Genomic DNA, 144,179 nt, shown 5'->3' with positions numbered 1-144,179 from the left:
CTGTACCTGTGGGTGTTTGTAGTAATCCGTGAGCCACACGGACTCAGCAATCCTATGACCCTGGTATCGAGTCTAACTGAGTTAAATGGGTGAGGAAGGTTAAGTGTATGAGTCTGCAGCAAACAAAGCTTATATGGTGGCTATATTATGATGAACAAAGTTATCATAGGGTGGCCTATGCAAGATGGTCGAAGACTAGGTTGATCACTAAGTGATCCTGAACACCTACTTACGTCAATCATAACCCACCGTGTTCTCGATCGGAGAAGGAACTCTGAAGGAGACAGACACGGTTACAGACTCAGTTGGCAGTTTTATTTGAATTACTTTAAGTTGTCTAGAACCGGATGTTAACAAAATATCCATGTTTGCCACATCACCGCGGGCACGGCTTTCTGAAAGATTAAACCCTGCAGGGGTGCTCCAACTAGTCCATCACAAATTACCACATGCCGCATAGAATCCTCTACCACGAAACTCGTGATATCGTCGGATTCCTTAGAGGAAAACCTCAACTCTGAGAAGATTCAAAGTTTGATCGGAATCCCAATGTGCAAGATATATCGCTAAGGTAAGATAAATCTGGCAAGACCACCCGGTGTGTCGACGATCCCGATAGGAGCCGCATATCTCGTTCTCAGGACACGACCATCTATGCATAGTGGACGGTAACAAAACGACTCGAGTTGCCCCGAGGTGGCTCCGCCGACTGCTAGGTGGGTGCACCAACACTCATGAGGAGCACTGGCCTGGGGGGGTTGATTAAATTCCTCAGGGTAGCTATTCCCTATGCATTTTATTAAGTTGTTAGCAAAATTAAAACCCAAAGTTGGGTCCTGCCAGACAAGTCTTATCACTATACGATTTATCGAGAGGGTCCCCATAACAACCCCGAACGTGTTAGGAGCGTCAATTATGGAATAAAACACCGGTAGCCGAAACTAATGCGGCAACAACGGAACAAATCACCCGGCAAAAGGCTAGGCCTTCCATTATTTACCAAGTATATAGGTGCATTAATTAAATAGCAGATAATATAATGATATCAAATTGCCCATGTTATCACATGGACCAGCTGGCACCTGCAACCTAGCAACTCTATCAATTAGTGGTTGAGCAAGCCTACTTAGCCATACAATATTTGGTACTAGGGGAGGTGTTCGAGGTTTCATGGCAAAGTTTGATGGCTTATATATCATGTGGTAGGCAGCGGAGATGTAACGACGGAAACGTAACACTAAGCATAACAAAGCTAGAAACGGTGTCAAGGTCATGATCATCTTGCTTGTGATTTCTTGAGACGGGAACTGCTCTTGTTCTTCCTGCATGAACTCTCAGGACTCCTCGTACTCGTTTCTGGCCCCGGTAACTCGTTTCTGGCCCCGGTAACTACCCCAAAGAAACAGCATCTAATAAACACCGGCAACAAATGATGCAACAGACAATATGAGGCATGCATGCACTCCTCCAAACAAGCACATAAAATAGCCCTACACCAATAAATCTATTGCCACCTCACCACAATGGGATTTTAACTGAGATGCCCAAAACCAGAAACTACACCACCATTGGATTCACTGGGATTTTCTACCCCAAATCCGTATATGACACCGCCACCTTTGCATCTAGAAAACATCACAAACAACAAAAGGAATCTGACATAGAATCAAACCACCACAATAATTCAAGAACAGGAACTGTTCTTGAGACAACCCAAATTTGGTAAGTCCATATTTGGACATTTCCAGAAATGGAAACATGCCACTTTTAGCACCAAGAATATCCACAACAAAAATAACGATTACAGGGAGAATATAATGAGGAGGTGGTCCCACCTGGCAGTGGCCCCTCACTGTATGACATGTGGGACCAGGGGCCCACTATCATACACACACACACACACACTAGCCACACACACTGCTACACCAAAGGCACAACAGATCCACATATACATCAACACACAACCACACTAGATCCTGCTCAGCTACATATAGGAAAAATAGAAACAGGCTGAGGCTGAGTGGGATTCGAACCGTGGACCTCATCGAGGCATAACCACCACTCTGCCACTGTGTTGCACCGATGCTACTGACATATAGGGGTTCAACTAACATGTAAGGTAATTCTAAAGCAACCTAGTGCACGAAGAAGAAAAACAAAGAAATAAAAAATGGGGGGTGTGCAGGGGTTCGAACCGATGACCTATTGGTTATTGCACAACGCGGATGGATCGGTTGCCACTGGACTAGGAGGGGGTGATCTAATGAAACGGGCTTCTGCCTAACAAATCTAACCGCACAGGCCTGATCTACCATGAAGCTCCCTGCACCTGCAACTACTGCGCGCTGCCACTGCCGAGGCTGCTTCTGCTACTCGAGCAGAAGCCGCTGCACCTACCTGGCCGCACTACTGGGTTGCGGCATGCTGCACTTACCTGAGCCGAGCCCCTACAACACCGAAGCGGCTGCAACTACTTCTACCACCGAAGCTCTGCTAAGCAACATACATAACAGCGTCACCTGAACAGGGGAGGACGGCGACGCGCACTCCGGCGCCTAAACGACCAACAAGCCACCGCGCTAGGCATGCAGGCACGTGGGGGTTCCATTCCCGTGGCTAACCCACGTGGAGGAAGCCCACGACAGCGGTGCAACGGGGCTGCCGTACTGGGCCAAGCCGAGATCGACGCTGGCGATGAACATGCGCTGAAGGAGAACCTATGCGCGGGGGAAGGAAGAGGAGGAGGTTGGTGCTCACCCTGGGGGTCTCGGAGATGATCTCTACTGCCGAGAAGAGGAAGAAGGGGCGGGGCGGCCTACGACGACCCTCTCCTCCGCTCTGGCGATGCCGACGTGGAGGAGACGCTAGGGAGGGGGAGCATCCCTACTAGCGACGGGAATGGAACGGGGATGTCTCCTCCATCCTCGTTCCCATCCTGGCCTCCACGGGGAGCCACCGACGACGATGGGAAACGCCGGTAGTCTCTCTCTGAATCCTACTGAAACCTCTTTGCTCTCTCTGGATCTCACCTAGCAGAGGGAAACGAAGGTGGGGAAAAGAGGTGGCGGCAGGGAGAAGGAACCCTAGGAAGGCACGCACACCGAGAGGGCTTAATAGGCGACGGGGCTGACGGACTAGACGTCCGTGATCCATGTCGACGCTCTCTCTCTCACACACCACTGGCGGAAAGCAGACAGGGGGAGAAACGACGCAAGGGAGAAGAAAGGATAGGGAGATGGGCTGCACTAAAGGGAAAGGGGAGATGGGCCTTACAGTGAAACTGGGCCAACTCCCTCTCTCTGCTGCTAAAAAAATAAACACATGCATATCCTTTTCAAAAACAACCCGTTTGAAAATAAATAAAACCAGGACAGGAAAGGGGGTTATGGGAAGGTAAAATATCTTTTGGAAAAACTCAATGAGCTCCCTATTATAAAAATAGATGGGGCAATTTTGAGCAAAGCAAAATACATTGGTTTTAATAGATATTGGCCCTGTTTTAAATATAAAAACAAAGGAAGAATAATTCAAATAGGTGTGTGTTGTCACCCACAAATATTTAAATAGTTTTTCAAAGATGTTGAACATTTTTAATGGGCCAAACAGAAACTTAAAATTTGCCTCAAGTTAGAAAGGAGAGAGGGGTTTATTTGGTCCCTAGTGCAACTAAGATTTTGAAGGTTCCTTGTTGCACCCACACCACACTCCACAAGAACATCACAAGACACATGCAACCACATCATCAGGGTGGCACAACACCAAGAACAAGACTAAGCAAAAGGAACAAGCAAGATATGCATGATGCACGAGATGCACATGAAATGATAAACCATACTCCACTCCATAACATTGCCTCAACATGGTTGCCACATATGGAAAAGCTTACAAATGGGGAAAGAGAGCACTTGAGCTGTTATAGCCTTGGTGACTCTAGAAATTATCTCTGCCTATAATTCTACATGAAAATCTTCCTAAGGGAGAGAAATAGATTCTATCATCCCAAATTTATAACCTATAGCATATTATTGTACTTTTCACACTTTTAAAGGAGGATATAATCTGTTTCCCATACTTTTCAAAGGAGAACAAATTTCTCAAAAGAAGGATTCTTAAGTGATCCCACAATGTAAGAGTGAGAACCATCTAGGATCCCTAACAAACTATGGGAGATCTTTCTAGGAACTCATATTCATTTTAAAGGGGGGGACATTCAATGAACTCTTACGCATACATAAGGGGGGGATGAATCCATGAAATCATATCCATATCTAAGGGAGAGAAATATTTCAAGGATCCGTTATCAGAAAGATATGAATCCAAGATCCCTTACTCTCAGTGAGCCCCTTCCCTCTGACCTTTTTGGCAATTCATGCCAAAGGGGGAGAAATATCAAAGCTTCCAATAAGCTTACACGAAAGTGAGAAATATCAAGAGGGGAGATATAGGTTCCTAAAGAAGGTCTACCTAAGGGAGGATCTGCCAAGAGGGGAAATATATCAAACCTTACTTATTCAAGGGGAGTATCACCATTAAGGAGGAGAGAGAGTTACAATTGGTATTGCTACTGCCTATTTTCTGGATATAACTTGTCTCACCTTACATACTTCCAATATCTACATGCTATGTTTCAGGGAGAGAGGTAATCTTACATATTCATTCTTAAGGGAGAAAGTTTTAAATATTCTTGGAGACATATCTATTATCAAATCATATTTTCTCATATGTTCTCCATATCTTGGTACTTTTGAAGCTCTTTACATCTTACAATAGAATACTCTTATGTTATCTAACAATTATTTTCTCAAGTGTACTCGTAGTGCTAAGATGCTCAAGAACCTCAAGGTAAGTATATGCATCATATCCTTGTTCATGATGATCTCTTGTTCTTGCACATATTGTTTGCAAGATGAGTCTTGAACATGGAAATCATTCATTCATTTTTTATGTATATTGCCAATAATTATATGAGTTGTCTTGTCCCTTCTACCTTGTGTGTGCCCATGCAGTCCAAAGCAACTATCCTTTAAAAGGGATTGCACACATTTAGGGGGAGCTTGTACTAGTCATAGATCTTTCAAAGTTGTCATATTCTAATGCCTATATTTATTTTAAGCTTTGATTGTATGTTTTTATCAATTACCAAATAGGGGATATTGAAAGCACTTATGCTCCCTTGGTGGCTTTGATAATTATTGAAAACATACATTGTCTCTTGGACTAACACTTTTACCTAGTATATTTCACGTTTAGTGCACACACAACATTGGCTAAAGGATTATGTGTAGAAGCCCCTTTGTGAAGCAAGGAATAGGATTTACTCAAGCTTCAAGCTAGAAGCCTCTACATTTTACATTTGTGTGAAATCACTTTTGAGTCCATAGGAAAGCCAATACTATTAAAAGGGGGTGAGGTATTAAAATGAACTGGTTGCTCAAGTGACCATAGATAGCCACCAAAAATACTCATTCATGTTCTCACATAACTATTATGTCGAAAGCCACATATTCAAAATCGGTGCCACTAAGATTTCAGATCCGGCACTGCTGATTTCCAACCCAGACACAACCCTAGCCAAACGTACCATTTTGGTACAACCGATTCTACATCGGTGCTAGCGATTTCAGGGGACAACCTTTCTATTGCCTCGGTACACAAAATTGGAATTTACAAGTTTGGGTATCGGTGTCACCGAGTTGGGTCAGTTGACCATTAGCCACCTTTTCGGTTCTACCAAGTTGTGTTTATCGATCTCACCAAGATTGAAAATTTGTTGCTTTTTGTGCATGTCGTTACCACCGAGTTCATGACTTTGGTGTCACCGAGTTTGTCACTTTAGGTGTAATGGTTGGATTTTGGGTGCTGCCTATATATACCCCTCCACCAACCTCTCATTCGAAGAGGAAGCACTCAGAACACACACTTGACTGCCATATCCATTTTTCTTAGAGAGAGTCACCTACTCATGTGCTGAGGTCAAGATATGCCAATCCATCCCTTTTAAACTTGATCTCTAGCCTCCCCAAGTTAATTTCCACCAAATCAATCTCCTACCCATGCCTATTCTGTGAGAGAGTGGTTGAGTGTTGAGGAGACTATCTTTAGAAGCACAAGAACAAGGAGTTCATTGTTCTACCCCATCCATTACCTTTTGGAGGGTGGTGCCTCCTATATTGGTTAGGTGTCGCTTGGGAGCCTCCTACTTCGTGTTGTGGAGTTGAACCAAGATGTTTGTAAGGGCAAGGATATCGCTTACTTCGTGATGATCTACCATGAGTGAGGCTAGTCCTTCGTGGATGGAAGTCGTGGTGCAATAAACAAGACCGCTTCTTCATGGACCCCTTGTGGGTGGAGCCCTTCGTGGAATCCCGCAGCCGTTACCCTACATGGGTTGAAGTCTCCACTAACATGGACGTACAATAGCGCCACCTATCGGAACCATGCAAAAAATTGCTGCATCAACCTCTTTGCATTTGATCTTCTAAACTCTACTCCTTACTACATGTGCAAAGTCCTTACTTTTCCGCTGCCATATATGTTGACTAGCATGTGTAGGGTGCACTAGACTTTCTATAATCACTAAAATCTGCCAACCATAAAATTTCGAAAAGGCTAGGATTTTAATATTGTCAAGTAGTCTATTGACCCCCTCTAGACACGCCTTCTATCGATCCAACAATTGGTATCAGATCAAGGTCTCCAAAACCCTGGGTTTGTCACCGTTGGAGAAAGATGAATGTGACTAGTTCGGGGATTTTTAGTTGTAGATTACCGATTCTCAATGTTGAGCATTATAGACGATGGAAATATGAAATGCTTGATATATTTGATGAGTTCCATTTGCGCAAGTATGTTGAATATCCCATTACGCCCCCATTGATCCCGTACATCCTTCTCATCATGATGAACTTGATATGCTTAGTAATCTTTACAGTGTTAATCTAATCATTAGAGGACTTCTAAGAACTGTGCTTAATCAAATGCAAAACTTCGAGTGTGCTCATACTTTGTGGAAAGACTTAAAGGAAAAATATCGAAATTATTCCTTGAAAAATATTGATATCATTATCTACAAATGCATTACCTTTCACAAAATGAAGCCAAATGATCCTAATTTTGATAATGTCTATTTGAGCTTCGTGACCTTATGTGTGCTAAAGGAGATGTCATTAATATTAACAATATCATTGTTGAAGCCATTCGGATGCATAAATATGAACATTGTCACATTCAAATTTCTGATGAAATTCCTGTTTCTTATGATGAGGGAATTTCGTCCGATGATGACAATGTGGAGCATGGCAACTACGATGAATATGAGGAGTTTGACATCGAGTATGAGAAGACCACGAGGAACCTTAGTCTTATGGCAAACCTTAGAGACTACATGGAAGGAGAAAAGGAGTGGATACTTGACAGTGGATGCACCGATCACATGAATGGATATAAAGACATGTCCTATGATCTCACACCAAACCATGGACCTCGAAGGTATGTGACCTTTGGAGGTAATCCCAAGGGTAAGGTACTTGGTCTTGGTAAGGTGGACATATCTCATGATAGCTCTATTGAAAATGTCATGCTTGTTGAATCCCTTGGCTACAATCTTATTTCCGTATCTAGACTAGCTGACTTCGCTTTCGATGTGCTATTTACGTAAGTTGACTGCCGAGTGTTTCATAGTGACAATAATATCATAATCTTTACTGGTTTCCGTAGAGGTGATGTACACATTGTCGATTTTACTAAGAAATCCAAACCTCGTACATGTCTTCTTGCATAAGCTTCTAAAGGTTGGTTGTGGTATAGAAGGTTAGGACATGTAGGTATGCGTAATCTTGACAAACTTATCAAAGGTGATCATATTCTTGGTGTTAAATATGTTATCTTTGACAAAGATAGACTTTGTAGTGCTTGTCAAGCAGGAAAGCAAGGTAGTGGAAGTCATCTCGTGAAGAATATCATGACTACAGGAAGGCCACTTGAGCTACTTCACATGGATTTTTTTGGTCCCAATGCTTACAAGAGCATTGGTGGAAATTCTTATGGTTTAGTCATTGTTGATGATTTTTCTAGATTTACGTGGGTACTCTTTCTTGATTATTTGGTCCCAATGCTACCGAGTTTAGGCGACCAACATTCTGTTGCCTCGGTACACAAAATTGGAATTTCCGAGTTTGGGTATCAATGTCACCGAGTTTGGTCACGTCACCGTTAGGCACCTTTTCGGTTCTACCAAGTTTTTTATATACGTCTCACCGATATTCAAAAGTTGTTTCCTTTTGTGCATGTCGGTACCACCAAGTTCATGAATTTGGTGTCACCGAGTTTGTCACTATAGCTATAATGGTTGGATTTTGGGTGTTGCCTATATATACCCCTCCACCAACCTCTCATTCGAAGAGGAAGCACTCTTGACTTCGGTGTCATCGAGTTTGTCACTTTAGGTGTAATGGTTGGATTTTGGGTGCAACCTATATATACCCCTTCACCAACCTCTCATTCGAAGAGGAAGCACTCAGAACACACACTTGACTGTCATATCCATTTTTTTAAGAGAGAGCAACCTACTCATGTCCTGAGATCAAGATATGCCAATCCATCCCTTTTAAACTTGATCTCTAGCCTCCCCAAGTTTATTTCCACCAAATCAATCTCCTACCCATGCCTATTCTGTGAGAGAGTGATTGAGAGTTGAGGGGACAATCTTTAGAAGCACAAGAGCAAGGAGTTCATTGTTCTACCCCATCCATTACCTTTTCGAGGGTGGTGCCTCCTATATTGGTTAGGTGTCGCTTGGGAGCCTCCTACTTCGTGTTGTGGAGTTGAACCAAGATGTTTGTAAGGGCAAGGAGATCGCCTACTTCGTGAGGATCTACCATGAGTGAGGCTAGTCCTTCGTGGATGGAAGTCGTGGTGCAATAAACAAGACCGCTTCTTCGTGGACCCCTTGTGGGTGGAGCCCTTCGTGGAATCCCGCAGCCGTTACCCTCCATGGGTTGAAGTCTCCACTAACATGGACGTACAATAGCGCCACCTGTCGGAACCATGCAAAAATTGCTGCATCAACCTCTTTGCATTTGATCTTCTAAACTCTACTCCTTACTACATGTGCAAAGTCCTTACTTTTCCGCTGCCATATATGTTGACTAGCATGTGTAGGGTGCACTAGACTTTCTATAATCACTAAAATCTGCCAACCATAAAATTTCGAAAAGGCTAGGATTTTAATCTTGTCAAGTAGTCTATTGTCCCCCTTTAGACACGCCTTCTATCGATCCTACAATTGGTATCAGATCAAGGTCTCCAAAACCTTGGGTTAGTCACCGTTGGAGAAAGATGAATGTGACTAGTTCGGGGATTTTTAGTTGTAGATTACCCATTCTCAATGGTGAGCATTATAGATGATGGAAATATGAAATGCTTGATATATTTGATGAGTTCCATTTGCGCAAGTATGTTGAATATCCCATTGCGCCTCCATTGATCACTTACATCCTTCTCATCATGATGAACTTGATATGCTTAGTAATCTTTACAGTGTTAATCTAATCATTAGAGGACTTCTAAGAAATGTGCTTAATCTATTGCAAAACTTCGAGTGTGCTCATACTTTGTGGAAAGACTTAAAGGAAAGATATCGAAATTATTCCTTAAAAAATATTGATATCATTATCAACAAATGCATTACCTTTCACAAAATGAAGCCAAATGATCCTAATTTTGATAAATGTCTATTTGAGCTTCGTGACCTTATGTGTGCTAAAGGAGATGTCATTACTATTAAAAATATCATTGTTTAAGCCATTCGGATGCATAAATATGAACATTGTCACGTTCAAATTTCTGATGAAATTCCTGTTTCTTATGATGAGGGAATTTCATCCGATGATGACAACGTGGAGCATGGCAACTACGATGAATATGAGGAGTTTGACATCGAGTATGAGAAGACCATGAGGAACCTTAGTATTATGGCAAACCTTAGAGACTACATGGCAGGAGAAAAGGAGTGGATACTTGACAGTGGATGCACCGATCACATGAATGGATATGAAGACATGTCCTATGATCTCACACCAAACCATGGACCTCGAAGGTATGTGACCTTTGGAGATAATCCCAAGGGTAAGGTACTTGGTCTTGGTAAGGTGGACATATCTCATGATAGCTCTATTGAAAATGTCATGCTTGTTGAAACCCTTGGCTACAATCTTATTTCCGTATCTAGACTAGTAGACTTCGCTTTCGATGTGCTATTTACGTAAGTTGACTGCTGAGTGTTTCATAGTGACAATAATATCATAGTCTTTGCTGGTTTCTGTAGAGGTGATGTACACATTGTCAATTTCACTAAGAAATCCAAACCTCGTACATGTCTTATTGCAAAAGCTTCTAAAGGTTGGTTGTGGTATAGAAGGTTAGGACATGTAGGTATGCGTAATCTTGACAAACTTATCAAAGGTGATCATATTCTTGGTGTTAAATATGTTATCTTTGACAAAGATAGACTTTGTAGTGCTTGTCAAGCAGGAAAGCAAGGTAGTGGAAGTCATCTCGTGAAGAATATCATGACTACAAGAAGGCTACTCGAGCTACTTCACATGGATTTTTTGGTCCCAATGCTTACAAGAGCGTTGGTGGAAATTCTTAAGGTTTAGTCATTGTTGATGATTTTTCTAGATTTACGTGGGTACTCTTTCTTGATTATTTGGTCCCAATGCTACCGAGTTTTGGCGACCGATATTCTATTGCCTCGGTACACAAAATTGGAATTTCCGAGTTTGGGTATCGATGTCACCGAGTTTGGCCACATCACCATTAGGCACCTTTTCGGTTCTACCGAGTTTTTTATATAGGTCTCACCGATATTCAAAAGTTGTTGCCTTTTGTGCATGTCGGTACCACCAAGTTCATGAATTTGGTGTCACCGAGTTTGTCACTATAGCTATAATGCTTGGATTTTGGATGTTGCCTATATATACCCCTCCACCAACCTCTCATTCGAAGAGGAAGCAGTCAGAACACACACTTGATTGCCAGATCCATTTTTCTGAGAGAGAGCCACCTACTCATGTTTTGAGATCAAGATATTCCAATCCGTCCATTTGAAACTTGATCTCCAGCCTCCCCAAGTTGTTCTCCACCAAATCAATCTCCTACCCATGCCTATTCTGTGAGAGTGTGATTGAGTGTTGAGGAGACTATCTTTAGAAACACAAGAGCAAGGAGTTCATCGTTCTAGCACATCTATTACCTTTGGGGGGTGGTACCTCCTATATTGGTTAGGTGTCTCTTGGGAGCCTCCTACTTCGTGTTGGTGGAGTCGAACCATGAAATTTGTAAGGGCAAGGAGATCGCCTACTTCGTGAAGATCTACCATGAGTGAGGCTAGTCCTTCGTGGATGGAAGCCGTGGTGGAATAGACAAGGCCTCTTCTTCGTGGACCCCTTGTGGGTGGATACCTCTATGGAGTCCAAGAGCCGTTACCCTCCATGGGTTGAAGTCTCCACTAACATGGACGTACAATAGCGCCACCTATCGGATCCATCCCAAAAATTGCCACGTCAACCTCTTTGTGTTTGATCTTATATACTCTACACCTTACTACATGTGGAAAGTCATTACTTTTCCACTTCCATATATGTTGACTAGCATGTTTAGGGTGCACAAGACTTGTTAGAATCACTAAAATATGCCAACCATAAAATTGGAAAAAGGTTAGGAATTTAATCTTGTCAAGTAGTCTATTCATGCCCCTGTAGACACGCCTTCTATCAATCCTACAATTGGTGTCAGATCAAGGTCCCCAAAACCTTGGTATAGTCACCGTTGGAGAAATATGAAGGTGACTAGTTCGGGTATTTTTAGTTGTAGAGTGCCCATTCTCAACGGTGACTATTATAGACGATGGAAAGATGAAATTCTTGATATATTTGATGAGTTCCATTTGTGCAAGTATGTTGAATATCCCTATGCGCCCCCATTAATCCCGTACTACCTTCTCATGATGATGAACTCGATATGCTTGGTAATCTTAACACTCTTAATCTAATCATTAGAGGACTACAAAGAAATGTGCTTAATCAAATGCAAAACTTCGAGTGTTCTCATACTTTGTGGAAAGACATAGAGGAAATATATCCAAATTATTCCTTGAAAAATCTTGATATAATTATCTACAAATCCATTGCCTTTCACAAAATGAAGCCAAATGATCCTAATTATGATAAATGTCTCTTTGAGCTTCGTGACCTTATGTGTGCTAAAGGAGATGTCATTACTATTAACAATATCATTGTTGAAACCATTCGCATGCATAAATATGAACATTGTCATAGTCAAATGTCACATGACATTCTTTTTTCTTATGATGAGGGAATTTCGTCCGATGATGACAATATGGAGCATGGCAACTAAGATGAAGATGATGAGTTTGACATCGAGTATGAGAAGACTATGAGGAACCTTAGTCTTATGGCAAACCTTAGAGACTACATGGCAGGAGAAAAGGAGTGGATACTTGACAGTGGATGCATCGATCACATGAACGGAGATAAAGACATGTCCCACGAGCTCACACCAAACTATGGACCTCTAAGGTATGTGACCTTTGGAGATAACTCCATGGGTAAGGTACTTGGTCTTGGTAAGGTGGTCGTATCTCATGATAGCTCTGTTCAAAATGTCATGATTGTTGAATCCCTTGGCTACAATCTTATTTCCGTATCTAGACTCGCAGACTTTGGTTTCGATGTGCTATTTATGTAAGTTAACCACCAAGTGTTTCGTAGCGACAATAATACCATAGTATTTACTAGTTACCGTAGAGGTGATCTACACATTGTCTATGTCACTAAGAAATCCAAACCTCCTACATGTCTTCTTGCAAAATTTTCATAAAGGTTGGCTGTGGCATAGAAGGTTAGGACATGTAGGTATGTGTAATCTTTACAAACTTATCAAAGGTGATCATATTCTTGGTGTTAAATATGTTATCTTTGACAAAGATAGACTTTGTAGTGCTTGTCAAACAGGAAAGGAAGTGAGTGGAAGTAGTCCCGTGAAGAATATCATGACTACAAGAAGGCCACTCAAGCTAATTCACATGGATCTATTTGGTCCCAATGTTTACAAGAGCCTCGGTGGAAATTCCTATGGATTAGTCATTGTTGATGATTTTTTCAAATTTCCGTGGGTACTCCTTCTTCGATGATTTGGTCCCAATGCTACTGAGTTTAGGTGACCAACTTTCTGTTGCCTTGGTACACAAAATCGGAATTTTCGAGTTTGGGTATCGATGTCACCGAGTTGGGTCATCTGACCGTTAGCCACCTTTTCGGTTCTATCGAGTTGTGTATATCGGTCTCACCGAGATTCAAAAGTTGTTGCCTTTTATGCATGTCGGTACCACCGAGTTCATGACTTTGGTGTAACCGAGTTTGTCACTTTAGGTGTAATGGTTGGATTTTGGGTGCTGCCTATATATATACCCCTCCACCAACCTCTCATTCGAAGAGGAAGAACTCAGAACACACACTTGATTGCCAGATCCATTTTTCTTAGAGAGTCGCGTACTCATGTGTTGAGATCAAGATATTCCAATCCATCGATTTGAAACTTGATATCTAGCCTCCCCAAGTTGCTATCCACCAAATCAATTGTTGGGAAACGTCGCATGGGAAACAAAAAATTTCCTACGCACACGAAGACCTATCATGGTGATGTCCATCTACGAGAGGGGATGAGTGATCTACGTACCCTTGTAGACCGTACAGCAGAAGCGTTAGAGAACGCGGTTGATGTAGTGGAACGTCCTCATGTCCCTCGATCCGCCCCGCGAACAATCCTGCGATCAGTCCCACGATCTAGTACCGAACGGACGGCACCTCCGCGTACAGCACACGTACAGCTCGACGATGATCGCGGCCTTCTTGATCCAGCAAGAGAGACGGAGAGGTAGAAGAGTTCTCCGGCAGCGTGACGGCGCTCCGGAGGTTGGTGATGACCTTGTCTCAGCAGGGCTCCGCCCGAGCTCCGCAGAAACGCGATCTAGAGGAAAAAACCGTGGAGGTATGTGGTCGGGGTGCCGTGGAAAAGTCGTCTCAAATCAGCCCTAAACCTCCGTATATATAGGTGGGAGGGAGGGGGCCTTGCCTTGGGGTCCAAGGACCCTCAAGGGGGTCGGCCGAGCCAAGGGGGGGGACTCTCCCCCCCCAAACCGAGTTGGACTAGGTTTGGTGGGAGGGAGTCCCCCTTCCTTCCCACCTCCTCCTTTTTTTTTCTTTCTCTCTTGATTTTATTCTCCTTGGCGCATAGGGCACTTGTGGGCTGTCCCACCAGCCCACTAAGGGCTGGTGTGTCTCCCCCAAGGCCTATGGGCTTCCCCGGGGTGGGTTGCCCCCCCCCCCCCGGTGAACTCCCGGAACCCATTCGTCATTCCCGGTACATTCCCGGTAACTCCGAAAACCTTCCGGTAATCAAATGAGGCCATCCTATATATCAATCTTCGTTTCCGGACCATTCCGGAAACCCTCGTGACGTCCGTGATCTCATCCGGGACTCTGAACAACATTCGGTAACCAACCATATAACTCAAATACGCATAAAACAACGTCGAACCTTAAGTGTGCAGACCCTGCGGGTTCGAGAACTATGTAGACATGACCCGAGAGACTCCTCGGTCAATATCCAATAGCGGGACATGGATGCCCATATTGGATCCTACATATTCTACGAAGATCTTATCGTTTGAACCTCAGTGCCAAGGATTCGTATAATCCCGTATGTCATTCCCTTTGTCCTTCGGTATGTTACTTGCCCGAGATTCGATCGTCAGTATCCGCATACCTATTTCAATCTCGTTTACCGGCAAGTCTCTTTACTCGTTCCGTAATACAAGATCCCGCAACTTACACTAAGTCACATTGCTTGCAAGGCTTGTGTGTGATGTTGTATTACCGAGTGGGCCCCGAGATGCCTCTCCGTCACACGGAGTGACAAATCCCAGTCTCGATCCATACTAACTCAACGAACACCTTCGGAGATACCTGTAGAGCATCTTTATAGTCACCCAGTTACGTTGCGACGTTTGATACACACAAAGCATTCCTCCGGTGTTCGTGAGTTATATGATCTCATGGTCATAGGAACAAATACTTGACACGCAGAAAACAGTAGCAACAAAATGACACGATCAACATGCTACGTCTATTAGTTTGGGTCTAGTCCATCACATGATTCTCCTAATGATGTGATCCCGTTATCAGGTGACAACACTTGCCCATGACCAGGAAACCTTGACCATCTTTGATCAACGAGCTAGTCAACTAGAGGCTTACTAGGGACAGTGTTTTGTCTATGTATCCACACAAGTATTGTGTTTCCAATCAATACAATTATAGCATGGATAATAAACGATTATCATGAACTAAGAAATATAATAATAACTAATTTATTATTGCCTCTAGGGCATATTTCCAACAGTCTCCCACTTGCACTAGAGTCAATAATCTAGTTCACATCACAATGTGATTCCAACGAATCCAACACCCATATAGTTCTGGGGTCTGATCACGTCTTGCTCGTGAGAGAGGTTTCAATCAACGGTTCTGAAACTTTCAGATCCGTGTGTTCTTCACAAATCTTTATGTCATCTCATAGATGCTGCTACTACGTGCTATTCGGAAATGCTCCAAATATCTACTCTACTATACGAATCCGTTTCACTACTCATAGTTATTCGGATTAGTGTCAAAGCTTGCATCAACGTAACCCTTTACGATGAACTCTTTAACCACCTCCATAATCGAGAAAAATTCCTTAGTCCATTAGTTACTAAGGATAAATTTTGACCGCTGCCAGTGATTCAATCATGGATCACTCTCTGTACCCTCAACAGACTTTGAGTCAAGGCACACATCAGGTGCGGTACACAGCATGGCATACTTTAGATTCTACGACTAAGGCATAGAAGACGACCTTCGTCTATTCTCTTTATTCTGCCGTGGTCGGGTTTTGAGTCTTAGTCAAATTCACACCTTACAACACAACCAAGAACTCCTTCCTTGCTGATCTATTTTGAACTCATTCAAAAACTTGTCAAGGCATGCATCTTATTGAAACTTTCATTAAGCGCTTTTGATCCATCTCCATAGATCTTTGATGCTCGACGTTCAAGTAGCGCAATCCAGGTATTCCTTTGAAAACTCCTTTCAAACAACCTTGCATGCTTTACAGAAATTCTACATTACTTCTGATCCAAAATATGTCAACCACATATACTTATCAGAAATTCTATAGTGCTCCCACTCACTTCTTTGGAAATACAAGTTTCTCATAAACCTTGTACACACCCAAAATCTTTGATCATCTCATCAAAGTGCTTATTCCAACTCCGAGATGCTTGCACCAGTCCATTGAAGGATCGCTGGAGTTTGCATACTTGTTAGTATCCTTAGGATCAACAAAACCTCATGGTTGTATCTCATACAATGTTTACTCAAGGAAACCGTCGAGGAAACAATGTTTTGACATCCTACGTGCAATATTTCATAAATAATGCAGCAACTACTAACATAATTCTAACAGACTTTTAGCATCGCTACGAGTGAGAAAGACTCATCATAGTCAACTGTTTGATCTTGTCGAAAACTTCTTTGCGACAAGTCGAGCTTTTCTTAATAGTGACTTATCACCATCATCGTCTGTCTTCTTTTAAAGATCCATTTTACTCAATAGTCCCATGACCATCAAGTAGTTCTACCAAAGTCGACACTTTGTTTTCACACATGGATCCTCTCTCGGATTTCATGGCTTCCAGCCATTTGTCGGAATCTGGGCCCACCATCGCTTTCTCCATAACTCGTAGGTTCACTGTTGCTCAACAACATGACCTCCAAGACAGGGTTACCGTACTACTCTGTAGCAGTACGCGACCTTGTCGACCTACGAGGTTTGTAGTAACTTGATTCGAAGCTCAATGATCACCATCATCAGCTTCCACTTCAATTGGTGTAGGCGCCAGAGGAACAACTTCCTACGCCCTGCTACACACTGGTTGAAGTGATGGTTCAATAACCTCATCAAGTTCCACTACCCTCCCACTCAATTCTTTCGAGAGAAACCTTTTCTCGAGAAAGGATCCGTTTCTAGAAACAAACACTTGCTTTCGGATCTGAGATAGGAGATGTACCCAACTGTTTTGGATATCCTATGAAGATGCATTTATCCGCTTTGGGTTCGAGCTTATCAGACTGAAACTTTTTCACATAAGTGTCGAAGCCCCAAACTTTCAAGAAACGACAGTTTAGATTTCTCTAAACCTCAGTCTATACTGTGTCATCTCAACGGAAATACGCGGTGCCCTATTTAAAGTGAATGCGGTTGTCTCTAATGCATAACCCATAAACGATAGTGGTAATTTGATAAGAGACATCACAGCATGCACCATACTCAATAGTGCGTGGCTATGACGTTCAGACACATCATCACACTATGATGTTCCAGGCGGCATGAACTGTGAAACAATTTCCACATTGTCTTAACTGTGTACCAAAAACTCGTAACTCAGATATTCATTTCCATGATCATATCGTAGACAGTTTATCCTCTTGTTACGACGAACTTCACTCTGAAACGGTATTGAACTTTTCAACATTTCAGACTTGTGATTCATTAAGTAAATACTCCTGTATCTACTCAAATCGTCAGTGAAGTAAGAACATAATGATATCCACTACGTGCCTCAGCACCCATTGGACTGCATACATCAAAATGTATCACTTCCAACAAGTTACTATCTTATTTCATCTCAATGAAAACAAGGCCTTGCTCATGTGGTATGATTTGCATGTTACTAGTGATTCGAAATCAGGTGAGTACAAAGATCCATCAGCATGGAGCCTCTTCATGCAATTTATACTAACATGACTCAAGCGGCACTGCCACAAGTAAGTGGTACTATCATCATTAACTCGTATCTTTTGGCACCAATATCATGAACATGTGTAACACTACGATCGAGATTCAATAAACCATTGAAGGTGAATATTCAAGAAAATAGAGTAACCATTATTCTCCTTAAATGAATAACCGTATTGCAATAAACACGATCCAATCATGTTCATGCTTAACGCAAGCACCAAATAACAATTATTTAGGTTTAACACCAATCCCGATGGTAGAGGGAGCGTGCGACGTTTGATCATATCAACCTTGGAAACACTTCCAACACGTATCGTCACCTCGCCTTTAGCTAGTCTCCGTTTATGCCGTAGCTTTCATTTCGCGTTACTAATCACTTAGCAACCGAACCGGTATCCAATACCCTCGTGCTACTAGGAGTACTAGTAAAGTACACATCAACATTATGTATATCAGATATACTTCTCTCGACTTTTGCCAGCCTTCTTATCTACCAAGTATCTAGAGTTGCTCCAACTCAGTGACTGTTCCCTTATTACAGAAGCACTTAGTCTCGGGTTTGGGTTTAATCTTGGGTCTCTTCATTAGCGCAGCAACTGTTTTGCCGTTTCACGAAGTATCCCTTCTAGCCCTCGCCTTTCTTGAAACTTAGTGGTTTTTCAAACCATCAACTATTGATGCTCCTTCTTGATTTCTACTTTCGCGGTGTCAAACGTCGCGAATCGCTCAAGGATCATTGTATCTATCCTTGATATGTCATAATTCATCACGAAGCTCTCAAAGCTTGGTGGCAGTGACTTTTGGAGAACCATCACTATCTCATCTGGAAGATTAGCTCCCACTTGATTCAAGCGATTGTCGTACTCAGACAATCTGAGCACACGCTCAACGATTGAGCTTTTCTCCTTTACTTTGTGGTCAAAGAATCTTGTTGGAGGTCTCGTACCTCTTAACAAGGGCACAAGCATGAAATCACAATTTCATCTCTTTAGAACATCACTTATGTTCCGTGACGTTTTAAACGTTTTCGGTGCCTTGCTTCTAAGCCATTAAGTACTTTGCACTGAACTATCGTGTAGTCATCAGAAACGTGTATGTCGGATGTTCACAGCATCCACAGACGACGCTTGAGGTGCAGCACACCGAGTGGTGCATTAAGGACATAAGCCTTCTGCGCAGCAACGAGGACAATCCTCGGTTTTACAAACTCAGTCTGCAAAGGTTGCTACTATCAATTTTCAACTAAATTTTCTCTAGGAACATATAAAAAACAGTAGCGCTATAGCGCAAGCTACATCGTAATTCGCAAAGACCATTAGACTATGTTCATGACAATTAGTTCAATTAATCATATTACTTAAGAACTCCCACTCAAAAAGTACATCTCTCTAGTCATTTGAGTGGAACATGATCCAAATCCACTATCTCAAGTCCGATCATCACGTGAGTCGAGAATAGTTTCAGTGGTAAGCATCTCTATGCTAATCATATCAACTATACGATTCATGCTCGACCTTTCGGTCTCATGTGTTCCGAGGCCATGTCTGCACATGCTAGGCTCGTCAAGCTTAACCCGAGTGTTCCGCGTGCGCAACTGTTTTGCACCCGTTGTATGTGAACGTTGAGTCTATCACACCCGATCATCACGTGGTTTCTCGAAACGACGAAATAGTTCAACGGTGCACAGTCGGGGAGAACACAATTTCGTCTTGAAATTTTAGTGAGAGATCACCTCATAATGCTACCGTCGTTCTAAGCAAAATAAGGTGCATAAAAGGATTAACATCACATGCAATTCATAAGTGACATGATATGGCCATCATCACGTGCTTCTTGATCTCCATCACCAAAGCACCGGCACGATCTTCTTGTCACCGGCGCCACACCATGATCATCCATCAACGTGTTGCCATCGGGGTTGTCGTGCTACTTATGCTATTACTACTAAAGCTACATCCTAGCAAAATAGTAAACGCATCTGCAAGCACAAACGTTAGTATAAAGACAACCCTATGGCTCCTGCCGGTTGCCGTACCATCGACGTGCAAGTCGATATTTCTATTACAACATGATCATCTCATACATCCAATATATCACATCACATCATTGGCCATATCACATCACAAGCATACCCTGCAAAAACAAGTTAGACGTCCTCTAATTTTGTTGTTGCATGTTTTACGTGGTGACCAAGGGCATCTAGTAGGATCGCATCTTACTTACGCAAACACCACAACGGAGATATATGAGTTGCTATTTAACCTCATCCAAGGACCTCCTCGGTCAAATAAGATTCAACTAAAGTTGGAGAAACCGTCACTTGCCAGTCATCTTTGAGCAAAGGGGGTTACTCGTAACGATGAAACCAGTCTCTCGTAAGCGTACGAGTAATGTCGGTCCAAGCTGCTTCAATCCAACAATTCCGCGGAATCAAGAAAAGACTAAGGAAGGCAGCAAAACGCACATCACTGCCCACAAAAACTTTTGTGTTCTACTCGAGAAGACATCTACGCATGAACCTAGCTCATGATGCCACTGTTGGGAAACGTCGCATGGGAAACAAAAATTTTCCTACGCACACGAAGACCTATCATGGTGATGTCCATCTACGAGAGGGGATGAGTGATCTACGTACCCTTGTAGACCGTACAACAGAAGCGTTAGAGAACGCGGTTGATGTAGTGGAACGTCCTCACGTCCCTCGATCCGCCCCGCGAACAATCCCACGATCAGTCCCACGATCTAGTACCGAACGGACGGCACCTCCGCGTTCAGCACACGTACAGCTCGACGATGATCTCGGCCTTCTTGATCCAGCAAGAGAGACGGAGAGGTAGAAGAGTTCTCCGGCAGCGTGACGGCGCTCCGGAGGTTGGTGATGACCTTGTCTCAGCAGGGCTCCGCCCGAGCTCCGCAGAAACGCGATCTAGAGGAAAAAACCGTGGAGGTATGTGGTCGGGCTGCCGTGGAAAAGTCGTCTCAAATCAGCCCTAAAACCTCCGTATATATAGGTGGGAGGGAGGGGGCCTTGCCTTGGGGTCCAAGGACCCTCAAGGGGGTCGGCCGAGCCAAGGGGGAGGACTCTCTCCCCCCCAAACCGAGTTGGACTAGGTTTGGTGGGAGGGAGTCCCCCTTCCTTCCCACCTCCTCCTTTTTTCTTTTCTTTCTCTCTTGATTTTCTTCTCCTTGGCACATAGGGCACTTGTGGGCTGTCCCACCAGCCCACTAAGTGGTGGTGTGTCTCCCCCAAGGCCTATGGGCTTCACCGGGGTGGGTTTCCCCCCGGTGAACTCCCGGAACCCATTCGTCCTTCCCGGTACATTCCCGGTAACTCCGAAAACCTTCCGGTAATCAAATGACGCCATCCTATATATCAATCTTCGTTTCCGGACCATTCCGGAAACCCTCGTGACGTCCGTGATCTCATCCGGGACTCCGAACAACATTCGGTAACCAACCATATAACTCAAATACGCATAAAACAACGCCGAACCTTAAGTGTGCAGACCCTGCGGGTTCGAGAACTATGTAGACATGACCCGACAGACTCCTCGGTCAATATCCAATAGCGCGAGCTGGATGCCCATATTGGATCCTACATATTCTACGAAGATCTTATCGTTTGAACCTCAGTGCCAAGGATTCGTATAATCCCGTATGTCATTCCCTTTGTCCTTCGGTATGTTACTTGCCCGAGATTCGATCGTAAGTATCCGCATACCTATTTCAGTCTCGTTTACCGACAATTCTCTTTACTCGTTCCGTAATACAAGATCCCGCAATTTACACTAAGTCACATTGCTTGCAAGGCTTGTGTGTGATGTTGTATTACCGAGTGGGCCCCGAGATACCTCTCCGTCACACGGAGTGACAAATCCCAGTCTCGATCCATACTAACTCAACGAACACCTTCGGAGATACCTGTAGAGCATCTTTATAGTCACCCAGTTACGTTGCGATGTTTGATACACACAAAGCATTCCTCCGGTGTCCGTGAGTTATATGATCTCATGGTCATAGGAACAAATACTTGACACGCAGAAAACAGTAGCAACAAAATGGCACGATCAACATGCTACATCTATTAGTTTGGGTCTAGTCCATCACATGATTCTCCTAATGATGTGATCCCGTTATCAAGTGACAACACTTGCCCATGACCAGGAAACCTTGACCATCTTTGATCAACGAGCTAGTCAACTAGAGGCTTACTAGGGACAGTGTTTTGTCTATGTATCCACACAAGTATTGTGTTTCCAATCAATACAATTATAGCATGGATAATAAACGATTATCATGAACTAAGAAATATAATAATAACTAATTTATTATTGCCTCTAGGGCATATTTCCAACATCAATCTCCTACCCATCCATATTCTGTGAGAGAGTGATTGAGTGTTGAGGAAACCATCTTTAGAAGCACAATAGCAAGGAGTTCATCGTTCAACTGCATCTATTACCTTTTGGAGGGTGGTGCCTCCTAGATAGGTTAGGTGTTGCTTGGGAACCTCCTACTACGTGTTGTGGAGTTGAACCAAGATGTTTTTAAGGGCAAGGAAATCGCCTGCTTCGTGAAGATCTGTTGTGAGTGAGGCTATTCCTTCATGGACGGAAGCCATGGTGGAATAGACAAGGCCGCTTCTTCGTGGACCCCTTGTGGGTGGAGCCCTCCATGGACTCTCGCGGCCGTTACCCTCCGTGGGTCGAAGTCTCCACTAACATGGACGTACGATTGCACCACCTATTAGAACCATGCCAAAAATCTCCGCGTCAACCTCTTTGCGTTTGATCTTCTAAACTCTACTCCTTACTACATGTGCAAATTACTTACTTTTCCGGTGCCATATATGTTGACTAGCATGAGTAGGGTACACTAGACTTGTTAGAATCGCTAAAATCTGCCAACCGTAAAATTGGGAAAAGGCTAGGATTTTAATCTTCTCAAGTAGTCTATTCACCCCCCCCCTCTAGACACGCCTTCTATCGATCCTACGACTTGTAACGATATCCATTCTCGCAAAACAACGAGATGCGCTTCTATCCCCGTCGAGGACCTCGCGCCAGAAGAAGGATAGAATCACATCTTGGGCGTTACATGATGTCCAGCAAAGCTTCATCCTCTCCATGAATTAGCTCAAGCAGTGTCTCCGCGCTCGTGGCAGTCCGGTGCGTGATGATGATGATCCTCGCCTGCCTACTCTATCTTATTCCTCCTTTGGGTTTCTGACCCATGTAAAGTATGTGAGTTCTTTGATGGTGTAGTTGATGACGATGACATCCGCTAGGAGTGATTCCACTCTATGTACTAGTGTATTCGCCCCTTTTGTGTGTTACTGACAAAGGGGTAGGAGTTGTATATCTATGTCTGCTATGCTAACGTGTGAATCATATATTTGTGTAAGACTTTAATTGTGAGATTATGGTACGATGTATTTCAAGTACTATCTTATATGTTGTCATTTTTTTCGATCATATGAGCTCGGTTTCATGGGTTTCCTATGGCATGCATATGTTTCAGAAACTAACCCATGTGCAAACATAACATATGTGTATTGAATTATTGCTAATACAAATTTGCACACATTAAGGGGGAGCTCGGTCAAATTATCGTATGACTTGTGATTTTATGAAATACATTACAATATTATTATACTACATGTATGATTGTCATCAACAAACAAAAAGGGGGAGATCGAAATTGTAATCATGCTCTTATATTATATTTTGATGCTGATGACAATGTAGATGTGGAGGACTAATGGTGTTTGTCAAGTAAATCTCAGGTACTAGTCCTCAAATCTCAATATGTGTGGATCACGGATGCGTGGAATTAAAATGAGTTGAGAAGGAAGGAACAAAGAGATTTACGGATCTCGTTTTCTTTTGTTCTTGAGTATAGGGATCCCGCACTATTAAGTGGGGATCGATTGGGTTAGGAAAAGACTTGCCGAGGTTAATTCAAAGTCCTTTCTTCTTCAAAAAACCTCACAACACATACTATGCAAGGTGTTGTTTGTTTGTAACGGTCGGATGTCCGGGCTATCCTTCCGGATGTCTAGGGGCCCGGATAGCCGAGCCCTCTATGAGAGTTCCTGAAAAGGATCGAGATGGACCTAGAGGGGGGTGAATAGGTACAGTTCCAAATTTTAATAATTACTTAGCAATTTTAGGCAAAAGTGCGGAATATGAGTGTAGGCCTAATAATTGCAACGACAAGGATTAAGCTATTTAGAGTGAAGTAAGGCAAGCGGTAAACAATAATCAAATACAAGTACGTAATAAGGATTAACACAAGTAGAGGAAAAGGCCTCCTAGTGGCGCACCTATTTTGGCTACTAATGGCGCACTATAGGTGCGCCACTAGCATCACGCCATTAGATTTTTTTACTAATGGCGCACTTTTGGTGCACCATTACTATCTGGTATACTAATGGCGCACTAGGTAGTGCGCCATTAGTATTGCTCGTGGTTCGCCATTAGTATCTGGTATACTAATGGCGCACCAAGAAGTGCGCCATTAGTATAGCTCCTGGTGCGCCATTAGTATCTGGTATACTAATGGAGCACCTCCTGATGCGCCATTAGTATAGCTTATGGTGCGCCATTAGTATGCCTCCGAGGGCCATATTTACCCATGTGCTGTGGCTTACTACTGGCGCACTAGTTGATGATGCGCCACTAGTGTGCTTTTGAAGTGCGCAACTAAAGTGCTGAGTGGTGCGCCACTAGTATGAATATTAGGTATTTATTTTATTTTTTCTGATATTTGCACAGATTACAAAACATATTATTGCACATAATATAGAGAGCACAACATATAAACAACAGATTTATCGAATACAATAGAAGATTAGTCTCCGAATACAATTCATCATATTAGTCTCCGAATTTAAAATACCGAACAAAGTTAGAACATTACAAGTCTCGAGGCGAGTTTGTCTTCACATTACAAGTCGATATCGATCATCTAAACTACCATCACATTACAAGTCGATATCTAACTTCCGCCTCCGCCCTTGTGGTGTACCCTTTGTACTCTGTCCATCAGAAAGCTTTTGACTCATAGAATTATCATCACTAGTTGTCTGTTGCAAATCTTCCTTGCCTTCTACCTCAGGTTGTGTAAGGACCATGCTACTTGCAACAACAACACTATCCTCAACAGGAACTGCACTGTTCCTCAACAGGCCATTCTGTCCATCACAAGCATTAACTAAACATGAATAGATTGTACCATGCTACTTTCAATGTTGCACCATCTAAGCAGCAACACAAGCATTAACTAAACATGAATTTAATCTCTAGAAGACAGTGACATGGTCCTGTAAGATCAACATGTAAAATACATGTAAAATTCTGAAAACCAAATAACAATTAAGGAGAACTGATAAAACGTGAATGAATAGATTGTTACATGGATAATATATATTCTGACATCCGGTTAGAGTAAGTTCTACGAGAAAAATATTCATCATATATAGGAGGTGGACAACCTTGGAAGTGCGAGCTTCTCTAACTACTAATAATAGTGCTTCATGTAAATAGCTTTGAGCGGCGTGAACATTTATGTACCATCTTCCAACATAGCCACATTTATGTTGGTGAGAGCTGTACCCGGATGTGAACACATAAAGCGCACAGTTGGCATACGTTCAGGAAGAAATACCTTTGGAAGACAAGCCAACCAAAATAGATAACAGAAATGGCAAAGTGGATGAGTTGTGAAAGATGGTTATTATCCAACAAACAGGTAGGTTGTAGAACAATGATGCTACTAAACAAACAAACATAGACTAATTATTTTAAGCAAAGAATGAGGTTGATCCATTCATCCCAATGTGTACAATATTAGTAAGCAAATATGAAAAGCAAATGTTTAATGATGCACCGAAAAGGGCTTGATGTACCCAATATACATAAGGCAAGGCATATCTAACCTTGGAAGCACCTCGATCAGGACAATAACATAAAAGAAGCTATAACTGTAGCTATCCATCGCATATTGTTTGCTTCGGAAGAATTGATAAAATAAGCTGAAAAGGTAAATCCTTTAAGAGGGAATCACACAAAAAAACAAGATCCTACATGTAACATCCCAAATTTTGGAATGTTAAAATAATTATTAGTTTGTTTGTTTGCTTGCTTGAGTGATTGAAACTTGAGTGGAAATTTGAAACTTTTTAAAAACTTTTGAATGAGAGGGAATAAAATGACTTTCCCCTTCTCCGATGAATTCAAATTCAATCATTTAAAAGCAAAGAGAGAAGATGACATGACTTCTTCAACTATAAAGAATTTGAACGGAGATATTTGCATTTGAATTCTCTTGCATTTCTATTTGTTTTCTTCATGCAAGAAATGCCGGGAAATACATTCTGTCAAACAGAAAAGAGAGGAGGAACATGACCCTCAAACACCCGGGCATTTTGAAAGTTATTTGAACCCTAAAACTTAGAGGGTCATTTGAAAATTATTTGCAAAAGAAAATAAATCTTTTAGGCAATTTTGTGAAAATAATTTTTTCTTAAGTTTTTATTTTTGCCGTGGAAAAATGCCCATCATTTAGATTTTATTTTTCTGATAATTTTAGTATATAGAAACTCTATTTTCGGAATTGATTTGATTTCCTAAATTTTCCTTTTACCTTCCTGTTTTATTTAAAAGGAAAATTCTCCTATATTAGGAAAATCGCCAGAGGCCCAATAGGCAGGTTTGGGCCCGATTCCCTTTCTTCTTCCCCTGATCATCTCCTTCCTTCTCTGTCCAGGAACCTTCCATCAATGGAGGAAGGAATCCTCTCCTTCCCGATGTCGGGACCCCGATCCTAAGCCATAGGAATCCAGCCTGTAACACATCGCATCTCTTTGTGGTCTCACGCACGGTTAACTCCACGGCTGCACCCTTACCTTAGCCGGGACCGTTTGCGTCTTTTGACTCACGTATGCAATAGGTGTCGCTAGCAATCCAATGTCAAAGAACCCGGATCGACATGTCTAGTCATAAACCAAAGTGGCAGTACCGCACAAGGACAGGCATACATGACCCAACAAAGCAGGTGTCGGTCATCAGCGAGTGTAGACGAGTCGTAGCAAGCTACAAGGACTCCATTACATCGCGTGACATTTCCCCAAAAGGGGACAGACACAGCAGCTAAGAAGGACACATGCCGGTCAACCAATGTGTCCGGAGCAGTAGCGAACTACCAAGGCTCGTTGGACCACAAAGGGGCATTTCCTTGTAAGGAGTGCTACTAAAGTTCACGACTAGGTAATCGAACCCCATACATATCAAGTATGACACACGTACGCATGACATACCGGTATGTATAGATACATCGATGGCATCACAACATAACCATAAACATACAAGCTTTATTTAAGAGGCTCGGAAGAGCCACACACATAATATTACACATTAAGGGTCTCACGACCCATAATAGCAGTCATACAATACAAGCCAGCGAAGAGTTATAAACTGTCTGAGTACAGACAGGGCAACTAGTAGGCACGTGGCCTGACTATACTACAGAGCCGACGTAGGGCCAGATCGTAGCTGGGACACCAGCTACTCGTCGTCGTCGATGTCTACGAAGAACCCTCCATTAGGGTCATTAGCAACCTCTGCAACATTTATTAAGCAAACATGAGTACGAAGGTACTCAGCAAGACTTTAGGAGAACTAACTACTCATGCAAGGTATCAAAAGGTATTGTGGGGTTTCATGCGGGAAGCCAGCATTTGACTCGTGGCTAGACAACTTGCATTTTGAAATTAGTTTTGACAACTTGATTTCTCGCACACGATTCCACTAACACCACAACAATACACTATCGTGGAATCATTCCGTCTCCATACGGAAATGCCGTCCACGACACTCACGCTTATCTTGACAATTTTATGAGTAGCCATTGAAGTTATCTATGAACAACATATGTCTCCAAGTAGTCCATATCCGCGGACGCGGCTATTCGAATAGATCATAACCCTGCAGGGGTGTACTTCGTCACACACGCTCTCGCCACTTATCGCTATGTGCACGTCATGCACCTCGGCAACCTTCAAGCGGAAGCCCAGCGAGGGAGTTGGCCACGACCGTTAACAACACTAGTACCTAGTCCAGGTTTATCGCCTATCTGAGAGTAACCCGTACGGAAGTCCGGCCGAGGTTTCCGCCACGGCCTCAAACGATGTGCGCAGGGTTCCCAAGCCCACCATCCGGGTGCCACTTGGTACACCGTGCCACTTCCTACCGCATCACGGTCCACCTCTCAGGTCAGCACCATGCACGGCCTCCAGCATTACTATAAACACCAGAAACTACTTGCAACTCCTGGACCGAGTACTACGCGATTAATAGGCCGAGCGGGGTCATATTTCAGGGCCCAGCATGTGGTAGTATCTAGTCTTGGATTACATACACGGAACTCAGTTCCTAAGGACGGTTCCAATGAAACAACCCGCCATGTACTCCTACACAGCCTTTCACCGGTACCTTTACCAAATCAAGTTCAACACACAACCTTTGCTCACCGAACACATTCCACATTTCTGTTCATCTCCCAGATGACAGACCATACACAACTCTAAGCATAGCATGCATAGCAGGATAAGGCACATCATAGCTCAAGCAACTACCAGGTATGCTAGGTTGCAAGGTTCGGCTATTTACTGTGACAAGGTTAAGTCATGCAAAGGAAGTGGGTTCAACTATCGTGGCAAAAGCAGTTCAAGCATTTGGTCCTAATGCAATAATTAGGTGCAGGAGCAAGAACATGGGATTTATCGGGATGATCAAAAGGGTTGCTTGCCTTGTTGCTCAGAGGAGGAACGATATCCGTCAGACGGATATTCGGTGGAATCCGGAGGTGCGGAGCCTACCGAAATGAATGGCAACATTCAATAACAATCATATGCAATCAAAATGATGCATGAGCATGGCATGAGAATGCAAAGTGATAAGTTATTATAATCAAGATGTTTTAGGTTTAGAGTTGATTTGAATCACATTCGAATAGCAATTCAAACAGGTATTCTCGGATACCGGTTCAATTGATTCGACCTGATGCTCAGATCAACCTAATGTTAACATGCATGAAATGTCATGTTATGGTACTGATTTATATCTAGGGCAGTTTGTGATCATTGTATTTATATTGAAATTTGGATATTTTTGCAAATTCCATTTATAAAGTGATTAAAGAATTGAATTATTCCTTATTTCACAATTTAGGGTCCTGTAACTTTTTCAAACATAGTTGAAAATAGCATAATCAGAATCCTTGAATTTTTCTGATACTTCTTCATATATAATTTATTTTCATTGGAGTTACAGATTAATTTCTATGATTTTTGCAATTTTTAGCAATTTCCTGAATTAGTTTTAAACTGGAATTCCATTTATTGCAGCAGGCTGACGTCAGCAGGTCAGCCGACCTGTTCAGGTCAAACCTGACAGGGGGCCCCCACTGGTCAGCCTCTCTGGGACTAATCCCGCGCTGACCAGCCCTAACTGAGGTTTGACTTGGCCTTGGGCCCACTTGTCAGCGAGTGATTAAGTCACTAATCGGCTGGGTTAGCTTGCCACGTCGACCTCCACCGGCGGCGAGGTCGACCTCGCCGGCGGGGAGCCTCCGGCGACTACCAGCATGGCGGAGGGGCTCGGAAACGGCGCACAGGGGGCCAAATGCTGCGCGGAGAGCACCAAAGGAACGGCACGTCTCCCGCAGCTTCATTTCTGCGCCTAGCTGGGGCTGATCTGGCCGGAGATGACGCCGGCGACGAGCTAGGCGGCGGCCAAGGCTCGGGCATCATCGGGGCTTTGCAACAGGGGGATCTATGCTCGGTTCTTAGCTGCTACAACATCTACGCGTCGTCCTGGAGCTGTTGGTGCCATCGGAAGGACGAGCTGGACATCGGAGGGCTACCGGCGACGAGAGGCAGCGGCGGTTCTCGTCGGGCTCCGGTGAAACTAGGGCTAGAGGAGGGGATCGACGGGGAAAACTTAGGGGAAACGACCGCATGCTCACAGGGAGTGCAGAGCAGAGCTCAGACGGCTCGGGGAAGGCCTGGGGGCGACGAATCGACGGGAGAGGTCCGGCGGCCGGAGGAGGAAGACGACGGCGTTGCGGGCGTTGCAGGGCTCGAGGAGGCTTCGGCTTCTGCAGAGACGACCCGGGCGACGAGGCGGAGCTAATGGCGTGCTCTGGGAGGGGATCCTATGGCCAGGGGCACGGCCAGCTCGAGCTCGAGCTCGGCTCTAATGGCGGCAGCAGGGAGAAGGAGGGGATCCGGTAGGAGGGGAAGAACCGAGGCGGGGAATGGATAGGGGAAGCTCTGGAGAGCTTATCCCTGTCGTCGCCAGCGCGAACCGGCGGCCATGCAGCCACGCAGGTGCGTGGCCGCGCCGGAGGAGGCGGCGGCCACCTCGTGCTGCCTACTGGCGCGAGGGAGGGGACGAGCGGGGAGATGGGCCGGGCCTGGCTTGGGCGACAGGTAAGTCTTTTTCCATTTCCTCTGTTTTTGTTTTTCTGTTTTGCTATTTATTGCTTTGCTAATTATTTCAGCTCCAAAACAAAAAGTAAAAACTATTTTAGACCTCCTGAAATATTTGTTATAATATCCCCATTCATTTCCAAGGTTTTCAACATTTTTTAGAAAATTATAGTTTCTGATTTCAATTTTTAAATTTGAAACCAGTGGCTTTCGCATTTATTTAAAATGCTTAATGTGTCAAGAAAATAGTTTTCTCCAATGCTCATTTACTTTCATGATTTATCAGAAAGTTTGAACATTTCTTGAGGCCATTTTGGGTTCATTGATTCGAACTAGTTGAAATTTCCTTTAATTGAAATGGTGGCTAGGGTTTTGAGTTTTTCCTTTGTCACTTTGTTGTTTTTGTTGAAACTTCTTAGATGCAAATGCAAAGAAGACATGAGCACAATGCTATCTTGGTTAAGGGTTAGGGATGTGACACCCGATCTCCCTCTTCCTTCCTTCCGGACGCCATCCGAGGCCGCCTATAAAACCCTCAGCATCTCCTCTCTCCATTTTCCCCAAGAGAACCCCCTCTCCTCGCCTCTAGCTCGCGCGCCACCTCGCCGGAGTTCATCCCCGGGAGAGCTTCACCAGAGAACTCGCCGACGGCCTACCCCATCGCCCCTGCACCCCCTCCCCACCCCGCCAACCTTCCCGAACCCCCCAGCACCTCCCCCGCCACCCCACCCCGTCGGACCCCCTGCACCCCCTCCCCATCCCCACGAAACCTCCTGCCAGGAGCACGAGCAGCCCTGCTCCTCCCGTCGCCCCCCCCTACTGCACCCCTCTCCATATCCCCCTCGCCTCGCCCCCCCTGGAGCCTCGCCGCCCCACCCCTCCTCCACCGGCACCGCACCCCCCACACCGGCGACCCCACCTCGCCGGAGCACCTCCCACCTCGCCGCCCCATCTCCTGCCAGTCACGGTAAGGCTCCCTCTCCCCCTTCCTTTCTTTTTTCTTTTACTTGTTTTTTTGTATTGTGTAGTTTTACCACTAAATCTATTTTCAATGGTGTAGATTAGAGTAACTTACCCCTTCGTTTTTAGTTATAAAACCATACCGGTTCCCTGTTAGTAATTTTAAACCGAAAGGTTTTTTTCTTATTTAGCGGCCATCCGCTGTTTAGCCTATACCACGCACACCCATCAGCCAATCAGAAGCCGCCACATGGATTCCCTGTTTGTTTTTTTTCAGATTTAGTTCCAAAAACAGAAAAGTTCCAATTTTGTTTAGCCCATAACTTTTGATCCATAAGTCCAATGGAGTTGATTCTTTTTCCAGTAGATCAAAAATTTTCTGTAGTTTTTAAAAACATACAATTTGTCTGTGTTTGAAATTTTCAAATTTGAATTAGATCAGATTTAGTTTAAACCTTGGTTTGCTTATTCCAGGAGTTTAAAAATAGATTTGTATTTAATTCTTTTTGCTACTGATCACTAGTGATCTTATTTATCAGTGGTAGAAATTTCAGATTTGTTTGAGTATTTTAGCTTATGGTTTCTTGTGAAACAATTTCTGTTTCACCTCTTTTTGGATTTCGGCTAATTCCTTTTCTATTTTTTGTTTTAAAATATTTTCTCTATTATTTCAGAAAGATTATTGTTTTGTTTATGTTAGTTAAAGAGTAGTTTTGCAACAAGTTCTTATTTTATTTTTATTTGTTTTCATGAAATCAATTCTAGTTCCTTGGTAACTTGCAATTGGTTTCTCCACTGTTTCAAATCCCGTTTGGAAATACTTTCAAATAGTTTTCTGAAAAATACTTTATTTTATCTTAGTTAAATTTATATCTTAGTTCCTTGTTATTATTTTCTGTTAGACAAAAACTATTTTGTGTTTGACGTAGTAGAAGACTCCCTAGTCTTATTTGGAGTTTCCTTCGGATTCCTACTCGCTCTCTCTTTTGTTTTGATTGCTAGAATTGATTGCTAGTATGAGTGCTTATGTGAATGATATGTTTGTTATATAGATTTCATCGGAGAGTGACGAGTAGTCTATCAAGTTATTTCTCGAGAAATTCTTCTTTGTCAACATCACCAGGCAAGTCACTTTGATCATACTATCACCTATGTTTTATGCATCGTAGTTCTACCATCCTATGCCCACTTGCATGCTGCTTAGGTACATGGAAATTCTAGTATAGATTGTAGTATCATGTGGTAGGCACACAACAACCCCGATACTTGGCCCCGAAACGACAAATTTCATACTGCTATGCTACAGTAGACGGGATTTCGATTGAGTGCATAAGACGAGTGATGCGAGGTTGATTAAATAATCAAGACCGGTTAAGACAAGATTTTCAAGACCTTGGAAGCAATGCAACTCTGGGTGAAGGACGGTTGATCGGCTCCCTGGAGAACCCAGTGGATGACCCGGGATGCTGGAGAGGCCATGACATCCTGCGGAAAGCTTAACCCAGGCTCAAAGAGACGGACGGATATTTTCAAGACCCAAGGCTTACCTGCACAGCCACAAGTCATTATGGGCTCTGGCTTGGTTGGACAACGCGGCGACTCTGGACAGGCGGTGCTAGCAGATGTAGAAGAACGGTAGGAATGGATGGGCACCGACAGGGATTCAGAGGGACCCGTTGAAAGACCATGTTTTGATCATCCGGTCTTCAAACACCCTGTAGTGCGAGGACATACTCGGAGGCGATCAAATCTTGTGGGGAACGTGTGCAAAACTCTGCAGAGTACTCAAACCTAATTGATTAGCCGTGTCCACGGTCATGGACAACTTGAGCCAAAGGAACTGAAGTTATCTGGATTTCTCAACACCATTAAATATATTTGATGAGGGTAATTATTGACAACTCGGGTACGAGAACTGGTTGGCGGAACCATCTCGTTAACAACCAACAAAGTAGTAACATTTTGCTTTTAGCCCCCTCTTGTTGTAGGAGAAAACTTGCTTTTCGCTAAAAACTTATAGCCCCACCTGCCATATATGCATATAGTATAGATGATTACTTTTCACCCCTCTCTTATGTGACTTGCCAGCATATTCAATATGCTGACCTACACGGCTGCAACGTCTTATGTTGCAGATATTTTTCTTCGACGAGTAAGAGTACGATTCAGGGTTACGGTCTACACTCAACTTGCCGTTGGTGTTTATTGGGACTCCACTCCCTTGACTGCTTCCGCTGAAATATTTAAGGTATATATCAGTTTTACGCTATTTACATGTGATTGCACTTTGATATATACATTGATGTACTGTGTGTGCCAGCATACTGATCCAGGGATGGCACAGATACACAGAGGCTTGACTCGTTTTGAGTCGGGTCGCTACAGAAATGGTATCAGAGCACATGTTGACTATAGGACGTGACCCTAGAAACTGGAAATTTCTTAGGAAAGGATCTCTCAAAAATATTTATTTTCAACAACACCTTTTACTTCTCATGTGTTCTGATTTCATCAAATGTTCTCTCTCACCATCCCCTTACCCCTTCGACCTCATGAAGGATCAACTGAGTCCCACTTCAAAGTAAAGAGGATTTATTCACGCATTGAAGAATTGAAGCTGCACCAATTGAAGACTCTCAAGACCCGAATAATTTGAAGACCCTGAAGCGTTTGAATATTTATATGACCATTAGAAGTCCAAAACCCTGTTATATACCCACATTAGATACGATGATTTGTGAGCCGTCATTGATGTGTGTTTTCCGACGGCCACAAATAAAACCTATTCTCAAAAATATTGTGTGTATCTCCCTCTCTCTTACCCGTCTCATCCCCAAAACGTCAACCCTACCAGATGGAGTATGAAGCTGGACTTGTAGTCTCTGGACCAATGACCCAGCTGGAGGCTGATATATGGATTCAAAACATGGAGAACCACTTCGGGAGCCACTTGATCTCAAGGAAGTATGAAGTGGAACACGCTCTTCAGTACTTTACACAAAGTGCTGCAATCTGGTGGAAAATGCATCATGCCATACAAGGATTTAGTGGAGCAGAAACCTGGGACGAATTCAAGAAGACTCTGTTAAGATCCCGTCTCATTCGGAAGTGCTATGATAATCCGAAGGAGAAGACTGGTGCATGCAAGATCTGTGCACAAGGACGGATGCACTCATTATGAAGAAAATCACCCAGCTGAGGAGTGCCCAAGTAGTCAGCTGACTTGTTTCTTGTGTGAAGGAACCACCCACTACCCATCTCAGTGTCACATTTACCCCAAGGTGCAACAAGTTGTCAAGCACCAGAAAGATGCTGTGACGGAAACCCTCAAGAAGAAGATTCTAGAAGGACCGGTGATGAACGAAAATATTGAAGACCCTGATGGACAAGGTCTGACCAGATTTTTCTCCAATGCATGCTACTCATGTGGAGAAGAAGGACTTTATTCACAGGATTGCACGAAGAGAAGCCAAGAGTATCTGGCAAACTTCCCGACGGAAGAAGTGGAGTTTGATCCACTTGAAATTGAAGAAGTGGCCAAAATGAAGGAGTCCAGAAAGAAGAAAAAGTACCCTCGGAAGAGCCAAATCTCTGCAGATATAGACCTGAGTCATGTCAGATGTTACAAGTGCATGGAGTTTGGCCACCACAAATACATGTGCTCAGGAAGGAAGCCGGAAATCCAAGGAGCAAAAGCAAAAGCTAAGAAGCCTCGAGACTTGTCAGAACTCATTTGATTTTGTTGCAAGGAAGCAGGACATTTTGCTAGCGATTGTCCACAAAGGAAGAAAGCTAGAACGGAGTAGTTAAGTTTTGACCATGGCAATTAGTGTAATCTGAAGAACTCTTGTTTTTCATGAGATCATGGAGTGAAATTTTTGTAACAGAAGTCCCTGAGATTGTAATAACATCATGAATAAATGGAATTTATTGTCTCATGATTGCCTATGTTGAAAATGTATGCGTTGTTTCTCTACGAGCAAAGATCTCTGAACACTTATGAGGATAAGAGAAATATGGTCTATGCAGGCATGAGTATAATTCATTTTAAGTGTGGTAGTAATCGGTACACCCACAAGATCCACTGAGTAGGAATGTACCATGATTACCAAGGAGACACATACATTCCTCTGAGTACCTATTTACTGACACCTGCTGATGACAACTCTCTACGAGTCATTCCTCAAGGGCCCAGAAACGATCATGACCCTGACCAGTGATCATGATTACCCGAAAATCCTGAAGGACATGATGAAGCACATTCATCTTGAAGGAGATGAGTCTACAAAGGCTACCCATTCATGGAAAGTGGAGTAGAACTTTGGTATGTCGAAGTACACCTCCATCATGTGAAACGAGTTTGTCCAAAGACTATGGGGCAATACTTTTTCATTTCACATTTACCACGAGCAACCTTCTTTGATGCTGTTCATGAAGCTACCATGGAAGCCATACGTCAGAATCGGGGAAATACTTGAAGCAAGACTCCATCATACCCAGGAATACCTGAGTGAGGTACGTGCGGAGATGATGGAGATGAAGCTCATGGCCACCATGAGAAAGCAAAAGATGGATGATTTCAAGGAGCACCTCGGAAAGTTCGAGTGGAACTAAAGTACCCCAAGAGAGGCAGATGAATAAAGTTGGCAGAAATGCTCGACCATACCGAACAATGTGGATGGCAGCATTTGTAACAGAGTACTTTTGAATTGGAGTTTTTGAGGAGAAATTAAGGATGTAATAAAGGATTGATTATGAAATGAATATGATTTATGGAAGAAGCTATGGTGGATCAGCAAACGTTTTCTTAGGAGCATACGAAAACCTGAGAGTTGTGAAGATACGATAGATGTTCCATTCAGCTTGCAGAACCAATGGATTATCTGAACTTCATTCGTGGACAAGAGAAATTCTGCAACGCTTGTGAGAATGCCCAAGTGTTAGAATGCGAGATTCGCTAAACCTTATACAGAGAAATGACTTGGGTGCGAAATGGATTGATCACCATGACGACTTACTCTTATCATTTATCTTGCTATTCGGAATGGTAAATCTGAGAGACTTACCCATAGTGAGAGACGACGTTCTTTGAAGCTTTTGTTTAAGCCTTAGAATGGTATGATGAAAGCCCCATGTACATGGCACTTGTTGTCACACGTAGGAAATTTTACGATGAGGATGAAGACAAGACCTCTCTCTCTGCAGGATAACCACAAATGGTAGACCACCATGAGAATCATCGATAGGTTATATAGAATTGATCACGAGACTATCAGTTAAGAAGACCTAGTAAAGGAAGAAGCTTATATCAACAGAAGGACCCTCGTTTTAATGGAAACGTTATGAATATAGCGGAAGATATGAAGACTGTGAGGAGTCAGATGCGAAAAACCCCAGAGGTTTGCTAATATCTTAAGGGACCAGTAGCACTCATTTTAAGTGTGGTAGCATCCCACTTTGCCTGAAGTTGGATTTGTTAGAAGACCCCCAAACCCTAACCTTTCTTTCTAGCCTCTTCGAATCTCGAGGACGAGATTCATTTTAAGTGTGGTAGATTTGTAACATCCCAAATTTTGGAATGTTAAAATAATTATTAGTTTGTTTGTTTGCTTGCTTGAGTGATTGAAACTTGAGTGGAAATTTGAAACTTTTAAAAAACTTTTGAATGAGAGGGAATAAATTGACTTTCCCCTTCTCCGGTGAATTCAAATTCAATCATTTAAAAGCAAAGAGAGAAGATGACATGACTTCTTCAACTATAAAGAATTTGAACGGAGATAGTTGCATTTGAATTCTCTTGCATTTCTATTTGTTTTCTTCGTGCAAGAAATGCCAGGAAATACATTCTGTCAAACAGAAAAGAGAGGAGGAACATGACCCTCAAACACCCGGGCATTTTGAAAGTTATTTGAACCCTAAAACTTAGAGGGTCATTTGAAAATTATTTGCAAAAGAAAATAAATCTTTTAGGCAATTTTGTGAAAATAATTTTTTCTAAAGTTTTTATTTTTGCCGTGGAAAAATGCCCATCATTTAGATTTTATTTTTCTGATAATTTTAGTATATAGAAAATCTATTTTTGGAATTGATTTGATTTCCTAAATTTTCCTTTTACCTTGCTGTTTTATTTAAAAGGAAAATTCTCCTATATTAGGAAAATCGACAGAGGCCCAATAGGCAGGTTTGGGCCCGATTCCCTTTCTTCTTCCCCTGATCATCTCCTTCCTTCTCTGTCGAGGAACCTTCCATCAATGGATGAAGGAATCCTCTCCTTCCCGATCTCCCTCTTCCTTCCTTCCGGATGCCATCCGAGGCCGCCTATAAAACCCTCAGCATCTCCTCTCTCCATTTCCCCCAAGAGACCCCCCTCTCTTCGCCTCTAGCTCGCGCGCCACCTCGCCGGAGTTCATCCCCGGGAGAGCTTCACCAGAGAACTCGCCGGCGACCTACCCCATCACCCCTGCACCCCCTCCCCACCTCGACGACCTTCCCCAACCCCCCTACACCTCCCCCACCACCCCACCCCATCACCCCCCTGCACCCCCTCCCCATCCCCACGAAACCTCCTGCCAGGAGCACGAGCAGCCCTGCTCCTCCCGTCGCCCCCCTCCTGCACCCCTCTCCATCTCCCCCTCGCCTCGCCCCCCCTGGATCCTCGCCGCCCCCCCTGGAGCCTCGCCGCCCCACCCCTCCTCCACCGGCACCACACCCCCCGGCGGCGACCCCACCTCGCCGGAGCACCTCCCACCTCGCGGCCCCATCTCCTGCCAGTCACGGTAAGGCTCCCTCTCCCCCTTCCTTTCTTTTTTCTTTTACTTGTTTTTTTTGTATTGTGTAGTTTTACCACTAGATCTATTTTCAACGGTGTAGATTAGAGTAACTTACCCCTTCTTTTTTAGTTATAAAACCATACTGGTTCCCTGTTAGTAATTTTAAAACGAAAGTTTTTTTTTCTTATTTAGCGGTCATCCGCTGTTTAGCCTATACCACGCACACCCATCAGCCAATCAGAAGCCGCCACATGGATTCCCTGTTTGTTTGTTTTTCTTTTTCAGATTTAGTTCCAAAAACAGAAAAGTTCCAATTTTGTTTAGCCCATAACTTTTGATCCGTAAGTCCAATGGAGTTGATTATTTTTCCAGTAGATCACAAATTTGCTGTAGTTTTTAAAAACATATAATTTGTCTGTGTTTGAAATTTTAAAATTTGAATTAGATCAGATTTAGTTTAAACCTTGGTTTGCTTATTCCAGGAGTTTAAAAATAGATTTTTATTTAATTCTTTTTGCTACTGATCACTAGTGATCTTATTTATCAGTGGTAGAAATTTCAGATTTGTTTAAGTATCTGAGCTTATGGTTTCTTGTGAAACAATTTCTTTTTCACCTCTTTTAGGATTTCGGCTAATTCCCTTTCTATTTTTTGTTTTAAAATCTTTTCTTTATTATTTCAGAAAGATTATTGTTTTGTTTATGTTAGTTAAACAGTAGTTGTGCAACAAGTTTTTATTTTATTTTTATTTGTTTTCGTGAAATCAATTCTAGTTCCTAAGTAACTTGCAATTGGTTTCTCCACTGTTTCAAATCCCGTTTGGAAATACTTTCAAATAGTTTTGTGAAAAATACTTTATTTTATCTTAGTTAAATTTATATCTTAGTTCCTTGTTATTATTTTCTGTTAGACAAAAACTATTTTGTGTTTGACGTAGTAGAAGACTCCCTAGTCTTATTTGGAGTTTCCTTCGGATTCCTACTCGCTCTCTCTTTTGTTTTGATTGCTAGAATTGATTGCTAGTATGAGTGCTTATGTGAATGATATGTTTGTTATATAGATTTCATCGGAGAGTGACGAGTAGTCTATGAAGTTATTTCTCAAGAAATTCTTCTTCGTCAACATCACCAGGCAAGTCACTTTGATCATACTATCACCTATGTTTTATGCATCGTAGTTCTACCATCCTATGCCCAATTGCATGCTGCTTAGGTACTTGGAAATTTTAGTATAGATTGTAGTATCATGTGGTAGGCACACAACAACCCCGATACTTGGCCCCGGGACGACAAATTTCATACTGCTATGCTAGAGTAGACGGGATTTCAGTTGAGTGCATAACACGAGTGATGCGAGGTTGATTAAATAATCTAGACCGGTTAAGACAAGATTTTCAAGACCTTGGACGCAATGCAACTCTGGGTGAAGGACGGTTGATCGGCTCCCTGGAGAACCCAGTGGATGACTCGGGATGCTGGAGAGGCCATGACATCCTGCGGAAAGCTTCACCCAGGCTCAAAGAGACGAACGGATATTTTCAAGACCCAAGGCTTACCTGCACAGCCACAAGTCATTATGGGCTCTGGCTTGGTTGGACAACGCGGCGACTCTGGACAGGCGGTGCTAGCAGATGTAGAAGAACGGTAGGAATGGATGGGCACCGACAGGGATTCAGAGGGACCCGTTGAAAGACCATGTTTTGATCATCCGGTCTTCAAACACCCTGTAGTGCGAGGACATACTCGGAGGCGATCAAATCTTGTGGGGAACGTGTGCAAAACTCTGCAGAGTAGTCAAACCTAATCAATTAGCCGTGTCCACGGTCATGGACAACTTGAGCCAAAGGAACTGAAGTTATCTGGATTTCTCAACACCATTAAATATATTTGATGAGGGTAAATATTGACAACTCAGGTACGAGAACTGGTTGGCAGAACCATCTCGTTAACAACCAACAAAGTAGTAACATTTTGCTTTTAGCCCCCTCTTGTTGTAGGAGAAAACTTGCTTTTCGCTAAAAACTTATAGCCCCACCTGCCATATATGCATATAGTATAGATGATTACTTTTCACACCTCTCTTATGTGACTTGCCAGCATATTCAATATGCTGACCTACACGGCTGCAACGTCTTATGTTGCAGATATTTTTCTTCAACGAGTAAGAGTACGATTCAGGGTTACTGTCTACACTCAACTTGCCGTTGGTGTTTATTGGGACTCCACTCCCTTGACTGCTTCCGCTGAAATATTTAAGGTATATATCAGTTTTACGCTATTTACATGTGATTGCACTTTGATATATACATTGATGTACTATGTGTGCCAGCCTACTAATCCAGGGATGGCACAGAAACACAGAGGCTTGACTCGTTTTGAGTCGGGTCGCTACAGTACAAGGTGCTATTTGTTCATCCTACGAAGAAGAGCAACATCAAGTTAATATAACATCCTTTTCTTTGAGAAGCAAAGAAGAAGTAACTACAATTTATTCCATTGGAATGTTATAGTCCTCTTCACTGGCATGTCACGTTATTTTTGTTTGAGAAAACTGCAGGCTTGTTTCAGAGTGCCAATGTGCGATATGTACCACAACAACCTACTACGATCAGAGTATCATGCATCCATCGACCCACAGAAGGAGTAAACACGAGAACCGATATTGAATGTGGATGAAGCAATCACCTCGAAGATTTTCAAGACCTTGGACGCAATGCAACTCTGGGTGAAGGACGGTTGATCGGCTCCCTGGAGAACCCAGTGGATGACCCGGGATGCTGGAGAGGCCATGACATCCTGCGGAAAGCTTCACCCAGGCTCAAAGAGATGGATGGATATTTTCAAGACCCAAGGCTTACCTGCACAGCCACAAGTCATTATGGGCTCTAGCTTGGTTGGACAAGGCGGCGACTCTGGACAGGCGGTGCTAGCAGATGTAGAAGAACGGTAGGAATGGATGGGCACCGACAGGGATTCAGAGGGACCCGTTGAAAGACCATGTTTTGATCATCCGGTCTTCAAACACCCTGTAGTGCGAGGACATACTCGGAGGCGATCAAATCTTGTGGGGAACGTGTGCAAAACTCTGCAGAGTACTCAAACCTAATCGATTAGCCGTGTCCACGGTCATGGACAACTTGAGCCAAAGGAACTGAAGTTATCTGGATTTCTCAACACCATTAAATATATTTGATGAGGGTAAATATTGACAACTCGGGTACGAGAACTGGTTGGCGGAACCATCTCGTTAACAACCAACAAAGTAGTAACATTTTGCTTTTAGCCCCCTCTTGTTGTAGGAGAAAACTTGCTTTTCGCTAAAAACTTATAGCCCCACCTGCCATATATGCATATAGTATAGATGATTACTTTTCACCCCTCTCTTATGTGACTTGCCAGCATATTCAATATGCTGACCTACACGGCTGCAACGTCTTATGTTGCAGATATTTCTGTTCGACGAGTAAGAGTACGATTCAGGGTTACGGTCTACTTCAACTTGCCGTTGGTGTTTATTGGGACTCCACTCCCTTGACTGCTTCCGCTGAAATATTTAAGGTATATATCAGTTTTACGCTATTTACATGTGATTGCACTTTGATATATACATTGATGTACTGTGTGTGCCAGCATACTAATCCAGGGATGGCACAGAAACACAGAGGCTTGACTCGTTTTGAGTCGGGTCGCTACACTACAAGGTGCCATTTGTTCATCCTACGAAGAAGAGCAACATCAAGTTAATATAACATCCTTTTCTTTGAGAAGCAAAGAAGAAGTAACTACAATTTATTCCATTGGAATGTTATAGTCCTCTTCACTGGCATGTCACGTTATTTTTGTTTGAGAAAACTGCAGGCTTGTTTCAGAGTGCCAATGTGCGATATGTACCACAACAACCTATTACGATCAGAGTATCATGCATCCATCGACCCACAAAAGGAGTAAACACGAGAACCGATATTGAATGTGGATGAAGCAATCACCTCGAAGATGTGCGGCTTGAGGTGCTAGGAGTAGATCCATCACGTGCGTGCCCCGCTCTGCCCACAGATTCAACACGACGAAGGCTCGAGAGAAGGAGCGACAGCGGTCGTCCCCTTCTCCCTCAGCTAAAAACCCAAGCAAACGGCTAGAACACGGGTCATTCCCATGTTCTATGGAGGGCACGGGGAGGCCATGCCGTCACGGATTGACAACAAGAACGCATGTAAGCAACTCCCCTGAGCATCAACATGGTTGAGAAGAGATGGATCTGGGTGGTGGTCTCCAGTGGGGAGCGAAATAGAAGTTGCACGTGACCATAGTACGTGTGTTGGCAACGGCCATTACAATGAAATATAATCAGCGCCTATTGTCCTGAAAAGATTCACTCGGTTTTTCCTAGAGCAATGAAGCACATACATGAACAATTTCTCAAACAAGGATATATTAAATATGTGAATTGGATGTAGTATCAAGAGAGCAAAAAAAAGCACTCTCATCAAAGGATTCACTTACAATCGAAAGCGGAAGCAGCAACAGATCTTGTCTCCATCAGCTCGGGACCAGATACCTGCACCATAAAAATATTGAGAAAATGATGGCATAAGAAGATTACCCAGCAATAGAAAAGCAAAGTAAATGTAGATAACTGTATCTAACCTGAAAACCCATATCGTTAGGCCAACTCATAAAAGCTCCTTGTAAATAGGAAGCATTGTTCTCGGAGCATCATGCCAGTTTTGAGAAATTGTGTCACTTCAATACAATCATACATCAAGACAACTGAGCGTATTTATAGTAGTATTACAAAGTAGCGCTACTATTTTGAAGATTTTAATCTTCACCTTCAAGCTGTTACCCAAACCTAAAGGGAATGATAGTTTTAGTAGGGCATCAGCCTTTTTGCGCTGCAAACTGAAACTGCTAGCCAGTTTCCAAACTCGAAAGAAAAGAAAAGATAAGCACATTTTCTTGCGTGCGTTCATGCTGGCAGTACCCATATTGACACTACCTGGTATTCCCATGTGATAAAGAGATAGAAGGAGAGATTATGGTTTACCAGCACACAGAAAAGAAAAGGTATTCCTTTGTATTTTTGCTCTAGGCTGTACTGCGAATTTCCTCCTAAAGTCCACATACCTTCGATAGAAACACTTCCTTTGTTAACTTATGGTCACATAGATCCAGGGTCTTGTTGTACGTCGCTTCATGGAGTTTCCTTTTCATAAATTAAAAACAAGACACTTCAGACGCAGCAATGCATACTGCATAAAAAAATTGTGTGCAAAACCAATATGTCATATAGCTAACAAAGAATAGAAAAAATCATTACCCCCTAACCTTGACAAGTGGCCTTCCAGAAACGACAATAGCGAAGTATCCAATTTCTTCGGTAGAAATTTCTGAAACATGCGAGATATACTTAGCCATCCAGTTCTGTTACTATCTCATCCGATCTCTCAAAAATCCTTATTTTAGTATTAAATGTTGGCTCATAAGGCAGCTATTTCCCTGTCCATCATTTGATTTGACCTAGAACTCTGTGATTCTTGCTACGCCAAATAATCCTGCACAAAAAAGCACAAGTATATTACCATAAGAAGGATCGACAGAAGTGACCCAAATAGTGGACATAATATTGAAATTTAAAAAACTTCAACATATTAATAACATCTTGTAATACATATCTAGTAGCTAGTTACGGATGTCACACATCAAACGGGAATAATTTACTCACCGAACCTCTGCAGCTCGATTGAATAATTATAAAACCCCTTGTAGGCATAGCTAAAGGGTCATCTCCAGAAACGAATATGGATTCTGTCCATATCACCATACAAATCACAAATGACTGAAAACATGAAGTGGTTAATTGGGAAGGAGGAAGCTTCATCATACCTGTTAGCTTGTCTTCGGTGTGATGAGCTGCAGGCTGGCAAGGGCGGTGCCGATCTGTGCAAGGTTGATCTAGAACATGCGATCTCATCTGGATCCAATAGCATAGGATTCCGCTGGAGGTGCTCGATGGCGGCAGCGGCTGCCGTGTCCGAGCTTGTCCTCAGCCTCACGGTAGTGCCTGGCCTGTGAGTCGCCGTCGAGGCGCAGCCTCTCGGCCTTGGGGTCGAGCGGCTCCTCGACCTCCTCGACGCAGCTGATGTCGGCGTCCATGCGCGCGCGTCGCTTGAGTGCGAGGACGGCGCGGGAGGGGGCGCGGTCGTCGGGGCCGTAGAGGCGGACGCGGAGCACGGCAGTGGCGGCGGCGAGGGGCCGGTCTGGGGCGTCGAAGAAGGCGTTGCGCTGGGCGTCGGTGCGGAGGAGGCGGGCGTGAGGTACGCGGAGAGGCGCGGTGCTTGACCTCGACCTCCATGGGAATGGGGTTGGGGATGGGGCTAGGGTTTGGGGGGCGGGGGGTGGAGGCCGATGCGCTGGGCCTTGGTGTGCGCGGCGTCGGTGTGCGGGTGGAGGATGCGGAGGAGCGGGTTGGCGATGGGGTCTGGGGCCTGCGGCTGGATAGCAATGGCGCACCGCTCGGGGGTGCGCCATTAGAATTTTTTTATATTAATGGCGCATCCCCATGCAGTGCGCCATTAGTAATTTTTTTATATAGCAATGGCGTATCTCAGAGAGATGCGCCATTAGTAATCCTTTTTTGGATAGCAATGGCGCACCCCAGAGAGGTGCGCCATTTGTAATATATATATTTTGGATAGCAATGGTGCTCGGCGGGAGGGAGGGGGGGGTGGTGCGCTCGGTCGATTCCGTTCGAGGGAACCGAGCGAGGAGACAGGGAGGGTGCGGGGGGTCAACGGCGGCGGTGGAGCGGGGGAGGGTGCTGGGGTCGGCGGCGGCGGTGGAGCGGGGGCAGGGTGCGGGGGGTCGTCGGGGGCAGTGGAGCAGGGAAGGGTGCGGGGGGTCGTCGGCGGCGGTGGAGCAGACCGGGGAGGGTGCAGGGGGTCGCCGGCGGCGATAGAGCGGGGGAGGGTGCGGGGGGTCGTCGGCGACGTTGGAGCGGGGGAGGGTGCGGGGGGTCGTCGACAGCGGTGGAGCGGGGGAGGGTGCGGGGGTCGGCGGCGGCGGTGGAGCGGGCTGGGGAGGGTGTGGGGGGTCGGTGGCGGCGGTGGAGCGGGGTAGGGTGCGGGGGTCATCGACAGCGGTGGAGCGGGGGAGGGTGTGGGGGGTCGGCGACGGCGGTGGAGCGGGCCGGGGAGGGTGCGGGGGTTCGTCGGTTGTGGTGGAGCGGGGGAGGGTGCGGGGGGTCATCGGTGGTGGTGGAGCGGGGTAGGGTGCGGGGGGTCGGCGGCGGCGGTGGAGCGGGCCGGGGAGGGTGCGGGGGGCGGTGGCGGTGGTGGAGCGGGGGAGGGTGCGGGGGGTCGTCGGCGGTTACTAATGGCGCACCACCTACAGATGCGCCATTAGTAACCCTGGTTACTAATGGCGCACCACCTGGTGGTGCGCCATTAGTAGTTTTGCAAAAAAAAATATAGTAGTGGCGCACCACCTACAGATGCGCCATTAGTAACCCTGGTTACTAATGGCGCACCACCTGGTGGTGCGCCATTAGTAGTTTTGCAAAAAAAATATAGTAGTGGCGCACCACCTACAGATGCGCCATTAGTAACCCTGGTTACTAATGGTGCACTAGCTGGTGGTGCGCCATTAGTAGTTTTGCAAAAAAATATAGTAGTGGCGCGCCGATTGTGTGGTGCGCCATTAGTGTCCACCACACTAATGGCACACCTGCACATGGTGCGCCACTACTATATAGTAATGGCGCACTACTTGTGTGGTGCGCCATTAGTGTGTATATCATCTATAGCCCTTTTTCTAGTAGTGAGAGTTAGGGTTAGGAATAACGGAAACTCCAAGAGAGACAAGGATGTATCCCGATGTTCACTTCCTTGGAGGGAAGCTACGTCACCTTTAGAGGGGCGGATGTTACCACGAAGGCACACAACCGCCACGAAGGCTCACCCTATTCTCCCTTTGAGATAACTCCACGAAGGCGTTTCTCAACCACTAGTGGTAAGCCTTGAGGTGGCTTCCAAACCTTCACAAACTTTCCGGGGGGAATCACAATGGTTTGATTCCTCTCCGAAGACTCCTACCGCCTAGGAGTCTCCAACCTCCAAGAGTAACAAGATCACGGGGATTGCTCAAAACTTACTCAAATTACAAATCACTTTGGTGGGAAGGAGGAGAAGGAGACGGTCTATCTTTTGATTGGAACAACACTCAAAGGGACTCACAAATGCTCTTGGGATCTAAGATTTGGTGTAGACAAGAGTGAGTGAGAAGAAAGGTGTTCTTGAATGTGTTCTACCTGTGTTGGACACCCTATCACGAAGTGGAAGAGGGGTATATATAGTGGGGAGTGTAAAACAGGCGTTGGGGACACTTTAAGTCACACATGGTCGGGACGTCCGACAGTTTAGGAAGTCCGGGCGTCCGCAAGGGGTCGGACGTCCGACAAGGGTCAGTCGTCCGAGGGCTGTAGATACGACTGGAAACACTGTGAATTGAACAGCGACCGGAAGTCCGGAGAAGGCCGGAAATCCGAGTTATTCGACTCAACTTGTTATGGTGGGAGGTTCCGGATTTCCGAAAGGGGACGGATGTTCGGCCCTCGGACGTCCGGAGGGAGCCGGAAACCCGAGTTATAGAGGTCACGTTCTTCTGGTGCAGAGCTCCGGATTTCTGAAGCTGGTCGGTCGTCCGGAGGGAGCCGGATGTCCGAACCAATAGACCTGTTTTGAGATAGGAGCAGAGTAGAGAATATGTGGTATTGAGCAGAATAGTGAAGATGTGGTATGAGCAAGTTCATCGCAAAACCTGTGATCCCCTCTTAATAGTGTGGGATCCGTATACTCAAGAATAGTGAACTCAAAAGGATAGTCTACATCATCTTTTATCAATCCCGAGCCTTCTTGACCTATAAATCCCGATCTTCTCAGACCACCTTTGGCACATAATTCTTAATCTACTAAAGTACTTGCCATCCTGAGATACACTCAACAAATAGGATTAGTTTCCTATATTTGTGTTGTCATTAACACCAAAAGTCGATTAGGGGCATAACATGCACTTTCAATCTCCACCTTTTTGGTAGTTGATGACAACATATACATAGGTCTCAAAAAGATTTAACATACATTATATCCTAGGAGATATTTAGTACGGAGCTCCCCCTTAGTATGTGCATGATAAAATATCGGAGCTCCCTTTTAATGTGTTTATCGAACATATAATGGATCATCATGTAGAGATAATAGATCATCATAGAAGTAGTGGAGAAAAACATAATAGTCTATGATGATATCATAGCAATCCATAGCAATCACAATCATTCATAAGTAGCCATACTTGAGTTTCTCCATTACATTAAATCTCCAAAGACTAAAAACTACGATACATTACTCCCCCTTTCGCACCAAGTACCAAAAAGGGAGGCACCAACAGCACCAACCATGCTCAGAGCTCATCAGCATCATCATCAGCATCATCCTCATTGTCAGGCAAGCCACTGCCACCAGCCTCGTCAAGGAAATCAGCCCACTCAGGACCAGATGGGAAGCCAGAGTCAGAAGGAGGAGCAGCGGGAGGGGCCTCATCATCACTCACATCAAGAGCGCCCGGGGCTCTCAGACGATCCTTGAGGGCATTCTTGGAGGAGACTAGGCGAGAAACCACATCATGGGTTTGACCACACTGGAAAGAGACGGCCTTCATCATAGCAGAATGTGCCTTGCCAAGGAATTTGGCAATGCGACCGAGAGGAGCGGAGCTAGATGAGGGGGTGGCTGACCGGGCAGCAGTGCGGCGAGTGGATGTGGAGGATCGGGCTTTCTTGGGAGCAAAGTTATTCGCCATGTGAGCGGGAATGACCCACTTGCGATGTGTGTGAGTGACAGCAACAGAGAAATCAGCAACATGATTAATAAGAGCCTGGATGAAGGGGGCATGAGGAAAGGCTCGCTTGTATTGAAATCTAGCAAGCCGAATCTCATGCCATAGAAAGAGAGGCACATTAATTTTTCTCTTGGGGTGCTCGTACAAGTGAGACATGATGTCAATACAGTAGCCACTGCAAGAGCCCTTATCACCCATCTTGGGATAGATGGTACGGATGATACACTGAAAGATGATGAAGTAAGGTGAGTGCCAGATGGATACCTGGTTAAGATCCTTCATGCGTTCATCCAAATCAAGCTCACTGAGTGGTTTGAGAAGATACCCACACGCCTCAATGGACTTAGGTGCATGGTTACGATCATTCCTATGTATTTTGAAGCCGGGGTTGGGGAAACCAAGTGCGGCAACAAATGTATCATAAGAAGCTGCGAAGCGAACGTCAGAGGTGATCCAGCTAACAGTGTGGTTTGGAGCAAAGAAGCATGTGGCAAAGAACTCGTTAATGGCAGCAGCATTAAAATCGTGATGAAAAGCAAACGGGGCGGCAAGCCCAATGCCTCAATAAGCTCAAGGGCACCCGGGTATTTCGCCGGGTGCATGCGAATATGCTCAAGATCTATGTAGAGATGAACAGATAGACCCTTAGGAACTTTGACTGTAGTAAAAATGTCCGCTTGGACGTGTGTGCGGAAACGTGAGTCCGTAGAGTCACGTGCGACAGCGAATTGATCAATGTCGCGGAGGAAAGTGAGGTATGAAGACCTGGCAAGTGTGGTGAAGTTCGTGATTGCACGACCTAAGGTAGCAGGGGGTTATAGTGAGATGCGACGAGCTTCACCTGCGGGCTGAGCAGGAGGAGGTGGTGGCATATAGGACGCCCTGCGAGTCCCGGGCTTTGGCTTGGACCTCCGATCGGCGGGCTGGTCAGCAAGGTCCTCAGCGGCAAGCTCATCCTCGAAGTCGGAGTCATCACCATCAGACAATGAAGGGAGCTGTGGAGACGGAGAACGCCGGGCACTCCGTTTGAAGGGACGACGTGGCCCATCCGAGTCCGACCCCGTGCTAGTAGGGGCGCGAGAGGATGAGCCAGCAACGTTCTTCCATGTGGCCTGCTTGACCTTGGGCATGGTGCACACCAACCTACACGGATGGAAACCCCAAATGACGAACACACATGGTCAAACCATAGGAACGAACACGTGGACTTGGGAGAGAGGGAACCAAACGCGAGGGGAACGAAGGAGATACCTGTAGACGGATCCCGCGGAGGAAGAAGAGGAAGAAGAGAAGGATCCGCGGAGGAGATCGGGCAGATCTCGGGAGTGGCGGCGCTGACGAGCGCACTGGAGCTGGCGGCGGCGGTGGCAGGGGAAAAAAGGGGGCGCGTGAGGGGCAAAGCCCAGCCCCGCACCCAGCTATTTATAGGCCCCGATGCGTCGGACGTCCGACACTTGTGCCGTCGGACGACCGACACTAGTCGGACGACCGGAAGGAGATTTGCCGCCGGACGTCCGAGACACGTCGGACGACCGAGAAAGAGGAGGAGGCAGAGGCTGATTCTGGAATTTTTGATGATGAGATGATGATTTTTCATGGTTTCTCACAAAAATTATGAACATAGTTGCCTAAAAGCATTACATATACTACTTATGGACATAAATTGATTTATGCGTACTTTGTAAGCTCAAAACCAGAAAATTAAGACTCACTCCCCCTAAATGCATGCCCACATCAAGACACAAACATAATGTGAGTGTGTGTGTATGTGTGCAAGGTTTCAAGTTATGTTGTCAAGATCCAAGATACCAAGTTCACGCCTAAGTTGACAGAACCTAGCTATGCTAAGTTGCTTGGTGAAAATGTCGGCTAGCTGCATGTCGGTACCCACATGGGTAATGTCAATGTCACCCTTTTGCACATGGTCTCTCAAGAAATGATACCTAATATCAATATGTTTTGTGCGAGGGTGATCAATGGGGTTCTCGGAGATCTTTATGGCACTTTCATTATCACAAAGAAGAGGAACGTGTCGATACGTGATACCATAATCCTGTAGTGTTTGCCTCATCCGTAGCAGTTGGGTTGCAGAGCTTGCGGCTACAATATATTCGGCCTCGGCCGTCGAGAGAGAAACACAGTTCTGCTTTTTCGAGGACCAACTTACCAAGGAGCGTCCAAGAAACTGACATGCACCGGAAGTGGATTTCCGTCCCACTTTGTCACCGGCCCAATCCGCATCGGAGTACCCAATAAGATCGAACTTTGCATCCTTAGGGTACCATAAGCCTAACTTTGGGGTGTGAACAAGGTATCTAAGAATATGCTTAACCGCCGTATGATGGCTTTCCCTAGGGGAAGCTTGAAATCTAGCACATATGCCTACACTTAAAATGATGTCCGGTCTAGATGCGCAAAGATAAAGTAGCGAACCAATCATGGAGCGGTAAGTAGATGGGTCAAAAGGAATACCGTTTGTGTCTTCATTTAGAACTACATCTGTGGCCATGGGTGTCTTCATTGGTTTAGCATTTGTCATATCTAATTTTTCAAGAATGTCCTTGAGGTACTTAGTTTGAGACAAGAAAATCCCTTCTTGAAATTGTTCTATTTGAAACCCAAGAAAGAACTTCAAGTCCGTGTTGAGTGACATCTCAAAGGTCTTGGTCATGGAAGCCGCAAACTTCTTGCATAAATGGATGTTAGGAGAACCAAAAATGATGTCATCTACATACATTTGGCATAAGATCAAATCACCATTTTCCCTCTTAGTAAAAAGAGTGGGATCGATCACCCCCACCACAAAACGATCATCGAGTAGGAACTTCTTAAGATGATCGTACCAAGCACGGGGTGCTTGTTTGACGCCATACAGAGCCTTGTGAAGTTTGTATACATGGTCTTTGTGGTGAGGGTCAACAAACCCAGGTGGTTGTGATACATATACCTCTTCTTGCAGAGGGCCGTTAAGAAAAGAACTTTTCACATCCATTTGATGCAAAGTAAAACCATTGAAAGCAGCATAGGCCAATAAAATGCGAATGGATTCAAGATGAGCAACAGGGGCGAAAGTTTCACCAAAGTCCAAACGTTCAACTTGGGAGTACCCCTGTACTACTAACCTTGCCTTGTTGCGTAGGACAGTCCCATTCTCATCTTCCTTGTTCTTGAAAATCCATTTAGTGCCAATGACATTATGTTCCTCAGTTGGTCGTTCTACCAATGACCATACTTCGTTGCGTGTAAAACTGTTTAACTCCTCTTGCATAGCAAGGAGCCAGTCATTGTCACACAATGCATCCTGAACCCTGTGTGGCACGGTACTAGAGACAAACGAAAAGTGAGAACAAAAGTTTGTTAATTGTTTACGAGTCACTCTACCTTCCGACACGCCGGTGAGGATTTGATCAATATCAACACGACCGGCCACACGTGGCATGATGGAGGTCAGGGTTTCACGAGGTTCGACTTCGTTTCCATCATCAACGTCCTCAACATATGGGTCATTTATGTGCGGAGGAAGATATTCCTCTTCGCGTTGCACATGTTGAGGTTCATCATCAAACATACCCATACTTTGGTCTAGCTCTTGAAGATCAACTTGTTCTTGAGTGTGATCAGAGTGAGAGACATGTTCTCCCACTTGATCCTCAACAACTGGCATGATATGTGTGCTAGTATCTTGTGGAGGTACGGGCAGTGAACTGTCTTGAGGATGAGAAATACTCTCATCATCTTCATCATCATCATGGGGTCTTTGTTCCATGGGAAGAAGTGCACCTACACCCATGTTCAAGATATCTTGTGAGGATTCTTCTTCACCTGCATCATTTAGATCAACTTGCTCCCCATGGGAGCGGTTAAATTCATCAAACGTCACGTCACAGGTTTCTATAACACATCGAGTGGATTTGTTGTAGACTCTGTAGGCGTGAGAGTTTGATCCATAGCCAACAAAAATCCCTTCAGTTGTTTTGGATTGAAATTTTCCTAACCGTTCCCGTTTGTTGAGTATGAAACACTTGCATCCAAACACACGAAAGTACTTAACAATGGGCTTGTTCCCAGTTAGGAGCTCATATGGAGTCTTCTCCAATATTGATCGAAGGAAGAGCCAGTTTGATGCATGACATGCTGTGTTGAGGCCTCAGCCCAAAAACTATGTGGTGACTTGTATTCGTCTAACATGGGCCTTGCCATTTCCACAAGTGTCCGTTTCTTCCTCTCTGCCACACCATTTTGCTGAGGGGTGTAAGGTGCGGAGTACTGATGTTCAATTCCCTCATCACTAAGAAATTCTTTTAGGGTGTAGTTCTTGAACTCAGAGCCATTATCACTTCTTATTGACTTGGTGTCCTTGTCAAACTTCCACTGGGCTTGTTTGGCAAAATCAATGAAGGTGATCTTCGTCTTTTCCTTGTACTTGAGAAAGAACACCCATGTATATCTTGAGTAATCATCAACAATGACTAGGCCATACTTTTTCCCTCCAAGACCTGCCCATGAAGGAGGCCCAAATAGATCCACATGAAGGAGCTCTAACGGCCTCGAAGTGGATACAATGTTCTTGGGTGGATGTTTTGATTGATGTTGTTTCCCAGCTATGCATGCACTGCACACACGATCTTTCTTAAAAGATACATTTGTTAGTCCAAGGATGTGATTGCCGTTTAAGAGATTTTGAAGATTTCTCATGCCGACATGGGCGAGCCGGCAATGCCACAACCATCCCATGTCGGCCTTGGCCATTAGACAAGTTGTATGGAAGGTGCTCTCTTTCGAGAAATCAACCGTGTAAAGGTTGCCATTCAACTCTCCAACAAAGGCCACTTCGAGAGTGTCTCTCTTAAAGACTTTCACATCCGTTAGTCCAAATAATGTGTCATAACCGACGGAAGCCAATTGGCAAACTGAAAGTAAATGATATTGAAGAGATTGGACAAGCATGACATTTGCAATAGACATGTCATTAGTGATTGCCACCTTGCCCAACCCAATTACCTGCCCTTTCGACCCTCCACAAATACAATGCTCATGTATGGTCAAATGGCTTGCATGGAGTCATAGAGCAAGTTACTATCTCCGGTCATATGATTGGTGCATCCACTGTCGATCACCCATTTGGCTCCTCCGGAGAAAACAACCTGTAACGAATTAAGACTTGGTTTGAGGTACCCATTTCTTCATGGGGCCTTTCACATTAGTTACAAGAGTCTTAGGGACCCAAATAGCATAGAATTGGAATGCATTACGGGGACCAACGAATTTAGCATAAACCTCTCCTTCCTTTGATTTGCGTAGTACATAGGATGGAGGCACGAATTCAGTTGTCTTGTTGTGAGTAGGCGAACCCCTAGTGGCCGACCCACTCACAACCTTACCTTTCTCCTTGTGTCCCTCGCGTACAAATATTTCTTTAAGCGGAGTGGTACACTTGAGAGGAGATGCACTTTTCTTGGCGGTGCTTGGGTTGAACCCAAGCCCTTCCTTGGCAAGGCCTCCATTGTGTCGACTTAAGATCTCATTGAGATTCTTTTGTCCTTGTGCACATGTCATGAGACCTCTGTCTAGCTGTGCCTTTAGCGAACAGTTTTCCTCAAGGATAGATGTCTGCTAACTACTAGAGTTAGTAGTGCAGGTATCAACATTAATAATAGGTGAGGAGTAGGCCTTAGCTAAAGTGTCAAGATAAGTAACCTTGAGTGCCTCAAAGCTTTTTGTAAGAACAGTGAGTTTCTCTTCCTTGTATTTGAGAGACAAGGATAGACGCTCAGAGTCCTTAGAAAGGGAAGCATGAGAGTTCACTAGTCGGTTTTTTATCATTTAGTAACTCTTTGCACACAAATTCAGCCTTTTTCAAGGGGGCAAGATCATTAGCATGTTTATCAAGGTTTTCACCTACTTTTGAGCATAATGCATCATTTTGTGCTTCCTCATACATGACTTTCTGCTCAAGGATTTCATTTCTTTCCTTCTCCTCAGTGATGAGGGTTTGAGTTCCTTGATGGTATTGGTGTGCTTACTCACCATTTCCATAAGTATGTGAAACATAGTGAGCTTCTTTCCTTTAAGAGATCACATAAATTTGTTCATTTTAGCAAACATGGGATGATCTAAGTCATTATCCTCATAGTGATCTTCCGCATCAAGATACTCATCGGATAGGGTAGAAGTTAGACTGAAGGAGTTTAACCGTGGAGTTACCTTAACCTTATCATGAGAGCTTTGGTCTTACTCATATCCCATGGCAGTCTTTGCCATCAAACACTTGTGAGCGTTGCCCTTGTAGTCCTTCATATAGTTGTAGTGAACAACATCACCACTTTTGTTGACTAGCCTCAAGGTGTTTTGTGTATCCTGAGCTACTCGAGCAACCCCACCAACATCTTATGTATTTGATTCTTCTTGTGCAACCATTGCTCTTCCATCTGTCCTCTGGAGCTTGGAGTTCATAGGGTTTGGCAACTTCTTCTTTACAAAGGTCTTTTGAAACCTTGGTTTGTCTTCTCTCTTCTCATAAGGGCAGTCATTGGAGAAGTGGTTGGTTTCCTCACAGTTGTAGCATTTCCTTACCTTCTTCTTTGGGAATCTTCCCTTGAATTTTCCTGCACTGAACTTCTTTACAAAGAGAGCAATGTCCTCAAAAGATGGGCTTTCAAGAGTCAACATCATCACCATCTTTGCAGTCATCATCACCCTCTTCTTCTTCACTTTCTTCTTCGTCAAATTCATGCTTGGCTTTCCAAGCAAGATTGATCTTTGATGTTGAAGTGCCATGCATGGCAAGGTGCTTTGTTGCATTTGCCTTTGACTCTTCAAATAATTGGAAAGTGGATATGATGTCATCTGGAGTCATTTCTTTGAACCCATGGTGCTGCCTCATGTCCCATACCATTTGATGGTGATACGGATCAAGAGCATGAAGTAACTTGTCCACGAGAAATCTCTTGGTCAGATTGAAACCATCTTGCGTCTTGTCACAGTCACATGACTCAATGTCTGCGGCGAGAGTCATGAGCCGTTCTAGTAGTTGCTTGGGAGATTCACCCTTTTCCATACATAAATTCTATAATTGCCCCTTGGCAATTTCATATTGAGCAAGCCGAAGAGTGGAGGTACCGGTCTTGGTCCTTATAATGCTATCCCACAGTTCCTTGGCACTTGTGATGTGAATGTAAGGTCTCTGTTGCTTGTCATTCATTCCTTTTCTTATGCACATGATCGCAGTGTCATTGAGATGCTTGTCATAAGTTTCTCTGGGAGTAAGGCACCTTGGATCTACAGGATTGTACCCATGCTCGAGGATGTCCAACATCTCATCATTGGCATACCTAAGATGATCATACATACCAGCTCTCCACAAAGCAAAATCGAAATTGTCATCAAGCAAGGGAGGTTTTCCTCCAGGATTGTACTTAGGTTTCTCAATTTGAGATCTAGCATAAAGCCATGGAACACTGGTTTGGTTCCTTTCCGGAGGTTGTTGGCCAAATGAAGAACCGTGCACATGTGGCCCTGAGGCCCTCGGGGACGTGGTAGTCCCCGTGGTTAGTGATGCCAATCTCATTTGGACCATGGCCTCAAGAGAAGCATCATGCTCCTCTTTTTGCTTGGCAAGGGCCCGTTCCAGGTCCTCAGAGGTGAAAGACTTGACTTCCGTGGAAATCCCGTCCCTCTGCACTGGAGCTACCGTAGCTGGAACCCCGTCCATCTCGCTCTAGGGCGGTTAAGCCACAAGAATAGAGCATGAGGCTCTGATACCAATTGAAAAGGATCGAGATGGACCTAGAGGGGGGGGAGCATAGGTACAGTTCCAAATTTTAATAGTTACTTAGCAATTTTAGGCAAAAGTGCGGAATATGAATGTAGGCCTAATAATTGCAACGACAAGGAGTAAGCTATTTAGAGTGAAGTAAGGCAAGCGGTAAACAATAATCAAATACAAGTACGTAATAAGGATTAACACAAGTAGAGAGTTAGGGTTAGGAATAACCAAAACTCCAAGAGAGACAAGGATGTATCCCGATGTTCACTTCCTTGGAGGGAAGCTACGTCACCGTTAGAGGGGCGGATGTTACCACGAAGGCACACGAACGCCACAAAGGCTCACCCTATTCTCCCTTTCAGATAACTCCACGAAGGCGTTTCTCAACCACTAGTGGTAAGCCTTGAGGTGGCTTCCAAACCTTCACCAATTTTCCGGGGGAAATCACAATGGTTTGATTCCTCTCTGAAGACTCCTACCGCCTAGGAGTCTCCAACCTCCAAGAGTAACAAGATCACGGGGATTGCTCAAAACTTGCTCAAATCACAAATCACTTTGGTGGGAAGGAGGATAAGGAGACAATCTATCTTTTGATTGGAACAACACTCAAAGGGACTCACAAATGCTCTTGGGATCTAAGATTTGATGTAGACAAGAGTGAGTGAGAAGAAAGGTGTTCTTGGATGTGTTCTAGCTGTGTTGGACACCCTCTCACAAAGTGGAAGAGGGGTATATATAGTGGGGAGTGTAAAACAACCGTTGGGGACACTTCAAGTCACACATGGTCCGGACGTCCGGCAGTTTACGGAAGTCCGGGCGTCCGCAAGGGGTCGGACGTCCGACAGGGGTCGGTCGTCCGAGGGCTGTAGATACGAATGGAACCCTGTGAATTGAACAGCGACCGGACGTCCAGAGAAGGCCGGAAATCTGAGTTATTCGACTCAACATCTTCTGGTGGGAGGTTCCGGATTTCCGAAAGGGGACGGACGTCCGGCCCTCGGACGTCCGGAGGGAGCCGGAAATCCGAGTTATAGAGCTCACGTTCTTCTGGTGCAGGGCTCCGGATTTCCGAAGCTGGTCGGTCGACCGGCCCTCGAACGTCCGGAGGGAGCCGGAAATCCGAGTTATATGACTCAAATTCTTCTGGTGGAGATCTCCGGATTTCCGAAGCCTGTCGGTCGTCCGGCCCTCGGACGTCCGGAGGGAGCCGGATGTCCGAACCAATAGACCTGTTTTGAGATAGGAGCAGAGTAGAGAATATGTGGTATTGAGCAGAATAGTGAAGATGTGGTATGAGCAGGTTCATCGCGAAACCTGTGATCCCCTCTTAATAGTGTGGGATCCGTATACTCAAGAATAGTAAACTCAAAAGGATAGTCTACATAACCTTTTATCAATCCCGAGCCTTCTTGACCTATAAATCCCGATCTTCTCAGACCACCTTTGGCACATAATTCTCAATCTACTAAAGTACTTGCCATCCTGAGATACACTCAACAAATAGAATTAGTTTCCTATGTATGTGTTGTCATTAACACCAAAAGTCGATTAGGGGCATAGCATGCACTTTAAGTTCCGTCCGTCATTGTCCATTACCATAACAGCCTCTCACGCGATATAGTCCGAATGTCTGGAACAATGCCAAATGTCCGAGACTCCGGATATCCGAGCCTTCTACCAAAGTTTCGGCCCTCATGGTACAGAACCTCGGCTCTCTAATGATGTCATATGTCGGATGTCCGCGCAGTCACAAACGGGCCGGATGTGCGGACCTTCCCCGGGTGTCTGACTATTGTGTGCCACTTACTCTCAACGGGCATATTCTCATCTCCATTATATATTGCTCTCTCCTACCTCAAGATAAGGTTGACCATTCACTTTAAGCTAACCGTAGAACACTCTTTTCTCTCACACACATCCTCATATACACCAAATCTATGATCCCAAAGACATTTGAGAGTATTCGAGAGCAGTTCTCCAATCAAGTGATAGATCCACTCCTTTCCCTTCTCTTGACCAAAGGAATTTTTGATTTGAGCAATTCTTGAGATTTTCCATCGTTCTTGTTACTGTTGTAAGTTGGTTATTCCTAGGCGGTAGGAGTACTTCGGTGATGAATCAACCATTCCGATTACCCCCGAAAAGTTTGTGAGGGTTTGGAGACCACCCTAAGGTCTACCACTAGCGGTTCAGAAATGCCTTCATGGTGTTGTCTCATGGAGAATGGGGTGAGCCTTCATGGCGTTGGTGTGCCTTCGTGGTAACATCTACCTCTCTAAACGGTGATGTAGCTTCCCCCCAAGGAAGTGAACATCGGCATACATCCTCATCTCTCGGAGTTGCTGTTATTCCTAATAGTAACTCTCTACCTGTGGTTACTTGTCTTTGTGAGCTTACTAGTATTATTTTTTCTTTCCTAACTAATTACTTGTAGCTTTATTTAGTTCACATGGCACAACAATCACCTTAGATATTGTTAGGCTCACCTTCATATTCCGCAAGTATTGCCTAAAATTGCTAAGTGACAATTAAAATTTGTAATTGTACCTATTCACCCCCCCCCCTCTAGGTCCATCTTGATCCTTTCAATTGCTGCAAGATCATGGGCTTGAAATTGGGAAAATCGATCCTACTCTTTTTACTAAGAGGGTGAAATGGGATTTTTTCATATGCCAACTATATATTGATGATATTATCTTTTGTTCTCCTAACAAATGTTTCAATGATGAGTTTGTTGCACTTATGACCGAGGGGTTTGAGATGTCTATGATGGCAGAGTTGAAGTTCTTCCTTGGTTTCGAATTTAAGAAATATAGAGAAGAAACTTCAGCAACCAAGCAAAATAAACTCAAGACATGCTCAAGAGGCCAAAACCCCTATGCAATTAAGTGCCAACTTGATATTGGTCCCAATGGTAAAGCAGTGGATCAAAAGGTATACCGCTCCATGATTGGATCCTAGCTTTATATTAGTGCATATAGGACCGATTTTATGTTGAGTGTGGGAATGTGTTCACGGTTCCAAGCCGCACCTAAGAAAATCCACTTTGTGGCGGTCAAGCGAATCATTCGATATTTGGCTCATAACCACAAACTTTGGCTTATGGTACCCTACAGGTGCAAGCTTTGATCTCATGGGATATTTAGACTCATATTGGGCGGGAGACTGTGTTGATAGGAAGTCAATTTACAAAGTGTGCAAATTCCTTGGTGTCTCTTTGGTGATTTGGTCTTCAAAGAAATAAACTTGCGTTTCTCTCTAGCATTGAGGTCGAGTATGTCGTCGTTGTAAGTTTTTGCGCTCAATTTCTATGAATGGGGAAAACTTTAAATGATTACGGTTTCACTTGTGACAAAGTGCATCTTTTCCGTGACAATGGAAGTGCAATCAAGATCTCATAGAACCATGTTCAACAGTGCAAGACGAGACACATTGAGATTCATCATCATTTCATCCAGGAGCACATAAAGCGTGGGGAGATTGATCTTATATATGTCAACACTCATGAGAAACTAGCGGATATTTTCATGAAGCCTTTAGATGAAGCAAGATTTCATGAGTTAAGGCATGAGCTAAATATCATTAATTTGGTCAATGTGGCTTAAAGTTATGCACACCCCACCACACTCATCATACTATTTTGTTTTAGATGTAGCCATGGATATACGGGGAGTATTGTTCTCTCAGGGAACTTTCCCTCCCTTATTATGAGGAAATAAACCAACTTTTTCACATTACCATTTTTTCTGGTACTTGTGCCTCGGGGACGAGTTTTAATCATGGACCCAAGGTTAAAATTTTCGCGGTGCCATGTTAATTGGCTCAAACATAGGTTGGCTTTGGCCACCACTCCTCTTCCCTTTGAAGATATTTGGTTCTGGTTCTCATTTGCATTTTGGACTACTCCATGTTTGGTCGTGTTCTATTAGTTCTTTGAACTTGGAGAATTCCTTCCCTTTTGGAGGTGTTTTAGTTCTCAAACCCAAACCCATCTCTTGTTCAACTCTTTGCATAAGCCTCCTATTTTGAATTGATCCTTGACATTTATTGTTGCATGTGGGTGGTACTAGCGTTTTCTAAGCACGATACTACCGCTTTAAACGATACTACTACCATGCCACCGGTACTATCGCTTTAAACTATACTACTGCACAACCACCGGTACTGCTGTTTGCTTGGGTACTTCTAGCCTCTTGCCATTTTCTTAGTACCCCGGTGGTACTACCACTCGGTCTTGGACGGTAGCGGTAGTACCGCCTAGAATTGTTGTACTACCACTTAGGCGTCTGATCAGGGTTAAGTGCAAGGAGACAATGAGTTCTAACTGCTCATACACCTTTACTTGTTCTCCTCACGGATCCTATCCTCATAGGCGACCCGAACTGCCATGGCAGCCACCCTCGAGATGCCGTCTCCGTGTCATCTTCCACCATTCCGACCGGTGGGATCGTTCACCACCATTCCCTATCACCATGAACACTGTTATTTCCCCTCTTTCGTTTCTCCTATGGTTATCTCTTTTTAACCTAGGGTTCTTTGGGCAATGCGGTTTGTTCCTTCGATTTTTCGTTAAATCAAAGCGTGAAGAGGTTGTGGGAGGCTGCTAGGATAGGAGAGTCAAAGTTATTTTGGCTAAAATTTGATTTTGTCATCATCGGTACTATCGGATCTTGCCGCGAAAGTACATCTGTGCTTCCAACGGTACTACCTCTCCACCTGGAGTGGTACAACCGCTTGTGATGACCGAACCAACTTTTTCCAATCTTGTTTATTTCAACTCCTTGGCTTATGTAGCTTATTTATTTGTTTTACTCGTGGTTCCGATGTTTGGTACATGTGCTAGTTCCTCTGGTCCCCATCGTCGAGGGAACGATCCTGACAATAGTACTAGGTAGTACAAATGAGGGCAGAGCCTAGCTACGAATAATGTGTCTCACTCGTATTTTGCGAGTTCGGTCCCCTCTCATAGAGGTAAAGACCCTATGTCTCATGCCCGGAGGCTTTGTATTCTCTCTGGGGGTGTGTGACTACAATGGGTGTTGAACCCTTGCCATGGTGCTCAGGGGTGGCTTATATAAAGTTCGCCAGGACCCGTCGTGCTTCATGAAAAGGGCATTCAATGCAAGTAATTACATGTGTTCCTGGAAATTGCAGCCCTAACTACAGTCGTTACTTGTAACGCTAGTCTTGACTGCACTTCATGTATGGTGCTCAGTCCCTGGGCTGTTGTAGCTCCCACGATGTAATAGCCCGGAACCAACGCTCCAGAAGATTTCCCTTTCATTCCTTAGTCGCTGTGTGTTTTGTTTGTTTGTCGCATTCATCATCGCATCATACGCATCATCCGCATTGCATGGACACTCTTTTGTCGTCATTTTCAAACATGCATCGGTTATTAGTTGTCGGTTCCCTCCGCTTTTGTCGTTGACCGTTTTAAGACCAACCATATAAGCACACGCCCGCAACATCGCTAAAATATTGTTTTTAAAGGTGTTTATAAATATTCTCGGATTGGGTTGAAACTTTGAGTGCGGTCTTGTTTTAGTGTGGGTAGACTGCCTACCAAATTTCTTTGCAATCGAAGTTTGTTTGATACCTGAACGGTCGACCATAGCGGCACCATCATCGGTTTATTCATCAGACGTTTTTTGGTTCTATAACTTGTGTCACAGGCCGCGCTGTTTCCCTCTCTTCTCAACCCAACCCCTCCTACACACCCCACTAGCCTACCTAGCCATCACCGTGATCGATGACGTCCAATCATGATCGAAGGGTCTGGAAACGGAGTTAAACCCCCTCCCTAGCCCCCATTGCTATATATAGATGACTAGCCCTACCTATTTGGAAGCCTAGCCCTCCTTAAAATCCATGCCCGTAGCCACCTGGTCGCTGATAACCCACAAGTATAGGGGATCGCAATAGTTTTCGAGGGTAGAGTATTCAACCCAAATTTATTGATTCGACACAAGGGGAAGAAAAAGAATATTCTCAAGTATTAGCAGTTGAGTTGTCAATTCAACCACACCTGAAAGATTTAGTATCTGCAGCAAAGTATCAGTAGCAGAGTAGTGTGATAGCAACAGTAGCAATGGTAACCAGTAGCAACAAAGTGACATCAGTAGCAGCAGAGTAACAGCAGTAGCAACAGAGTAACAGTAGCAGCAGTGACAACAGTAGCAGCAAAGTAACGTAGCAAGGACCAGTAGGAAAAGACTCGTAGGCATTGGATCAGTGATGGATGATTATGCCGGATGTTATTCATCATGCAACAGTTATAACACGGATAGATATGTAACTAGCTCCAGTACGTCAATGTAATGTAGGCATGTATTCCGTATGTAGTCATATGTGCTTGGGGAAAAGAACTTGCATGACATCTATTGTCCATCCCTCTCGTGGCAGCGGGGTCCTAATGGAAACTACGGGATATTAAGGTTCTCCTTTTAATAAAGAACCGGACCAACGCATTAACACTTAGTGAATACATGAACTCCTCATACTATTGTCATCTCCGGGAGTGGTTCCGCCTATTGTCACTCCGGGGTTGCCGGGTCATAACACATAGTAGGTGACTGCAACTTGCAAGATAGGATCAAGAACACACATATATTGGCGACAACATAATAGGTTCAGATCTGAAATCATGGCACTCGGGCCCTAGTGACAAGCATTAAGAATGGAAAAGTAGTAGCAACATCAATCTCAAAACATAGTGGATACTAGGGATCAATCCCCGTCAAAACTAACTCGATTACATGATAGATCTCATCCAACCCATCACCGTCTAGCAAGCCTACGATGAGATTACTAACGAACGGTGAAGAGCATCATGGAATTGGCGATGAAGGAAGGTTGGTGATGACGATGGCGACGATTTCCCCTCTCTGGAGCCCAGAACGGACTCCAGATCTGCCCTCCAGAGGAAGAACAGGAGGTGGCGGCGCCTCCGTATCGTAAAACGTGATGAACTCTTCTCCCTTATTTTTTCCGGACGAAAGCGACTAAATAGAGCTGAGATTGGAGGCGGATGAGCTTCGTGGGCCCCATAAGCCTGCCAAGCGCGGCCAGGGGGGCCGCGCCTGGTGGGCTTGTGGGCTCCACGCTCCACTTCCTCCGTTGATTCTTGCGCCAGTATTTTTTATATATTCGACAAAAAATCCCCGTAAATTTCCAGGTCATTTCGAGAACTTTTATTTGTGCGCAAAAACAACACCATGGAAATTCTGCTGAAAACAGCGTTAGTCCTCGTTAGTTCCATTCAAATCATGCAAATTAGAGTCCAAAACAAGGGCAAAAGTGTTTGGAAAAGTAGATACGACGGAGACGTATCAACTCCCCCAAGCTTAAAACCTTGCTTGTCCTCAAGCAATTCAGTTGACAAACTGAAAGAGACAAAAGAAAAACTTTTACGAACTCTGTTTGATCTTGTTGTTGCAACTATGTCTAACTCATATCCAGAATTTCAGCAAGATCACAAGCTAACCACATAAGCAAATGACATCTAGGTCTCACGGTAAACTCATATCAATGGCATAATCAACTAGCGAGCAATAATAATAAGTTTCAAACATGAACACTTCAATCAAAACAATCATGAAGCAGTACGAACAGATGGTATCTCGCTATCTCTTTTTGAGACCACAAAACATAAATGCAGAGCACCTTCAAAGACCAAGGGCTGACTAAACATTGTAATTCAAGGCAAAGAAGATCCAGTCACAGTCATACTCAATCACAGTTAAAAGCAAAGCATAAAAATGACAGAGGTGCTCTCTAATTGGTGCTTTTATAAGAAGAGGATGACTCAACAGGAACATAAATAGATAGGCCCTTCGCAGAGGGAAGCATTGATTTGCAGAGGTGCCAGAGCTCAAGCTTTGAAAACAGAGATAATAATTTTGGGTGGCACACTTTCATTGTGAACGCAATGACCAAGAGTTCTCACCATCTTCCACGCTACACATGCTATAGGCGGTTCCCAAACAGAAAAGTAAAGTTTTGACTCCCCCACCACCGATCAATCACACTCCATGACTAGCCAAATCCTAGGGCCCCGTCCATACCAACATCAATCCAGGGCGAGTTTGGTTTGCAATTATCTATTTGATTTGAGCATGGAACTGGTCATTCCAATTACCGGCCCCTTTCTCGTGAATGATAGTGAATAAACACATATCGAGGATAACACACCTAGGATGGAAGATACTGATAGCCCCTGTTACCACATGAGAGGTTCCGACATGCAAAACAGATTATTTCCCTAAGATTTAGAGAGTGGCACATGCAAATTTACTTGGAATGGCAGGTAGATACCGCATATAGGTAGGTATGGTGGACTCATATGGAATAACTTTGGGTTTATGGAAGTGGATGCACAAGCAGTATTCCCTCTTAGTACAAGTGAAGGCTAGCAAAAGACTGGGAAGCGACCAACTAGAGAGCGACAACAGTCATCAAAATGCATTGAGATTAACTAACATTGAGTGCAAGCATGAGTAGGACATAAATCACCAAGAACATGAATATCATAGAGGCTATGTTGATTTTGTTTCAACTACATGCGTGAACATGCACCAAGTCAAACCACTTGAATCATTCAAAGGAGAATACCATCCTATCATACTACATCACAGTCATCTCAAAATTCATGTTAGCATCCAAGACAAACCATTATAAGCTCCTAGCTAATTAAGCATGGCATCAGAAACTATGATCTCTAAGTTGTCATTGCAAACATGTTTCTCTCAGAACAAAGCTGAATCAGGAACGATGAGCTAGTCATATTTACAAAAACAAAATAGATTGAGTTCATGCCAGCTTTTACAGGCTCAGTCTCTTCATCATATATCGTCATTATTGCCTTTCACTTGCATGACCGAATGATGTGAACAATAATAAGAGTGCTCGTGCATTGGACTAAGCTGGAATCTGCAGGCAAACGCAAAGGAGAAGACAAAGTAATATGCCTCTTTGACAGATAAACAAATATGCATGCAAGAGCCACTAAACATTGTAACAATGGTCTTCTACGTTGACCTAAAGAAAAAGAAAACTATTTACACGGGAAAGCTCCCAACAAGCAAAAGAAGAAAAAGGAAATCTTTTCTTGGGTTTTCTTAAACTAGATAAACACACGAAAAGAAAACGAGAAAAATAAATAAACTAGCATGGATGATACACTGGCAAAGTGTGAACACCGACTAACAAAGTGAAAGCGTAAGCAATAATATAAAGTCGGTGAGAAATGCTATCCCACAGACAACAGCGCCAGAAATTGACACGTTGACAGAGGCTGGGCTTGCGTTGGTCTTTCCCTTGAAGAGGAAAGGGTGATGCAGCACAGGAGTAGTAAGTATTTCCCTCAGTTTGAGAACCAAGGTATCGATCCAGAAGGAGGGTCTCGTCAAGTCCAGAGTACCTACGCAAACACAAACAAGCTTGCACCCAACGCTTCAAAAGGGTTGTCAATCCCTTCAAGATTGTTTGCAAAGTGAGATCTGAAGGCGGAAAGTGCAACGAAGTAAAAAGTGTAAGGCTGAAAATATGGTGTGGAGGAGACCCTGGGAGCCATAGTGTTCACTAGAGGCTTCTCTCAAAATAGCAAGTATTACGGTGGGTGAACAAATTACTGTCGAGCAATTGATAGAACCGCGCAAAGTCATGACGATACCTAAGGCAATGATCATACATATAGGCATCACGTCCGAGACAAGTAGACCGATACTTTCTGCATCTACTACTATTACACCACACATCGACCGCTATCCAGCATGCATCTAGTGTATTTAGTTCATCACGAAGAGAGTAACGCTTTAAGCAAGATGACATGATGTAGATGGATAATCTCAAACCAATGATGAAAACCCCATCTTTTTACCCTTGATGGCAACAACATGATGCGTGGCTCGCTACCCCTTCTGTCACTGGGTGAGGTCACCGCACGGTATGAACCCAAAACCAAGCACTTCTCCCATTGCAAGAATCATAGATCTAGTTGGCCAAACAAAACCCACAACTCGAAGAGAATTACAAGGATATTAAATCATGCATAAGAGAGATCAGAAGAAACTCAAATAAGATTCATAGATAATCTGATCATAAATCCACAATTCATTGGATCTCGACAAACACACCGCAAAAGAAGATTACATCGGATAGATCTCCATGAAAATCATGGAGAACTTTGTATTCAAGATCCAAGAGAGAGAAGAAGCCATCTAGTTACTAGCTATGGACCCGTAGGTCTATGGTGAACTACTCACGCATCATCGGAGAGGTCATGTTGTTGATGAAGAAGCCCTCCGTGTCCGAATCCCCCCTCTAGCAGGGCACCAGGACGTGCCCCAGATGGGATCTTGCGGAGACAGAAGCTTGCGGTGGCGGAAAAGTACTTTCGATGATCTCCTGATTTTTTCTGGAGTTTATGGGAATATATAGGCGAAAGACCTAGGGCAAAGGGCGTCCAGGGGGGCCACAAGCCAGGATGGCGCGGCCTCCCCCCTGGCCGCGGGGTGGGGGCTTGTGGGGCCCTTGGGACTCCCCTGTCCTGGCTCCCAAGCTTCCTGATCTTCTTCCGTTCCGGAAAAAATCTTTTCGGGGATTTTCTTCCGTTTGGACTCCGTTTCAAAATCTCCTCTGAAAGGGATCAAAAACATGAAAAAACAGGAACAGGCACTTGGCACTGAGTTAATAAGTTAGTCCCAAAAAATATATAAAAGGCATACAAAACATCCAAAGTTTGACAAGATAATAGCATGAAACCATCAAAAATTATAGATACGTTGGAGACGTATCAAGAATCCCCAAGCTTAACTCCTGCTCGTCCTCGAGTAGGGAAGTGATAAAGAATGAATTTTTGATGTGGAATGCTACCTAGCATAGTTGTCTTTTGCAAATTCTTTCACGTGGCATGAATGTTCAGATCCGTAAGATTCAAAACAATAGTTTTCTATTGACATGAAAACAGTAATTATTCAAGCAAACGAGCAAAGTAATCATGGACTTTCAAAATAACAAGGCCAATGAAAGTTATCCCGACAAAATCATATAGTCTGGCTATGCTCCATCATCCTCACACAACTAATGTAAATCATGCACAACCCCGGTATTGGCCAAGTAATTGTTTTCACACTCTTACTTTCTCAAACTTTTTATAACTATCACACAATACATGAGCGCGAGCCATGGATATAGCACTATAGGTGGAATAGAGTGTGATGGTGGTTGTGAGACAAAAAAGGAGGAGATGGTCACATTGACTAGGCGTATCAAAAAGGCTATGGAGATGCCCATTAATAGATATCAATGTAAATGAGTAGGGATTGCCATACAAGGGATGCACTAGAGCTATAAGTATGTGAAAGCTCAAAAGTAGAACTAGTGGGTGTGCATCCAACTTGTTTGCTCACGAAGACCTAGGGCAATTTTGAGGAAGCCCATCATTGGAATATACAAGCCAAGTTATATAATGAAGATTCCCACTAGCATATGGTAGTGACAAAGCAAGAAACTCTCAATCATGAAGAACATGGTGCTATCATGAAGCACAAGTGTGGAAAAAGATAGTAGCATTGTCCCTTCTCTCTCTTTCTCTCTCTTTTTTATTTGGGCTCTTAGGCCTCTTTTTTTTCTTTCTCTATTTTTTTGTTTTTGTTTTTGGGCTCTTTGGCCTCTCTTTTTTATTATTTCCTCACATGGAACAATGCTCTAATAATGATAATCATCACACTTTTATTTACTCACAGCTCAAAGATCATAATGATGATGACTCCATAGGAAATGCCTTCGGCAGTGTACCGGGATGTGCAACAATCTAGCATGGCGTGTGACGTTGAAACATCTCGCTAGCTATCTTATGATCATGCAATGGCAATATGAGAGTGACGACACAAGTCATGAGACGGAACGGTGGGAGTTACATGGCAATATATCTCGGAATGGCTATGAAAATGCCATAGTAGGTAGGTATGGTGGCTGTTTTGAGGAAGGAATTTGGTGGGTTTGTGCACCGGCGAGAATTGCGCGGCACTAGAGAGGCTAGCAACGGTGGAAGGTGAAAGTGCACTATACCATGGACTCACATTAGTCATGAAGAACTAACATACTTGTTGCGTAAGTTTTTATTAGTAATCGAAACAAAGTACTAAACGCATACTCCGAGGGGAAGGGTTGGTAGGTGTTAACCATCGCGTGATCCCGACCTCAACACAACGGATGACAATCAATAGATCAATTATGCTCTGACTTCCTAACATAGCGGTTCACCATACGTGCATGCTACGGGAATCACTAACATCAACACAAGTATTTCTAGATTCACAACACCCTACTAACATAACTCTTAATATTACCGAGTTCACGTCTCAAAACTATTTGAGAGGAATCAAACTTCTCTTTCTACTCAATGCACATGAAGATGGAGGTTATTGTATCCTCTTTGGGTACCTATCACATTTGGGACTACTTTCATAGCATAAGCCAACTACCAAGTCACGCACCGCCTTGCTCTAAAGATATAAGTGAAGCACAAGAGCAAAAGTGTCTAGCTCAAAATATATAAGTGAAGCACTAGATAAAAACTATCTAGCTCAAAAGATATAAGTGAAGCACTAGAGAAAAAGTATCTAGTTCAAAAGATATAAGTGAAGCACTATGAGCATTCCAGCAAAATTACGATGAGTGCATGTCTCTCTTTCTCAAAAAGGTGTGCAGCAAGGATGATTGTGACACAACAAAAAGAAAAGACTCCTATGATACAAGACGCTCCAAGAAAAACACATATCATGTGGTCAATAAAAATATAGCTCCAAGTAATGTTACCGATGGATTGAAGACGAAAGAGAGGATGCCTTCCAAGGGCATCCCCATTCTTAGGCTTTTTGGTGTCCTTGAATTTTGCTTGGGATGCCTTCGGCATCCCCAAGCTTGAGCTCTTTCCACTCCTTATCTCTTTGTCCATGAGAACATCACCCAAAACTTGAAAACTTCACAACACAAAACTTACACAGAAACTTGTGATAACGTTAGTACAAGAAAACAAACTACCACTTCTTTTGGTATTGTAGCAAACTTGAATTCTATCCATACTGATGATGGGCTACTGTATTCTCACTTTTCCATGGCTAGTACCCCCCTATACAAACCATAGTTTCATCAAAACAAGCAACCAACTCAACAAAAACAGAATCTGTCAAAAACAGACTAGTCTGTAGCAATCTGTATACTTCGTATACTTCTGGTACCTCAAAAATTCTGAACAATTACGACTGCCTCGGCAAAAGGCATATCAACCAGCAGCAAAAAGAATGAACTCAAAACCTCTTTCTGAATAAAAATGAAAAATCATCTCATGAGCGAAAAGTTTCTGTCTTTTTCCAACAGGATCAAACAACCATTACCAAGTCTAGTCATAAAGGCTTTGCTTGACTCAAACACAAAAAGAAACACAAAAAACACAATCACAACAGAATTATGAAAGTGTGGAAGCAACAAAACAGAAAGAAAAAGATAAATTCATTGGGTTGCCTCCCAACAAGCGCTATTATTTAACGCCCTTAGCTAGGCATTGATAATTCAATGATGCGCACACAAAAGACAAGAATTGAAGCACAACAAGAGCATCATAAAGCATGTGAAAATCACATCTAATTCTAACATACTTCATATGCATAGGCATTTTATAGGAAAACAAATTGTCAAGACAACCAATAGTTACCATATGCAAGGAAGAAGAAAGAGACAATAGCAATCTCCACATAACGAGAGGTGATTTAGTGATATGAAAGTTTCTACCACAATATTTTCCTCTCTCATAACAATTACATGTGGGATCATATTAAATTCAACAATATAGCTATCCTATAGGATATTCTTTTCATGATCCACATGCATGCAAAGTTGACGCTCTTCAAAAATAGTGGGATTATCATCAACTCAAGTCATGACTTCTCCAAGCCCACTTTCAATCTTATTGCAAACATCATATTCATCATGAGGCTTAACCAAATTTTCAATATCATAAGAAAAATCATCACCCCATTCATGATCATTGCAACAAGTAGAGGACATGGCAAAACTAGCATCCCCAAGCTTAGGGTTTTGCATATTTTTAGCATGATTGACACTAATAGAATTCATAGTGAAACTATTGCAATCATGCTTTTCATTCAAGAAGCCCTCGTGAATCACTTCATAAATTTCTTCATCATGATTTTCAGATTCACGCATCTCAAGCAAAACTCCATAGAGAAAGTCAAGTGCACTCAACTCACTAGCAATTGGTTCCACATAAGTGGATCTCTTAAAGAGATTAGCAAGTGGATGAGGATCCAGATCAATGGATTTTCAGCAAGCGACAATACAAGCATATTGAAGGCACATGGCACACAAGCAAACATAAAGCAAGCGAGACAAAGGGAGAACGAAAAGGCAAACGAAAAAGGAAAATTGGGGAAGCGGGGAGAGGAAAACGAGAGGCAACTAGCAAACAAAGTAAATGCAAGAGATGAGTTTGCGACACTTACTTGGATGAGTTCTTGACTTGATCCTCCCCGGCAATGGTGCCAGAAATTGACACGTTGACAAAGGCTGGGCTTGCGTTGGTTTTTCCCTTGAAGAGGAAAGGGTGATGCAGCCTAGGAGCAGTAAGTATTTCCCTCAGTTTGAGAACCAAGGTATCGATCCAGAAGGAGGGTCTCGTCAAGTCCAGAGTACCTGCGCAAACACAAACAAGCTTACACCCAACACTTCAAAGGGGTTGTCAATCCCTTCAAGATTGTTTGCAAAGTGAGATCTGAAGGTGGAAAGTGCAACGAAGTAAAAAGTATAAGGCTGAAAATATGGTGCAGAGTAGACCCTGGGAGCCATAGTGTTCACTAGAGGCTTCTCTCCAAATAGCAAGTATTACGGTGGGTGAACAAATTACTGTCGAGCAATTGATAGAACCGCGCAAAGTCATGACGATATCTAAGGCAATGATCGTACATATAGGCATCACGTCTGAGACAAGTAGACCGATACTTTCTGCATCTACTACTATTACTCCACACATCGACCGCTATCCAGCATGCATCTAGTGCATTGAGTTCATGACGAACAGAGTAACACTTTAAGCAAGATGACATGATGTAGAGGGATAATCTCAAACCAATGATGAAAACACCATCTTTTTACCCTTTATGGCAACAACATGATGCGTGCCTTGCTACCCCTTCTGTCACTGGGTAAGGTCACCACACAGTATGAACCCAAAACCAAGCACTTCTCCCATTGCAAGAATCATAGATCTAGTTGGACAAACAAAACCCACAACTCGAAGAGAATTACAAGGATATGAAATCATGCATAAGAGAGATCAGAAGAAACTCAAATAAGATTCATAGATAATCTGATCATAAATCCACAATTCATTGGATCTGGACAAACACACCGCAAAAGAAGATTACATCGGATAGATCTCCATGAAGATCATTGAGAACTTTGTATTGAAGATCCAAGAGAGAGAAGAATCCATCTAGTTACTAGCTATGGACCCGTAGGTCTATGGTGAACTACTCACGCATCATCGGAGAGGTCATGGTGTTGATAAGAAGCACTCCGTGTCCGAATCCCCCCTCCGGCAGGGCACCAGGACGTGCCCAGATGGGATCTTGCGGAGACAGAAGCTTGCGGCGGCGGAAGAGTACTTTTGATGATCTCCTGATTTTTTCTGGAATTTATGGGAATATATAGGCGAAAGACCTAGGGAAAAAGGCATCCAGGGGCCCACAAGCCTGGATGGCGTGGCCTCCCCCCTGGCCATGCGGTGGGAGCTCGTGGGGCCCCTGGGGCTCCCCTGCCTTGGCTCCCAGGCTTCCTGATCTTCTTTTGTTCCAAAAAAAATGTTTTCGGGGATTTTCTTCCGTTTGGACTCTGTTTCAAAATCTCCTCTGAAAGGGTTCAAAAACATGGAAAAACAGGAACTGGCACTTGGCACTGAGTTAATAAGTTAGTCCCAAAAAATATATAAAAGGTATACAAAACATCCAAAGTTTGACAAGATAATAGCATGAAACCATCAAAAATTATAGATACGTTGGAGACGTATCAAGAAACACGTACTCCTCCAAGCTTAGGCTCTTGGCCTAAGTTGGTCTACTCCTGATGACCCACGAGTATAGGGGATCAATCGTAGTCCTTTCAATAAGTAAGAGTGTCGAACCCAACGAGGAGAAGAAGGCTCTGATAAACAGTTTTCACCAAGGTAATAACTGCAAGCACTGAAAGTAGCGGTAACAAGTGATGGTGTAGCGAGGTGAAACGTAGCAAGTGAAAAGTAACAAGTAACAAGTAGTAGCAACGATGCAGCAAAGTGGCCCAATCCCTTTTGTAGCAAGGGACACGCCTGAACAAAGACTTATAGGAGGAAAAATGCTCCCGAGGACACACGGGAATTTCTGTCATGCTAGTTTCATCATGTTCACGTGATTCGCGTTCGTAACTATGATAGTTTGATATGTGGGTGGACCGGCGCTTGGGTACTGCCCTTACTTGGACAAGCATCCCACTTATGATTAACCGCTCTCGGAAGCATTCGCAACTACGAAAGAAGAATTAAGACAACGTCTAACCATAGCATTAAACTAGTGGATCCAAATCAGCCCCTTACGAAGCAACGCATAGACTGGGGTTTAAGCTTCTGTCACTACTTACTACTCCCCAATGCCTTCCTCTAGGCCCAAACATGCTGAAGTGTTATGTAGTCGACGTTCACATAACACTACTAGAGGAAAATACAACATACAGCAAATCAAAATATCGAACGAATACCAAATTCACATGACTATTATCAGCATGACTTATCCCATGTCCTCAGGAACAAAAGTAACTACTCAAAAAGCATAATCATAATCATGATCATAGGTGTACTGAGTAGCATCAAGGATCTGAACATAAACTCTCCCACCAAGTAATCCAACTAGCATCAACTACAAAGAGTAATCACCACTACTAGCAACCTTACAAGTACCAATCGGAGTCGCGAGACGAAGATTGGTTAAAAGAGATGAAATAGGGATTGGAGAGGAGATGGTGCTGTTGAGGATGTTGATGGAGATGACTCCCCTCCGACGAGAGGAGTGTTGGTGATGACGATGGCGACGATTTCCCCCTCCGGGAGGGAAGTTTCCCTGGCAGGATCGTCCTGCCGGAGCTCTAGATTGGATCTGCTCAAGTTCCGCCTCGTGGCGGCGGCGAAACCACGAAAAAGATCCTCCTTGATTTTTTTCTGGAACGAAACCCTGCATATAGCAAAAGAGGGGGCCAGTGGGCCGTCAAGGAGCCCACTAGCCCTTTAGCCGCCACCAGGGGGTGGCGGCTACCATGCTTGTGGGGCCCTGGTAGCTCCCCTCTGGTACTTCTTTCGCCCAGTATTTTTATATATGCCCAAAAATTTCCACGTTGATTTTGAGTGAATTTGGAGTTGTGCAGAATAGAGGACTCAGACTTGCTCCTTTTCAAGTCCAGAATTCCAGCTGCCGGTATTCTCCCTCTTCAAATAAACCTTGCAAAATAAGAGAGAAAAGGCATAAGTATGGTACCACAAGGTAATATAACAGTCCATAAAGCGATAAATACCAACATGAAAGCATGATGCAAAATGGACGTATCAACTCCCCCAAGCTTAGACCTCGCTTGTCCTCAAGAGAAAATCAAGTTCCATAAACATGTCCACATGTTTAGGGATGAAGGTGTCGATAAAACATAATATGGACATGAGGGTATCATGATCACACATAGAACATCAATACATCATAAAGATTCTTATGGGAAAGTAACAATTCCTTCACAAAGCAAAGTATGAAGCAAAAACCTTACCGAGAAGTAGCCAACAATAGTCCATAGTCATTGAAGCAATTGCAATGTATCATAACATCAAAAAGAGTCAAATAAGAGCTTGTAAAGCAAACCCACATACTCAATCGTCTCTTTTGTTTTCCACAATTGTTACAACTCACGTGGTACTCATGGTATCAATGTTTCAGCTAGACAAAGAGGAAGATAGGGGCTTATAGTTTTGCTTCCCAACCATTTACCTCAAGGGTAAAGTCAACAATAATAAAGCATAAGTACTCATCTCCAAGTTGATATATGAATATAGATCTTTCCCAAGCATGTGACGGTAGCCAAGACAAAGGAAAAATGGGGAATTGGTGAAGATCACTATGACTCTTTCAAGGGCAAAAAGGTAAAGGTACAGGATAGGCCCTTCGCAGAGGGAAGCAGAGGTTGTCATGCGCTTTTGAGGTTTGGATGCGTGTCCTCTTAGTGTGGAGGAACATCACTTTATATTGCCTCATGTGATAAAGAACTTTATTCTGCAGTCTGTCGCTTTTATGTCTTCCTCATCACAGGTTCGTATAAAGCTTATTTTCCACACACTAATAGATCATACATATTAGAGAGAAATTTCTATTGCTTGCACCAATGACAACTTACTTGAGGGATCTTATTCAATCCATAGTTAGGTATGGTGGACTCTCATGGCAAAACTGGGTTGGAGGTTTATGGATGCACAAGTAGTATCTCTACTTGGTGCGGGGGTTTTGGCTAATATGAGGTGGAAGCAATCGTCACATGCTAAGGGATCTCTAATCATATAACATTGTTTGGAACCAAGAAAACACAATTCATTATGTTGTCTTCCTTGTCCAACATCTACTTCTAAGCATGTAATAGTTTGGTGAGTGCTCACAATTATAGAAAGTGTCTAAGATGATATATTTATATGTGAACCTCTCTTTCCTTATTACTTCTTATTAATTGCAACAATGACTGAGGTCTATGTTGATTTATTCTCAACAAGTTTCAATCATCATACTTGTCATATGTGAAGCTGTCACTTTCCATAAGACCATCTCATGATCTTTCATGCTATCGTTCTTTTCATGCTCTTGACCACGACACAAAACATAGCCCTTGACTAAGATACTCTTTATTATATAGCTCACAAGCTCGAATACATCGGGGGAGAGACAAAGCAAAAGACTCGAACTAAACACTAAAGACTTATTCCGCTAAGAGAAGAAATAAAAACTGAAAAGGAAAGCACTAAAACAAAGGTAAAAGCAAAAGATATAGAGATGATACGATACCAGGGCAACTCCCCCAAGCTTGGCAAAAGCCAAGTGGACTACCCATACCAATGCTTAGTTGTCTTCCTTTGGTGGTGATGGTGGTGGAGTTGTTGGAGTAGTCTGATCCTCCGTCTTCCAAGGCATAGGTGCTCCATCATGGCAGGATGAACGAGTCGCCGGAATCCTCAAATCTGCAACCAACCTTATTGATTTAAATCTATACTCATACTCACAGTTTTGGTTCTGCAGGTTATAGATCTGGCCCTGAAGTTGATCAACCTTGTCATAGAGCGCGGAGAGGTGCTTCCCAATGTCAATGGCATCCATCTTGTGATTGTTGGTGAACTCCGTGATCATCATGTGGTTGGCGTTGAGTCCATGCTCCCCCATCCCTTGGCAATTGAAGATTTGTTGCTCCATTGCTTCGAGCCTCGTCTCCATGCTTCCGGTCTTCTTAGGCCCCTCAACATCATGGATGTGCAACATCCCCTCACTCATATTGATAGATTGAGGGTGATTCAGCACTTCCGTGAGGTAGGGATTGATGACCTTCTCGAAGATCTTGTCCTTAGGAGCTTTTGGGGAAGTCATGACGATCTAGATCTGCGACAGAAACAGGCTCAAAACGAAAATAGAGGAAAACTGCGCGATACGGAGATCAAAACCCTCGGGCGTATATATAATGGTTTTTTCTAGACCCGAAGGAGTGCGCCGCAAGAAAACGGAGTCCTGGAGGAACACGAGGTGCCCACAAGCCCTGTAGCCGCCGCTAGGGGGGTAGGTGGCGGCTACCAAGCTTGTGGCCGCCTCGTGAGCTCTCCGGACTTCTTTTTATTTTTCTAATTTTCTAAAAATTCCAAAATGGAGGAAATTTCCTAATAGAAAAGCTTCAGAGTCCAATTACTTACCGAAACAGATACCTCTTCGTTTTCAAGGTCTGAAACAGGCTGATAAACATCCCTTATGTACTCCTGTGGAGTTATGATATTGATGATATTGGTCTCAACATTTATGGGAGTACCGGAGATACAATGCTTGATTCTTTGCCCATTTACCACTCTAGGAAAATTTCCTTCCGTGTTATTGATTTTGATGGCACCGGAACGATATACTTCCTCGACAATGTAAGGACCTTCCCATTTGGAGAGAAGCTTGCCTGCGAAGAATCTTAAGCGAGAATTGTATAGCAGGACATAATCACCTACATTGAACTCTCGTTTCTGTATTCTTTTATCGTGCCATCTCTTAACCTTTTCCTTGCACAACTTGGCATTATCATATGCCTGGGCCCTCCATTCATATAATGAGCTGATATCAAACAACCGCTTCTCACCGGCTAGTTTGAAATCGAAGTTGAGCTCTTTGATTGCCCAATAAGCTTTGTGTTCCATCTCAAGAGGTAAATGACAGGCCTTACCGTAAACCATTTTATACGGAGACATGCCCATGGGATTCTTATAAGCAGTCCTATAAGCCCATAGTGCATCGTCAAGTTTGCTAGACCAATTCTTTCGAGATCTATTGACAGTCTTTTGTAAGATCAATTTGATCTCCCTATTACTCAACTCCACTTGACCACTAGACTGAGCATGATAAGGAGATGCAACTCTATGGTTGACATCATACTTAGCAAGCATCTTGCAGAAAACACCATGAATGAAGTGTGAACCACCATTAGTCATCAGATATCTAGGGACTCCAAATCTTGGGAAAATGACTTCTTTAAGCATCTTAATAGAGGTGTGGTGATCAGCATTTCTAGTGGGGATAGCTTCTACCCACTTAGTGACGTAATCCACAGCAACTAAGATGTGAGTGTACCCATTGGAACCCGGGAAGGGTCCCATACAATCAAAGCCCCAAACATCAAACGGTTCAATGACAAGTGAATAGTTCATATGCATTTCCTGACGCTTACTGATGTTCCCTATTCTTTGGCATTCGTCACAAGACAAGACAAACTTACGGGCATCCTTGTAGAGAGTGGGCCAATAGAAACCTGATTGCAATACCTTATGAGCAGTTCTATCTCCAGCAGGGTTTCCTCCGTAGGCTTCGGAATGACACTTATGTAGGATCTGTCCCTATTCATGTTCAGGCACACAACCTCTAATAACACCATCTACTCCTTCCTTATAAAGGTGAGGATCGACCCAAAAGTAGTGTCTCAAATCAAAGAAGAATTTCTTCTTTTGCTGGTAGGTGAAACTGGGTGGTATGTATTTGGCTACGATATAATTTGCGTAATCAGCATACCACGGTGCACTATGTGAAGTGCGAATGACATTTAATTGCTCATCAAGAAAGCTGTCATCAATAGGTTGTGGGTCATCAAGGACATTCTCTAGCCTGGACAAGTTATCTGCTACAGGGTTATCAGCACCCTTTCGGCCAACAACGTGCAAATCAAATTCCTGTAGCAGGAGAACCCATATGATTAGCCTAGGCTTAGCGTCCTTCTTCTCCATAAGGTACTTAATAGCAGGATGATCAGAGTGAATAGTGACTTTGGACTCAACTATATAAGATCTTAACTTTTCACATGCAAATAGGACTGCTAAAAACTCCTTTTCCGTAGTGGCATAGTTTCTTTGGGCACTGTCTAGAGTTTTACTAGCGTAGTGAATAACATTCAACTTCTTGTCAACTCTATGTCCTAGAACAGCACCAACAGCATAATCACTAGCGTCGCACATGATTTCAAAGGGCAAGTTCCAGTCAGGTGGTTGAACAATTGGTGCGGTTATCAAGGCCTTCTTAAGTATTTCGAAAGCTTCCTCACAATGCTCATCAAAAACAAAAGGAACATCCTTCTGCAAGAGGTTGGTAAGAGACCTAGAAATCTTAGAGAAGTCTTTAATGAACCTTCTATAGAAACCAGCATGACCTAGGAAACTTCGTATACCTCTGATATCTGTGGGGCAAGGCATTTTCTCAATTGCATCAACCTTAGCCTTATCAACTTCAATGTCTCTTTCAGAAATTTTGTGTCCTAAGACGATGCCTTCATTAACCATAAAGTGGCACTTCTCCCAATTCAAGACAAGGTTGGTATCTTTGCATCTTTGTATGACTCGATCAAGGTTGCTGAGGCAATCATCAAAGGAAGACCCGTAAACGGAGAAGTCATCCATGAAAACCTCGACAATCTTTTCACAAAAGTCAGAGAATATAGCCATCATACATCTTTGAAAGGTGGCACGTGCATTGCATAAGCCAAAAGGCATACGTCTATAAGCAAAGGTACGGAAGGGGCAGGTGAAAGTGGTTTTCTCCTGATGAGATTGTGCAACAGGTATTTGAGAGAAACCTAAATAACCGTCTAGAAAGCAGAAGTGTGTGTGTTTGGATAGCCTTTTTAGCATTTGGTCGATAAACGGCAAAGGATAATGGTCTTTCCTAGTTGCCTTGTTCAGTTTCCAGAAGTCTATCACCATCCTATAGCCAGTAATAATCCTTTGTGGGATTAATTCATTCTTATCATTAGGAACGACGGTAATACCTCCCTTCTTAGGTACGCAATGTACTGGACTTACCCAATCACTATGAACAACGGGATAAATGATTCCTTCTTCCAGAAGCTTTAATATTTATTTTCTCACGACCTCTTTCATCTTTGGATTTAATCTCCTTTGATGATCAGCAACTGGTTTGAAGTCAGGATCAGTTTTAATCTTGTGCTGACATAGAGTGGGACTAATACCCTTAAGATCATCAAGATTATATCCAATAGCCGCATGGTGCTTCCTCAAAGTTTTTAGTAACTTGTTCTCTTCGTGATTCGAGAGGAGAGCACTAATAATAACAGGATATATCTCCTTCTCATCAAGATAGGCATACTTAAGAGTATCAGGCAACTGTTTAAGCTCGAACATAGGATCACCCTTCGGTGGGGGAGGATCCCCAAGCAGTTCAACAGGCAGATTATTCTTGAGAATAGGATATTGCTGTAAGACAATTTTATCTATCTCATCTCTTTCATCCATATGCATATCATTTTCATGCTCAAGAATATATTGCTCTAAAGGATCCGTAAGAGGTACGGAAATAGAGGCAAGAGCAATGATTTCATCCCTACCAGACGACTCTTTTTCATGTGGTTGTCTTCCAAACTTGGAGAAGTTAAATTCATGAGACACACCCTCGAAACTAACAATGACAGTCTGCTTAATGCAATCAATGTGAGCATTGACAGTGTTGAGAAAGGGTCTACCAAATATGATGGGACAAAAGCTATCTTGTGTAGTAGCAAGGACGAGGAAATCAATAGGATACTTCGTCTTACCAGACAGGACTTCTACGTCTCTCACAATTCCGAGAGGGCAGATAGTGTCTCTATTAGCTAGCGTAATAGTGACATCAATGGGTTCTAACTCAGCAGGTGCAATCTCATATTTGATTTCATCATATAGGGAACAGGGTATTGCACTAACACTAGCACCCATATCACATAAACCATGATAACAGTGATCTCGTATCTTCACAGAAACAACGGGCAGGCCAACTACAGGTCCGTATTCGTCTTTCGCGTGAGGTTTAGCAATTCTAGCAGAGTCCTCACAGAATTTGATAACATGCCCGTCTATGTCTTCGGCTAAGAGATCTTTGATAATAGAAACACTAGGTTCAACTCTAATTTCCTTAGGGGGTGCAAGTGGTCTAATGTAAACCCTACGTATCATAGTTGGAGCTTTAGAATAATCCTTTTTCTTAGCAGGGTAAGGTGGTTTCTCAGTGTAGGCACAAGGAACAACAGGATCACTAAAAGCAATGACTTTCTCCTCAACTAGATTGGGTTTGGCTATGTTGACTTCTATAGGTGGATGATATTTAATACACTTCACTTTGGGAAGATCAACATGAGCAGCAAAAGATACACATAGAGAAGCTACTATCTCAGAGTCAAGTCCATACTTAGCACTAAAATATCTAGAAGTATTCGTTTCAACAAAAGATTTAATGCAATCAAACTGAAAATTCATACCTGACTCCTTACCTTCTTCAAGCTCCCAATCTTCAGAGTTATGTTTGATTCTTTCCAACAAATTCCACTTGTGGTCAATATCCTTCTTCATAAAAGAACCGGTACAAGAAGTGTCAAGCATGGTACGATCTTCATCAGAAAGCCGAGCACAAAAGTTTTGAGTGATAATTTCTCTCAAGAGCTCATGATTGGGGCATGAATATAACATTGATTTCAGCCTCCCCCAAGCTTGAGCTATGCTTTCCCTGTCACGAGGCCAAAAGTTATAAGTATAATTCTAATCACGATGTACTAAATGCATAGGATAGAACTTTTGATGAAATTCCAATTTCAGCCGACTGTAGTGCCATGATCAAGTATCATCACATAGCCTATACCATGTCAACGCCTTATCCTTCAAAGATAAAGGAAAGACTTTATTCTTTACCTCATCCTCGAGCAAACCTGCAAGCTTAAATAAACCACAAACTTCATCTACATAGATCAGATGCAAGTCTGGATGTGAAGATCCATCTCCTGTAAAAGGATTAGCCAGCAGTTTCTCAAGCATACCCAAAGGAATTTCATAAAAGATATTTTCAGTAGGTACCTCAGGTTGAGGAACAACTCCTCATGCTTTAGTTTGTGGTGAAGATACCCCGAACAAATTCCTCAAAGGAACAGTTTCCATAGTGACAAGTGACAATAAATTTCAGCACAGTATATACATGTTTCCTTACCAAATTCCACTTACCAAAGTCGCTTCACTCCCCGGTAACGGCGCCAGAAAAGAGTCTTGATGACCCACAAGTATAGGGGATCAATCATAGTCCTTTCGATAAGTAAGAGTGTCTAACCCAACGAGGAGCAGAAGGCTCTGATAAACAGTTTTCAGCAAGGAATAACTGCAAGCACTTAAAGTAGCGGTAACGAGTGATGGTGTAGCGAGGTGAAACGTAGCAAGTGAAAAGTAACAAGTAACAAGTCGTAGCAACGATGCAGCAAAGTGGCCCAATCCCTTTTGTAGCAAGGGACACGCCTGAACAAAGACTTATAAGAGGAAAAATGCTCCCGAGGACACACGGGAATTTCTGTCATGCTAGTTTCATCATGTTCACGTGATTCGCGTTCGTAACTATGATAGTTTGATATGTGGGTGGACCGGCGCTTGGGTACTGCCCTTACTTGGACAAGCATCCCACTTATGATTAACCGCTCTCGGAAGCATTCGCAACTACGAAAGAAGAATTAAGACAACGTCTAACCATAGCATTAAACTAGTGGATCCAAATCAGCCCCTTACGAAGCAACGCATAGACTGGGGTTTAAGCTTCTGTCACTACTTACTACTCCCCAATGCCTTCCTCTAGGCCCAAACATGCTGAAGTGTTATGTAGTCGACGTTCACATAACACTACTAGAGGAAAATACAACATACAGCAAATCAAAATATCGAACGAATACCAAATTCACATGACTATTATCAGCATGACTTATCCCATGTCCTCAGGAACAAAAGTAACTACTCAAAAAGCATAATCATAATCATGATCATAGGTGTAATGAGTAGCATCAAGGATCTGAACATAAACTCTCCCACCAAGTAATCCAACTAGCATCAACTACAAAGAGTAATCACCACTACTAGCAACCTTACAAGTACCAATCGGAGTCGCGAGACGAAGATTGGTTAAAAGAGATGAACTAGGGATTGGAGAGGAGATGGTGCTGTTGAGGATGTTGATGGAGATGACTCCCCTCCGACGAGAGGAGTGTTGGTGATGACGATGGCGACGATTTCCCCCTCCGGGAGGGAAGTTTCCCTGGCAGGATCGTCCTGCCGGAGCTCTAGATTGGATCTGCTCAAGTTCCGCCTCGTGGCGGCGGCGAAACCACGAAAAAGATCCTCCTTGATTTTTTTCTGGAACGAAACCCTGCATATAGCAAAAGAGGGGGGCCAGTGGGCCGTCAAGGAGCCCACTAGCCCTTTAGCCGCCACCAGGGGGTGGCGGCTACCATGCTTGTGGGGCCCTGGTAGCTCCCCTCTGGTACTTCTTTCGCCCAGTATTTTTATATATGCCCAAAAATTTCCACGTTGATTTTGAGTGAATTTGGAGTTGTGCAGAATAGAGGACTCAGACTTGCTCCTTTTCAAGTCCAGAATTCCAGCTGCCGGTATTCTCCCTCTTCAAATAAACCTTGCAAAATAAGAGAGAAAAGGCATAAGTATGGTACCACAAGGTAATATAACAGTCCATAAAGCGATAAATACCAACATGAAAGCATGATGCAAAATGGACGTATCAACTCCCCCAAGATTAGACCTCGCTTGTCCTCAAGCGAAAATCAAGTTCCATAAACATGTCCACATGTTTAGGGATGAAGGTGTCGATAAAACATAATATGGACATGAGGGTATCATGATCACACATAGAACATCAATACATCATAAATATTCTTATGGGAAAGTAACAATTCCTTCACAAAGCAAAGTATGAAGCAAAAACCTTACCGAGAAGTAGCCAACAATAGTCCATAGTCATTGAAGCAATTGCAATGTATCATAACATCAAAAAGAGTCAAATAAGAGCTTGTAAAGCAAACCCACATACTCAATCGTCTCTTTTGTTTTCCACAATTGTTACAACTCACGTGGTACTCATGGTATCAACGTTTCAGCTAGATAAAGAGGAAGATAGGGGCTTATAGTTTTGCCTCCCAACCATTTACCTCAAGGGTAAAGTCAACAATAATAAAGCATAAGTACTCATCTCCAAGTTGATATATGAATATAGATCTTTCCCAAGCATGTGACGGTAGCCAAGACAAAGGCAAAATGGGGAATTGGTGAAGATCACTATGACTCTTTCAAGGGCAAAAAGGTAAAGGTACAGGATAGGCCCTTCGCAGAGGGAAGCAGAGGTTGTCATGTGCTTTTGAGGTTTGGATGCGTGTCCTCTTAGTGTGGAGGAACGTCACTTTATATTGCCTCCTGTGATAAAGAACTTTATTCTGCAGTCTGTCGCTTTTATGTCTTCCGCATCACAGGTTCGTATAAAGCTTATTTTCCACACACTAATAGATCATACATATTAGAGAGCAATTTTATTGTTTGCAACGACGAACACTTACTTGAGGGATCTTATTCATTCCATAGGTAGGTATGGTGGACTCTCATGGCAAAACTGGGTTGGAGGTTCATGGATGCACAAGTAGTATCTCTACTTGGTGCGGGAGTTTTGGCTAGTATGTGGTGGAATCAATCGTCACATGCTAAGGGATCTCTAATCATATAACATTGTTTGGAACCAAGCAAACACAATTCATTATGTTGTCTTCCTTGTCCAACATCTACTTCTAAGCATGTAATAGTTTGGTGAGTGCTCACAATTATAGAAAGTGTCTAAGATGATATATTTATATGTGAACCTCTCTTTCCTCATCACTTCTTATTAATTGCAACAATGACTGAGGTCTATGGTTATTTATTCTCAACAAGTTTCAATCATCATACTTTTCATATGTGAAGCTATCACTTTCCATAAGACCATCTCATGATATTTCATGCTATCGTTCTTTTCATGCTCTTGATCACGACACAAAACAAAGCCATTGACTAAGATACTCTTTATTATATAGCTCGCAAGCTCGAATACATCAGGGGAGAGACAAAGCAAAAGACTCAAACTAAACACTAAAGACTTGTTCCACTAAGAGAAGAAATAAAAACTGAGAAGGAAAGAACTAAAACAAAGGTAAAAGCAGAAGATATAAAGGTAATACGATACCAGGGCAACTCCCCCAAGCTTGGCAAAAGGCAAGGGTGAAAGTGCGTTATATCGACTAGAGGGGGGTGAATAGGAGATTTTTAGAATTTCATCATTGAGGAAATTCCTTTTGAGGAAATTCCTCACTGATGACTAATTTACAGCGGAAACAGTAAAGGATCAAAAGTGCAAAGTTTCACAACAGCATTTTTTCAGAGTGAAGAATGTGAAAATAGATTGCACAGTGAGCAGGCACGCAGAATTCAGATGAGGATTAACTGACGTGAAGAATTTGGGGTTGAGGAAATTCAGAGAAAGTATTCAGCAAATTCTTCAAATAGTCAAAGTGAAAATCATCAACACATAATACGGGGAAAGTAAGGAGTTGAGGAATTAGAACCCGTTTCTCAGTGAAGACAGTCGTTGATGACCCAGTTCCAACTGTTGTGACAGTCGTACATCTGATTTGGAGCGGCTTGGTATTGAAACCAAAGGACACACAGTCCCTACCGTATTCTCCTTGAGCTAATGACACACAGTCCTCGCCCAACACTCGTGGTAAGGCTTCGGGGCAGACTTCCAAACCCTCACAAACTTGGTCAGCCGACGATCCACAATTGACTGCTGGAAAGCTCTAGACCATGACGCCTAACCATCTGGAGGATGCATAGTCCTCAAAGGTAAAAGGCTTCAGTCCCACATAGGAACAACTTCTTCAGTGATGCTCAATCACTAGGTTTGGTTTGTGGTTCGGTGTATGGTGTATTTCCTCACTAATGAATTACTCTCGAAGGCTCTGAGGAATTGGGTTGCTCTTATGACAAGTGTCAGTTTCTAACGGAGCAGCCAACCAGCTAGTGGTTGTGGGGGGTGGCTATTTATAGCCTGGGAGCATCCCTACATGATTTGAAAGTAATGCCCTTAAGTAATATGACCGTTGGAGTGGATAAGACCAGTGACTTGGCGTGGCTATCGGAACGGTCGGAACCCTCAACTGTGAGAGTCCTCATGTCACTCGTATTCCTCATTTGAGGCTTTTGGTAGGATTAGGCTTGGGTTGAACATCATGAGGAAATTCATTCCATAGTGTAACTTCGACCCCCTTTAATAGTACGGTGTTCCTATTACTCAAATGCGAAGAAAGTAAAATAGAAAGTGTAAATCTTCATGCTTCAAGTTCTTCAGAGTGATTTTCTTCAGGACACACCGGACTTCTCAATATCAGTATCTTCATGAGGAATATCAATTTTATCGCAGATTCCTCGCGATTCATTTCTTCAGCTTCAGACCATTTTCCTCAACTGAAGGCATACATTTTTAGGGGTCGATATTCTTCAAATATCTCAAACTCCTCAATGACTTATAGATCATGTGTACACTCACAAACACATTAGATACTTAACCTATAAGTCTTCAAACCACCAAAATCACTAAGGGGAACTAGATGCACTTACAATCTCCCCCTTTTTGGTGGTTGATGACAATTAGGTTAACTCTTCAACAGGGATCAAAAATATGAAGTGTAAATACTCATTTGAGGAATTTGAAATCAAGATTCAGAGAGTCTCCCCCTGAAGATGTGCATATCTTGAGGATTTTGCTTTTTACAGCAAATGCACATTGATGATTTATATCATGGAGATCTCCCCCCGAGTCTTGTAAATCATGCATACATGTAACATATCATATGAAGAAAATGAAGATGCATGATGACAAATGGTATCTGACGAATTCCAGCATGCGTGCATTAAAACTTGAGGAATAAGCATGCGAAAAAAAACGTTCAAAAGCATCAGAGTACCATCGGGCTTAAGTTACAACTCATTACATAAAAACATCAGAAGAGCCAAGAGTTTGTAACTTAAATATAGTTCATAAGCCCCAAAAATATCTCGCTTGAAGACTAACTCTCAAGTTTCTCCCCCTTTGTCATCAAGTGACAAAAAGGGACAAACTGAGGACTAACGCCCGTGAAGACTTCACTTCTGGGCGATTGAGGAAGAGCCATGATGCTTCTTGGGAGTGGTCTTCTTCCTTGGACCGGTAGCAGTGTCGAGCTGTTCTTCATCACTTTCAGCAGTGCCGAATGAAGAAAAGGAGCTGTCTTCAAGGTCTGGCACTAGAATAGGCCTGAACTTCTTCTTAGGAGGCCACGACCATTCAAAGTCTCGCAAAAAGTCCATTTCTTCAAGATCAGTCTGAGTCTTCAGATGTGCAAGTGTAGCCCAGGTGCGATCAAAAACCTCATGCAGATAGTGATGGTTGAGCTTCACATGGTTCTGTGTTTCAGTGAGGGTTTTCACAATGGCACCAAACTGGCGTTTGACCCATTTGTGGTTGCGATCCACCTTCTGGTGAAGACTGAGGAGGAGCTCTCTGGTATTCATCACGCAAGGAGGAATGGGGCTTGCCGAACGAGTCTCAGTATCATCCCATGAAGAATAAGCTTCTGGCTCTCTGAACTGGCCATCAAGGGGCCTACTGCCTTCTTCAATCAAAGATTTGCCTTTTCCTTCAATGGACTTAAAAGTCTTCTTGTTGACCCGGATAGGAGGCATATAACCAACATGGTTTTGGAAATCAACGTGGAAGTTGATGCCTGTCCTTGTCCTGATGAATCTCATGATCCATGGGGCATATATCTTGTGATCAAAAGGGCACATAGCATTGTCGGCCAAAGTCCTCAAGAAGAAATCATGGATGTTGATAGGAATACCATGGATGATGTTGAAGAGGATATTCTTCATGAGGCCTACGACATCTTCTTCATCGTCATGGCCTTTGATCGGCACGAGCACACTGCAGAGGATTCTGTAGACAGACTTGGGTGTGTACTTGAGCTCGTGGATGAGGAAGGTTGTTCTCGGAGATTTTCCTTCTTCCAAAGGCTTCATGATGACTTCCATCATTCCATTTGGCAGCTCACGCTCACCATAAAGATTCACAACCTCATCTGAGGGAATTGGTACAGGCAGTTCTCTAAGGAGTCCAGTAGCAGGAGCCTTGTAGTGAGTGTTTTGTGACATCCAGTCAAACACCCAAGTGTTAATGTCTTCAGGGTTGCCAGATATGTGAAGAGTGGCATAGAACTGAAGAGTTAGCTCGCCATTCCAGTTAGATATGTCGGAGCACATTGTGAGTAAACCAACATCATGGAGTACACTGAGGACTGGCTCCAGGCACGGTATTGCTTCAAGTTCAACATGAGGAATATGCCTGTGCTGGAATATCTTCTTTTGTCCACATAGCGCAGAGGCATAGTAATTCATCTGAGTCCTAGTACAAAACTTCAGCTGCCTCATTTGAGGCTTGTCATAGGGGTTCTCTCGAATGAAGTACATGCGTTCTTCAAAGAAATTTTCCTTTTGAAACTTAGGATGCTTGGAAAATGGCTGACGCTGAACTGGCTTTAGAATTTGCTGAGGAACAGGAGGGGAGACAACAATGGCAGTCTCTGGGTTGAGCACGATGAATGTATTGTCTTGGTTCGGTGCATTTTCCTCAGCATTTTCCTCAGGGTGAGGAATTTCAGCAGCTGGTACTTCAGGCTGAGGGGCTTGCTCTGGCTGTGCTTCAGGCTGAGGAATTGCTTCTTCTTGCTCAGTTGGAGGAGTTGGATCAGCTTGTTCCTCATCTTGAGGATTCTGCTCAGAGCGTTGAATTTCATCACCTTGAGGATTTTCATTTTGTTCTTCCTCAGCTGGCTTGGTGGCAGAGGCAGTTTCATCAGTTGGTGCAGCTGATGCTTGAACATTGTCTTTCTGAGGAATGAAAGGCTGAGGACTGTCGTCTATCTGAATTTCCTCGTCAGTGTGTTCCTCGGAGGCGGCATCTTTCATTTCCTCATCTGCCTTTTTCGCTGGATCATCAATGATGACCATTTCATAGGAAGGAACAACATTCACGGGTACAGGGTCCAGAGGAATGGCACTGCCTGATGCTTGAGCTACTCTTTCCTGCTTGTTTCTGATGATGTCTTGCAGGGTTTCATCATCAAATTCATCACTTCCCTCTGATGCAGACAGGACGGTGATGATTTTGCTGGGGCTTGGCAGAGTTTCACGTTGAGCAGTTACCAAAGTCTTCGCAGGAGGTGTTGAAGACTTTGTTTCCGAGCTGGTTGCAGCTGGGAGTGAGGAGCTGGAGCTAGCGGTCATAGGCTTCATGACTTGCTTCTATACTGGTTTCTCTTGAGTCTTTGGAGGTTGAGCTGAGGAGATTGGTACTGAGGGCTTTGGCGCTGATGGTTTTGGTGTTGAAGGTTTTGGTGATGAGGGTTTTGTGACTGAAGCCTGAGCAGACTTCTCTTGAGGCTTTGGAGCCCTTGGCTTTGATGGCACAAACTGCATTTGAGGAATTTCTGAGCCAGAGGTTTCTGCGGCAAAGGAAGTAGCAGCAGCTGAGGCAGCAGCTGAGGATTCATTGAATTTCCTCACTACAGCTTCTGCCTGCTTCTTGAGCTTAGCCAGATGCTTTTCCTTCTCATCTGGATAGTCATCAATAGTCATGAGGCTTGAGGGATGTGCTACTTGATGATCCTCAAGTGGGGCCCTTCTGCCAGGGGGCTTCAGAGCGAATTTCTTTGCATATTTGGGAGTCACAAACCTGTATTCCTTCCATTCCTTCGCCCATCGGCGTTCTATCTTCTGCAGTTGTATCTTTCTCTTGGCCATTGTCTCATTTTCATCAGGCGTGCAATAGTCCAAGTAGATATCCTCAGGGATATCCACAGCTGTGTTTTGCTCAAGTTTCTTTCCTCCCTTCTGTTTTGTGTCATCCTCCATTTTCTTCAGTTGAGGGTTTTGCTGATGAGATTGAACTCTTGAGGATTCTGATGAGACTTGAAGATTTTTTTCCAGAAACGCTGCAAATGAGTTAATGTGATGAGAACCGAGAGATTCATCAGCTAACATGTGTGTACCTGTGAACAGAGTATAGTTGCAAGGAATTTGGAGAGGTCATATGCGTTCTCAGATTTGAAGAAAATGAAAAAGTTTGACAGTTTGAGGAATATAACCAGTAGTTGAGGAATTTGCCTAAGCATACTGTTCTTGGGTTCCAGAGTTGTACAGATCCGAAAATTCGCACAATTCAGGAATCTCGTGAAAATCTTAGATGCTTAGCATAGTTCATCAATGATGTGGTGATAGGCAGTGTTTGAGGAATCAAGTGCTTATCGTTGCTTGAGGAAAAACATATTTCACATAGAAGATGTAAAATTTTAGATCTAACTTGCTGTAAAAATGGGATTTATTTACCCTGGAAGGTGCGCACGAAGAACACAGAAAGGTGTGTGTGGACAAGCTCTTCGGTCGCGTGTCCAATGCACCCTAACCCGGCGACAGTGGACGTCTACGGCGGCGGCGGACAAAGATGGTCCGACTCCGGCGTGGTTCCGGCGACGGAGAAGTCGAGGCAGTGAAGCTCTTCCTCACCGGCGACGAGACTACCAGCGATGGCGCTAGGGTTCGGTGGTGTATGCTATGGCAGGAGAGCGATGGAGTGAAGAAGAGTATGCCGAGGGGGACAAGGACATATTTATAGCCAAAAGTTACTGTTGGCGCGAAAATTTCGGACCAAACAGCCCCTGCCTCTAAGTCTCCGCAGGACACGTCTAGCTCCCGAACGATGCGGTGGAGATAGTGGAGATCGTGGTTATCCGATCGTGGGAAGTGGGGTTCAGTTACTGTGTACTAAAGAAACAATTTTTGAAGATTTGAGGATTCTCGTTACAAAATCATCAGCTGACAAGGACGTAGTGAGGATTTTGAACAAAGTTTCAAGTAGAACGCATGTGAAGAATTGAATAGACTGCATGAGTATAGCATAGAGGGAAAGTAGGGTCCGATCACATTCACTTAGCAGAAATATCAACTTGAAGAAATAGCAATAGGTGAATGATGTTGAGGACTTGAAATCACAGTCTATCTAGTCAAATGAAAGTTATCAAGTGTTTTTGAAGATTTTTTGATAAATCATCACAATGAAGAACAGCTGTTTTGAAAAAAAACACATATCGAGGAAATAGAACATTTGAAGCAAATCAACTTGAGGAATTTCACATTGGGCGGTGGCGTGACCCACCATATAAGAATGTTGATTACAGACGCCGCGTACAATTGTCGTAGGGCCCTGAGAATCAATTTCTTCGTTAATTTCTTCACATTCAGAGTGACATTCTTCATTAGTTGAATAAAATCGATTCATCATGTGTTGCACATCTAAGTCATCAACTTTGCATAAGTGTCAGGATGTGTGCATGTTTTTACAAAACATTTGAAGACTCTAAGATATTTAGCTCACACCGCAACTTGCAAAACCTTTTCTCATCCAAGGGCCTAGTGGAGATATCTGCCAGTTGATCATCGGTCTTCACATGGTCGATAAGGATATTGCCCTTGAGGACATGGTCCCGAAGAAAATGATGACGAATCTCGATGTGCTTGGTCTTCGAGTGCTGTACTGGGTTGTATGCAATCTTGATAGCACTCTCATTGTCACAGTAGAGAGGCACATTCTTCATGTTGATGCCGTAATCCTTGAGGGTTTGCTTCATCCATAGCAATTGAGCACAGCAAGAACCAGCAGCAATGTACTCAGCTTCGGCAGTGGAGAGTGATACGCAGTTCTGCTTCTTTGAGGACCAGCAAACTAGTGATCTTCCGAGGAAATGGCATGTGCCAGAAGTTGACTTGCGATCCACACGGTCACCAGCATAGTCAGAATTAGAATACCCTACCAGATGAAGATTTGAGACCTTGGGATACCATAATCCTAGTGTTGGTGTGTGAGCTAAGTATCGAAGAATATGTTTCACAGCCTTATGGTGTGATTCCTTCGGTTTTGCTTGAAAACGTGCACACATGCAAACACTAAGCATTATATCTGGCCTAGATGCACATAGATACAATAAAGAGCCAATCATAGAACGATATACCTGCTGATCGAAATCTTTACCATTTTCATCAGTGCCGAGGTGGCCGTTGGTAGGCATTGGAGTCTTGGCACCTTTGCATTCATGCATGTCGAATTTCCTCAGAACATCCTTGAGGTATTTCTCCTGTGATATGAAGATTCCATTGCTTTGTTGACGAATTTGAAAACCCAAGAAGAATTTCAGCTCTCCCATCATGGACATCAGATATTCTTTAGTCATCATGTAGGCAAATTCATCACTGTATTGTTTGTCAGTACAGCCAAATATGATATCATCGACATATATTTGACATACAAATAGCTCATTATTATAGGATTTTGTGAAAAGAGTTGGATCGAGTGAACCAGGTTTGAAGACTTTCATCATGAGGAATTCCTTCAATGTATCATACCATGCCCGAGGGGCTTGCTTGAGACCATAAAGAGCCTTTTTGAGTCTGAAGACTTTGTCTAGATTCTTTGGATCCTCAAAACCTGGGGGCTGAGCAACATATACTTCTTCCTCAAGCTTACCATTGAGGAATGCACTTTTCACATCCATTTGATATAAGATGATGTTATGATGATTAGCATAAGCAAGTAGTATTCGAATAGCTTCAAGTCTAGCAACAGGTGCAAAAGTTTCATCAAAATTTATTCCTTCAACCTGGGTGTAGCCTTGGGCTACAAGTCGTGCCTTGTTCCTCACCACTTGACCGTCCTCATCTTGCTTGTTTCGGAAAATCCACTTGGTGCCGATGATGTTGTGCTGGCGAGGATCTGGTCGTTTGACAAGCTCCCATACGTCATTCAGCTTGAATTGAAGAAGTTCGTCTTGCATAGCTTGGATCCACTCCGGTTCTAGAAAAGCCTCAGCAACTTTTGAGGGTTCTGTGATGGATACAAAGGAAAAATGCCCACAAAAGTTAACTAAGTGTGAAGCTTTTGAGCGAGTGAGAGGACCTGGCGCGTTGATGTCATTGAGGATTTTGTCAAGTTCTACTTCGTTTGCAATCCTTGGATGAGCTGGTTGAGGATTTTGGCTAGGCTGAGGAAGTGGTACTGGTGCAATTTCCTCAGGAGCATCTTCTTGATTTTCATCAGTGATGGGGATCGTTTCTTCACCAATTTCCTCAGTGGGGACAATGTCTTCAGTAGGCTTGAGCTTTATTGCTTCCTCAAGAGACAGTTTATCTGGATTAGAAGGCAATTGCTCTCTTTTTGGAGCCATTAGTTTTGTCGAATCGCACATCTACAGTCTCAACAACTTTGTTGTGATAGTTGTTGAAGACTCTGTAAGTGTGCGAGTCCTTTCCATAACCGAGCATAAAACCTTCATGTGCCTTAGCTGCAAATTTTGAGCTATCGTGAGGATCTCTAATCCAGCATTTTGCACCGAAGACTTTGAAATAACTTACATTGGGTTTCTTGTCAGTGAGGAGTTCATATGAGGTTTTCTTGAGGAATTTGTGAAGATATACCTTGTTGATGATATGGTATGCAGTGTTGATTGCTTCAGGCCAAAAGCGACGAGGAGTGTGATATTCTTCAAGCATAGTTCTTTCCATTTCAACCAGAGTCCTGTTCTTCCTTTCGACGAAACCATTCTGCTGAGGAGTATAAGGAGCAGATAATTCATGAGTAATACCAAGTTCATCAAGACCACTGTTTTTGAACTCAGTTCCATTATCACTCCTGATATGTTTGATCTTGATGCCAAAGTTCGTCGAGGCCCTTGAAGAAAATCGTTTGAAGATTTCCTGCACTTCAGTTTTATACACTATGATATGCACCCAAGTATATCTGGAATAATCATCAACTATGACGAAGCCATATAAAGATGCTGCATTGGTTAGTGTGGCATAGTGAGTAGGTCCAAATAAATCCATATGAAGCAATTCGAATGGACGTGTAGTGGTCATGATAGTCTTAGAGGGATGCTTGGATCTGGTCATTTTCCCAAATTCACAAGCACCGCAGAGATGATCCTTGAGGAAATTGACCGATTCGATGCCGATGACATGCTTCTTCTTCGCGAGCGTGTGCAAATTCCTCATGCCTGCATGACCTAGTCTTCTGTGCCACAACCATCCTTCTGAGGTTTTTGCTAGTAAGAAAGTGGCTGGTTGAGGACCTGTAGAGAAATCAACAATGTACAAATCCCCTCTTCTTACACCTTCGAAGACTTTGGATCTGTCAGATTCCATGATGACTACACATCTATATCTACCAAAGATAACAATCATATCAAGATCACGAAGCATCAAGACTGACATAAAGTTAAAACCTAGGGATTCAACAAGCATCACTTTGTCCATATGCCTATCCTTGGAAATAGCCACTTTGCCAAGTCCCAATACCTTGCTTTTACCTTTGTCAGCATATGTGATTTTCTTCAGAGGTGATGGAGTTAGTGGCATATTCATGAGTAAGCTTTTATCACCAGCATGTGATGTGTGCAGCCACTATCAAGAACCCACTCAGTATTCTTGGGCTTGTCATCCTGCAGATGAATCAGTACATCTTACCATCTCATATGCTTCAGATTTGAAGAATATGATACTAATTTCATCAGATCAGTAATTTCATCATAACAGAAATGTAAGGACGTGTGAAATATTTCTATTTCATCAATCATTAGCTTGCGTCCTATCAAGCATTTCCTCAGGTCTCCAGCAAATTCTTCAGATGATGATTTTCATCTGGAGACCTGGCCTGCAAAAGTGATTAGTTCGATTTCTTCACCACCCACATCTGAAGGGGTGGCAAAGCATTCATCATCCTGCGAGCACCATATGAGAAAGGTGGCATTCAAGCCAATGCACTTCTCTTAACAGTAGGGGGTTAAAGTACTCATATGAATATGCAGAGAACTGGTTAGAGGATTTATGAACATAATGAGTTGAGGAGTAACACTCATATTCATATTCCTTGTAGTTTCCCAGCACGTTAGACGCATTAGCACGGGTACGAGCATAGTTTTGACCAGTTGAGGATTTTGATCCTCTTGAAGACTTTGGTCCTCCTGAGGAATTTGATCTGGGTTCAGATTCTTCGGTGGTGGTGTCATGAGGACATTCACCTGAAGATTTTCAAGACAGCTTTTGGGAACCCAGATTTTCCTCAAGGGAGGGCCATTCCTGCAGTTAGTTCCAACATATCGAGCAAATACTTCACCAGATTGATTTTTGAACAGTTTATAGTTGGAGTCAAATGACTCATCTGAGGAATAGGATAATTCACATGAAAAGCCAGTTAGATTAGATGGATCAAAAGGAGGCCCAGTAGCAGCAACCAATGAGGTTTTGGGATACTGCTCAGGTTTCCAATAAGATCCATCAGCATTTAATGTCCTATCAAAGGCAATTCCTTCTTTCCTCGGGTTCCTGTTCAAGATCTTGTTTTTGAGCACATCACAAAGGGTTTTATGTCCTTTGAGACTTTTGTATATGCATGTCACGTACAATTCCTTCAACCCTACATTTTCATCAGTAACATTTGTGTTTTCCTCAATTGAGGAAATAGACACAACAGGTGCAGCTGAAGAATTTGTAACAATGGTAGCATTTGATGATTCTGGTGAGGAATTAGCAGTTTTGCGTTCAATGCATTTAAGACATGGAGGAATAAATTCAACTTGACCAGCGTTGATCTGTTGAGCTAGTAATGAATCATTTTCCATACGAAGATCATCATGAGACATCCTGAGCTTCTCAAGATCAAGCTTCCTTTGAAGAAATTCACAGGAAAGCTTCTCATGATCAGTGAGGAGTGTATCATAACGATCCTGAAGATTATCAAATCTAGACTAAAGACTTTTCACATCGTCAGTGAGGATTTGGGTAAGGTTCATTTCATCATTCAACAGATCATCACTTTTATCTAGCAGTTTCTGAAACTTTTCCAGAGCAGTTTGTTGTTTAGTGGCAATGATAGCAAGTTTACTGTAACTGGGTTTCTTATAATCATTAGGTTCACAGTCACTTGAATCAGAGGAGGAGGCATTATTTGGTACCTTTGAACCTTTTGCCATGAAGCAATAGGTTGGCGCGAAGTCATCAGCATAGTCATCAGTATGGATGGTGCAATCATTTTCTTCAAGATTGAAGATTGACTTGCTGACGGAAGTAGTTGCCAGTGCAAGACTAGCCTGTCCGGATTCTGAGTCTTCATCAGAACCCTCTTCTTCATCACATTCCTCTGATTCTGCCTCGGAGTCCATTTCCTTGCCAATAAGTGCCCGAGCCTTTCTGAAACTAGTCTTCTTGTGTGATGACGGCTTTGAAGATGAGGATTTTGAAGATTTATTCTTCTTCTTCAAGTCATTAGAACTGTCATCCTTGTATTGCTTCTTCTTTGATTCCTTTCCCCAACGGGGACAATCAACAATGTAATGACCTGATTTCTTGCACTTGTGACAGGTTCGTTTCTTGTAGTCCTCAGATGAAGATTCTGATTTCCTCATGTCTCTTCTTGAAGATTTACCGAACTGCCCACGTCGTGTAAATCTCTAGAATTTCCTCACGAGCATTGCAAGCTCCTGTCCAAATTCTTCAGGGTCACAAATGTTGTCATCTGTGTCTTCTTCTTCAGATGAGGAAATTGCTCTAGCCTTTAGTGCACGTGGTCCGGAATAGCTTGGTCCATATAGATCTCTCTTTTCTTCTAGCTGGAATTCATGAGTATTTAGCCTTTCAAGTATATTAGCTGGATCAAGCATCTTGTAGTCTGGTCTTTCTTGAATCATCAGAACTAAAGTATCAAATGAAGAATCCAAAGATCTCAGCAGTTTCTTCACAACTTCGTGATCGGTGATGTCTCGAGCTCCCAGTGCTTGCAGTTCATTTGATATGTCACTGAGGCGATCAAAGGTGTCTTGGCAGCTTTCATTGTCATGTCTATTGAAGCGATTGAAGAGATTGCGAAGAATATCAACACGAGAGTCACGCTGGGTTGATACTCCTTCACTTACCTTGCACAGTCTCTCCTAGATCAGTGTTGCAGAGCCCAAAGCACTTACTCTTCCAAACTGGCCTGGGCTTAGATGGCCACAGATGATGTTCTTCGCTTGAGAATCGAGTTGCTTGAATTTCTTCACATCAGCAGCACAGACACTAGCAGAGATGATGGGGACGCCATGTTCCACAATATACCAGAGATCATTATCAATAGCTTGTAGATGCATTTGCATTTTGTTCTTCCAGAAGCGAAAGTTCTTTCCTTTGTAGGTAGGACATGCTGCAGTCACCTTAAACATGCCTGCAGTCGACGTAACTAAAACTCCAGGTGGTTAAACTAAAATCACACAGAACAAGGGAGTACCTTGCTCTGATACCAATTGAAAGTGTGTTATATCAACTAGAGGGGGGTGAATAGGAGATTTTTAGAATTTCATCACTAAGGAAATTCCTTTTGAGGAAATTCCTCACTTATGACTAATTTACAGCGGAAACAGTAAAGGATCAGAAGTGCAAAGTTTCACAACAGAAGTTTTTCAGAGTGAAGAATGTGAAAACAGATTGCACAGTGAGCAGGCACGTAAAATTCAGATGAGGATTAACTGCGTGAAGAATTTGGGGTTGAGGAAATTCAGAGAAAGTCTTCAGCAAATTCTTCAAACAGTCACAGTGAAAATCATCAACACATAATACGGGGAAAGTAAGGAGTTGAGGAATTAGAACCTGTTTCTCAGTGAAGACAGTCGTTGATGACCCAGTTCCAACTGCTGTGACAGTCGTACATCTGGTTTGGAGCGGCTTGGTATTGAAACCAAAGGACACACAGTCCCTACCGTATTCTCCTTGAGCTAATGACACACAATCCTCGCCCAACACTCGTGGTAAGTCTTCAGGGCAGACTTCCAAACCCTCACAAACTTGGTCACCCGGTGATCCACGATTGACTGCTGGAAAGCTCTAGACCATGATGCCTAACCGTCTGGAGGATGCACAGTCCTCAAAGGTAAAAGGCTTCAGTCCCACACAGGAACAACTTCTTCAGTGATGCTCAATCACTAGGTTTGGTTTGTGGTTCGGTGTATGGTGTATTTCCTCACTGATGAATTACTCTCGAAGGCTCTGAGGAATTGGGTTGCTCTTATGACAAGTGTCAGTTTCTAACGGAGCAGCCAACCAGCTAGTGGTTGTGGGGTGTGGCTATTTATAGCCTGGGAGCATATCGGCATGATTTGACACTAATGCCCTTAAGTAATATGGCCGTTGGAGTGGATAAGACCAGTGACTTGGCGTGGCTATCGAACCGGTCGGAACCCTCAACTGTGAGAGTCCTCATGTCACTCGTATTCCTCATTTGAGGCTTTTGGTAGGATTAGGCTTGGGTTGAGCATCATGAGGAAATTCATTCCATAGTGTAACTTCGACCCCCTTTAACAGTACGGTGTTCCTATTACTCAAATGCGAAGAAAGTAAAACAGAAAGTGTAAATCTTCATGCTTCAAATTCTTCAGAGCGATTTTCTTCAGGACACACCGGACTTCTCAATATCAGTATCTTCATGAGGAATATCAATTTTATCGCAGATTCCTCGCGATTCATTTCTTCAGCTTCAGACCATTTTCCTCAACTAAAGGCATACATTTTTAGGGGTCGATATTCTTCAAATATCTCAAACTCCTCAATGACTTATAGATCATGTGTACACTCACAAACACATTAGATACCTAACCTATAAGTCTTCAAACCACCAAAATCACTAAGGGGCACTAGATGCACTTACAAAGGGGATTGCCCATACCAATGCTTAGTTGTCTTCCTTTGGTGGTGATGGTTGTGGATTTGTTGGAGTAGTCCAATCCTCCATCTTCCAAGGCATAGGTGCTCCATCATGGCAGGATGAACGAGTCACCGGAATCCTCAAATCTGCAGCCAACCACGAAGAAGCTCCTCCTTGATTTTTTCTGGAATGAAACCCTTCATATAGCAAAAGAGGGGGGCAAGTGGGCCGTTAGGGAGCCCACAAGCCCTGTAGCCGCCACTAGGGGGTGGCGACTACGAGGCTTGTGGGGCCCTGGTAGCTCCCCTCTGGTACTTCTTTCACCCAGTATTTTTTATATATTCCCAAAAAATTCCACGTTGATTTTCACGGCATTTGGAGTTGTGCGGAATAGAGGACTCAGTCTTGCTCCTTTTCCACTCCAGAATTCCAGCTGCCGGTATTCTCCCTCTTCAAATAAACCTTGCAAATTAAGAGAGAAAAGGCATAAGTATGGTACCACAAGGTAATATAACAGCCCATAAAGCGATAAATATCAACATGAAAGCATGATGCAAAATGGACGTATCAACTCCCAAGGAGGGAAATAACCAGCTCCGGGGTACTCCGGAGTGTACTGAGGATGCCACTGCTGTGTGAGCTCCACTGGATCCCACTGATAAACTGGCGTGTGGTACTCGACTGGTGGCTCGGGCACAGGCACCTATGGTTGGGCTATGCCCCAATATGCGTAGATGTCCAAGGGCATAATAATGTACCTGCCTGCATGAAGATTGAACAAAGAGGGAGCAGGCAAACTAATAGTCTCACGAGTACCCTGACTAAATACCAGGTTATAAATCATCCTTCTATTTATATATCTATCAACAAAGTCATGGCGAACCATGCTATCATAATCTAGATATCTCTCAGGGAGAAGAATCTCTTCTTCCTCGTCCAGTCTAATAGGTATCTCAAAATGTCTAGCAAGACGAGTAGCATAGATACCTCCATAGACAACGCCTTTAGAACGGTTCGTGTTCAACCGTTGAGCTACTATAGCACCCAAGGTATAAGTTTTATCATTATAAAGGGCTTCGCGCAAGACCGCAAGATTTGGGGAGCTAAGGGACCCATCTTTCCCATGGCCAATCAAACATTTTCCCATGAATAATGAGAAGTACCGAAGCACGGGAAAATGTATGATGGCAGCTCTAGCGCAAGACACTCCTCTCTCCTCTCCTACAGCAATAGTATCTATGAAAGCCTCCAAGTCCCATGGACGAGGTTCATGAATATCCCCAACAAAAGGCAATTTGCAAACATTGCAAAAATCCTGGAGTGACATGCGCTGGGGGATATCATATAATTTTAACTCAACCATAGGAGGATTCTTCCTTGGATAGAAATTAAAGCTTTGCACGAAAATATTAGTGTGGAGGAGGTATTGCGGACACTTATCTTCAACGAAGGCGGTAAGGCCTGCATTCTCCACCAAGTAATAAAAGTCCTCATAAAGTCCGGCGGCGCGTAAGAACACATCGCTTGGCCACTCGCACGCTCGAACTACTGCAACTTGGGGGACCGAATACTTGTGTTTTTTCTTCTCATTCCCATCATCCTTGGGGTCACAGCTTGAAGAGCCTCTTAAGAACCTCCTCATCTTTTCCCTTTTCTATCTCTGAAAATTTCTGAAATTTTAGTGACTCTAAGGAAAAGTGAACAAGGCCCAACGAAACACGTAGAAAATACTCCCACAAGTGCCTAGAGGTCGTATTACGCATCAAAACTACTTGGGACCAACTAAAATTAGCATGCAAAGCTCAAGAACAGGGTCACCAAGGCAGCAAAAATACGTGAAGTATAAGGCACTAGAGCAAAAACTAATTGGACCAATGGAGGAGTCACTTACCAAGGAGCAATTTCCCCAAAACAGTTTGGTGAATGGTGCTTTAAACAAGGAGATCGAAAATCCCAGCAAGAAGAGCAAGAACACGGGTTTGAGCTGCGAAACAAATTTTTCTAGAGGTAGGAGAAGCAGATGGGAGCTAGAATGAGTGGAGGGGGTGCACGTGAGCCCCACAAGCCTGGTAGGCACGGCCAGGGGAGTGCCCGCGCCTGCAGGGCTTGTGGCCCACTGGTGCAGCCCCCTGACTAGCTCTTCGTCTCAGTATTTTTCAAAAATTCCAGAAAAAATCATACTTGATTTTTAGGACATTCGGAGAACTTTTATTTTCGGGGTACTTTTCTACGGGATGCAAAAACAGAAAACAGGGACAACTGAACTAAATCTATCATTTTTCTTCTAAGCAACTGAAGGTGAAAACTTGGAACAGAGGTTTGTGACTCCTTGATTCATCCATCTCATGGTCATCAAAAGAAATCCGTCAATGAGGTTGATCAAGTCTCCTTGACAAACTTTTTTGAATCGCAAAAGAAGACGGAGAATTTTTGAATAGTCACTAGGTTACCTCAATGAGGATGTGCATCTCCCCAACAAGCAAATCATACTTCATCTTGACAGTAGGTATAGGGCATTCAAAGCTCCCAATAAGAATCGATGAAGTTTTTTCGATAGCACTGATGCAATGTACTCGATATTGTTTCTTCGGAAAGTGCACCGTATGCTCATTACCGTTGACATGAAAAGTGACATTGCCTTTGTTGCAATCTATAACAGCCCCTGCAGTGTTTAAAAAGGGTCTTCCAAGGATGACCGCCATGGCATCATCCTTGGGAATATCCAGAATAACAAAGTCTATTAAGATAGTGATGTTTGCAACCACAACAGGCACATCCTCGCAAATGCCGATAGGGAAAGCAGTTGATTTGTCGGCCATTTGCAGAGGGATTTCAGTGGGTGTCAACTTATCTAGTTCAAGTCTACGATAAAGAGAGAGATGCATAACACTAACACCGGCTCCATGGTCACATAAAGCAGTTTTAACATAGTTGCCTTTAATGGAGCAAGGTATAGTGGGCACTCCGAGATCACCTAGTTTCTTAGGAGTTCCACCCTTGAAGGTGTAATTAGCGAGCATGGTGGAAATCTCAACCTCAGTTGTCCTCCTCTTATTAGTCACAATATCCTTCATGTACTTAGCATACGGAGACATTTTGAGCATATCTATCAAACACATTTGCAGAAAGACAGGTCTAATCATTTCAACAAAGCGCTCAAAATCCTCATCATCCTTTTTCTTGGATGGTTTGGGAGGAAAGGGCATGGGTTTCTGAACCCATGGTTCCCTTTCTTTACCATGCCTCCTAGCAGCGAAGTCGTTCTTATCGTATCTATTATTCTTAGGCTGTGGGTTATCAAGATCAACAGGTTCAATCTCCACATCCTTATCATTGCTAGGTTGAGCATCATCATGAACATCACTATTGATATTATCATTAGGCTCATGTTCATCACCAGATTGTGTTTCGGCATCAGAGACACACGCATCGTTTGGACTCTCAGGTGTAGCAGCAACAGGGTTGCTAGCGTGCAAATCCCTATCATCTTTCTTCTTCTTTCTAGGATGACTAGGTGCATCAGTGCTAAATCCTTGAGAATCTTGTTCAATTCTCTTAGGATGACCCTGAGGATACAAAGGTTCCTGGGTCATTCTACCGCCTCTAGTGATGAATCTAACAGAATTTTCATTCAACTCATTGAGCAAGTCATTATGAGCATTAAGTACTTGTTCTACCTGAGTAGTAACCATAGAAGCATGTTTACTCAGGAGCTTAAGATCATTGACATTTCTGTCCACACAAGCACTTAAATTACTAAGCATACGAGCCTTTTGTTCCAATTGTCTGCTAACACAATCATTGAAACTTTGTTCTTTGGCAACAAAGTTATCAAATTCATCCAGGCATAAGCTAGCAGGTTTATCAAAATGAATATCACTCTCATCGAACCTACGAAGGAAATTTACCGCTACTACCTGTATCGGGTTATCTAGACCAAGGATCTCTTCGATAGGTGGTAGATTTTTGACATCTTCGGATTTAATGCCTTCCTCTTTCATAGATTTCTTAGTTTCTTGCATATCTTCAGGACTGAGGAATAGAATACATCTATTCTTAGGAGTTGGCTTCGGAGGTGGTTCGGGAATAATCCAAGCATTCTCATTGCACAAGATATTATTCAATAGGATCTTAGCTTGTTCTATGGTTCGTTCCCTAAAAACACAACCAGCACAACTATCTAGGTGGTCTCTAGAAGCATCGGTAAGTCCAAGAGGGTGATCAGGCAAAGCATTCAGTAGCTGGACAAGCCTCCCCCAAGCTTGTGGGAGACTCTCTTCTTCAACTTGTGCAAAGTTCTATATTTCTTGCAAGGCAGCTTGCTTCTTATGGGCAGGGAAATATTTCTCAGAGAAGTCATAGATCATATCCTGGGGGCTACACACACAACCAAGAGCAAGAGAAGTGAACCAGGTCTTAGCATCATCCTTTAGCGAGAAAGGAAACAACTTCAGGATATAGTAGTGGCGGAACTTTTCCTCACTCGTGAATAGGGTGGCTATATCGTGCAGTTTGGTAAGATGTGCTACAACCGTTTCACACTCATAACCATGAAAAGGATCAGATTCAACCAGAGTGATTAACTCAGGGTCGACAAAGAATTCATAATCCTTATCGGTGTCACATACCTAACCCTTAACCAAGATAGCATTGTGCTCATGTCTTCTTTGCATTTGCATTTAAGAAGTTTCAACAAAAACAACAAAGTGGCAAAGGAAAAACTCAAAACCCTAGCCACCATTTCAATTAGAGGAAATTTCAACTAGTTCAAAATCAATGAAATCAAAATGGCCTCAAGAAATGTTCAAACTTTCTGATAAATCATGAAAGTAAATGAGCATTGGAGAAAACTATTTTCTTGACACTTTAAGCATTTTAAATAAATGCAAAAGCCACTGGTTTAAAATTTAAAATTTGAAATCAGAAACTATAATTTTCCAAAAATGTTGAAAGTCTTGGAAATGAGTGGGGATATTATAACAAATATTTCAGGAGGTCAAAATTAGTTTTTACTTTTTGTTTTGGAGATGAAATAATTAGCAAAGCAATAAATAGCAAAACAGAAAAACAAAAACAGAAGAAAAAGGAAAAGAGTTACCTGACGCCCAAGCTAGGCCCAGCCCATCTCGCCGCTCGTCCCCTTCCCCGCGCCAGTAGGCAGCAGGAGGTGGCCGCCGCCTCCTCCGGCGCGGCCACGCACTTGAGTGCCTGCCTGGCCGCCGGTTCGCGCTGGCGACGACGGGGATAAGCTCCCCAGAGCCTCCCCTATCCATTCCCCGCCTCGGTTCTCCTCCTCCGCCCGGATCCCCTCCTTCTCCCTGCTGCCGCCATTAGAGCCGAGCTCGAGCTCGAGCTGGCCATGCCCCTGGCCATAGGATCCCCTCCGCGAGCACGCCATTAGCTCCGCCTCGTCGCCCTGGTCATTCCTGCAGAAGCCGAAGCTTCCTCGCACCCTGCAACGCCCGCAACGCCGTCGTCTTCTTCCTCCGGCCGCCGGACCTCTCCCGTCAATTCGTCGCCCCCAGGCCTTCCCCGAGCCGTCTGAGCTCTTCTCTGCACTCCCTGTGAGCATGCGGTGGTTTTCCCTAAGTTTTCCCCGTCGATCCCCTCCTCTAGCCCTAGTTTCACCGGAGCCCGACGAGCACCGCCGCTGCCGCTCGTCGCCGGTAGCCCTCCGATGTCCAGCTCGTCCTCCCGAGAGCACCAGAAGCTCCAGGACGACGCGTAGATGCCGTAACAGCTAAGAACTAAGCACGGATCCCTCTGATTCAAAGCCCCCGACGACTCCTGAGCTTTGGCCGCCGCTCTGGCTCGTCGCCGACGCCTCTTCCGGCGACCCTAGCCTCCCCAGATGGTCCTGCCAGATCGGCCACTTCGCGAGCTTGCTGTAGCTTCCAACCGCGTGCGTTTTCGTGCTGTGCAGCGCCGTCTAGGTCGCCTCCGGCGAGCCCTCCGCCGCGGGTTTGGTCGCCGGCGACCACCCTCCGGTGGCCGTCGACGTGGCCGACCATTAGGGCCTAATCGCCCTCCCGTGAGTCGCTGCCAGAGGGCCCCACGCCTGGTCAAACCCCAATTAGGGGCTGGTCAGCGCGGGACTAGTCCCAGAGAGGCTGACCAGTGGGGCCCCCCTGTCAGGTTTGACCTGCACAGGTCGGCTGACCTGCTGACGTCAGCCTGAGGCAATAAATGGAATTTCCAGTATAAAAATAATTCAGGAAATTGCTAAAAAAATTGCAAAAATCATAGAAATTAATCTGTAACTCCAATGAAAATAATTTATATATGAAAAAGTATCAGAAAAATTCAAGGATTCTGATTATGCTATTCTCAACTATGTTTGAAAAAGTTACAGAACCCTAAATTGTGAAATAAGGAATAATTCAATTCTTTTAATCACTTTATAAATGGAAGTTGCAAAAATATCCAAATTTCATTATAAATACAATGATCACACACTGCCCTAGGGGTAAATCAGTACCATAACATGACATTTCATGCATGTTAACATTAGGTTGATCTGAGCATCAGGTCGAATCAATTAAACCGGTATCCGGGAATACCCGTTTGAATTGCTATTCGAATGTGATTCGAATCAACTCTAAACCTAAAACATCTTGATTATAATAACTTATCACTTGCATTCTCATGCCATGCTCATGCATCATTTTGATTGCATATGATTGTTATTGAATGTTGCCACTCATTTCGGTAGGCTCTGCACCACCGGATTCCAACGAATATCCGTCCGACGGATAACGTTCCTCCTCTGAGCAACAAGGCAAGCAACCCTTTTGATCATCCCGATAACACCTATGTTCTTGCTCCTGCACCTATTTAATGCATTAGGATCAAATGCTTCAGCTGCTTTTGCCACGATAGTTGGACCCACTTCCTTTGCATGACTTAACCTTGTCACAGTAAATAGCCGAACCTTGCAACCTAGCATACCTGGTAGTTGCTTGAGCTATGATGTGCCTTATCCTGCTATGCATGCTATGCTTAGAGTTGTGTATGGTCTGTCATCTGGGAGATGAACAGAAATGTGGAATGTGTTCGGTGTGCAAAGGTCGTGTGTTGAACTTGATTTGGTAAAGGTACCGGTGAAAGGCTGTGTAGGAGTACATGGCGGGTTGTTTCATTGGAACCGTCCTTAGGAACTGAGTTCCGTGTATGTAATCCAAGACTAGATACTACCACATGCTGGGCCCTGAAATATGACCCCGCTCGGCCTATTAATCGCTTAGTACTCGGTCCAGGAGTTGCAAGTAGTTTCTGGTGTTTATAGTAATGCTGGAGGCCGTGCATGGTGCTGACCTGAGAGGTGGACCGTGATGCGGTAGGCAGTGGCACGGTGTACCAAGTGGCACCCGGATGGTGGGCTTGGGAACCCTGCGCACATCGTTTGAGGCCGTGGCGGAAACCTCGGCCGGACTTCCGTACGGGTTACTCTCAGATAGGCGATAAACCTGGACTAGGTACTAGTGTGATTAACGGTCGTGGCCGACTCCCTCGCTGGGCTTCCGCTTGAAGGTTGCCGAGGTGCATGACGTGCACATGGCGATAAGTGGCGGGAGCGTGTGTGACGAAGTACACCCCTGCAGGGTTATGATCTATTCGAATAGCCGCGTCCGCGGATATGGACTACTTGGAGACATATGTTGTTCATAGATAACTTCAATGGCTACTCATAAAATTGTCAAGATAAGCGTGAGTGTCGTGGACGGCATTTCCGTATGGAGACGGAATGATTCCACGATAGTGTATTGTTGTGGTGTTAGTGGACTCGTGTGCGAGAAATCAAGTTGTCAAAACTAATTTCAAAAAGCAAGTTGTCTAGCCACGAGTCAAATGCTAGCTTTCCGCATGAAACCCCACAATACCTTCTTGATACCTTACATGAGTAGTTAGTCATCCTAAAGTCTTCCTGAGTACCTTCGTACTCATGTTTGCTTAATAAATGTTGCAGAGGTTGCTAATGACCCTAATGGAGGGTTCTTCGTAGACATCGACGACGACGAGTAGCTGGTGTCCCAGCTACGATCTGGCCCTACGTCGACTCTGTAGTATAGTCAGGCCATGTGCCTTCCAGTTGCTCTATCTGTACCCAGACAGTTTATAACTCTTCCGTTGGCTTGTATTGTATGACTGCTATTATGGGTTGTGAGACACTTAATGTGTAATATTACGTGTGTGGCTCTTCCGAGCCTCTTAAATAAAGCTTGTATGTTTATGGTTATGTTGTGATGCCATCGATGTATCTATACATATCGGTATGCCATGCGTACGTGTGTCGTGCTTGATATGTATGGGGTTCGGTTACCTGGTCGTGAACTTTAGTAGCACTCCTTACAAGGAAATGCCCCTTTGTGGTCCAACGAGCCTTGGTAGTTCGCTACTGCTCCGGACACATTGGTTGACCGGCATGTGTCCTTCTTAGCTGCTGTGTCTGTCCCCTTTGGGGAAATGTCACGCGACGTAATGGAGTCCTTGTAGCTTGCTACGACTCGTCTACGTTCGTTGATGACCGACACCTACTTTGTTGGGTCATGTATGCCTGTCCTTGTGCGGAACTGCCACTTTGGTTTATGACTAGACATGTCGATCTGGGTTCTTTGACATTGGAATGCTAGCGACACTATCGCATACGTGAGTCAAAAGACGCAAACGGTCCCGGCTAAGGTAAGGCTGCAGCCATGGAGTTAACCGTGCGTGAGGCCACAAAGGGATGCGATGTGTTACAGGCTGGATTCCTATGGCTTAGGATCGGGGTCCCGACAATCGGTCACAAAGATAGGCGAAGTAGCAAACTTTGGGTCATATTTCATCCTAGCGTTCAAAGATTTTTCTTTCCACTTGCGCAGTAATTTCACAACATCATAGCTATCCTTACAAGCAAGAAAGTCCTCAGCTATCTCTCCCTCCATAACATAACACTCAGGCATATCAGGCAATTCATATCTAGGAGAGCTAGTTCTAGCAGGCAAAATAGCAGGTTCTACTTCAATAGTATCAACAGTTTCAGAAGTATCATCACATCTAGCAGCAACTCTAGCAATTTGTGCATCAAGGAATGCACCTAGTGGCAAAGCAGTATCAAGCATAGCATCATCACAAGCATCATGGACAGCAGAAGTAGCATCATCAAGCACATGCGACATATCAAGATTTCTAGCAGGAGGTGGCGTCGCAAACTTACTCATAACTGAAGGTGAATCAAGTGCAGACCTAGATGGCAGTACCTTACCTGTCCCCGTAGTTGAGGGCAAGACTTTAGTTCTTGGATCTTTCGGATTCCTCATAGTGATCAGCAGACGTAAATCCCAAGTGACTCGGAGAATATAGCTATGCCTCCCCGGCAACGGCGCCAGAAAAAGGTCTTGATAACCCACGAGTATAGGGGATCGCAACAGTTTTCAAGGGTAGAGTATTCAACCCAAATTTATTGATTCCACACAAGGGGAAGCCAAAGAATATTCTCAAGTATTAGCAGTTGAGTTGTCAATTCAACCACACCTGAAAGATTTAGTATCTGCAGCAAAGTATCAGTAGCAGAGTAGTGTGATAGAAACAGTAGCAACGGTAACCAATAGCAACAAAGTGACAGCAGTAGCAGCAGAGTAACAGCGGTAGCAATAGAGTAACAGTAGCAGCAGTGACAGCAGTAGCAGCAAAGTAACATACCAAGGACCAATAGGAAAAGACTCATAGGCATTGGATCGGTGATGGATGATTATGCCGGATGTTATTCATCATGCAACAATTATAACATGGAGATATATGTAACTAGTTCCAGTTCGTCAATGTAATGTAGGCATGTATTCCATATGTAGTCATACGTGCTTAGGGCAAAGAACTTGCATGACATCTATTGTCTATCACTCTCGTGGCAGCGGGGTCCTAATGGAAACTATGGGATATTAAGGTTCTCCTTTTAATAAAGAACCGGACCAACGCATTAACACTTAGTGAATACATGAACTCCTCATACTATGCTCATCTCCGGGAGTGGTTCCGGCTATTGTCACTCCGGGGTTGCCTGGTCATAACACATAGCAGGTGACTACAACTTGCAGGATAGGATCAAGAACACACATATATTGGCGACAACATAATAGGTTCAGATCTGAAATCATGGCACTCGGGCCCTAGTGACAAGCATTAAGCATGGCAAAGTAGTAGCAACATCAATCTCAGAACATAGTGGATACTAGGGATCAATCCCCGTCAAAACTAACTCGATTACATGATAGATCTCATCCAACCCATCACCATCCAGCAAGCCTACGATGAGATTACTCACGAACGGTGAAGAGCATCATGGAATTGGTGATGAAGGAAGGTTGGTGATGACAATGGCGACGATTTCCCCTCTCCGGAGCCCAGAACGGACTCCGGATCTGCCCTCTAGAGGAAGAACAGGAGGTGGCGGCGCCTCCGTATCGTAAAACGCGATGAACTCTTCTCCCTGATTTTTTTCCGGACGAAAGGGACTAAATAGAGGTGAGATTGGAGGCGGTGGAGCTTCGTGGGCCCCACAAGCCTACCAGGCATGGCCAGGGGGGGCGCGCCTGGTGGGCTTGTGGACTCCACGCTCCACTTCCTCCGTTGATTCTTGCGCCAGTATTGTTTATATATTCCACAAAAAATCCCCGTAAATTTCCAGGTCATTCCGAGAACTTTTATTTCTGCGCAAAAACAACACCATGGCAATTCTGCTGAAAACAACGTTAGTCCGGGTTAGTTCCATTCAAATCATGCAAATTAGAGTCCAAAACAAGGGCAAAAGAGTTTGGAAAAGTAGATACGACGGAGACGTATCAGTCGCCTCCCACCTCTCTCCTACTGCCGCCAGACTTCCTCGACCGCACGGGCCCGCGAGCCCAGATCCAGCCCACCCGGGCCCGAATCGGACCACGTCGTTGCCCAGCTCCTCGAGAGAGCTCCTCCCATGTGCTAATGGGGATGCCCCGAGCCTCCCCGTCGCCCGTACCTCAGCCTCGTTGGCCACCGACCCACTGCCCCTCGATGGAGCCGCAACTCCACGCAGGACCTTCCCCGCAGCAATGACCCAACACACCTCCAGGCGAGCTCGCCGCCACGTGGACCTCGAGGCCGAGCTCCATCGGCCTCTGCTGCTTCGCCCCGTCGCCTATACCTCACTGGCGCCTAGATCTCGGTGGACCCCAGTAAAATCTGCCCTCCACCGCCTCCTCCGTGCTAGAGGCCGCCCCGCCGCTGCTGCCGCCCCTCTACCGCGTCGTCGCCGCCTTCCTCGTCCCAATCAGGATCGAGAGGGAGTGAGCTGCTCGATCGTGCTAGCGGGCCGCCACTGCCGCATGGGTCACCCGACCGGCCCAGCCCAACGCGTCCCCGACCCATCTCCGTCTCGCCTAGGCCCACCTTCAGCTCCGACGTCTGGCGCTATGTGAGAAACCGGCCCCTCCTCATCTGCACTATTTGTCGACCATGTGCTGCTTAATTATGATGCGCTCGGTTGTACTGCTTGGCCCATTAGATAGATTCAGCCCAATTACGTTTTTCTCAATTCTGCGAGTTTCATGTTAACTAGGGAATTTCTATTTTCAGGAAAATACCACAATTTGAAAATGATAATAATTAATTAACCATGCTTCTGATGAAAATATTTCATGTTGGGAACGTTGCATGGGAAACAAAAAATTGCCTACTCACACGCAAGACCTATCCAAGGTGATGATCATGTACAAGAGGGGCGATCAGATCCATGTACCCAAGTAGATCACTAAGTAGGAAGCGTTAAGAAATGCGGTTGATGTAGTCAAACCTCTTCGCGATCCAAATTGCAAGTCGTCCCACAAACTCCGTCCTGATCTAGCACCGAACGGACGGCACCTCCACGTTCAGCACACGTGCAGCTCAATGACGATCTCCACCTTCTTGATCTAGCAAGAGAGACGAAGATGTAGCTGAATTCTCCGGCAGCACGACAGCGTGGTGGTGATGGTGGTGAAGCTACTCCGGCAGGGCTTTGTTCTACCGTACCGAACTAGCTTGGGATATCACGAAGTGGTGGAGGGAGAGAGGGTTGCGCCTTGGCTTGAGGTGCCAAAAGCCTCTCTCACCTCCACTACATATAGGAGGGAGGAGGAGTGCTCCTCCAATACGATTTGGAAGGTGGACTGCCCTTCCCCAATTCTGTTTGGCCCCACCCTCCTTTCCTAGTTCCTATCGGCCGAATAGTCCTCCTTGGGCTGGACACCATCCCACCAGGGGCTGGCGCGCCACCCTTGGTGTTGGGATATTATCTTCCATGTGACCCGCCCTAGTTGGGCCAGGTCACCAAGTGGGCGACTCATACTTTGGCGGTTCAAGCTTTGGCCCAGATGGCCCAGGAGCTGGATGGCGGTTCAAGATCTACATGGAGGATAAGTCATCAGGGAGTCCTGAAGTCTTTAAAAGGACGGCGATTTAGAGATTAAAGGAATCACGACTTGTGTTATGGCAAGGACTCTTGTAAACCCTAGGGCCTCGACCTGTATATAAAGGCGAGTCCCTGGAGAGGGGAGGTCAGGTTAGAAATCATCGAGAGCTAGGTCAGGCAAGTTACGCCCTCCTTGTAATCGAAACGTCATCAATACAACACAAAGCACGACGTAGGCTTTTACATCCTCACGAGGGGCCGAACCTAGGTAAATCTGAGTCCCGCTTCCACTCAAACCCCTTTGAGTCGCCACCAAGGTGCGATGGCTCCATCATTAAATACTTTAACTAGGACATCTGCCGTGAGAAAACCACGACAGTTGGCGCCCACCGTGGGGCCTACGCACGATGGAGTTGAGTTCTCGAAGGGAGCCCTACCAGGGTCAGGGAGCTACGTGGCTGGGCTCATGACCCAGAGCCGTCGCGGAAAGTACTACATCGACAACTCGCTGTAGGGACCCGAGGCCGATTCGATCGAATCCGGCTACAGAGTCCCCTTCGGCAAGGTCAACATCTTCATCGGCATGGTCGGAGCACCCATGCCTGAGCCAGATATCTTCACCGACACCGTCGAGCCGGCCAGGTATGTCCGTCCCGTCGCGCCACAAAGCCTGACGCGCCCAGTTTTTGTCGGCTTCACGCAGGGATCTGATGAGCCAGAGCGGTCGGTGACTTGGGAGGCCACGCCGGTCAACTCTGACGATGAGTCATCCATGGGCGACACAGATTCAATCCACTCCCTGCATGAAGGCCACCTCAGAGATCTGTCGCTGACGATGGATCTCGAAGTCCTCGACCGAACCCGTCGTCTGATCACCATATACATGGCAGGGGCAACACAGCCCCAGCAAAACCCTGCAGGCAACAACGAGGCTGGCGGCCCATCCAAAAGCCCAGCTGTGGTCATGGTGGACCTGTCGGCAGAGATAACGAGGCTCATGGCTACCCCTGTGACGGCAGAAAATCAGGGAACGATCAACGCCGAGTTGGCAAAGCTGCGAGATGAGATGGCGAAGGCCCAGCAAGATGCAGAGGTAGAAGCCGCCAGGATTGCGACCCAGCAAGCTCAGATCGCCGCAGAGACGGCCCGCTTAAACACCGAGAGCTGGCGACTTGAAAGACAGCAGCGCGCGTCCGACGCTGTCCATCATAGGAGGCACCAAGGGCATTTACCTCCTGATCTAAACCCTACCCGCCTTTTTGACACTCCGCGTACCCCCGGGACGTGAACCGTTCCAGGGGGAGGGCCGGCTCAGCCACCAAACCCACCGCCTCAGCCAGCGGATGATCGCGTTCCCCGTTTCCAGACGCCTCAGGGCCACTTTTCCAACCCCATGGACAACGTGCTCGCAGCAACTCGCCACTTGGAGTCCCTTCCAATTTATGGAAACACCCCGGCTGAAATAGAAGCAAGAAACAGCATTGAGATGTTGAAAACGGCGGTGGTCCAGAACATGCAATTGTCACACAGCCTCGACCGGCTGCAATCCACCCCCGAGGCGAGCCGCACCAAAATCCGGCCGGAGGACCCACCCGCCATAACCAGCGGACCGCGGCACCTACCTTAGGGTAACCCGCCCGACCATCGGGACCCTCCCGCCCGCAACACCGTTGGTGCGACGGGCCAGGATCATCAAGGCCACATCCAAACCCACCCAGAGTCACTCAGCGGAGGCGGCAGGCACGTCGGGGTGCCGTCTTTGACCCTTGCCCTCCGCAACGAGCGAATGCCGAAGGACTTCAAAGGATCAAGGAAGGTGCCCAACTACACCCCGGATCTTGAGCCCGCGTCGTGGGTAGAGAGTTATGAACTCGCGATGGACATGCTCGACGTGAGTGAAGCGGTCTGTGCCAGGTACTTCACAATGATGCTCGAAGGAACGGCGCGCACTTGGTTGAAAAAGCAGCCACCCAAATCCATCCGGACTTGGGCTGAACTGAAGGAGTGTTTCATCAAAAACTTTCGGGGAACTTGCAAACGCCCAATGACGATCGTCGACTTACAGCATTGCATTCAGCGGCCTGATGAGTCGGCTCATCATTGGACGCGGCGGGTTGCAGAAATCATCCACTCGTCGGACGGCATCATGGCGGATCAGGCCGTTCTGATTCTGGAGCAAAACTGCCACTACGAGCCCCTGGTACAGAAGCTAGGGCGGCTCAAGTGCAAGGTCCAGGATATGGGCGAATTGATGGATACCCTCACTCGGTATGCCAAAGCGGACGATACCAAAGATCCGGGAGAGGACGATAGCAAGGCCAACCCGCCAAGGAAAGGCGAGTCATCCAAGAATCACTCCAAGTTTCAAGGACGCGCCCACCATAATCATGGTGGAAATGGCAAGAGAAGGCAGCAGGAAGGACCCACGGACTTCGTCACCAATACCAACGCTAACAATGGCAACCATCGCCAGAAGAAGAGGGGTCATAGTGGCAAGAAGCCGCGCTATTATAACGAGATACTTAAGGGCCCCTGCCCGCATCACGCCACGGTGGAAGGACCGGCAACCCACTCTTGGGAAGACTGCTACGTGATGCAGGAATTTCGGGCGGAGGCACTCAAGAAAGGCCAAGCCGGTGACCAGAGCCAACGGCAGGAACAGTTCGGTGCGCCTAATCAACGTCAGAACCAGTTCGGCGGCTTTCTCGAACCAGGACCCCAGGGCGGCTCGCAACCAAGCAGTGGCCAGTACCCTGTGCATAACCAGCAGCGGTATAACCCGCCCGGAGAGTTTCAGTAGCCACCCCCGCAGGGGGCTCCCCAGGGGCAAGATGATAATGGCGTATTCCGCAGCAATCCCAAGCAATTGAACAGTGGACAATACCATGTATTCAGCACGAGTGCCTGTAAGCGAGACAAGAAGGTGAAGCACAGGACGTATAGCGTGTCCGAGCCGGCGCTCCCCAGGTACCTCCATTGGTCTGAGCAAACTATCTCTTGGAGTAGAGAGGACCACCCGCCCAGAATTGATAACCCCGACGACTTGGCACTGGTCGTGGCCCCCCAAGTCGGGGGATATACCCTTTCAAAGGTTCTTATGGATGGTAGAAGCAGCATCAACATATTACATTTCGACACCTTTCGAAGGATGAACCTCTTGGAGAAGGACCTAATGCCGTCAACCACGGTTTACCATGGTATCGTTTTGGGTAAGTCGGCATACCCAATTGGGCGAGTCAAACTTAACGTGGCTTTTGGTACAGCATCCAATTTACGCCCGGTTCATGGCTCGCCCCTGCTATGTCTACCTTAAACTCAAGATGCCTGGCCCTAAGGGACCAATCACGGTCGACGGTGACAAGAGGATAGCAAAGGTGTGTGAGGAAGGAGATGCGGCTTACGCAGAAATCGCTAGCGCCGCGGAAGAGCTCAAGTATCACCAAGCCAATGTTGACCCGGAGGATATGTCGCCTCTCAAGAAGCCAACAACTGATGCTGATCCGCCCCACAAGTTTATCCCGACGGACGACACTAAGATGGTGGACTTCACTCCTGGCAACTCGTCCAAGCAGTTCACTATCGGGGCGGGTCTGGATCCCAAATAGGAAAGCGCACTCATCGAATTCATCCGTGAGAATCGGGACATCTTCGCATGGAAACCTTCTGACATGCCAGGTGTACCGAGAGAATACGCTTAGCACCATCTTACTGTTGACCCCAAAGCAAAGGCGATTCAGCAATATCTGTTGGAAATATGCCCTAGAGGCAATAATAAATTAGTTATTATTATATTTCTTTGTTCATGATAATCGTTTATTATCCATGCTATAATTGTATTGATTGGAAACACAATACTTGTGTGGATACATAGACAAAACACTGTCCCTAGTAAGCCTCTAGTTGACTGGCTCGTTGATCAAAGATGGTCAAGGTTTCCTGGCCATAGGCAAGTGTTGTCACTTGATAACGGGATCACATCATTAGGAGAATCATGTGATGGACTAGACCCAAACTAATAGACGTAGCATGTTGATCGTGTCATTTTGTTGCTACTGTTTTCTGCGTGTCAAGTATTTATTCCTATGACCATGAGATCATATAACTCACTGACACCGGAGGAATGCTTTGTGTGTATCAAACGTCGCAACGTAACTGGGTGACTATAAAGATGCTCTACAGGTATCTCCGAAGGTGTTAGTTGAGTTAGTATGGATCAAGACTGGGATTTGTCACTCCGTGTGACGGAGAGGTATCTCGGGGCCCACTCGGTAATACAACATCACACACAAGCCTTGCAAGCAATGTGACTTAGTGTAAGTTGCGGGATCTTGTATTACGGAACGAGTAAAGAGACTTGCCGATAAACGAGATTGAAATAGGTATGCGGATGCTAACGATCGAATCTCGGGCAAGTAACATACCGAAGGACAAAGGGAATGACATACGGGATTATATGAATCCTTGGCACTGAGGTTGAAACGATAAGATCTTCATAGAATATGTAGGATCCAATATGGGCATCCAGGTCCCGCTATTGGATATTGACCGAGGAGTCTCTCGGGTCATGTCTACATAGTTCTCGAACCCGCAGGGTCTGCACACTTAAGGTTCGACGTTGTTTTATGCGTATTTGAGTTATATGGTTGGTTACCGAATGTTGTTCGGAGTCCCGGATGAGATCACGGACGTCACGAGGGTTTCCGGAATGGTCCGGAAACGAAGATTGATATATAGCATGACCTCATTTGGTTACCGGAAGGTTTTCGTGCATTACCGGAAAAGTTTCGGGCTCATCGGTAGTGTACCGGGAGTGCCGGGAGGGGTGCCGGGGACCATCGGGAGGGGTGTCACGCCCCAAGGGGTCTCATGGGCCATGGGAAGAGATAAACCAGCCCCTAGTGGGCTGGAATAAGTTCTCACTAAGGCCCATAAGGTTTGAGAAGGAAAAAACACAAGGTGGAAAGAGTTTCCAAGTGGGAAGGTGGAATCCTACTCCAAGTAGGATTGGAGTAGGACTCCTCCACCTCCAATTTCGGCCAAACCTTTAGGTTTTGAGGCTGCCTCCTCCCCTCCCTCCCACCTATATATACGGAGGTTTTAGCGCTGATTTGAGACGACTTTTCTCACGGCTGCCCGACCACATACCTCCATAGTTTTTCCTCTAGATCGCGTTTCTGCGGAGCTCGGGCGGAGCCCTGCTGAGACAAGATCATCACCAACCTCCGGAGCGCCGTCACGCTGCCGGAGAACTCTTCTACCTCTCCGTCTCTCTTGCTGGATCAAGAAGGCCGAGATCATCGTCGAGTTGTACGTGTGCTGAACGCGGAGGTGCCGTCCGTTCGGTACTAGATCGTGAGACTGATCGCGGGATTGTTCGCGGGGCGGATCGAGGGACGTGAGGACGTTCCACTACATCAACCGCGTTCTCTAACGCTTCTGCTGTACGATCTACAAGGGTACGTAGATCACTCATCCCCTCTCGTAGATGGACATCACCATGATAGGTCTTCGTGCGCGTAGGAAAATTTTTGTTTCCCATGCGACGTTCCCCAACAGTGGCATCATGAGCTAGGTTCATGCGTAGATGTCTTCTCGAGTAGAACACAAAAGTTTTTGTGGGCGGTGATGTGCGTTTTTCTGCCCTCCTTAGTCTTTTCTTGATTCCGCGGTATTGTTGGATTGAAGCGGCTTGGACCGACATTACTCGTACGCTTACGAGAGACTGGTTTCATCGTTACGAGGAACCCCCTTTGCTCAAAGATGACTGGCAAGTGTCGGTTTCTCCAACTTTAGTTGAATCGGATTTGACCGAGGAGGTCCTTGGATGAGGTTAAATAGCAACTCATATATCTCCGTTGTGGTGTTTGCGTAAGTAAGATGCGATCCTACTAGATACCCATGGTCACCACGTAAAACATGCAAACAACAAAATTAGAGGACGTCTAACTTGTTTTTGCAGGGTATGATTGTGATGTGATATGGCCAACGATGTGATGTGATATATTGGATGTATGAGATGATCATGTTGTAATAGAAATATCGACTTGCACGTCGATGGTACGGCAACCGGCAGGAGCCATAGGGTTGTCTTTATAACTAACGTTTGTGCTTGCAGATGCGTTTACTATTTTGCTAGGATGTAGCTTTAGTAGTAATAGCATGAGTAGCACGACAACCCCGATGGCGACACGTTGATGGAAATCATGATGATGGAGATCACGGTGTGACGCCGGTGACAAGAAGATCGTGCCGGTGCTTTGGTGATGGAGATCAAGAAGCACGTGATGATGGCCATATCATGTCACTTATGAATTGCATGTGATGTTAATCCTTTTATGCACCTTATTTTGCTTAGAACGACGGTAGCATTATGAGGTGATCTCTCACTAAAATTTCAAGACGAAATTGTGTTCTCCCCGACTGTGCACCGTTGCTACAGTTCGTCGTTTCGAGACACCACGTGATGATCGGGTGTGATAGACTCAACGTTCACATACAACGGGTGCAAAACAGTTGCGCACGCGGAACACTCGGGTTAAGCTTGACGAGCCTAGCATGTGCAGACATGGCCTCGGAACACATGAGACCGAAAGGTCGAGCATGAATCGTATAGTTGATATGATTAGCATAGAGATGCTTACCACTGAAACTATTCTCGACTCACGTGATGATCGGACTTGAGATAGTGGATTTGGATCATGTACCACTCAAATGACTAGAGAGATGTACTTTTTGAGTGGGAGTTCTTAAGTAATATGATTAATTGAACTAATTGTCATGAACATAGTCTAATGGTCTTTGCGAATTACGATGTAACTTGCGCTATAGCTCTACTGTTTTTATATGTTCCTAGAGAAAATTTAGTTGAAAATTGATAGTAGCAACCTTTGCAGACTGAGTCTGTAAAACCGAGGATTGTCCTCGTTGCTACGCAGAAGGCTTATGTCCTTAATGCACCACTCGGTGTGCTGCACCTCGAGCGTCGTCTGTGGATGCTATGAACATCCGACATACACATTACTGATGACTACACGATAGTTCAGTGCAAGATACTTGATGGCTTAGAAGCAAGGCGCCGAAAACGTTGTAAAACGTCACGGAACATAAGTGATGTTCCGAAGAGATGCAATTGTGATTTCATGCTTGTGCCCTTGTTAAGAGGTACTAGACCTCCAACAAGATTCTTTGACCACAAATTAAAGGAGAAAAGCTCAATCGTTGAGCATGTGCTCAGATTGTCTGAGTACGACAATCACTTGAATCAAGTGGGAGCTAATCTTCCAGATGAGATAGTGATGGTTCTCCAAAAGTCACTGCCACCAAGCTTTGAGAGCTTCGTGATGAACTATGACATATCAAGGATAGATACAATGATCCTTGAGCGATTCGCGACGTTTGACACTGCGAAAGTAGAAATCAAGAAGGAGCATCAATAGTTGATGGTTTGGAAAACCACTAAGTTTCAAGAAAGGCGAGGGCTAGAAGGGATACTTCGTGAAACGGCAAAACAGTTGCTGCGCTAATGAAGAGACCCAAGATTAAACCCAAACCCGAGACTAAGTGCTTCTGTAATAAGGGGAACAGTCACTGAGGCGGAGCAACTCTAGATACTTGGTAGATAAGAAGGCTGGCAAAAGTCGAAAGAAGTATATTTGATATACATAATGTTGATGTGTACTTTACTAGTACTCCTAGTAGCATGAGGGTATTGGATACCGGTTCGGTTGCTAAGTGATTAGTAACGCGAAATGAAAGCTACGACATAAACGGAGACTAGCTAAAGGCAAGGTGACGATACGTGTTGGAAGTGTTTCCAAGGTTGATATGATCAAACGTCGCACGCTCCCTCTACCATCGGGATTGGTGTTGAACCTAAATAATTGTTATTTGGTGCTTGCGTTAGGCATGAACATGATTGGATCGTGTTTATTGCAATACGATTATTCATTCAAAGAGAATAATGGTTACTCTATTTGCTTGAATAATCACCTTCAATGGTTTATTGAATCTCGATTGTAGTGTTACACATTGGTGCCAAAAGATACGAGTTAAATGATGATAGTACCACTTACATGTGGCACTGCCGCTTGAGTCATGTTAGTATGAATTGCATGAAGAGGCTCCATGCTGATGGATCTTTACTCACCTGATTTTGAATCACTAGTGACATGCAAATCATACCACATGAGCAAGGCCTTGTTTTCATTGAGATGAAACAAGATAGTAACTTGTTGGAAGTGATACATTTTGATGTATGCAGTCCAGTGAGTGCTGAGGCACGCAGTGGATATCATTATGTTCTTACTTCACTGACGACTTGAGTAGATACAGGAGTATTTACTTAATGAATCACAAGTCTGAAATATTGAAAAGTTCAATTCTGTTTCAGAGTGAAGTTCGTCGTAACAAGAGGATGAACTGTCTACGATATGATCATAGAAATGAATATCTGAGTTACGAGTTTTTGGTACACAGTTAAGACAATGTGGAAATTGTTTCACAGTTCATGCCACCTGGAACATCATGGTGTGATGATGTGTCTGAACATCATACCACGCACTATTTAGTATGGTGCATGATGTGATGTATCTTATCGAATTACCACTATCGTTTATGGGTTATGCATTAGAGACAACCACATTCACTTTAAATAGGGCACCGCGTATTTCCGTTGAGATGACACAGTATAGACTGAGGTTTAGAGAAATCTAAACTGTCGTTTCTTGAAAGTTTGGGGCTTCGAAACTTATGTGAAAAAGGTTTTAGTCTGATAAGCTCGAACCCAAAGCGGATAAATGCATCTTCATAGGATATCCAAAACAGTTGGGTACATCTCCTATCTCAGATCCGAAAGCAAAGTGTTTGTTTCTAGAAAAGGATCCTTTCTCGAGAAAAGGTTTATCTCGAAAGAATTGAGTGGGAGGGTAGTAGAACTTGATGAGGTTATTGAACCATCACTTCAACCAGTGTGTAGCAGGGCGTAGGAAGTTGTTCCTGTGGCGCCTACACCAATTGAAGTGGAAGGTGATGATGGTGATCATTGAGCTTCGAATCAAGTTACTACAAACCTCGTAGGTCGACAAGGTCGCGTACTGCTGTAGAGTAGTACGGTAACCCTGTCTTGGAGGTCATGTTGTTGAGCAACAATGAACCTACGAGTTATGGAGAAAGCGATGGTGGGCCCAGATTCCGACAAATGGCTGGAAGCCATGAAATCCGAGAGAGGATCCATGTGTGAAACCAAAGTGTAGACTTTGGTAGAACTACTTGATGGTCATGGGACTATTGGGTAAAATGGATCTTTAAAAGAAGACAGACGATGATGGTGATAAGTCACTATTAAGAAAAGCTCGACTTGTCGCAAAGATGTTTTCGACAAGATCAAACAGTTGACTATGATGAGACTTTCTCACTCGTAGCGATGCTAAAAGTCTGTTAGAATTATGTTAGTTGTTGATGCATTATTTATGAAATATTGCACATAGGATGTCAAAACATTGTTTTCTCAACGGTTTCTTTGAGCAAACATTGTATGTGATACAACCAGAAGGTTTTGTCGATCCTAAAGATACTAGCAAGTATGCAAGCTCCAGTGATCCTTCAATGGACTGGTGCAAGCATCTCGGAGTTGGAATATACACTTTGATGAGATGATCAAAGATTTTGGGTTTGTACAAGGTTTATGAGAAACTTGTATTTCCAAAGAAGTGAGTGGGAGCACTATAGAATTTCTGATAAGTATATGTGGTTGACATATTGTGGATCAGAAGTAATGTAGAATTTCTGTAAAGCATACAAGGTTGTTTGAAAGGAGTTTTCAAAGGAATACCTGGATTGAGCTACTTGAACGTTGAGCATCAAAGATCTATGGAGATAGATCAAAATCGCTTAATAGAAGTTTCAACAAGATGCATGCCTTGACAAGTTTTTGAAACAGTTCAAAAATAGATCAGCAAAGAAGGAGTTCTTGGTTGCGTTGTGAGGTGTGAATTTGAGTAAGACTCAAAACCCGACCATGGCAGAATAAAGAGAATAGACGAAGGTCGTCTTCTATGCCTTAGCGGTAGAATCTAAAGTATGCCATGCTGTGTACCGCACCTGATGTGTGCCTTGACTCAAAATTTGTTGAGAGGTACAGAGAGTGATCCATGATTGAATCACTAGCAGCGGTCAAAATTTATCCTTAGTAACTAATGGACTAAGGAATTTTTCTCGATTACGGAGGTGCTTAAAGAGTTCGTCGTAAAGGGTTACGTCGATGCAAGCTTTAACACTAATCCGAATAACTATGAGTAGTGAAACGGATTCGTATAGTAGAGTAGATATTTGGAGCATTTCCGAATAGCACGTAGTAGCAGCATCTATAAGATGACATAAAGATTTGGAAAGAACACACGAATCTGAAAGTTTCAGAACCGTTGACTAAAACCTCTCTCACGAGCAAGACGTGATCAGACCCCATAACTATATGGGTGTTGGATTCGTTGGAATCACATGGTGATGTGAACTAGATTATTGACTCTAGTGCAAGTGGGAGACTGTTGGAAATATGCCCTAGAGGCAATAATAAATTAGTTATTATTATATTTCTTTGTTCATGATAATCGTTTATTATCCATGCTATAATTGTATTGATTGGAAACACAATACTTGTGTGGATACATAGACAAAACACTGTCCCTAGTAAGCCTCTAGTTGACTGGCTCGTTGATCAAAGATGGTCAAGGTTTCCTGGCCATAGGCAAGTGTTGTCACTTGATAACGGGATCACATCATTAGGAGAATCATGTGATGGACTAGACCCAAACTAATAGACGTAGCATGTTGATCGTGTCATTTTGTTGCTACTGTTTTCTGCGTGTCAAGTATTTATTCCTATGACCATGAGATCATATAACTCACTGACACCGGAGGAATGCTTTGTGTGTATCAAACGTCGCAACGTAACTGGGTGACTATAAAGATGCTCTACAGGTATCTCCGAAGGTGTTAGTTGAGTTAGTATGGATCAAGACTGGGATTTGTCACTCCGTGTGACGGAGAGGTATCTCGGGGCCCACTCGGTAATACAACATCACACACAAGCCTTGCAAGCAATGTGACTTAGTGTAAGTTGCGGGATCTTGTATTACGGAACGAGTAAAGAGACTTGCCGATAAACGAGATTGAAATAGGTATGCGGACGCTAACGATCGAATCTCGGGCAAGTAACATACCGAAGGACAAAGGGAATGACATACGGGATTATATGAATCCTTGGCACTGAGGTTGAAACGATAAGATCTTCATAGAATATGTAGGATCCAATATGGGCATCCAGGTCCCGCTATTGGATATTGACCGAGGAGTCTCTCGGGTCATGTCTACATAGTTCTCGAACCCGCAGGGTCTGCACACTTAAGGTTCGACGTTGTTTTATGCGTATTTGAGTTATATGGTTGGTTACCGAATGTTGTTCGGAGTCCCGGATGAGATCACGGACGTCACGAGGGTTTCCGGAATGGTCCGGAAACGAAGATTGATATATAGCATGACCTCATTTGGTTACCGGAAGGTTTTCGTGCATTACCGGAAAAGTTTCGGGCTCATCGGTAGTGTACCGGGAGTGCCGGGAGGGGTGCCGGGGACCATCGGGAGGGGTGTCACGCCCCAAGGGGTCTCATGGGCTATGGGAAGAGATAAACCAGCCCCTAGTGGGCTGGAATAAGTTCTCACTAAGGCCCATAAGGTTTGAGAAGGAAAAAACACAAGGTGGAAAGAGTTTCCAAGTGGGAAGGTGGAATCCTACTCCAAGTAGGATTGGAGTAGGACTCCTCCACCTCCAATTTCGGCCAAACCTTTAGGTTTTGAGGCTGCCTCCTCCCCTCCCTCCCACCTATATATACGGAGGTTTTAGGGCTGATTTGAGACGACTTTTCTCACGGCTGCCCGACCACATACCTCCATAGTTTTTCCTCTAGATCGCGTTTCTGCGGAGCTCGGGCGGAGCCCTGCTGAGACAAGATCATCACCAACCTCCGGAGCGCCGTCACGCTGCCGGAGAACTCTTCTACCTCTCCGTCTCTCTTGCTGGATGAAGAAGGCCGAGATCATCGTCGAGCTGTACGTGTGCTGAACGCGGAGGTGCCGTCCGTTCGGTACTAGATCGTGGGACTGATCGCGGGATTGTTCGCGGGGCGGATCGAGGGACGTGAGGACGTTCCACTACATCAACCGCGTTCTCTAACGCTTCTGCTGTACGATCTACAAGGGTACGTAGATCACTCATCCCCTCTCGTAGATGGACATCACCATGATAGGTCTTCGTGCGCGTAGGAAAATTTTTGTTTCCCATGCGACGTTCCCCAACAATATCTTCGCAGATTTAATGAGGAGCGATGCAAGGCGATCGGAGAAGAAGTCACCCGTCTTTTGGCCGCCGGATTCATCGTTGAGGTCTTCCACCCTAAATGGTTGGCTAACCCGGTCCTGGTGCTCAAGAATAACGACACTTTTCGCATGTCCGTCGACTACACCGACCACAACACAGCTTGCCCAAAAGATCCTTTCGCCCTTCCCCGCACTGATCAAATCATTGACTCGGTTGTGGGATGCGAGCATTTGTGTTTCTTGGACGCCTACTCCGGATACCACCAGATCAAGATGGTTGTGGAAGATCAGGAGAAGACGGCCTTCATAACCCCGTTTGGGGCTTTTTGCTATGTATCCATGCCGTTTGGGCTCAAGAGCGCTGGGGCGACTTACCAGCGTTGTATCCAAAACTGTGTCTGCGGCCAAATCGGACGCAACGTCCATGCTTACGTTGATGACATCGTGGTTAAATCTCGCAAGAAGGAGACGCTCTCGGAGGATCTCAAGGAAACCTTTGACAATTTGCGTGTGTATCAGATGAAGCTTAATCCCACCAAATGTGTCTTTGGTGTTCCTGCTGGAAAGCTTTTGGGTTTTCTGGTGTGAGAACGCGGCATTGAGGCCAACACGGACAAAATCTAAGCAATCACCTTGATACGTCTCCATCGTATCTACTTTTCCAAACTCTTTTGCCCTTGTTTTGGACTCTAATTTGCATGATTTGAATGGAACTAACTCGGACTGACGCTGTTTTCAGCAGAATTGCCATGGTGTTGTTTTTGTGCAGAAATGAAAGTTCTCGGAACGTCCTGAAAATTTACAGAGAATATTTCTGGAAAATATGAAAAATACATGCGCAAAGATCCACCGGAGGGGACGGGCCAGTGGGCCACAAGCCGTGTCGCCCCCCTGGCCGTGGCAACCAACCTTGTGGGGCCCACGTGGATCTGTCGCCCCCAACTCCAGCTCTATTTATTTCCTTTCGTCCAAGAAAAAATCAAGAGAGAAGATTTCATCGCGTTTTCGATCCAGAGGCGCCGCCACATCCCATTCTTCATCTGGAGGACAGATCAGGAGTCCGTGTTGGGCTCCGGATCAAGGAGATCGTCGCCATCGTCATCATCAACCTTCTTCCCTCTCCAATTCCATGAAGCTCTTCATCGTTCGTGAGTAATCTATTCGTAGGCTCGCTGGGCGGTGATGAGTAGGATGAGATCTATCATGTAATCGAGTTAGTTTTGATGGGGATTGACCCCTAGTATCCACTATGTTCTCAGATTGATGTTGCTACTACTTTGCCATGCTTAATGCTTGTCAATAGGGCCCGAGTGCCATGATTTCAGATCTGAAATTATTATGTTGTCACCAATATATGTGTGTTTTAGATCCGATCTTGCAATTTGTAGTTACCTACTATGTGTTATGATTCGGCAACCCCGGAGTGACAATAACCGGAACAACTCCCGGTGATGACCATATTTTGAGGAGTTCATGTGTTCACCAAGTGCTAATGCGTTGGTCCGGTTCTTTATTAAAAGTTGAACCTTAATATCCCGTAGTATCCATTTGGACCCCGCTGCCACAGGAGGAATGGACAATAGATGTCATGCAAGTTCTTTTCCCTAAGCACATATGACTACACACGGAATGCATGCCTACATCACATTGACGAACGGGAGCTTGCCACATATCTCTCCGTGTTATAACTGTTGCATGATGAATGTCATCCAAACGAATCACCGATCCATTGCCTACGAGTTTGTCCCACTGCTACTGTTACTACTCTTGCTGCTACTGTTACTTGTTTTGCTCTGCTACTGTTACTTTCTACTGATGTTACTCGCTACTGCTGCTACTTGCTACTGCTGTCACTACTGCTGTTCCTTGCCACTGCTGTTACTCGTTACATTGCTGCTACCTGCTACAATACTTTTCTGGCGCCATTGATACAACAGTTAGGAATAGTCCGCCGTCAACAGATCGTTTCTGGCACCGTTGTTATCATACTACTTTGTTGTTGATATCCTGCTTCCAGATACTAATCTTTCAGGTGTGGTTGAATCTCACACATTCAGCTGCCAATACTTGAGAATATTCTTTCACTTCCCGTCCTGCGAACCAACAAATTTGGGTTGAATACTCTACCCACGAAAACTGCCACGATCCCACGCGCTGGTGGGCTATTGCAAGACAATTTCTAATTGTTGAGCAATTGGAAGCAGCTCTTTTCTGGCTCCGTTGCCGTGGAGGCATCAAGTCAGGAATAGTTGCACGTCAACATCATTTTCCTGGCGCCGTTGCTGGGGAAGGATAGCTATATTCTCTGAGTCACTTGGGATTTATATCTGTTGATCACTATGAAGAAACTGAAAGATCCAAAAACCAAAGTCTTTCCCTCAACTACGAGGGGAGGTAAGGAACTGCCATCTAGCTCTGCACTTGATTCACCTTCAGTTTTGAGTAAGTTTGCGACACCACCTCCTGCTAGAAATCTTGATATGTCGCCTGTGCTTGATGATGCTTATGATGCTACTGCTAGAGATGCTATGCTTGATACTGCTTTGCATGATGATGCTAGAGATGTTATTTTGCGTGATGATGCTATGCTTGATACTGCTTTCCCTGATGATGCTAGAGATGCTATTTTGCCAGATGATGCTATGCTCGATACTGCTTTGCCTGATGATGCTAGAGATGCTATTTTGCCTGATGATGCTATGCTTGATACTACTAGAGATACTACTTTGCCTGATATGCCACTAGGGGTATTCCTTGATGCTCATATTGCTAGAGCTACTGTCAATGCTCGTGATGCTTTTGAAACTGCCGATACTATTGAGATAGAACCTGCTTTTCCTCCTGCTAGATCTAGCTCTCCTAGATATGAATTGCCTGATATACCTGAGGGTTATGTTATGGAGGGAGAGATAGCTGAGGATTTTCTTGCATGTAAGGATGCCTATGACGCTGAGAAATTACTTCTCAAGTGGAAGGAAAAAATCACTAAAAGCTAGGATGAAATACGACCCAAAGTTTGCCACTTCACCTATCTTTGTCACCGATGAGGATTATGAATTCCCTGTCGACCCTGAGATAATCTCTCTAGTCGCATCTGATCCTTTCCACGGTTATGAGTCTGAGACGATCGTAGCCCATCTTACCAAACTACATGATATAGCCACCCTTTTCACTAGTGAGGAGAAGATCCGCTACAAGCTGCCTTGCAGGAAATATACAACTTTCCTCAACTCAAAGAAGAGAGTCTCCCACAATCTTGGGGGAGGCTAATCCAGCTACAGAATGTGTTGCCTGATCACCCTCTTAAGAAGAACGAGATACTTGATATCTTCTATAACAAACTTAACAATGTGTCTAGAGACCACCTAGATAGTTGTGTCGGTTGTGTTTTTAGGGAACGAACTATACAACAAGCTGAGATTCTACTGAATAACATCTTGATCAACGATAATGCTTGGACTATTCCCGAACCACCTCCTAAGCCACCTCCTAAGAAAAGAGGTATTCTATTCCTTAGTCCCGAAGATATGCAAGAAGCCAAGAAATCTATGCAAGAGAAAGGCATTAAATGTGAAGATGTCAAAAATCTACCACCTATCGAAGAGATCCATGGTCTCGATAACCCGATACAGGTAGTAGAAGTAAATTCTCTACGTAGGTTTGATGAGAGTTATATTCCTTTTGACAAACCTGCTAGCCTATGCTTTGATGAATTTGATAACTTTGTTGCCAAACAACAGAGTTTCAATGATTATGTTAGTAGACATTTGAAACAAAGTACTCGTATGTTTAGTCATTTAAGTGCTTGTGTAGACAGAAATGTCGATGATCTGAAGCTTCTGAGTAAACATGTCTCTATGATTACTACTCAGATAGAACAAGTACTTAAAGCTCAGAATGACTTCCTCAATGAATTAAATGACAACTCTGTCAAAGTCATTACTAGAAGAGGCAAAATGACTCAGGAACCTTTGTATCCCGAAGGCCATCCTAAGAGAATTGATCAAGATTCTCAAGGAATTAATGCTGATACGCCCAGTCATCCTAAGAAGAAGGAGGAGGATAGAAACATGCATGTCAGTTCACCAAATATTGTCACACCTGAAGAACCAAATGATAGTTCTGCGTCCGATGCAGAGACACAATCTGGTGATGAACATGAACCTGGTGACAATATGGACAGCGATGTTCATAATAATGCTCAACCTAGGAAAGATAAGGATGTGGAGATTGAACCTACGGTTAATCCTGATAACCCACACCTAAGAGATACGATAAGAATGACTTCACTGCTAGGAAGCATGGTAAAGAAAGGGATCCATGGGTTCAGAGAACTATGCCCTTTCCTCCTAAGACATCCAAGAAAAAGGATGATGAGGATTTTGAGCGCTTTATTGAAATGATAAGACCCGTCTTTCTGCATATGCGGTTAATTAATATGCTCAAAACGTCTCCATATGCCAAGTACATGAAAGATATCGTGACCAATAAACGGAAGATACCAGATCTTGAGATCTCCACCATGCTTGCCAATTACACTTTCAAAGGTGGAACTCTTAAGAAACTTGGTGATCCCGGAGTGCCCACTATACCTTGCTCCATTAAAGGAAACTACGTAAGAACTGCCTTATGTGACCTTGGAGCCGGTGTTAGTGTTATGCCTCTCTCTCTTTATCATAGACTTGAACTGGATAAGTTGACACCCACTGAAATTTCTCTGCAAATGGCCGACAAATCAACTGTTTTCCCTGTCGGCATTTGCGAGGATGTGCCTGTTGTGGTTGCTAACACCACTATCTTAACAGACTTTGTTATCTTGGATATTCCCGAGCACGATGCCATGGCTGTCATCCTCGGAAGACCCTTTTTAAACATTGCAGGGGCTGTTATAGATTGCAACAAAGGCAATGTCACCTTCCATGTCAACGGTAATGAGCATACAGTGCACTTTCCGAAGAAACGATATCAAGTACATTGCATCAATGCTATCGAAAAAACTTCATCGATTCTTATTGGGAGCTTTGAATGCCCTATTCCTCGTGTCAAGATGAAGTATGATTTGCTTGTTGGGGAGATTCATATCCCCATTGAGGTGACTTAGTGGCTATTTGACAATTCTTCATTTCCTTTTGCAATTCGAAAAAGTTTTGTCATGAGGATTTGATCAACCCCATTGACGGATTTCTTTCGATGACCATGAAATGGATAAATCAAGGAGTCACATACCTCTGTTTTAAGCCTTCATTTTATGTTGCTTAGAAGAAAAATGATAGATTTAGTTTAGTTTTCCATGTTTTCTGTTTTAGCGTCCCGGACAAAAGTACCCCGAAAATAAAAGTTATATGAACGCTGTAAAAATCTAGTATGATTTTTTCCGGAATATTTGAAAAATACTTGGACTGAGAGGTGGCCTGGGGGCCACACCAGTGGGCCACAAGCCCTGTCGCCGCGGCCTCCCCCCTGGCCGCGGTGACCAAGCTTATGGGGCCCACAGGGACCCCCTCCACTCATTCCAGCTCCCATCCTCTTCTTCTACCTCCAGAAAAAATCGTTTCGCCGCTCAAACCCGTGTTCTTGCTCATTTGGCTATGATTTTCGATCTCCTTGCTCAAAGCACCATTCTCCAACCGTTTTGGGGAAATTACTCCTTGGTAAGTGACACCTCCATTGGTCCAATTAGTTTCTACTCTAGTGATTTATCCTTCGCGTATTCTTGCTACCTTGGTGACCGTGTTCTTGAGCTTGAAATGTTGATTTTAGCTGGTCCCAAGTAGTTTTAGCGCGTGATACGGTCTCTAGGCACTAGTAGGAGTAGTTGCTACTAGTTGGGTTAATCCTTACTCACTTTTCTTTCGAAGTCTCTAAAAATTTCAGAATTTTTCTGAGTTAGAAAAGGGAAAAGATGAGGAGGTTCTTGAGAGGCTCTTCAAGCCGTAACCCCAAGGAGGATGAGAAGAACCACCCCAAGTACGTGGTTCCTCGAGTCACAGAAGTTCGAACGTGCGAGTGGCCAAGTGATGAATTTTTGCGCGCCGCAGGCTTTATGAAGACTTTTATTACTTGGTGGAGAACGTGGGTCTTACCGCGTTCGTTGAAGATAAGTGCCCACAATACCTCCTCCTCACCAATATTTTCATTCAAAGCTTCAACTTTTATCCGAGGAAGAATCCTCCTATGGTTGAGTTCATGTTATACGATATCCCCGAGCGCATGACACTACAGGATTTTTGCAATGTGTGCAAATTACCTTATGTTGGGGATATTCATGATCCTCGTCCATGGGACTTGGGGGCTTTCATAGATACTATTGTTGTTGGAGAGGAGAGAGTAGTGTCACACGCTAGAATTGCTAGCATACATTTTCCTATGCTTCGGTACTTTTCATTATTTGTTGGAAAATGTTTGATTGGCCGTGGGGGGGCTAGATCACTTAGCTCTCTAGACCTTGCGGTTTTGTGTGAAGGCCTTTATAACGATAAGACTTATAGCCTAGGTGCTATAGTAGCTCAGCGGTTGAACACAAACCGTTCCAAAGGTGTCGTCTATGGAGGTACCTATACTACCCGTCTTGCCAGACACTTTGAGATACCCGTTAGACTGGGGGAGGAAGAAGAGATGCTTCTTCGTGAGAAATATCTGGATTATGACAGCATGGTTCGCCATGATTTTCTGGATAGAGATGCTAGTAGACGGATGATTTATAACCTAGTATTTAGTCAGGGTACTCGTGAGACTATTACTCTGCCTGCTCCTTCTTTGTTCGATCTTCATGCAGGCAGATACACTATTATGCCCTCGGACATCTACGCGTATTGGGACTTGGTCCAACCCTAGGTGCCCGTGCCCGAGCCGCCAGTCGAGTACCAGACGCCAGATTATCAGTGGGAGCCAAAGGATCTCACACAGCAATGGCATCCACCGTCCGCTCCGGAGTATCCCGGAGCTGGTTATTTCCCTCCTTGGGAGTAGACCAAGCTAGGCCAAAAGCCTAAGCTTGGGGGAGTACGTGTTCTCACCGACTTTACATTCTTGCTTATGCTTTCACTTTGTTAGCCGGTGTTCACACTTTGCCACTGTATTATTCATGCTAGTTTCTTTTTGTTTTCTTGTTTTGTGTCCTTTTGAGAAAACCCAAGAAGATTTTCCTTTGTTCTTTTGCTTGTTGGGAGCTTTCCCGTGTAACTAGTTTTCTTTTTCTTTGGGTCAAGGTAGAACATATTGGTTACAATGTTTAGTGGCTCTTGCATGCATACCTGTTTAGCTTTCAAAGAGCTATATTACTTTGTCTTCTCCTTTGTGTTTGCCTGCAGATTCAGCTTAGTCCAATGCACGAACACTCTTATTATTGTTCACATCGTTCGATCGTGCAAGTGAAAGGCAATAATGACGATATATGATGAAGTGACTGAGACTGGAAAAGCTGGTATGAACTCTATCTATTTTGTATTTGTAAATATGACTAGCTTGTCGTTCCGGATTCAGCTTTGTTGAGAGAGAAGCATGTTTGCAATGACAACTTAGAGATCATAGTTTCTGATGACATGCTTAATTAGCTAGTAGCTTATAATGGTTTGTCTTGAATGCCAACATAGATTTTGAGATGACTATGATGTAGTATGATAGGATGGTATTCTCCTTTGAATGATTCAAGTGGCTTGACTTGGCGCATGTTGGTGCATGTAGTTGAAACAAAATCAACATAGCCTCTATGTTCATGTTCATGGTGATTTATATCATGTTCATGCTTGCATTCAATGTTAGTCAAACTCATTGCAGCTTGATGACTGTTGTCGCTCTCTTGTTGGTCGCTTCCCAGTCTTTTGCTAGCCTTCACTTGTACTAAGCGGAATACTGCTTGTGCATCCACTTCCATAAACCCAAAAGTTTTTCCATGAGAGTCCACTATACCTACCTATTTGCGGTATGTACCTGTTGTGCTAAGTAAATTTGCATGTGCCATTCTCTAAACCTTCAAGAAATAATCTGTTTTGCATGCCCGAACCGCTCATGTGGTGACAGGGGGCTATTGGTATCTTCCATGTTAGGCGTGTTATCCTCGACATGTGTTTATTCACTGTCATTCACGAGAAAGGGGCCGGTAATTGGAATGCCGAGTTCCATGCTTAAATCGAAAACATAACTGTAAAACAAGACTCCCCCCAGATTGATGTTAGTATGGACGGTACCCGAGGATTCGGCTAGCCGTGGAGTGTGATTGATTCGTGGTGGGGGAGTTAAAACTTTACTTTTTTGTTTGGGAACCGCCTATAGCATAAATAGCATGGAAGATATTGAGAACTCTTGGTCATTGCATTGACAATGAAAGCATGCCACCCAAAATTATTATCTCTGTTTTCAAAGCGTGAGCTCTGGCACCTCTGCAAATCAATGCTTCCCTCTGCGAAGAGCCTATCTATTTATATTCCTGTTGAGTCATCCTCTTCTTATTTAAGCACCAATTAGAGAGCACCTCCGTCATTTTTATGCTTTGCTTTTGATTGATATTATGTATGACTATGACTGGATCTTCGTTGCTATGAATTACAATGTTTAGTCAGCCCTTGATCTTTGAAAGTGCTCTCCATTTATGTTTTGCGGTCTCAGAAAGAGCTAGCGAGATACCACCTATTCATATTGCTTCATACTTGTTTTGATTGAATTTTTGGTATCTGAAACTCATTATTATTTGCTCTCTAGCTTATTATGCCATTGATATTAGTTTACCGTGATACCTTTATGTCACTTGCTTATGTGGTTAACTTGTGATCTTGCTGAAATTCTGGTTATGAGTTAGACATAGTTGCAACAACAAGATCAAACAGAGTTTGTCAAAGTTTTTCTTTCTCTTTCAGTTTGTCAACTGAGTTGCTAGAGGACAAGCAAGGTTTTAAGCTTGGGGAGTTTGATACGTCTCCATCGTATCTACTTCTCCAAATTCTTTTGCCCTTGTTTTGGACTCTAATTTGCATGATTTGAATGGAACTAACCCTGACTGACGCTGTTTTCAGCAGAATTGCCATGGTATTGTTTTTGTGCAGAAATGAAAGTTCTCGGAACGTCCTGAAAATTTACAGAGAATATTTCTGGAAAATATGAAAAATACCTACGCAAAGATCCACCGGAGGGGACGGGCCAGTGGGCCACAAGCCCTGTCGCCGCCCCCCCCCCCCCCCCCCGGCTGCGGCAACCAAGCTTGTGGGGCCCACGTGGCTCTATCGCCCCCAACTCCAGCTCTATTTATTCCCTTTCATCCCGGAAAAAATCAAGAGAGAAGATTTCATCGCGTTTTCGATCCAGAGGCGCCGCAACGTCCCGTTCTTCATCTAGAGGACAGATCTGGAGTCCGTTTTGGGCTCCGGATCAAGGAGATCGTCGCCATCGTCATCATCAACCTTCTTCCCTCTCCAATTCCATGAAGCTCTTCATCGTTCATGAGTAATCTATTCGTAGGCTCGCTGGGCGGTGATGAGTAGGATGAGATCTATCCTGTAATCGAGTTAGTTTTGACGGGGATTGATCCCTAGTATCCACTATGTTCTGAGATTGATGTTGCTACTACTTTGCCATGCTTAATGCTTGTCACTAGGGCCCGAGTGCCATGATTTCAGATCTGAAATTATTATGTTGTCACCAATATATGTGTGTTTTAGATCCGATCTTGCAAGTTGTAGTTACCTACTATGTGTTATGATCCAGCAACCCCAGAGTGACAATAACCGGAACCACTCCCGGTGATGACCATAGTTTGAGGAATTCATGTGTTCACCAAGTGCTAATGCGTTGGTCCAATTCTTTATTAAAAGGAGAACCTTAATATCCCGTAGTATCCATTTGGACCCCGCTGCCACGGGAGGGATGGACAATAGATGTCATGCAAGTTCTTTTCCCTAAGCAGGTATGACTACACACGGAATGCATGCCTACATCACATTGACGAACGGGAGCTAGTCACATATCTCTTCGTGTTATAAATGTTGCATGATGAATGTCATCCAAATGAATCACCGATCCATTGCCTACGAGTTTGTCCCACTACTGCTATTACTACTCTTGCTGCTGTTGTTACTTGTCTGCTACTGTTACTTGCTACTGCTGTTACTCGCTACTGCTGCTACTTGCTACTGCTGTCACTACTACTGTTCCTTGCCACTGCTGTTACTCGTTACACTGTTGCTACCTGCTACAATACTTTTCTGGCGCCATTGATACAACAGTTAGGAATAGTCTGCCGTCAACATATCGTTTCTGGCACTGTTGTTATCATACTACTTTGCTGTTGATATCCTGCTTGCAGATACTAATCTTTCAGGTGTGGTTGAATCTGACACATTCAGCTGCCAATACTTGAGAATATTCTTTCACTTCCCATCGTGCGAACCAACAAATTTGGGTTGAATACTCTACCCTCAAAAATTGTCGCGATCCCACGCGCTGGTGGGCTATTGCAAGACAATTTCTAATTGTTGAGCAATTGGAAGCAGCTCTTTTTTGGCTCCGTTGCCGTGGAGGCATCAAGTCAGGAATAGTTGCACGTCAACACACCACGCTTGGGAAACCAGCGAATATTAATCAAGTCCAGCGCATGACGGGTCGTATTGCGGCCTTGAGTCACTTTATAAGCCGCCTAGGGGAGAAAGCCATTCCCCTCTATCAGTTGCTTAAGAAAGCTGATAAGTTTGTTTGGACGGACAAGGCCGACGAAGCTTTTGAAGCCCTGAAGCAGCAACGGGTCAACCCGTCGGCTCTGGCCGCCCCGACTGAAAAGGAGCCTATGCTCTTGTACATCACGGCGAATACCAAGGCGTTGAGCGTGGTAGTGGTTGTTGAACGGAAGGAACAAGGAAAGGAATACCCCGGTATAGCGCCCATTGTATTTTATCAGCGAGGTTCTAACCCTCTCCAAACAACATTATCCACATTGGCAGAAGTTGGTTTATGGGGTGTTTAGGGCGAGTCAGAAGCTAAAACATTATTTCCAAGAACATCCTATCACGGTGGTTAGCTCTGCTCCTCTTGGGGATAGCATCCAGAACCGAGAAGCAATGGGACGAATCGCCAAGTGGGCAATTGAGCTCGGGCCACACCACGTGCGGTATATGCCTTGCACAGCTATCAAGTCCCAGGCATTGGTCGACTTCATCAATGATTGGACCGAGTTACAAATTCCCGAAGACAGGCCTGATCTCACGTACTGGACCATCTACTTTGACGGGTCTAGGCAATTGGAGGGCTCGGGGGCTGGCGTGGTGTTCATTTCACCCTAGGGAGACAAGTTCTGTTATGTTCTCCGACTCATGTTCTAGTGTACGAATAACGCTGCAGAGTATGAAGCCATGCTTCATGGTTTGCGACTCGCCAAGGAGATGAACCTCACACGCGTCAGGTGCTTGGGCGATTTTGAAATGGTGGCACAACAAGTTTCAGGTACATGGGATTCCCGGGACCCCCTGATGGCGGCTTACAGAAGGGTTGTGTCTGATTTGGCGGGTCATTTCCATGGTTATCAAGTTGATCATATCGACCGGCGACTCAACGAAGCAGCTAATGCCCTCTCGTGTCTCGGCTCGCAACGTAAGCCGGTTCCTCCTAATGTCTTTTTGGATATTCTGCATAATCCTTCTGTGAAGTTGCCTTCAGAAGAGGAATTGGCAATACCAGATCCTGAGTCTTAGCTTGTGGCGGCTCTACGTGTTATGCCGTATTGGGTTCTTCCTTACTTGGCGTACCTCACACGAGGCGAGTTACCTTCGCATGAGGTGTTGGCCCGTCAAATCGTTCGTCGGAGCAAATCCATGGTCGTCATCAACAGCGAGTTATACAAGCGAAGTACTTCTAGGGTATTTCAAAGATGTGTTTCTTCTGATGCGGGGTGCATAATTCTCAACGAAATCCATGCAGGAGATTGTGGGCGTCACGTCGGGTCACGTTCCCTGGTTTCCAAGGCATTCTGACATGGGTTCTTTTGGTTGACGGCTCATGCGGACGCAGAAGAGATAGTTCGTCGATGTGATGGTTGTCAACATTTTGAACGAGAGCTTCATGTGCCGGCTCAAGAATTAAGGATGGTCCCCATCACTTGGCCTTTTGCGGTCTGGGGGTTAGATATGGTTGGTCCCTTTAAGATGTCATCCAATAAAAAGACTCATCTACTGGTGGCGGTCGATAAATTCACCAAGTGGGTCGAAGCAGAGCCTGTTGGCAGCTGTGATGCGGAAACAACTGTCAAATTCTTGAAAAGGTTGATATTCCGGTTTGGATACCCACACAGCATTATCACTGATAATGGTACCAACTTATCACACGGGGCGATGCAGGAGTTTTGCAACCGGGAGCATATCCGGCTTGATGTGTCTGCGGTTGCTCATCCACAATCTAATGGACAGGCAGAACGGACGAATCAGGAAGTGCTGCAAGGAATCAAACCCCGACTTATGTTTCCCGTGGAACGCACCCCAAGGTGTTGGGTTGAGGAGTTGTCTTTGGTATTATGGAGCATTCGAACCACCCCAAATCGTTCTACGGGTTTTACTCCTTTCTTCTTGGTGTACGGAGCAGAAGCCGTTCTTCCAAGTGACATTAGGCATGACTCGCCACGAGTCACCGCTTATGTGGAGCAGGATAATGAGTTGGCACGATAAGATTCTTTGGATGCTTTGGAGGAAGCACACGATTTGGCTGCCTCCCGATCGGCTATCTATCAGCAAGACTTGCGGCGTTATCATTGCCGCCGAGTCAAGAGCCGAGCTTTTCAGGAGGGCGACTTAGTGCTCCGGTTGAATCAAGATCGCACTGGCATGCATAAGTTGTCACCGCCATGGAAAGGACCGTTTGTCGTCAGCAAAAATCTTCGCAACGGGTCATACTATTTGGTGGATCTTTGGCCTGATCGGCCAACCACGGAGGCTCAGTCAACTCGCCCCTGGAACATAGCCCATCTGCGGCCTTACTACACTTGATCTATTGGCTCCCCTTTTTCCTTTCTCTCCCATCTTTGGAAATTGTAAGTCCTTTGTTTATATAAAGCAATAAAGTCGATACCCACGAATTTTGGGTTTTCCTGCCACTTCATCTTCTTGAAAGCATGGATCTTTATTGTTCTTCAACAAGTCGCCCAAGCATGGACATTATCAATACCATAGAGCATAAGTCGCCATGCTGCACTTATTACAACATTGGGTATTTGTAAGCCAAAGAGGATCAAGTCGCTACAAGCGCACGATTCAAACATGGGTGCCTTATATGATTCTGAGGATTAGGCCGGCTTACTTGGGGGCTATCAGCACCCAAGTCGTTTTATGGTAAGAGCGTATACGCTTCTACAATCCTATGACCGGTCTTTCCCCTAATCATAGGTCACTTGGGGGCTTCCTCTCACTGAGATCAGCCTAACTACCCATTTGGCTAGCTAAAAATTTCCGCACTACAAATGGTTATACTGGACTGTGTGTTGGCCAAATCGCCATATGGACCCATGAAATCTTGGCGAGTCAATCCGCTATTTGGACCCTGAACTCACCTTGGTTAAAACACGCATGGTACCGGCTAGCGCCCCACATGGAAAATAGAAAAACCATTGGTTCATTGAACCTGCTTCACCGAAGCTTGACTCGCGCCTGATCATCCGGTCTAAATACTTGATCTTTTTTATACAAAAAGTCTCCTTTGGGTAGCACTTGAGTTTTTCTAACTCGTCTTATCCTGTCGCGACTTGAACGAGCCGATGAAATTCTTACTATCACCTTCCTGGCACGGCCACAAGGTTTCACACATTTATGAGACTCGCCGTGTCTCATTGAGCCGGTTTTCTTCATACAATTTGCCAAGACACCTTGAGTCGGTTATTATTTATCATCATCCATTACTCATTGAGATGGTTTGTATATGCTTTTGCTAGCCAAAAAGGTTGGTGATAGAATCTTTACTGACATGGCGGGTCAAGCATCATGGCACCCCAAGGGCGGCACAAGGTTTTTTCAAAGGTCACAGAAGAGTTCCACAACAGACATAAGCAAAGGATTGTTTTCTACAATGACCTATTACATGGCTCAGATGGCCAAATCAGTAGGGTCTATTCGGCTGGTGCCTCCGGGTCAACTTGCCTCGAGCTCTGGCCGACTTTAATTTGTAAATCGCCCAGTACCCAATTACACTTGGATAGAGCGGCAAATTCGTCTTCATCGTTCAAGAATGCCGAGAGATCCGACTCCAAATCAAAAGGGTTCTTGGGCCGACGAGGAGTTAAGCTAGTTGTCACAAATGCAGGCGGGTTTACTTTCTTGTTCTTGACATCATAAGCGGCTTGGTACTTTGATAAATCCAAGCTTGTTGCTAGTTGAGTCACCGCCGAGCGTGATTCCTTGACGACGCGATGATAATCATCTTGAGTAAACTCCGACTCGTCGTCCTTGAGCTGTGGGAAGCTTGCTGCTACCTCTTCGGGCTTCAGTTCTGGAGCATACGCCAAACACCGACTCAAGGTAGTCAGCGCCCCCTTCCGGGCGGCTGATTGGGTTAGCTTACCTATGTGAGGCGGAAGGGTGGATAAGCAGCCAAGCATCTTTTTGATTGATGTGATTGGTTCCTTGGTGCCCATCACTGCCTTCATGGTCGGCATGCTCCCAGTATACAGCTTCTCAGTCAGTGTGTAAATCGCCTTTAACTTCAAGATGCAGTCGTCCTGAAGGTTGGCGGCTCTCTGGCCTGCGTGAGAAAGACAATGATGGTTAGTACTTCTTTTTTTTCACACTAATTTTTTCTTTCAGAGATACGAAACCAGGAATTCCTTCTTACCAAAGATGGCATGTGTCATGCTGGAAATATGTTTCCTTAGACCGGCCAGCTCTTGTTGCACGACTCCCAGTTTTGTTTCAGTCATTTCAGCTTGCTTTAGCGGGGTGACTTGATCAGCTTGAGATTTCTTGTTGGCGGCTTTCAGCTTTTCCATATCAGCTAAGATCACGTGGTATTTTTCTTCTGCTTGAGCCCGCACGTCTTGCTGGTCGGCTAAACTTTTCTTTAAGTCGCCCAACGTCGACTCGGCTTGGGCCATAGATTCCTGTCAACATATTTTATAGGGACAAGTCTCAGAATTGTTGCAAGCAACATCCCTGACACTTGGGGGCTAATGTATAATTTGTTTTTTTAAAGACAAAATGATACCACGAGCAAGACCCGACTCATCTTTCAATAGATGACCCGGCCCTTGGGGGTTAAAGGTCGAAGATTTTTTCTAAATCTAGACCCGACTCATCTTTCAAAATATGACCCGACCCTTGGGGGTTACAGGTCGAAGATTTTTTCTACATCAAGACCCGGCTCATCTTTCAAAAGATGACCCGGCCCTTGGGGGTTACAGGTCAAAGATTTTTTCTAAGTCAAGACCCGGCTCATCTTTCAAAAGATGACCCGGCCCTTGGGGGTTACAGGTCGGAAGATTTTCTAACGCAAGACCCGGCTCATCTTTCAATAAGATGACCCGGCCCTTGGGGGCTAATGAGGAGGGTATACATTAAGGCGTACCTCATGTTTATTCTTCATCATATGGATCAGGTTCTTCTCCATTTCATAACTTGTTTCCAGGCGACTTGCGAAGCCGGAGCAGAGTTCATCAAACTCAGGTTTTTCATATTGAGGAAGTTTGGCCTTGGAGATCTCATGTCTGGTGGAAGGATGGGACGATGTTGATACATGCTTCGATAAGATTGTCGAAGCCGGCTTAGAGAAGCCAGTACCAGTAATGAGCCTTCAACGGACTTGGCGGGTTGGTTGTTTCCATGCCTTCCTTGGGAGAACTTGGAAGGTCAATTCAGTCATCAGGTATATCTTTTGCCGGGTCAACATGAGCCGGTGTTGGGTCTTCTTTAAGCTCTGGAGCAGAAGGAGTGGAAGTTGAGCCGCCGGTTTTCCTCTTCTTTGCTTGCGCTCTAAGAAAAGAGGGTCATGTTTAAAGAAAGCATCATTATCATCAGGAAAGACATAATTATTATAAGGACTTACGCGAATCATTAGCGGAAGGGCCGACATCACTGAGTCGCCCGATGAAGGAGGAGAAGTCTGAAAAAGTAATATCTCAAAATATGAGCGAGTTACAAGTGTGATCCAAAAGAAAACGAAGGTAGAAATTGATAGAGGGTACCTCATTTCGTCGTTTCTTGGTAGGGGTTTTTTCTGGTAAGCCGGACATCAAATCCCCTGAGTGGCTTCCAGTTTTTCGAAAGGAAGTGTGTTGCACCTTCTTCAAGAGGAAATTAGGATCCAGACAAGCATTCGGGTGAGACATGGGAACATTCCCACAAACTCGCCTGGCCAGCTTAGGCAAAGGAGAAGTTGAGTCGGAAGAAATGGAAATTACCTCTACGGCATCATCCTGGCTTTCGTTATCATCATTCTATACATGGAAATGCAGAGATATAAGCACAAATTAGAGTAAAAGGGTGTCAAGACAAAAAGGATAAAATTTTACCTCTGAAGACGCTTCGCCGACTTGGGATTCGCCCACATCACACGATTCGGCGACAGCGACTTGATTTTTACATTTGGACTTCTTTTTTGGAGGCGGTTTGGTTTGCTTCAGGGCAAGCTTCTTCGGCCTTCGTGACCAGAATCGGTCGCCCTTCTGAGGTGGAATTGTCATTATGCAAGTCAGAATTCGGGTAAGTCGGAAAGAGTGAACCAAGGGCAGGTCAAATTATTTACCTTAGGAGCTGGGTTAATCTTGCAAAATGGCCTAAGCCCTATTTTGCTACACTTGGCCAAAAGCGCGCCGGTTTGCTTCTTGATGATGCTCAGAATGTCTTCCTATGTGAGTGTTGTGTGGAAGTAGCATTGAGGATGGTTCAAAGTACCATCAAACTTGCACATCAAGACGTCTCGGCGACTCAAGGGAAGGATGCGCCATTCCACCCAGCAGCGGATCAGATCAACTCCAGTAAGACCATTGTTTGTTAAAGATCGTAACTCGAATATCACTGGAATGAAATCCGATTCATATTCTTCGGTGAGCTTGTCAGGAAGTTTGAAGTTTGTGGGCAGACGCTCCTTCCTGTAGCCTAGGAGTTTGTTCTCACCCGGAGGAGAAGTGTCCTAGCAATAAAACCAAGACTCGGCCCAGCCTTTGGGGTGGCTGGGCATGGCGAGTGATGGGAATGGACTGTCCTTGCGTCGTTGAACGTTAACCCCTCCAAGTTCTAAGCTAGGGCCATTGGAGAACTCGGTCTGGCGATTCAGGTGGAAGAAATACCAAAACAAAGTGACCGACGGTTCCATTCGTAGGTAAGCTTCACAGAATACCTCGAATTGGCACATGTTGCTGATTGAGTTGGGGCCCAGGTCTTGGAGGCGGACGCTCATTAAAAACAAAGCATCTCTGAGGAACTTTGACCCTGGCGGCTTAAACCCTCGTTCAAGGTGGTCAGCAAAAACAACTATTTCCCCTTCGGCCGGGTTGGGAATTTCGTCGCCTAGTCCAGATCGCCATCCAGTGACTTCCTTCGGGTCAAGGTTCCCTGTCTTTACGCACTGCTCGAGGAAGGCGTCGTCAATTCTGGTCGGGAGCCAGTCGGCCTTAACGACGGTACCCATAGCTACAGAGGAAAAGGTCATGGGTAAGTTAAGCCGCCAAAACGCTTGTCGAGTGGCTGAGGGAATCTATTAACTCGATAACAAGGGACCAGGTTTGGGCAGCAGGGTGATTGAGGAATTTCCCATTACTCAGAGGAGGTATCTCAGGGCATCAAAAACATGCAAAAAAATGACGAAGTATGAATCTACAAACAGTCTTCTACATAGCAAGCAATGCAATGTGGATCTACAAGCAAGGTAAAATAAGGGAGAAAGCATGGATAAAGTGAAACAGGTCACGGTTGAAAGCAACTACAGTAGGGGTGATTTAACCAAAGCCCTCTTGGTTCTCTAAACCGAAATTAAATGGATTGGAGATGCGGTCGGTGCTAATATGCTAAGCTACCATTTTGAATCGAATGGCAAACGCCGAGGAGTTCGAGGAGTTCTAGGGCGCAGCGAATGGCGAACGTTGAAAAGCTCGGATCTGTTCGTAATGACGGAGGACTAACCTGTTAAACGACGTCCGAAGGCGGTTGCACAAACCCGCGGTGGAGATGGTGTCCCTGTTTAGCTCGACGATGCGACGAACACAGTGGCCGGCGGCGGAGTTCCTCAAGTGATGACGAAGTTCTTCGGGCGGCGGCGGAGTCCCTCAGGCGGCAGCGGAGTCCTTCGATCGGCAGCGGAACCCCTCAAACGGCAGCGGAGCCCCTCGGATGATGCGGGAGACCCTCGGGCGGCGATGGAGCTCGTCAGGCGGTGGCGGAGTTCCTTGCATGGCTACGAGGAAGAAGAAGAAACAGAAGACAAGTGGGCAAAGATTCCTTCCGCCCCTGTTCCTGAGCCTATTTAATAGGTCAGGTGTGGGGATCGAGGAGCCTCGTGTGGGAACTGAAGGGGGCAAACTAAAGGTTCGCACTTATGGCGCCAAGATTTTCGGGATATTTGCGCCGAGAGATCCGTTGGGGATTGCGTCATCTTTTTCCGGAATTAAAGGGATAAGGTGATGTCATTGGAAACGGTTCGGCGACTTGGTTATTTCCATGGTGGATGGCGGCTTAAGCGTATGGTGCACGAAAAAGGTGGTATGAGTCATTCCTAAACTAGGTAAAAGTTTATTGGCGTGAACAGGTTCAAGTCAATCTGGGGCCTAATGTTGGGGATATTATCTGCCATGTGACCCGCCCTAGTTGGGCCGGGTCACCAAGTGGGCGACCCATACTTTGGCGGTTCAAGCTTTGGCCCAGAAGGCCCAGGAGCTGGATGGCGGTTCAAAATCTACATGGAGGATAAGTCATGAGGGAGTCCTCCAGTCTTGGAAAGGACGGCGATTTAGAGATTAAAGGAATCACGACTTGTGTTATGGCAAGGACTCTTGTAAACCCTAGGGCCTCGACCTGTATATAAAGGCGAGTCCCTAGAGAGGGGAGGTCAGGTTAGAAATCATCGAGAGCTAGGTCAGGCAAGTTACACCCTCCTTGTAATCGAAACATCATCAATACAACACAAAGCAGGAAGTAGGCTTTTACCTCCTCACGAGGGGCCGAACCTGGGTAAATCTGAGTCCCGCTTCCACTCAAACCCCTTTGAGTCGCTACCAAGGTGTGATGGCTCCATCATTAAGTCCTTTCAGTAGGACATCTGCCGTGAGAAAACCACGACACTTGGGCCTCTTTAGTTCCCTCCCGGGTGGGTGGCCCCTCCAGGTGGAACTCCTGAACCCATTCGTCAGTCCCGGTACTTTACCGTTAACGCCCGAAAATCTTCTGAAAACCAAATGGACACTTCCTATATATCAATCTTCGTCTCCGGACCATTCTGAAAACTGTCGTGACATCCGGGATCTCATCCGGGACTGCGAACAATCTCCGTTACCAACATCAATAATTCAACTATACTGAAACGTCACGGAAGCTCAAGTGTGCAGACCCTGCAGGTTCGAGATCAATGTAGACATGATCGAGACACTCTCCGGTCAACATCCAATAGCAGGACCTGGATGTCCATATTGGATCCTACATATTCTACGAAGATCTTTATCGGTTCAACCTCTATGTCAATGATTCACCTAATCCCGTATGACATTCCCTTTGTCCTTCGGTATGTTACTTACTCAAGATTCGATCGTCGGTATATCTATACCTATTTCAATATCATTATCGGTAAGTCTCTTTACTCATACCTTAATAAAAAAATCCAGTGACTAACTCTTTAGTCACATTGCTTGCAAGGCTTGTTTGTGATGTCGTATTACCGAGTGGGCCCCGAGATACCTCTCCGTCATACGGAGTGACAAATCCCAGTCTTGATCCATGCTAACTCAAGGACACCTTCAGAGATACGTGTAGAGCACCTTTATAGTCACATAGTTACATTGCGACATTTGATACACACAAGGCATTCCTCCGATGTTAGTGAGTTACATGATCTCATGGTCATAGGAATGTATACATGACATGCAGAAAACAGTAGCAATAAAATAACACGATCACATGTTTTTTTGACCGGCTACTGTAGAGAAAACCCCCCACAGCCTTTTTTATTTTATTCCCATATATAAGAACATGATCACATGTTACGTTCATAGTTTGGGTCTTTGTCCACCACGTGATTCTCCTATTGATATGATCCCGTTATCAAGTGACAACACTTGTCTATGGCTAGGAAACCTTAACTATCTTTGATCAACGAGCTAGTCAACTAGAGGCTTACTAGGGAAAGTATTTTGTCTATGTATCCACACATGTATTTGTGTTTCCATTCAATACAATTCTAGCATGGATAATAAATGATTATTTTGAAACAGGAAATATAATAATAACTATTTTATTATTGCCTCAAGGGCATTTTTCCAATAGTCTCCTACTTGCACTAGAGTCAATAATCTAGCTTCACATCACTATGTGATTTACAATGTAATGAATCTAACACCCATAGAGTTCTGGTGTTGATCATGTTTTTCTCATGGAAGAGGTTTAGTCAACGAGTTTGCAACATTCGGATCCGTGTGCACTTTGCAAATATGTATGTCCTCCTCCTTGATGTAATTTAGGATGGCATTGAAGAATCGCTTTATATGTCTGGTCCTCTTGTGAAACCTTGATTCCTTGGCTAGAGCAATGGCACTAGTGTTGTCACAGAACAGATTTATTGGATCCAGTGCACTTCACACAACTCCAACATCTGTCATGAACAGCTTCATCCGAACACCCTCTTTTGCCGCCTCCAAGGCAGCTATGTACTATGCTTCGCATGTAGAATCAGCTACGACGCTCTGCTTGGAACTGTACCATCTTACTGCACCCCCATTAAGAATAAATACATATCTGGTTTGTGACTTAGATTCATCCAGATCAGTGTCGAAGCTTGGATCAACATAACCCTTTACGACAAGCTCTTCGTCACCTCCAGAAACGAGAAACATTTCCTTATTCCTTTTCACGTACTTCAGAATATTCTTGATCGGTGTCTAGTGCTCCATTCCTGGATTACTTTGAAACCTTCCTACCATACTTATGGCAAGGCTGACATCAAGTCTTGTGCACAACATTGCATACGTGATAGAACCTATGGCTGAAGCATAGGGGACGACACTCATCTTTTCTCTATCTTCTGTAGTCACTAGGCATTGAGTCTTACTCAACTTTATACCTTGTAACACAGGCAAGAACCCTTTCCTGGATTGTTCCATTTTGAACTTCTTCAAAATCTGATGAAGGTATGTGCTTTGTGAAAGTCCTACCAGACGCCTTGATCTATCTCTATAGATCTTGATGCCGAATATTTAATCACCTTCTCATAGGTCCTTCATTGAAAAACTTTTATTCAAGTAATCCTTTACGCTTCCCAAAAGTTCTATATTGTTTCCAATCAACAATATGTCATCCACATATAATATTAGAAACGTTATAGAGCTCCCACTCACTTTCTTGTAAATACAAGCTTCTCCAAAAACTTGTATAAACCCAAACACCTTGATCACCTCATCAAACCGTTGATTCCAACTCTGAGATGCTTACACTAGTCCATAAATGGATCGCTGGAGTTTGCATACTTTGTTAGCATTCTCTGGATCGACAAAACCTTCCGGTTGCATCATATACACTTCTTCCTTAAGAAACCCGTTAAGGAACGCTGTTTTGACATCCATATGCAAAATTTCATAATAAAAAAATGCAGTTATTGCTAACATGATTCTGACAGACTTAAGCATCACTATGGGTGAGAAAGTCTCATCATAGTCAACTCCTTGAACTTGTGAAAACCCTTTTCCACAAGTCGAGATTTATAGATAGTCACATTACCGTCTGTGTCCGTCTTCTTCTTAAAGATCCATTTGTTTTGAATTGCCTTCGACCTTCAGGTAATACTTCCAAAGTCCATACTTTGTTTTCATACATAGATCCTATCTTGGATTTCATGGCCTCTAACCATTTGTTGGAATCCGGGCCCACCATAGCTTCTCCATAGCTCGTAGGTTCATTGTTGTCCAAAAACATGATTGAGAAGACATGATTACCGTACCACTCACGAGCAGTACCTGCCCTTGTGGACCTATG

This window comes from Hordeum vulgare, chromosome 1H (genome assembly GCF_904849725.1).
Source record: "Hordeum vulgare subsp. vulgare chromosome 1H, MorexV3_pseudomolecules_assembly, whole genome shotgun sequence".
NCBI classification, from domain to species: domain Eukaryota; kingdom Viridiplantae; phylum Streptophyta; class Magnoliopsida; order Poales; family Poaceae; genus Hordeum; species Hordeum vulgare.
The sequence above is the reverse complement of the archived record's forward strand: the minus strand, read 5'-3'. Positions refer to the sequence as shown.